Source organism: Leptopilina heterotoma, unplaced genomic scaffold, assembly GCF_015476425.1.
Source record: "Leptopilina heterotoma isolate Lh14 unplaced genomic scaffold, ASM1547642v1 Lhet_281, whole genome shotgun sequence".
NCBI lineage: Eukaryota > Metazoa > Arthropoda > Insecta > Hymenoptera > Figitidae > Leptopilina > Leptopilina heterotoma.
The window spans coordinates 341,065-453,361 of record NW_025110988.1 but is presented as its reverse complement, the minus strand read 5'-3'; the positions used below and the strand labels follow the sequence as shown (position 1 = coordinate 453,361).

The 112,297-nt window shown below is 23.3% G+C and overlaps 8 protein-coding genes and 2 non-coding genes across 12 annotated transcripts; 5 read left to right on the top strand and 5 right to left on the bottom strand.

The window, feature by feature from the left end:
- The first annotated feature begins 1,773 nt into the window (after window positions 1–1,773).
- On the top strand, window positions 1,774–3,338 carry LOC122504157 (larval cuticle protein A2B-like). Its single transcript, XM_043615088.1, has 2 exons — window positions 1,774–1,801; window positions 2,333–3,338. The coding sequence occupies exons 1-2, from the start codon at window positions 1,790–1,792 to the stop codon at window positions 2,810–2,812; spliced, it is 492 nt and encodes a 163-aa protein (XP_043471023.1). The 5' UTR covers window positions 1,774–1,789; the 3' UTR covers window positions 2,813–3,338.
- Window positions 3,339–9,522: 6,184 nt separating this feature from the next.
- Window positions 9,523–10,363, top strand: LOC122504181 (larval cuticle protein A2B-like). Its single transcript, XM_043615118.1, has 2 exons — window positions 9,523–9,534; window positions 9,884–10,363. The coding sequence occupies exons 1-2, from the start codon at window positions 9,523–9,525 to the stop codon at window positions 10,361–10,363; spliced, it is 492 nt and encodes a 163-aa protein (XP_043471053.1).
- Window positions 10,364–12,750: 2,387 nt separating this feature from the next.
- Window positions 12,751–13,590, bottom strand: LOC122504144 (larval cuticle protein A2B-like). Its single transcript, XM_043615074.1, has 2 exons — window positions 13,579–13,590; window positions 12,751–13,270 (listed from the first exon to the last, which is right to left on the bottom strand). Exons 1-2 carry the CDS (start codon window positions 13,588–13,590, stop codon window positions 12,791–12,793), a joined length of 492 nt encoding a protein of 163 aa, XP_043471009.1. The 3' UTR covers window positions 12,751–12,790.
- Window positions 13,591–18,219: 4,629 nt separating this feature from the next.
- Window positions 18,220–39,113, bottom strand: LOC122504145 (mitogen-activated protein kinase kinase kinase 15). Of its 3 annotated transcripts, none has more exons than XM_043615075.1 (24): window positions 39,048–39,113; window positions 38,287–38,445; window positions 36,509–36,729; window positions 36,069–36,263; window positions 32,829–32,998; window positions 32,554–32,722; window positions 31,740–32,039; window positions 30,809–31,062; window positions 30,556–30,715; window positions 28,316–28,669; window positions 27,945–28,206; window positions 27,533–27,670; window positions 26,832–26,998; window positions 26,631–26,726; window positions 25,405–25,544; window positions 24,823–24,978; window positions 23,677–23,787; window positions 22,069–22,181; window positions 21,619–21,788; window positions 20,587–20,851; window positions 19,754–20,081; window positions 19,255–19,411; window positions 19,028–19,104; window positions 18,220–18,775 (listed from the first exon to the last, which is right to left on the bottom strand). In XM_043615075.1, exons 2-24 carry the CDS (start codon window positions 38,321–38,323, stop codon window positions 18,718–18,720), a joined length of 4,098 nt encoding a protein of 1,365 aa, XP_043471010.1. In that variant the 5' UTR covers window positions 38,324–38,445; window positions 39,048–39,113; the 3' UTR covers window positions 18,220–18,717. The 3 variants fall into 3 exon arrangements, with proteins under 3 accessions (XP_043471010.1, XP_043471011.1, XP_043471012.1); XM_043615076.1 differs by having other exon boundaries at window positions 23,677–23,775; XM_043615077.1 differs by lacking the exon at window positions 23,677–23,787.
- Window positions 39,114–43,325: 4,212 nt separating this feature from the next.
- LOC122504148 (muscle-specific protein 20-like) lies at window positions 43,326–107,103 on the bottom strand. Its single transcript, XM_043615078.1, has 5 exons — window positions 106,945–107,103; window positions 88,095–88,176; window positions 58,448–58,577; window positions 45,307–45,427; window positions 43,326–43,749 (listed from the first exon to the last, which is right to left on the bottom strand). Exons 1-5 carry the CDS (start codon window positions 106,966–106,968, stop codon window positions 43,558–43,560), a joined length of 549 nt encoding a protein of 182 aa, XP_043471013.1. The 5' UTR covers window positions 106,969–107,103; the 3' UTR covers window positions 43,326–43,557.
- On the bottom strand, window positions 52,041–53,111 carry LOC122504150 (cysteine-rich venom protein 6-like). Its single transcript, XM_043615080.1, has 3 exons — window positions 52,979–53,111; window positions 52,617–52,732; window positions 52,041–52,178 (listed from the first exon to the last, which is right to left on the bottom strand). The coding sequence occupies exons 1-3, from the start codon at window positions 53,025–53,027 to the stop codon at window positions 52,050–52,052; spliced, it is 294 nt and encodes a 97-aa protein (XP_043471015.1). The 5' UTR covers window positions 53,028–53,111; the 3' UTR covers window positions 52,041–52,049.
- LOC122504151 (cysteine-rich venom protein 6-like) lies at window positions 54,700–55,885 on the top strand. Its single transcript, XM_043615082.1, has 3 exons — window positions 54,700–54,849; window positions 55,095–55,210; window positions 55,650–55,885. Exons 1-3 carry the CDS (start codon window positions 54,801–54,803, stop codon window positions 55,758–55,760), a joined length of 276 nt encoding a protein of 91 aa, XP_043471017.1. The 5' UTR covers window positions 54,700–54,800; the 3' UTR covers window positions 55,761–55,885.
- LOC122504186 lies at window positions 90,372–90,512 on the bottom strand. Its single transcript, XR_006301813.1, has one exon. It is a non-coding gene; the product is annotated as a U4 spliceosomal RNA (small nuclear RNA).
- On the top strand, window positions 96,243–102,768 carry LOC122504149 (muscle-specific protein 20). The gene is made up of 4 exons (XM_043615079.1): window positions 96,243–96,364; window positions 100,893–101,092; window positions 101,358–101,478; window positions 102,334–102,768. The coding sequence occupies exons 1-4, from the start codon at window positions 96,359–96,361 to the stop codon at window positions 102,514–102,516; spliced, it is 510 nt and encodes a 169-aa protein (XP_043471014.1). The 5' UTR covers window positions 96,243–96,358; the 3' UTR covers window positions 102,517–102,768.
- Window positions 107,104–111,574: 4,471 nt separating the features above from the next.
- Trnal-aag lies at window positions 111,575–111,656 on the top strand. The gene has a single exon. It is a non-coding gene; the product is annotated as a tRNA-Leu (tRNA).
- The last annotated feature ends 641 nt before the right edge of the window (window positions 111,657–112,297 follow it).

The following is a 112,297-nucleotide window of genomic DNA, read 5'->3' as shown; positions in this document are numbered from 1 at the left end:
TCTCTGCTATATGTTATGAGATAAAGGGTGAGTGGAAACGACTTGATATCGTCGAAGGGTTCCATGGTTTATGCAGACAGGAAATTAGAAGGAAGGGATGAACCTAAATTAGACAGTTTCCTATCTTGTTACCAAAGCTTTATAACGATCAACATTTTTTTATTTTTCTCATTAGAAATAAATATCATCAATTTTTTTTTTATTAATTCTTGCTCTTCCTTATGACAATTTTGTATTCTCTTTGCATCGTAAAACAGAAAGCAAAATTACATACCACTTTCCAAAATATAAATTACAATAAAAAAACTAGATTTAAATATTGAGGCAACCGAAACAAATCCAATTTTTGATTTTTGAAAATAAATCCCCAAAACTAGATGTTTTCTTAAAAAATAAAAAATACATTTTCGTTTTCAAAAATATACTTATTTGCTTTCTTTAAGGAAAAATATATTTTTCGTTTCTTACGAGCAAAACTATATTTTCGTTTTTCATTAAGGAAGAAATTACTTTCGTTTCTTTATTATACTTTCGTCGAGACCTTTATTTTATTTTTTTGTTTAAAAAAGACAAATTTATACTTTTCTGAAAATTGTCAGCGTTTAATGATTATTTCACTTATTTGACTCGGCATAAAGGAAACCTAATCAAAAGGAAAATCTCTCTTTAGATTTACTGAAAGATTCAGGTAGTTAATTAGAAGCTTAGACTGAAAGAGAAGTTGTTAGGGATCTGATCTCTGATTAGGGAAGACAACCCTTTTTCTCATCTCTAAATGTAAACATAAAGTGACTTCCAATTCTTCGAATCTCCTTATATTCCTCACAGCCCTAAGGAGAGAAAGGAAAATTTAATAATAATTAATTATCCCAAAAAGTTTACGATAAACAAATAGGTTTTTATTTATTCTCTTTTATTTTTCTATTCACGCTTTCCAAAAAGTAATTTTATTAAAAGAAAGTTTTAAGAAAAATTGAACAAGCAGAAGAAAAATAACGTAATCAACTAGATTATCAATAAAATCAAAAATGCTTGAGAATATTAATATTAATTTTAATATTATAAAAAAAGTATTGTAACATACTATAAAATATAAAATAAGATATACTGTAAAATACTATAAAGTATAAAATATACTATAAGTGTAAAATACTACAAAGTATAAAATACTATAAAGTATAAAATACAAAAAATTGTAAAGTACTAGAACGTATAAAATACTATAAAGTATAGAATACTATAAATTATAAAATACTATAAAATATGAAATACTATTAACCAAAGAATACTAAAAATTATAAAATACTATAAAGTATAAAATACTATTAATTATAGAATACTATAAAATACAGAATACTATAAAGAAAAAAGTATTAAAAAATATAAAATACAATAAAATAAATAGTATAAATTAAAGACTGCCATAAACCCATTTGTTAAGTAGCTGTCAAAATATATAATTTTATACAAAAATTTTTGTCCTCTGATGAAATCAATTTAACTAATCGAATTTCTTTATTTTTATGTATAGCAATGTCACGACCTTGTCAAAAAAACACGTGTAATAATTAAATAACATATTGATTACTTGAAATATAGCCTAAGGAAATGATCTAGTTTCTTGCCCACTTTTACCATATTTCACAGGCACGCATTTTTCAAAATAGTAAATACCTTTTTCCCACTCAATTCACACATATACTAAATGACCTCACAATTTTCCTATAAATACCGAATCGAAATCTTGAAACAGCATCAATTGCAACCCGCAACTCCTACAATCGATACCATGGCATTCAAGGTACAAACTGGGAAAACCAAATTTTATCTAAACTAATTTTTTTTTTTATTATATAAATCATATGAAGTTTGGTAAACTATTACTGTTCAGAAATTATTTATATTAATTTATAATCATCTAATTTCTAATCTAATTAACTATTTTATTACTGGTATTTTTTTATTATTTCTATTATTAATTCTACTTCTATTATTTTTTATTTCTATCATTTATCAGAAATGATTTATATTTAATCAATTAAATTGTTGAATATTTACATAATTGATAATAATAACGTACATTATTCACACTTGATAATAATATTCATAAATATTTGAATTATTTGTAAATTTTCAATTATTTGTAATTGTTTGTAACATCTTCAATTATTGATAATATTGATACTTTTACAAATTGTATTTATTTACAATATTTACAGTTTACTAATATTTACTATATTTACAGTTTTATAAGTTAACTTTTTTTAACACAAAGATTAATTGTGCGATTGAAGAATAATCCTGAAGCTAACAATGAAACGTTGAATTGCAGTTCGTAGTACTCTTGGCCTTCCTGGCGAGCGCCAACGCAGGCCTCATTGGCGCGCACTACTCGCCGTTGGCACTTCCGGTTCCGTTGGCGTACGCCAGCGCACCGGCGGCAGTCATCACCAAGACCGTGGACGCCGAGTACGACCCCCACCCTCAGTACAGCTACGCCTACGACGTGCAGGACTCGCTGACCGGCGACTCCAAGTCCCAGCACGAGACTCGCGACGGAGACGTCGTCAAGGGCAGCTACTCTCTCCTGGAGGCCGACGGCACCAGGCGGACCGTCGACTACACCGCCGACGACGTCAACGGATTCAACGCCGTCGTCAGGAAGGAGCCGGTCGTCTACTCGGCCCCAGTGGCTCAAGCCGTCCTCAAGACCGTCCTTCCCGCCGAGACGACCGTCTCCCAGTACTCCACCGGCTTCACGCACCACGCCTACGCTGTCCCCCAAGTCTACGCGAACGTCGCCCAATGGTGAACAATGTCAACTATGTCAACAATGTGATCCACAACTGATCTTTCGCCAATAAATTTATTCAATTCGCAAACTATTTCTTCCCTTTTTCTTTTCATTTAAAAATATTAATTCCTCTACCCTTATAAAATTTGGGACATTATTGCTCTCTATATACTGACTTTTGCACCTCCTTTGCAAAAGGAAAATTGATCCACTGGTTATTCTTGCAAGTTTTTTATCAATTAAAAATTAAAACTAATGGTGAAAATCGTGATATCTCTGTACATAAGTAGTAAAGGTCACTTTCAGTCAGACATGACGATTTTTATCCTTACAATTTCGTCACAAGTAGTCAGACATCGTGCAGTTTTTTATTCAATTAATTAAAAGCTAGTTTAAGGACTAAATCCACCAACCTCAATTAAAAATTAATCTTTGATTAAAGCCAGTTTTAATCGGTATTGGTGAAACTGGCCCTGAGCTCTAATTCTGTCCCAGTAGTAACAATAAATTATAGCCAGACGTTTTTAACACGTGCAAATTGACCTTGAAGCAGTAAAGGAATAATTTAGTCAGACAAATGGTTTTTAATTTATATTATTCTGGTAAAACAGTTGTAAATAATTGTTAAAAATAGTAGTACAAAAAACGTCTAGTCTAATTAAAAATTTATGTAACATTATTTTAAGTAGTAAAAATCAATACTTCTAGATATCTTTACACTATTAGTTGTTGCAAGAGTAGTAATAATAACTTAATGTCAGAGATTATGAATTCTTGCAAATTTAGATTCAAGTAGTAAAAGGATATTTTAGTCAGACAAACATTTTTCTAAACTTTTAAATGATTACTACCTGTATATTAGTAGTAACAGTACATTTTTGTCAGATATTATGGACTAATTGCAAATGGAAAATTAAGAAATAAATTAATTGTACTCTCTTTATCAGTAGTAATAGTAAATTTTAGTCAGACATTACGCAGTAATTCTAATTTAATAACTTAGTCATTAATTTAATTGTTCTATTACCAGTATAGTAATAGTAAGTTAAAGTCAGTCGTGATAAATTTAAAAACCTTAATTTTAGTAAAAGAAGTACTTATTAGATAAGAAAATTATTTTTAATTTCTATTATTGTAGAAAAAATAATAGTAATTCATTATTTTATAGTTTCAAGTAGTAACAAAATATTTCATTTACTCAAAACTTTTGCAAAATTTAAACATTGAAATTTCATTTCTAAGTAGAATACGCGTGTATAAGTCAAACTAGAGATTTAACAATTATTACATAATATCAGAAAAATTAACTACTACTTTTTATAAAGATAATGTTACATAATTTGCTAATAACCCCAATTTTCCTCAGAACAACTTTTTTTTCACTATTTGGAACTCCTTTTATTGCAATAATAAAAATAAGGAACATTTTGTCTGAGTAAATTATTCTCTTACTACTTGAAACTACGTTTTTGAAAGTGTGTAAGGGTCCATACACAAACTACGTAAGGGGTGAGGGGGGCGTCAACTTGAATCCTATGAACAGCAGAAAAAGTGGCTCTAATATATAGAAAATGTTTTACGATGGGGTAAGCGGGGGGGGGGGGGTAGAAATTTCTCAAAATATGCATTACGTCTAATGCATACTTGTACTTCTTTGAATCAAAATTTTCAGATTCATAATGTCTAACATTAACTTACTATTACTAGTGACAAAGTGACTATTATCTAAAATGATGTCTTTTATTTAATTTCATAAAAATTAATGTTTAATGTCTGACCAAAATTTACTGTTACTACTGACTGTTGTAATGAAAATTGAAAAGTTCAAAATACTTTTGTCTGACTTAAATATTCATTTACAACTTGAAGCGAAACTCTACATACTGTTACCACTGATAGTAAATTGTAAAGATATAAATTATCGTGTCTGACTGAAAGTGACCTTCACTACTTATATGCAGAGATTTCACGAATTTCACCAACAGTTTTAATAATTAGTTGATTAAAAAAATTGCAAACATAACCAGTGGATTAATATTTCTTTATCATAAAGAAGGTATAGAACTGAGGATATGTAAGGCAATCGTGTCTCAAACTTTAACAAGGAGGAATTAATATTTTCGAATGAAAAGAAAAAGAGAAGAAATAGTTTAGAAATTGAATAAATTTATTGGCAAAAGGTCAATAAATTGACTTAATTAACTGACTATTTCTACTGACAATAATACAACAATCAAATTAACTTACAAGTTATTAAATTCTATAGTCTGACTTTTACTCGCGTATTTTACTTATAAATATCAAAAAATAAAATAAAGAAAAATTAAATTTATATCATACCAAAAAAACATAATTTCTTTTCCTTTTTTAAGAATAAGTTTACCTGGTTTTTATCGAGACAAGAATTTTCAATCGATAAAAAATTGCGGTGTATGTAACAAAAGATAAATTGTCTTGATAATATTTGCAAGTACAACCTTAACATTGATAATTTTCCTATCCCTGTACAAAAAAGTGCGAAGTAAGAGCTGATTTCAGGTATTAAAATAGAATCAAATATCGATTTAAAACAAAAAATCAATTCTAAATTGCTACTTATCGTCTTACATGTGCCCTAGAAAAACAAAATACTGTAAAGTTGGTACCTATAAATACTTTAATTTTTGAAAAATCGCGTTAAATAGAAAGTTTCTGTTCAACAGACAAGTAGCTTTTTTATAAACAGTGATACAATACATCTCTCGGATTATAATTTTCTTTTAATTTTTGTAATCAAATTAGCCACAATGAAGCTAATTAGTTACGCGACAATTGCCATTATTATTTGGATAGAAATTTTTTTATCATCTTCCACTTGTAATTACTATAGAGGATTGGTGAAGTATCTACGGAAAAAATCAAAACTACATCAGGTAATGTTTATTATCGACGATGAAATTAGCAACACAGAAAAATCGATTAATTCTATCATGAGAGCAGTAAACAGGAAATTTCCATCCTTCAGTATCAGTCTCAATGAAACAAGAAGCAAACTAAATGGAAATTACTTAAAGTCACTTGAACGACCGAAAAAGACAACATTGTTTATTGTAGAAATGAGTAAGGTGAACTCGGAAAAATTTTATCAAATTACTGGTGTAATGTTTTTAATAAAACAGTTATCGAAAAAGTCATCACAGCCAAAAGTTTTATTCGTAATAGATGGTGAGTCCAATTTTGAGAAATATAACCAATTTATGGAATTCTTGTGGAAGAATGATTTTTTGGACATTACGATTTTGATAGGCGATGAACAACAAACTGAGTTATTGGAGAAAAAAAGAGACAAACGACCTAATTTGTATATGATAAATCCTTTTGCAAAGAAAAACTCCGCTAGTCCAGTGTCATCTAAGAGTCTATGGTTTCCTAAAAAACTGCAGAATTTGCATGGATATCCCATAAATATCATAGTAGGTAATGTACATGTAAATTTGAAAGCATTAGAACGATTTGGTAAATGTTTAGAACAAGGAATGAATTTTAAATCTAAATATCTTAAAAATATTGGGAATGTTACATCAACAGAATTACAAATAAAACTTTTAATTAAAAAAGGAGCTGAATTATGGTTAAACCCACTGAAATATATAGGTGAATTAAATCAGCATTTAATGCAATTGAGTCTTTCTACACAAGCTGAATTTAAAGCCATAATTCCAGAAATTGAAAGTTCCTCGAAAATCATTGTTTTTTCGCGAGAGTTTCTGTACATGCTCATTGGAACAATTGGTATAATTTGCCTACTCAAACTCACTGCTATTAAAATGAGATTCAAGGAAAATACATGGCAAACGTTTAACCTATGTCAAATTGTAATGGGAATGTCAATTGTTCAGGAACCAGTAAACATAGCGGAAAGAACAGTGTTTGGATCGCTGATAATTGCTTGCATTGTGTACACAGGATATATATTTTCAGTTATCTTGGATGTCTCGTTACAAATTTCAACATCGAGAATAGAAACACTCGCAGAATTGGCTACGACTTCTTTGACACCAGTATTCACATTTGATGATGCAATTGGCATAATGTCAAGAAGTTCTATTCCTCATATTCGTAAATTTTCACAAAAAGCTATTAAAGGGAAATTAATTAATTGTCTACGACATCTGAATGATTATCAAAATGTAACTTGTATTACTGAAAATGCGCAAAGACATGTCAATTTTTACATAAAATTAAATGGAGAGTTTAAGGGAAGAGTTTTGAAAGAATCTGTGTTAAAATTTAACTACATTTTCCTATCAAGGCCTTACAGTCCGTACACTGATCGATTTCAAGAAACAATCAGAAGAGTCACAGAAGGTGGTATTCTGAAGGGATTAATATTTGAAGAAGAAGAAAAGCATCACATTGTTACACGACCAGAACAAATCGAAAAAGAAAAGCTATTGCTCATCTCGCTTTACATACTTTCTATTGGATTTACTCTTTCTATTCTTGCATTCCTCTTTGAAATTTTAGCAAAAAAATTTTCTCTTAAAATTTCTGCATTCTTAAAAAAGAAATTCAAACCCCATTTTGTCATTTCTCATCCGGTACATTTTTAAATACATAATTCCATATGTTGTGTATTGTGGAAGTGAAACAAGAAATATTCAAATTTATAAATAATGAAGTTGGGATTAAAAAATAGGTTAAATAGGAAAAAATGTAGGAGCAGAATGCACGCATCCATTATGCCGGTATATATTTTCAATACAGAAATAAATAAATCCACAATAAATTTTAAGTGCTTAGAAAATATCATCTAGATAAGTAGGTAAAGATAATAGAATGTCTATAAATTGTAATAAAAATGTATAATTTACAAATGTTTAAAGATATATTTGTAACTTTTTATAAAAATTTATTGTGTTGACAATTTTCGTTACCATAGTGTTAAAAAAATTATTAGATATATTGATTGATTTTTGAACATAAAATAAAAGTAATTTTTCTTCAGGTGATAAAATTAGTTTGATGATCAGAATTTAAGCCAATATTTGGACTATGTAGTGTAAGCTTAAGTTTTTCAGTGAATATTATTTGTGAATAATTGTCAATCACAATATTCAGATTAAACCGAAATCTGATCATAATTTTGGTACCAATTCGTACTTTAAAAAAAGCAGAAATATTTATTTTCACTTTCAATCGATAATTACAAAATAAACAAAAATATTGGTAAATCTGATGTAAACTTTTGAGAGTTTAAAAAATATTAGTCTGATAAGAAATGATAAAAAAATATGTAAATTGTCAAAAAGAGTTAAAATTTTAATTATTAAAAAATAGTGTTGTGTTGTGTTGGCAATGTTTGTTTCCATAGTGATTAAAAAAATCAATAGATTTATTTTTTTTAATTGTGAATATATATTGATTTCCGAAGGCCTCGTACTTTATGTAAAAATAAAAAAAATCAACGAAACCTCAAAATATCTTTATAGATTACTGTTAATTTAAAAGTATCTAATTGCTACAAACTGATATAGAATATTTGAATCAAATCATAATTTGATTCAAATTTTTGTACCATTTTGATACTTTCAAAAAAACATAAATATTTATTTTTACTTTTAATCGATAATTACTGAATAAACAAAAATATTGGTAAATCTGATATAAATTTGCAAGAGTTTCAAAAAAAAAAAATAGTTTGATAAGAAATAATAGGAAATATGTGAATTGTCAAAGAGTTAAAATTATAATTATTTGAAAATGTGTTTTGTGTTGACAATGTTTGTTTCTATAGAGAATAAAAAAAACAATAGATTTACTTTAAATTTTAAATATAGAGTTTGCGAATGGTCTTGTATTTTATGTAAAAATAAAAAAAATTTACGAAACCTCAAAATAATACCTTTTTTACTGTTAATTTGAAAGTATCCAATTGCTACCAACTGACACAGAATATTTGGACTGCACTTTATTTGTATTTAAACAAATAAGTTTAGTATTTCAAGAAAATAGAATTTAATTTATTTAAATATAAATTACTTGATTCAAATAAACATTTATTTTATTATAAACAATAATATTTTACTAAAATTTACTGAAACTTCTAATATAAAGATAGTAATGATTTTAGTTTACGAAAATGTGTGCCTGACTAAAATATTCGTTTACTACTTGAAACTATATTTGCAAGTATTATCACAACTCGACAGATAATAAATAATAACAATTGTTCTTATTTTAAAATTTTTATTTTATTAACGGCGACGAAGAAAAAATTACACCATAAATTTGTTTCACATACAAAAATGTCAGGGACTATAGAGAATAAAATTAAAAATTGATTTGAAATTATATGAACCTTGTTATGTAGATACTGTCAATATTTTGGGTAAATATAATAAAATAATAAACATGGCTTAATTAAAATGAATCAAATTAGTATTAACATGTATTTAGACAGTTTTATTATTTAAGATAATTAATAATTCATAAGGGTTTATGTAATAGGAACTAACGAGGAATTAGGCAGTCCCTATATGAATCAGTATAATGTGAAACTCTCAATAATATTTGAAGGTCTTGCTCCAGTTTCTTACTTAATTTTTCACATTTTTAAATCTTGCTCATTAGGAAAAAATATTTCGTGAAAATTACGTCACCAATCTTCAATGAATTTTCTCTCCTATAAAATGTGAATTTGATTCTCTAAACGACATCAGTAGCAATCAGCAATTGAACGAATCAACATGGCATTCAAGGTATACTCTAGTGATTCAAATATTATAGTTTTTTAATAAAACTATTTTCTTAATTTTTTTTATTTATTTATTTATTTATTTAATAACATAACGGGACATGCTTTGTTCCTTTTTGTATAAATATATTTTTATTTATTTGTATTATATTTATATTTTTTTTTCTGTTTAAACGTTTTTGAAAAAGTAGCTTTTAGTAAAGATGGCTGAACAGTACATTGAATCGGTTTACAGTGTTGAGCTAATGACTAAAAAATATTTAGTGAATAATTAGTCAGCTGTTTTCAGCAAAAAGTTTAATTGTGCGATTGAAGAATAATCCTGAAGCTAACAATGAAACGTTGAATTGCAGTTCGTAGTACTCTTGGCCTTCCTGGCGAGCGCCAACGCAGGCCTCATTGGCGCGCACTACTCGCCGTTGGCACTTCCGGTTCCGTTGGCGTACGCCAGCGCACCGGCGGCAGTCATCACCAAGACCGTGGACGCCGAGTACGACCCCCACCCTCAGTACAGCTACGCCTACGACGTGCAGGACTCGCTGACCGGCGACTCCAAGTCCCAGCACGAGACTCGCGACGGAGACGTCGTCAAGGGCAGCTACTCTCTCCTGGAGGCCGACGGCACCAGGCGGACCGTCGACTACACCGCCGACGACGTCAACGGATTCAACGCCGTCGTCAGGAAGGAGCCGGTCGTCTACTCGGCCCCAGTGGCTCAAGCCGTCCTCAAGACCGTCCTTCCCGCCGAGACGACCGTCTCCCAGTACTCCACCGGCTTCACGCATCACGCCTACGCTGTCCCCCAAGTCTACGCTCACGTCGCCCAATGGTGAACAACGTCAACAATGTGATCCACAACTGATCTTTCGCCAATAAATTTATTCAATTCACAAACTGTTTACATTCTTCTTCTTTTCATTTAAAAATATTAATTACTCCTTGTTAAAGTTTAAAACACGATTGCCTTACATATCCTCAGTTCTATACCTTCTTTATGATAAAGGAAAATTAAACCACTGGTTATTCTTGCAAATTTTTCATCAATTAATTATTAAAACTGGTAGTGAAATTCGTGAAATCTCTGCATATAAGTAGTAAAGGTCACTTTCAGTCAGACACGACAATTTATATCTTTAAAATTTCGTCTCAAGTAGTCAGACATCGTGCAGTTTTAAGGGCTAATTCCACCAACCTCAATTAAAAATTAATCATTGATTAAAGCCAGTTTTAATTGGTATTAGTGAAACTGGCCCTGAGCTCTAATTCTGTCCCAGTAGTAACAATAAATTATAGCCAGACGTTTTTAACACGTGCAAATTGACCTTGAAGCAGTAAAGGAATAATTTAGTAAGACAAATGGTTTTTAATTTATATTATTCTGGTAAAACAGTTGTAAATAATTGTTAAAAATAGTAGTACAAAAAACGTCTAGTCTAATTAAAAATTTATGTAACATTATTTTAAGTAGTAAAAATCAAGACTTCTAGATATCTTTACACTATTAGTTGTTGCAAGAGTAGTAATAATAACTTAATGTCAGAGATTATGAATTCTTGCAAATTTAGATTCAAGTAGTAAAAGGATATTTTAGTCAGACAAACATATTTCTAAACTTTTAAATGTTTACTACCTTTATATTAGTAGTAACAGTACATTTTTGTCAGATATTATGGACTAATTGCAAATGAAAAATTACAAGATAAATTAATTGTACTCTCTTTATCAGTAGTAATAGTAAATTTTAGTCGGACATTACGCACTAATTCTAATTTAATAACTTCGTAATTAATTTAATTGTTGTCCTATTGTTAGTACAGTAATAGTAAGTTAAAGTCAGTCGTGATAAATTTAAAAACCTTAATTTTAGTAAAAGAAGTACTTATTAGATAAGAAAATTATTTTTAATTTCTGTTATTGTAGTAAAAATAATAGTAATTAATTGTTTTATAGTTTCAAGTAGTAACCAAATATTTTATTCACTCAAAAACTTATCCAAACCCAAAACATTGAAATTTCAGTTCTAACTAGAATTCGCTAGTAAAAGTCGAACAAAAGGGTTTAAATTGTAATTAGCATTTCATCAATAATAAAAATGAATTATCAGACTTGCAAATTTTGAAGAAATTTCATTCCAATTTTTATAGAATTATTTTTTAATACTGCTTTTTACTAATATTTACTGATATATTCTTTGCTAATAATTATAGTTATTTTTCTAAATAATATGAATGAGAATTTATAAATAGGAAAATATATAAAAATAAAGATTACAATAATTATCTATTTGCTTTTAACAAATTAATCACGTATGTCTATATAATTTACTATAACTACAATACTACTTACAATGAGAAAAATTGAATAAACTTTAATGAAGTTAATTAAAATTAATGTCTAATGTTTGACTAAAATTTACTATTACTAGATACTGTTACAAATTCAATAAAAATTAAAAAGTTGTCTAAAAAATATTCACTTACTATTTAAAACTAAAATTTGCATGCATTTAAATCGTCTGACGTAATATATTTAATTTATTAATGTCTCTTACCAAATATTTAATTGTCTACTATTCTTGTTGAAATTCACTACCATTTTTACTACTATTCATGTACTTACTCGCTACAATTTATATTACAACAATAAAAGTTACAAACGATTTGTCTGTCTAATACACACTTGCACTACTTTAACTAAAAATATCAGATTCATAATGTCTGAATTTAACTTTTACTGTTAATACAGATGAAGTGACTACCAATTAAAATGACGTCTTTTATTTAATTTCATTAAAATTAATGTTTAATGTCTGACCAAAATTTACTGTTACTACTGACTGTTGTAATAAAAAATTTGAAGTTCGAAACATTTTTGTCTGACTAAAATATTCTTTTACTACTTGAAACGAAAGTTTCATAAATTCATCATATCTGACTCAGCATACACTTACTACTGATGGTAAACTGTAAGGATAAAAATTGTCATGACTGACTGAAAGTGACCTTTACTACTTATATACAGAGAATTCACGAATTTTGCTATCAGTTTTAATTTTTAATTGATAAAATATTGCAAGAATAATCAGAGGTTTAATTTTCCTTTTGTAAAGGAGGTGCAATACTGAGCATTTCCCAAACTTTAAGGTGAAGGAATTAATATTTTTAAATGAAAAGAAAAAGGGAAGAAATAGTTTGCGAATTGAATAAATTTATTGGCGAAAGATCAGTTGTGGATCACATTGTTGACATAGTTGACATTGTTCACCATTGGGCGACGTTCGCGTAGACTTGGGGGACAGCGTAGGCGTGGTGCGTGAAGCCGGTGGAGTACTGGGAGACGGTCGTCTCGGCGGGAAGGACGGTCTTGAGGACGGCTTGAGCCACTGGGGCCGAGTAGACGACCGGCTCCTTCCTGACGACGGCGTTGAATCCGTTGACGTCGTCGGCGGTGTAGTCGACGGTCCGCCTGGTGCCGTCGGCCTCCAGGAGAGAGTAGCTGCCCTTGACGACGTCTCCGTCGCGAGTCTCGTGCTGGGACTTGGAGTCGCCGGTCAGCGAGTCCTGCACGTCGTAGGCGTAGCTGTACTGAGGGTGGGGGTCGTACTCGGCGTCCACGGTCTTGGTGATGACTGCCGCCGGTGCGCTGGCGTACGCCAACGGAACCGGAAGTGCCAACGGCGAGTAGTGCGCGCCAATGAGGCCTGCGTTGGCGCTCGCCAAGAAGGCCAAGAGTACTACGAACTGCAATTCAACGTTTCATTGTTAGCTTCAGGATTATTCTTTTGAATCGCTCAATTAAACTTTGTGTTAAAAATAGCTGACTATTTATTCGCTAAATATATTTTAGTCATTAGCTCAACACTAAACAGATTCAATGTACTGTTCAGCCATCTTTACTAAAAGCTAATTTTTTAAAAACATTTAAACAAAAAATAAAATATAAATATAATACAAATAAATAAAAATATATTTTATACAAAAAGGACCAAAAAAAAATTAAGAAAATAGTTTTATTAAAAAACTATAATATTTGGATCACTAGAGTATACCTTGAATGCCATGTTGATTCGTTCAATTGCTGATTGCTACTGATGTCGTTTAGAGAATCGAATTCACATTTTATAGGAGAGAAAATTCATTGAAGATTAGTGACGCAATTTTCACGAAATATTTTTTCCTAATGAGCAAGATTTAAAAATGTGAAAAATTAAGTAAGAAACTGGAGCAAGACCTTCAAATATTATTGAGAGTTTCACATTACACTGATTCATATAGGGACTGCCCAAGAAGCCTAATTCATCGTTAGTTCCTATTACATAAACCCTTATGAATTATTAATTATCTTAAATAATAAAACTGTCTAAATACATATTAATACTAATTTGATTCATTTTAATCCAGCCTTGTTTGTTATGATTTTATTATTTATTCAAGATAATGGTTGTATCTACATGACAAGATACATAATCTCATATCAATTTTTAATTTTATTCTCTAACATCTAACTTTTTTGTTTGGAATGTGTAACAAATCTGTGTAATTTTTTCTTCGTCGCCTTGTATAAAAAAAATAAATAAAATAAATTATTATTTATTTACAGTTTTTTATTTATTTATTGGTTGGACATGCTGTTATTATTATTATTTAATATTATAATTGTTGCTACTATTATATACTCCATAAATTTGAATTAGTAAAAATGTTTACTAATTTGAATTAGTGACTGTTTGTTATTGACTTAGTAAATTTTATTAATAAATAGTAATTTCTACTTATATATTAGAAAAATTTACTAATTCAAAAGCAAACAGTAAGTCTCTAATTTAAATTAGTAAACATCTTTAGTAATTCAAATTCGGAGATTATTATTATTATTTATTATTTTTTCTTTATTATTTATTATCTACTACTATTATTGTTACTGTTGTTATCATCCATTACTATTATTGTTACTATTATTATTATTTATTTATTTGTAGTCGTTATATTTAATCTTTCAAGGGCCTTCACTACCCAACAAATAAATTTGTAAGTAGCTCAAAATTTAATATTATTTATTAATTATTTATTTAATATTTTTCAATTATTTGTAGTTTATTATTAATTTATAATCGAATTTGTATTCGATTTTGGACATAATATTCCAAATATAAATCGTAAAGATAATATAAGAATTGAAAATATTTTGAGACAGAATAAATTATATCAATGTCAGATTATATGACATGCATGTGAATAATAGTGTCAATAGAATTATATGCGTCTAAAGTGATAGGTGTACACTGAGTTTCATAAGTATTATGTTAATTGAGTTATTTGGTTGTTTCTCAACATTCTTCATATTTCGGCTAATGGAAATGTTTGATTTTCAAATAATTATTTCACTTTTTATTGCATTTTCCTTCTATTGAAAAACTTTCATAAGCAATAATGTCAAATATTTTGCTAATTATAATAATACCATTTTCTAGTTTACATTTGGACCAATCAGCTCGACCATACATTTAGTTCTCTACTTTCCCTGCTTAAAAAATATCGATTTCTTTAATTTTCATCAAGAGGCTTTAAATAACTATCAATGTTAATTAAATTTTATGTTAAAAAAGTTAGTATTGAAAATAAAACTTTAAAAAAGTTTCAATTATTTTTTAACAAAAGTTTTAAATAAAATTTTAATAATTTGCTAATAACATTATTATTAAGAACTTATTTAATAATTACTAATAACTAGAATTAAAATTAACAATACAAATAAAATTAAAAAATTGATTTTCATTTCAAATTCAAAAACTAAAATTTAAGTCTAACTTAAAAAATACCTAGAAAATTTAAAAATACCACTATCGAAGGAAAATAATGGGAATCTTCGTTTTCTCTAAAGAGGAAAAAAAAACATTTTTAATTTCGGGACATATTGGACAGTTTGACAGGGGTCTGCGGAAAAATCAGTGGATGTATATATAGCGGAGGCAATTGGAAGATTTTTTTTTTCTTTTTTTTCTCTTTTCAAACATCACAGAGAGCCATTCAATCGTAAACTGTCTGTTACCGACAGATCTTTCAGCATCCCTCGTTGCATCTTATTCTATCGCGAATTCGTAAAAAGGGGGCGCAATGCCTTTAATGTATGCGAATGGATAACGACGTCGGGTTACCATTTACATTTGCAAAAGAAGCAAGAATCTTAAGTTATACAAATACGACCCAAAGCACCCTGATCCTTGTTTCTGCTCGAATTGCTGATGAGTAGATGGGGGAGGGGACGGAGGGGGCAAAAACTTTTCGTTATATTAAAGTATAAAGATGGAAATTTTAACGAAAAATTCTGACATCATCTTTATTGATTCTTGAAAAAATATTTGCCTCCATTGCGCAATTTTAAAACTGACATGGAAGTAACTTTGTACTCAAAATTTTTTTTCATTATTAATATGAATTTCTTTCTCTTTGATATCAATATCGAGAAGAACAAAGAAAAAAAAAATTTTTTGAAAAGAATTTATGATTAGAAATTCGAAATTATAATATAATTTATTCATTTCTTTACTTATTAATAATTTATTTATTATTATTCAATAAATTAAAATAATGTATTATGTTCAATTTTTTATTATTATTCATGATTAAATTACAAAATTTTTAATTTTCAAATATAAACTTTAATTTTCGAATAAATTCACATTCAAAATTTAAAAAATCCACTTATTAAGTAGATAATTAATTATTATCTCATATTATTTTCAAAAATTCTTTAATTTAATAAAATTCTTCGCAAGAATTCAATTATTTTCATAAATAATAATCTTTTAAAGATTTCAATTATTTTTATAAAAAGTAAAATTTTTTGCAAAAACTCAACTATTTTCAAATAAAATTTAAGGGCATTTGAACCATTATGACGTCACAGTGTGTCCAAAGCATTTGTTCTAAATATGTGACGTCATAATGGTTCAAATTCCCTTAAATAAAATTTCACGAAAAGATTTAATTATTTTTTTAAATTTTGAATTAAATTTTTCGACAAAATTGAATTATTTTCTAAAATTTTTATAAATTTTTCGAAACTATTCAATTATATTTATAAATAATAAAATTTTTCACAAGAATTAAATTATTTTTTGATAAATAATATAAAATTCTTCTAAGGAATTCAATTATTTTCAACACAATTTTAATAAAATTTCACGAAAGGATTGAATTATTTTTTTTTAATTTTTAATAAAAATTTTCAAAACAATTCAATTATTTTCTAAAATTTTAATAAATTCTTCCAAAGAATTTAATTATTTCCAAAAACTCGAATGAAATTGTTTAAAAGAATTTAATTTTCTTTAAATCGTTTTAAAAAAATTTAATAGTAAAATTATTAATTACAATTATTTATTATTAACAAAATCGATTAGGTATATTAAAAAAATTTAAGTAATTTTTTGGAAGAATTTAATTATTGACAAAGCTTTCAAATAGTTTCTATTCTTCAACTGAATTCAAATATTTTTAAGATTTCAATAAAATTCCTTAAATGAATTAAATTATTTATTTAAGAAAATTGTAATAAAATTCTTAGAAGAATTTATTTATTTTCTAAAAATTTTAATAAAATATAATAATTTAATTAATTATTTAATTTTTAATTTCAATTATTAATTTATTAACAAACACGATTATTTTAAATATTTAAATATTTAAAATAAATAAATTATTTACAAAATTTTCAATTAAAATTATTAAAGAAACTCCAATATTGTAAAAAAAATTCAAAGAAATTCTTGAAAAAAATTTAATTAGAATTTTCAACAATTTTAATTAAATTCTTAGCAAAAATTTAATTGTTTTCATAAATAATAAAATTTTTGGAGGAAATTCAATTATTTTCAAATTTTTTGATAAAATTCTTTGCTAGAATTTAATTATTTTCAATACAGTTTTGATAAAATTTCACGAAAGGATTCAATTATCTTTTTAAATTTTTAATAAAATTTTTTCGAAGAATTCAATTATTTTCTAAATTTTTACTATATTCTTCGAAACAATTCAATTATTTTTTATAAATAGTAAAAATCTTCACAAGAATTAAATTATTTTTTATAAAGAGTAAAAATCTTCTCAAGAATTAAATTATTTGTATAAATAACAAAATTCTTCTCATAGGAATTCAATTATTTTCAATACAATTTTAATAAAATTCAACAATAGATTAGAAATTCAAAATTATAATTAAAATTAAGAAATTAGAAATTATAAAAAAATGTATTATAATTAGAAATTCGAATTATAAAATAAATTAATTATAACTAGAAATTCAGAATTAGAAAATAAATTATAATTAGACTGTCAATAAATTCACTCATTAAAAATAAAATTCAAAATTTATTATGCATTTTATATTTAAAAAATAATTTTCAATTTTTCTATTCATTAAATAGAATTAATACAATTAATTTCAAAATTAATAACATGGCATTGTAATATTTCGGTCATTTTTTAACAAGAAAAAAATGTCTCTTTTACAACAATAATAAGAGACAATTTTTTTTTATGTACACTGTATAATTATTATTACTATTACTATTTTAACAGTTGCAAATTCCATTTTCTTAAAATAATCGGAAGTTCAATGATAGTACAAAAATATTTAAGTAAAGATGAAACAGCATTAAACAGACGATTTCTTTTCTTTTCTTTTTTTCTTTACAACTTTCATTATAAGGCACTGGACGAATTGTAAAAATTCGTGTGTGAGATCTCTCAAAAATCGTAACAGCAAAAAAATACAATTTACAATAAATTTGTAAATATTTCAAAGCTGCGTTAGACTAGAATTATTTTTGGAGTACAAAAATAATTATTATTTAAAATAAAAATTTATCTGAGTTGTGCGTTTGTAAAAAAATACTTTCAGTGTTTCTTTTGTATATATAATTGATTGTTGAAACGCCACGAAATTTTTTTTTTTGCATGTTCATATTCATTATTAGAAGAACTGTTATTATTGTTTTTGTTTCTTCAAAAAATTCTAGAATTAATATTTATGTTTGAGTTGGATTAAAAAAAAGCGATCAAAGTAGAAAAAAATTTTCTTCAAAACTTACTGAATTTTTTTTTTTGAGTTGGTGAAATAAATATAATTTTTTTTACAAAATATATGTTAGTAAAATTCGGTCTTGATTGTTAATGTTTATTAGATGTTAGTCTTGTTCACGCAGTTGTAATATTGCTTTCCATATCCTCAGTTCTACGCCTCCTCTGTGAACAGAAAAATAAATCACTTGAAATTAAACAATTCTTGAAAGTTTTTAATTCGGGAAATTATTCTTTATAAACTTTATAAATATTTTATTTATTTTTATCAGTAGTAAAAAATTTTTTTATTCCACCAATTCTTAAAATTATGTTTAACTTTTTCTATAATAATTTTTGTCATTAATAAGAAAATGAAATTAAAAAAAAGTAAAAAATGATAAGTTAAAAAAAATTGTTTTACTAATTAATTTTTACCTCAAGTTCAATTTACGAAGATCATCCCTCTTTATATCTGATTTCACGTTATCGAAAGTGTATTCTTCATATAAAAACTGAAATAAATCGTAAAAATATTATTTTCAGCAATTATTCAATAAAAATAAGTTTAAAAAATAATTAATAAATAAAAAAAATTTATTTTCCTTTAATGTGAATTTTCAACTTTACGTGAATTTTTCGTATGAAAAAAAATTAATTATTACTCTGTCAATCGATAATTCGTCTAAATCAATAGAATGCAACCAATCTACAAGTTTGGTGTCAGTGGTCATTGTAGCATTAATATCCGTAATATTAATTTGAGGTAGTTGTGATGAAACTATAGAAGTTGATTCATTTCCTGCACTTGATGAAAAATATCTGCAAGAAATTTATCTATGTAACGAAAATTTTCGTATTACTAAAAATTTAGTAAATTTTGAATTTATTTAAAATTTTTATTAATTTTAAATAAATTAATTTCTGAAAATTAATAAATCAGAAAGAAATGACTAATTATGAGAATTACTTTATTATTAATAAATTATTATTTATTATTTTATTATTTAAAATCTATTATTTTTTATGAAATTTATTTATTTATATAATTTATTTATTTATAAGTACAAATAAATTTTATGTACAACAATTATTTATTATTATTTAAATTAAATTGAAATTCAAATTTTGCAACAATTTCGTTTTATTTTTTGTCAAACTTACCCTGACTCGTGCCTGCAATTCTTTTTATTAATAGATTCGCAAAGTTGCGTTAAAATACCAATTTGATTTCTCTGCTCCTCCAATGCTTGATGCAATAAATTTTGATAAATTTTTTGACTCTCCATCAATTCTTGCAGGAGTTTCATATTTTCGACTTTTAAATTTCCCATTTCTTCACGATATTCGCGCCAATATTTATTTTCAATTAAATCAACTGTCTTTTGTGATTTTATTGAATTGACTGTCGATATTCCAGAAGTGGAACCCTCCTCAGGACCTTCTCCAGACGCTTGAACTCTCTCCTGACCCATTAAATTAGCACCAAGTTCTGAAATTGAAATTCAAAATTATTTTACATTAATTACTTTTGTTTTTTCTGTTTCAACATTATCTACAAGTTCTAAAGATTCAAATGAACAAAATTCTTTTTTTTTAGAAATATTTTCAAAAATTACAGATTATAATAAAAATTCGGTTCAATATTGGTTTAATTTTGATTTAATTTTGCTTTTCTTTTGGTTTCACTTTGCTTTAATTTTTTCTTGATTTTCAATTTAATTTTTCATTTAATTTCAAAATTTTTAATTTTATTTCTATTTTAATTTTTATTTTAATTTCTAATTTGATTTCCAAATTAATTTTTAATTTTGTTTTTTTATTTTATTTTCATTTTCAATTCAATTTTTAATTTAATTTCTAATTTGATTTCTAATTTAATTTTTAGTTTCTAAAATAATTACACAAAGAGAGGGGAGAAGAATGAATTTATAAAATTAATTTTTCCCTTTTTTCAGAGATTTTTTTTTAAATGGTAAGTATAATAATCAATTTACCAGGTGAGAGAACAGTGATTGCGGCTTGAACGGCATTTCTGACTAGATTATCCAGAGCGAACATCCAATGAGGCTTAATGCTGTGCATTCGAAGGACTTCATTCACTGCAGTTTGAAATAGGTAAATGGCCAGCTGTAAATGATTGATGGCGTTCGAATCAAAATCCAATTCCTCCTTCAAAGTACGGATTGCTGTCGTTATTACGTCCTGATTCTGATCGGAGATGTAATCCTTCAAGCTGCGCATTAGTAACTCCAAATGGCCCTGTAAATTCGAGCAACAATGTAAAATGCAATTTTATTCCATAAAATCAAAATACAACCGAAAATTTATAATTTCTGACTAAATTTAATTAATATTTTAATTATTTTATTAAAGTCATTTAATTTTTCAATTATTTTAGTTTTCAATTATTTCACTGAAATTATTTATTTTTTCAATTATTTCATTGAAATTATTTAAGTCTTCAATTATTTCATTGAAATTATTTAAGTCTGCAATTATTTCATTGAAATTATTTAATTTTTTAATTATTTCAAAAAAATCATTTCATTTTTCAATTATTTCATTGAAATCATTTAATTTTCCAATTATTTCATAAAAATCGTTAAATCTTTGAATTGCGTAATTAAAACTTTATTTTTCGATTATTAAATTGTTCAATGATTATTTAATTTTTGATTATTTTCTCTCTAAGTTTTAATTAGTAAAAAGTCGTTATAGTGAAAATTTTCACTAATTTAAATTAGTAAACCTTTTTTCACTGAATAAAATTTAGAGAGTAATTTTTAATTAATTAAAATTGTTTCATTTTTTATTATTCAATTTTTAATTATTGAATTATTTAATTATTTAATTAAAAAACAATTGTGATAAATCAATATTCAATGCGTTAGATAGAATTTTGTAAATTTAGTTAAAAAAATTACATAGAATGAAGAAAATAATTGAGAAATTGAATTTTGCCTGTCCAGTGACTAATATAAAAAATAAAAAAAAATATTTTCAATAAATTCGTAGTAATTAATTACCATCCGAAGAACAGTTTGGCCAACGTCTTGATGAATACTCTTCATCCAAACTTCACAAATTTTCTTTTCATCTTGACTCAAAACGCGAGTGAGTGTCATTCTTCGTTGACTGTCCTTTTTCAATAAATAAAATCCCTCCTGTTCCTCTCCAGCTTTTTGTGCCAATTGTCCTAAAAATTTGGAAAATAAAATCGTTTTACAAAATAAATAAAATTAAATTAATTAAAATTTTAAAAAATAGATAAATAATAATAATAAAATAATAGATAATAAATAACAAAATAAAATAGAAAAAATAATAAATAAAAAATAAAATAGAAAAAATCATAAATACGAAACAAAAAATAAATAAAAATAAAGTAAAGAATAAATAAGTATAAAATGAAGAAAAAAAATCCAGTTAAATGTAAAATAAATATTGAAGAAGAAATAAAAAAAATTGTTAATTACCATTAATTTCAACTTCTGGCGATAACAATCCTCCCGAGGAACTTCTTCTTGTCATAGAAGCACCTGAAGTATCACTTTCGCTTGTTTCTATGGACGGTGTACTGCCTATATTACTGTGAGAATAACATTTTGAATAAATGTGCTTAGCAAACTAAATATTTTGAAAAAATAATTGTGAAATCTAATCTGCTGTGTCAACGCTGAACAAAAATGCACTCTTTGTAATAAAATTAAAACTCACACGAAAATTATAACTTTATTTTATTATAAAAAAAAATTATTAAATAAATAATTTTCAATTTGTTTTGTTTTAATCGCAAAAAATTAGTTTTAATAAAAAAAATTATTTTTAATGAAGAAAAATTATTTTAAATAGGGAAACATTATTTTTGATACAGAAAAATTACTTTTAATACAGGAAAATTACTTATAACAAAGAAAAATTACGTTTTATAAAGAGAAATTTTGTTTAATAAAAAAAAATTTACTTTCATAAAAAAAATTAATTTTTGGATCAAAAAAATTTCCTTTTCATAAAGAAAAATTATTTTTATATAAAAAATTGCTCACTATATTATAAAAATTGAAGCACAAAAAAAGCCATTAAATTATTATTTTATTATTACAAGCAAAACTTGTGGCAAAATTTTTTCTTTTTTACAAAAATAAGCTAAGCATTTGTAAAAGCAAATAAACTATTAATGATTGGCTTTACAATAAATTATCAAAGAAATTAAACGATGATTCTAAATAAATTATTCTAATCAATAACCAGAATTAAATATTTTCAAATAAAATACTTTTGTTATTTTTGTTGTTAGAAATTTTTAATTAAAAAATAAATAATATTATTATTGTCACCTAAATAATGAAACGAAATGGTAAAATTTAATAATAAAATAATACAACGAACGTATTTGATTAAAATCACTTTGAAAAATAAAAAATTTTGAAGCTTTCAATTTGGAAAACACTATTGAACTTGGAAAATATGTTCACTTAATTGTTAATATATTTAGCCAGATGAGTAATATAAAGAAAAAAATAAGTGATTTTTGTCAAGTAGAATAATTATTGCAATAATAATTCTTTGAATATTATCGAATAATACGACGATTATTATAGTTAATTATTGGATAAAATAATTATTTGAAAATTATTGATTAATAATTGTTTTAAAATTATTGAATAATAATTTTTTAAAACTTATTGAATAAATAATTGTTTCAAAATTATTGAATAATTATTTTTTTGGATATTATTGAATAATAATTGTTTCAAAATAATCATCTACTACTACATCGGATTTAATTTTTACTTTACAAATTTTATTAATACTTTAACATTTAAAATTAATTATTTCATTTGGATAATTCATTGCTTAAATTATCCAAATTGAATGGAAATTAATAAAAAAATTAATATGTTTAATTATTAAAATAATTTTTAAATAAAAGAACAATAAAAATAAATGAAGCACGAAATTTAACAGTACTTTGCTATTTTTGGTAAAATTGCATATTTTTTTTAATTAGAGACATAAATTTGAATTTAAGGGCGACATATACTCTCTTTTTGCACAAATCAACTGGGGAATAAGTACTATACCTGTTAAATGAAAGAGACGTAGTAGTAGGCATGCGGATGGGGGATAGAAGGTGGGCTGGACTTCTCTCTCTCAATGGACTCGACTTTGATATTCCTCCGCTACACATGACACTTTTACCGTTAATAAAATATTTAAAAAAAATTTTTTAAACTATAGCCAATTTAACGTGGAAACCAAATTATTGCTATTAATCATTGAATAAAAATAATATCTTCGATTTGCAAGTCCTTCGATATTTCTCTCGTATTCACATCAGTTATTCGTTAATTGTTAATTAATTATTGTTATTATTATTTATATTAATTCAGTCTAAATTAGACTAAAATAAATTAATTAATTACTTATAAATTAATCAATTACTTAAATTAAATCAATTAATTAAATTAAACTAAAATAAATTAATCAATTCTAAATAATTATCAATTAATATTAGTAATTAGTTTCGATCCAGTGGATTACTTCTACATATTACTTTTTTCAAGATTAAAACAATTTAGTATTCCACCTTACTGAAAATAAAAGCTTGTTCAAAATTTAATAAGTCTACAATACAAGTTTTTAATAAAACACTTTCATTTTTCGTGAGAATTTAAAAAGACAAATTGAAAAAAATTCAATAAACAAATTCAGAAAAAAAATTCAAGGAAAATTAAAAAACAAAAGAAAAAAACAAATAACGAATCGGTGAAAACAATTTGGACATTAGAGTCAAAAGTAGAATCGAATTTCTTAATTTTATTTAAAATTGTAATCTTTTCAATTATTAAAAACGAATAAAACCTGTTTTAATTAAATTCAGTGAAAAAGAAAGTGACAAAAAAATAGAAAAAAAAAATTGTAATAATTAATTCAATTAATAATAATTAAAATGTACTAAAAGGCAAAAATTTGAAAGGGAAATTAATTAATTAAAAAAAAATAAAATAAGCAAATAAATTGATACGTCACTGCTAATTATAATAAAAACAAACGACAAGTACCTAGTGAACCAAATGGAAAGCTTGCGATGAATGCAAAACTGCGATACAGCAAAAATAAAAAAAATTCACACAAATATTGTAGAAATAAAAATAAGAAAAATTTAAATTTTTAAAAATTATCAATGAGTAATGTAACTCATAGTAAATAATTATTTATTTATTTACCTGTCATCCGATTGAGAGGCCTGAATAGGCGCTGCCGGAACAATGTGATTGTTATTAGTCTTATCACATTTACCGAGTCGTTCCAACCTTTCAGCAGGCACGGATATACTTCTACTAAAATCAGGCGGAGCTGCCAAACGGGACGGTTTTTTCTTTCTAAAAGAAGAAGAAAGTCTCTTTAATTTTTCAATTTATTAATTTCAAATTCATTTTTGGTACTTTTCGAATTTATTCTTTTCTATATTTTTCGATTTTATTTTTTTCCATTTTTTTCGAATTCATTCTTTTCTATATTTTTCGAATTTATTATTTTCCATATCTACAGAAATTAATTTTTTACTGTATTTTTCGAATTAACTCTTTTCTAGATTTTTTTATTATAAATTTTTTTTATTATTATAAATAATGTATATAATAATAAATGATATATATAATTGTAAATAATTTCTATTCAATAAAATAAAAAAAAAGAAAAGTGATAAAAATTATTAATGAAAAGTATAAAAAAAAAACATTTGATTGATTATCTAAAGTATAAAAATTGATAAGTAATATTTAAAAGTATTTTATAAAAAATTTTACTCAGTCAAGAATGGATCCTCCAATAATTCAGCTGCATTTGCTCTCACGTCGGGATTTGGCTCGAAGCAACGAAGAATAAAACTTTTTGCTCTCTCCGATAATTCAGACGGTATTTCTGGATGAATTTTATAGTAACCAACCTGAAATGTAAAATTTTAAAATTAAATTAATTAATTAATTAATTAATTTAATTTAAAAAAAAATATAATTTAAACGTAAATTGAAAGTATAAATTAGAAAAATGTTGAAGTGAAAATGAATTCGAGAAATATAGAAAGTAATGAATTCAAAAAATCTAGAAAAGAAACGAATGAATTTGAAAAATATAGGAAAAAAAAATTCGAAAAATACATAAAAGAATAAAAACGAAAATATATAGAAAATAATGAATTCGAAAAATCTAGAGACAAATAAATTCGAAAAGTATAAAAAATAATTTGAAAAAATTTGAAAAGAATAGAAAAAAATTTAGAAAAATATAGAAAAGAATTTGAAAAAGACAGAAAAGAATAAATTCGAAAATTATAAAAACGAATAAAATCAAAAAAATATAGAAAAGAATAAAATCGAAAAATATAGAAAAGGATAAATTCAAAAAATATATAAACAAATTTATTAAAAAAAGCTAGTGACGAATAAATTCGAAAGCTATAAGAAAGAATTTGAAAAATGTAGAAAATAATAAATTCAAAAAATACAGAAACGAAAAATTCGAAAAATCTGGTGACGAATAAATTTGAAAAATATAGAAAAGAATAAATTCAAAAAATATATAAAATAATTTGAAAACTATGAAAAAATAGAAAGACGAATAAATTCGAAGAATATGAAAAAAAATTTGAATAATATAGAGAAAAATTTTTTAAAATATAGAAAATAATAAATTTGAAAAATACAAAAAATAATTTGAAAAACATGAAAAAATAGAAAAACGAATAAATTTGCAAAGTATAAAAAAGAATTTGAATAATATAGAAAAACAATTTTTTCAGTATAGAAAAGAATAAATTTGAAAAATACAAAAAATAATTTGAAGAACATGAAAAAACGAATAAATTCGCAGAGTATAAAAAATAATTTGAATAATATAGAGAAAAATTTTTAAAAATATAGAAAAGAACGAATTCGAAGATTATCTAGAAAAGAATTTAAAGAAAAATACAAAAAATTATTAATTTCGAAAAATACAGAAAATAATGAATTCAAAAATAAAAAATAATAATCACCTTAAAAACAGCAGCCTGAGGAGATCCAAGTTCAATAAAAGGCGGTTTTCCCGTCGCCATTTCCACAATTGTACATCCAAGGGACCAAATATCAGCCTAATACCAAATGAAACAAAAAATATTCAACGCATTAAGTCACATTTCAAAAATGCCAAACACTTAAAATACAGTGTCTCTAAAAGAAAATGAATAAAAAATTACCGGTGCACCGTAACCACGTTGTCCCTTGTCGATGACTTCTGGTGCCATATATTGCAACGTCCCTGTAAACGTTTCGGTACTCGGACAAAGGCCAGCCAAACGTTTCGACATGCCAAAGTCTGATATTTTCACCACTCCACTGTAAGTGTTGACCAACACATTGTCACCTGAATTAAAAATAAAAAATTTTCATTTAATTATAGACAAATTATATATTCTCTTTAAATAGAGGAAATATTTTTAGGTCCAGTGAAAATTCACTCTTCCGAAAATAATTTTTAATTTTATATTTTTAGGTACAGTCAAGATTTACTCTCTTAAAAATATATTTTAATTTATATTTTCAGGTCCCGTAAAAATTTACACTCTTAAAAATATATTTTAATTTATATTTTTAGGTGCCGTAAAAATTTACTGTCCCAAAAATAATTTTTTAATTTAATACTTTTAGGTCCCGTAAAAATTTACACTTTTAAAAATATATTTTAATTTATATTTTTAGGTCCCGTAAAAATTTACACTCTTAAAAATATATTTTAATTTATATTTTTAGGGCCCGTAAAAATTTACTGTCCCAAAAATATTTTTTAATTCAATATTTTTAGGTCCCGTAAAAATTTACTTTCCTAAAAGTACTTTTTGATTTAATATTCTTAGGTAAAGTAAAAATTTACTGTCTTAAAAATATTTTCCATTTTTACCTTTTATATCTCGATGAACAATTTTTTGATCGTGTAAATATTTCAAGCCCTCGAGAATTTGTTTCGTGTAGTAGGAAATTGTTGATTCATTTTCCTTCAAAGGCCCCCATTTTGAGCGAAGCAGTGCCGACAAACTTCCTGAAAATTCAATTTTTCGTTTTACTGTTTATCAATTGTTTTAATTATTTTTCTTTTTTATTTTCTTTTTATTTCTTTTAATTTTTTATTTTCATTATTTGGAAATTTTAAAATGATTAAAATTGATTAAAAGTATTAAAAATGATTGAAAAAGATTAAAAAAGATTAAAAATAGTCAAAAATATTAAAAATGACTAAAAATATTAAAAATAAAAGAAAAAGATTAAAAATAGTAAAAATAAAGTAAAGAAAAATCCTCTTTTGAATTTATTACCGCCGGGCACTTGCTCCATAAATATTTTAAAAAATCCTTCCTCGCTCACTGATCCTAGATACTGAACAATATTTCTGTGCCTCAATTGACTGTGTAATTTAATTTCCTCATGAAGCGGTTGTACGTCTCCTAAATTTCTCTCGCGAATTTCCTTCACGGCAATTCTGACCTGAGTATTTAAATCACGAGCCGCGTAGACAATTCCATAGGTCCCTTTACCCAAAATAATTCGCTTATTTTGCTCGTCGAGTTCATATTCAAACTATGAGGGAAAAAAAAAATTCACAGTTAATATAATAAAATTACGAATAAAATTAATTTTCATTATTGTTTGTCTCTTATAATTTTTCCAACAAAAAAAAAATGCAAACCTTCATTCCTTCGCCTGTCATATAAGCGTCCAAATCTGTCACCATGCCTTCCTGATCTCTCGTCATTTCCAATACAAGATTATAAAACCGTTGTCTGCATTGAATCGACGGAAAATACATTTGGAAGTCATCCGAGTTTTGATGCACATATAAAAACAGACATCTCTCATCTCGCTTGTATAAACTCACGCTGCGAATCATGTTTGCAGTAAAAAGCCAATCGTGAACTTGCTTGCAATTATTCTTCATACTTTCCAAACACAAATTCCAAATTTGTATTGATTTCTCCTCGGCGCCAAGATTTACGTTCACGTAACTTGGCATTAGAATTTTTGTCGGCTCCAAAACCAAAATCTGCGCGAAAAAAATCACAGAATTCAAATTCAGAAAAAATTAAATCAAAACCAGGTCTCTGATCAAAACGAACAAGAAAAAAGAAAAATAGAAATTCAAATTAAAAAATAAATAAATAGAAATTTCCTTTTTTAAAAAAGACATTGAGTGGAAAGGTCGAATGTATCGAAAAGTATCGAAGTAAAGAATGGGCAATGAGAATGTAAAATCTTAATAGAAGGGTGTTTTTAAAATTCTTTGTACATGTGAAGGTGGCGCTGCAGTCGTATGTTATTTAAAAAGAGCGCGAATATATAAATTTTATTTTTGTTAAGAGAAAGTACTCATAATAAATCTTATTTTGCATTGTCAAAAAAACGTCAACATTTCAAATATAAATAAGCAAATTATTAACTGAAAAAATTTGAATATTATTATTAATGAAATAATGGACTTGGACAATGGACATATAAAAACTAGCACCGTAGACGGCCGCTTGCGGCCGTCGGAGGAGCTAGTTAATTTAAAAAAGAAATAAAATAAGAATTTAAATTAAAAAAAATTAATAATAATTCAAATTGAAAAAATATATAGAAAGGAATAAATTCGAAAAATAGAAAAACAAATAATATCAAAAATTATAGAAAGGAATAAACTAAAAAATATAAAAATGAATAAAATCAAAATATAAAGAAACGAATAAATTAGAAAACTATTAAAAAGAATTTGAAAACAAATAGAAAAAATTTTCGAAAAATATAAAAAAGAATTCGAAAAATATAGAAACGAAAAAATTCGAAAAGTATCTATAAAATAGAATTTGAAAAGAATAGAAAATTTTTTTTAAAAATATAGAAAATAATAAATTCGAAAAATATAAAAGCGAATAAAATTGAAAAATATAGAAACGAATAAATTCAAAAAAAATATAGCTGACGAATAAATTCGAAAAGTATAAAAATGAATGTGAAAAATACTGAAAAGAATGAATTCGAAAAATATAGAAACGAAAAAATTCGAAAAGTATCTATAAAATAGAATTTGAAAAGAATAGAAATTTTTTTTTTAAAATATAGAAAAGAATAAATTTAAAAAATATAAAAACGAATAAAAGCAAAAAATATAGAAACGAATAAATTCAAAAAAAAAATATAGCTGACGAATAAATTCGAAAAGTATAAAAATGAATGTGAAAAATACTGAAAAGAATGAATTCGAAAAATATAGAAACGAATGAATTCGAAACATCCGGTGATTAATAAATTCGAAAAGTATAAAAATAAATTTGAAAAATACAGAAAATAATTTGAATAACATAGAGTAGAAATAAATTCGAAAGGAAATAAATAAAAAAACACAGAAAATAATAAATTCGAAAAATATAAAAGCGAATAAAATTGAAAAATATAGAAACGAAAAAAAATTCGAAAATTATAAAAAGGAATTTGAAAAGAATAGAAAAAAATTTTGAGGAATATAGAGAAAAGAATAAATTTGAAAAATATAAAAACGAATAAAATAAAAAAAAATTGAATAATACAGAAAAGAAAGAATTTCGAAAAATACAGAAAGGAATGAAATCGAAAAATACAGAAAATAATAAATTCGAAAAATAGAAAACGAATTAATTTGAAAAATCTAGAGATATACATAATAAATAAATAAAATTTTAAATTAGAAAAATTTAGTAATAATTAAAATTAAAAAATAAATAGAGAAAAATAAAAATTAAAAAATAAATAAATATAAATCTTAATTAAAAACTAAAGAAACAAAATAAAAATTAAAAAAATAATAAATTAAAATTAAAATTAAAAGAAAATAAACAAGAATATCTCAAAAATTTCGTAAAACCAAAAATTAGTTCAAAAATAAAATTCGCCCATAAAAATAATTTTTCAATTTACCGGAAATCTTATACTGTCTCCAACTTCACTTTTAGTCGCTTCGACAAAATAATCCATCCAAAAGCTGAATATTTGTTCTTCGGGTGTTGTTTCGGTTTCCTCATTTTTTTTACGAAATCTGTCAATGAGAGAAATATTTCCTATTGTCGACTTCAGGTACCTTAAAAAAAAATAATAATAATTTGTAATTTTAATATAATTATCACCATTTTTGTGTGTCTTTGCAATAAAAGGCACTCAGAAGATATCTTACCAGTTAGGGGGTTTTAATTTAAACATACACTCTGAAGCTTGAATTGCTTTGGTGTAATCTTCGGCTAAGACGCTTATCTCGAAAAAAGTAGCAACATCCCAATAATCCTTCAAACTCGAGAGGCTGCCTTTTTTACCGATAAGATTATTGAGTACCATTCCTATATGCTGTAACTCTTCACTTTTCGAAAATTCATTCCCAGCTATCACCAACAATGTGGCTAAATTTATTCCCGCATATTCATTCGGCTGGACCTGAAATGAAAAATAAATTTCAATTAAAGCTTTTAAAAATAAAATTAAATGAAAGAAAAATAGAATAAAATTCGAATTTAAATTGAATCGAAAATAAATTTAAAAACTGCGAATGAAATAAAAAGGGAGTTTTTTGTTTTTATTAGTTTATACATTTTAAGTAAAACTAATTTAATATTTAATTTGCTTAATAAAAAGTTTAATTATGTTCCTAATAAAAAATTAGATTTAAAATTAAATTGAAAAAATTTGAAATTTAAAATGGAATAAAATTAGAAACAAAATAAAAATGTTTTTTATTTTCTAAGCCCGTCGATACTAAATAAATTTTAAAATAAAAAATTATAGCTTGAAAAAGAATTTGAAATTAAAAAATTAAACTTAAAAAATAAATTAAAATTTAAAATAAAATAAAATTGTAAATAAAATAAAATTGAAACTAAAATTAAATTTGGAAATAAAATAAAATTGAAAATAAATTAAATATAAATTAAAATTGAAAGTAAAATAAAATTGTTAACAAAATAAAATTTGAAATAAAATTAAATTAGATTTTCTTGTTTCGTAAGACTGTTGATACTAAATTTTACAAATAAAAATTTATCTTAAGAATAATAAATTGAAAACAAATTAAAATTAAAAATAAAATAAACTTGAAATTGATTTATGAAAAATACCTCGAAACCCTTTCGGTACCAGTGAATTGCATTATTTAAACTATCGTGATCAGAGTGGCGACTTTCGACAAATTTATCTTTATATATCCTGCCGCATAAGCAAAGCATGTCTGGAACATGATTTTCTTTTTTCTCCAAAGCCTTCTCAATGACTCTCAATGCTCTTTCTCTGTCGCCTTCCTTATTCCTTCGATTCAAAGCGAAAGCGTACAAATAACGAATAGCAGGAGTGTTTATTGAATTTTTATGATTCGGCACTGTTCTCAAATCGTCGACAAGCTGCACCATTGCATCGTAATCCTAAAAGCAAAAGATTACAAAAAAAATAAAATCAATATACAAAAAAATAAATATATCAAAATAAAATAATTCACTGAGTAATTAATCAAATAATTAACTAAATAATTAATCAAATAATTAACTGAATAATTAATCAAATAATTAACTGAATAATTAATCGAATAAATATTTGAATAATTAGTTTAATAATAATCGAACAATTAATTCAATAATTAATTTAATAATTAATTGAACAATTAATAATTAATAATTCATTCAATTAATAATTGAATAATTAATTTAATAGTTAATTGAACAATTAATTGAATACTTATTCGAATAATTAATTTAATATTTAATTGAACAATTAATTGAATAATTATTTGAATAATTAATTAAATAATTAATTGAATAATTATTTGAATAATTAATTGAATAATTGACTAAATAATTAAATTTAATAATTATTTTTAAAAAATTATCTTAATAATTTATTGAATATAATAATAATAATAATTTTGAAACAAAATATTACCTGAATTTCACGGAAAGAAATTAAAACATTGAGTACAACTTCTCCTGAAAGAACATTGGGATCGTCTAAACGCTTTCGCATATTGTTCAAAGCTTTCGAAAGCTCTTCACCAGTCAGAGTGTCGCGAGCTTTTCGTAAATCTGCCAAGAATTTTTCCTTCATGTGAGCTCTGTAAATAATTTGAAATTAATTAGAATAAAAATTAGAAAAGGCCAGCAGCAATTCTTTTTTTTTTTTCATTTTGAAAACTGAGATTAACTTTTGGGAATATTTACTTGGATTGTATTTCGACATCTTGAAATAATTTTTTCAGCTTTAATGTTAAATGTTGCTTCGGATCAATAACTTCTTCACCGGTAACAATACTCGCCGCTGGACTCGTTGAAACACATGTTCCACATTCCATTACACGATAGGAAACAAATGTATAACTCCCACATGACAACTGTAACAAAAAAAAAAAAATGAACAAATAAATAAATAAATACATAAATATTAAATTTGAAATCCAAAAATTTATCAAAAAATAATTATAAATTATATGAATTAATTAATTTATTTATTCAAAAATTTATTTAATAGAAAAATTAAGTTCAATAAATAAATAAATAATATACAGATAATATTAAATAGATAGAAAAAATAAATAGATTTAAATAAATAAAGAACTAAATAAATGCAATTTTAATAAATTATTATATTTTTATATTTTATAGTTAATAAAAAATTAATAATTAAAAATTATTGACTAAAAAAAATACAATAACTAAATGTTACTGTATTAAAAAATATTGATAATTAATAATTAGCAATTTATAATTTATCATTAACAAAAATAAATAACATTATTTTAATTTTATTTACAAATTATTTAATTTTTTTTGTTTATTATTTATTTAAAAAATTGTTGTTTAATTTAAAGCAAAGAATCGAAAATAAAACTTACAGTTTTCCAAATATTTTTCGTAGAATATTTTCGACAGTAAATTTATTAAAATAACAAATAAAATAAAGTTTACAAAATCTCAATTACGAGTAAATGTCCTCTAACGAGAATGTACAAAGACATTATGAATGTCATCAATAAAATTAATATTGCATCTATTATGAAGTAAACGTGTAAAGTTGAATCGCGATTAATATCTGACGGCATTTTTATTTGATATTTAATGAGAATTGACAATTTTCAATCGAGCTTTGTTGAATGAAATAGAGTAAAACATATAAATTTCAAGTAAAACGAATAATTTCCACACTATTAAAATAATAGAACTGAAATAGCACATCTTTCTTCTTTTATATTGTGAATTAACTGACTGCATGAACAGCAACTACTATGGTATAATGGCTATATTAAGAACATGAACTCATTTATACTTCCTGATATACCCAAGTTTTTATTTTTTTATAAAGATCTTTTATCAATATGTAAAAGGTAAATAACCGCTGCAAGCATTTTTTAAAAATGTATTTCTCTAATTAACTATTTTATATTTTGTATAATTGTGACGCTCCACGAGAAAAGGGACCTTATTTACTCTTGTCATAAGGTCCCTTTTCTCGTGGAGCGTCACAATTAGATATTTTTCGATTTTTGAAATTTTCAGTTTCTTTCGTAAAAAATATTCCCTAATCGATTTTTTTTATTTTATTATTTTAAATCTTTGAAAATTTTAATTTTATCTATAAAATTAATTGGTTTTGTTTTAATTTTACTCCCAACAATTATATTATTTTTTAACAATCATTTTTGCAAATTCGTAATTACTTCACACTCGATTTTTTTTAATCCCTTGCTGGAATTATTTTAGACTTAAATTTATTATTATTAAACTATTATTAAAATTAATTTGTTTTCCTTTAATTCTTATGGCAATTATTTATTAAATGTTCAAATAAATATTTCCTATTCGATTTCTTGGGAATTAAAATTTTTTCAAAATGTTCAATTTTAATTTCTCCAATAAACTTAATTTGTCTTCTTCTAATTTTGGTAATAAAAATTATTTTTGCAATTATTTTTGTAACTTTTTATAAATATTTTCCACTCGATTTTTTGTGAATTTAAATTTTCTTTTAAATTTTAATTTATTCAATAAAATTAATTGCTTTTATTTTACTTTTACTCGAAACAATTATTTTTGCAAACTTTTATAAATATTTCCCCCTCAATTTTTTGTGTGTTTAAATTGTATATAAAAAATTTAAATTTCATTAATAAAATTAATTCACTTTGTTCTAATTTTATTTATAAAAATCATTTTTGCAATTTTTCGTAAATATTTCAAACTAGATTTTTTTTATCCAACGCCGGAATTTTTTTAGACCTAAATTTTTTATTTTTAAATTATTATTAAAATTAATTTGTTTTCTTCTAATTCTTATGATAATTATTTTTTAAATGTTTAAACAAATATTTACTACTTGATTTTTTGGGATTTAAAATTTTTCAAAATTTTTTATTCTTCAAATGAAATTAATTCGTTTTCTTCTAATTTTATTCATAAAAATTATTCTTGCAATTTTTTATAAATATTAACCACACGATTTTTGTGAATTTAAATTCTCTTTAAATTATTATTAAAATTAATTTGTTTTCTTCTAATTCTTATAATAATTATTTTTTAAATGTTTAAACAAATATTTCCTATTTGATTTTCTGGGATTTAAAATTTTTCAAAATTTTTAATCTTCAAATAAAATTAATTTGTTTTCTTCTAATTTAACTCATAAAAATTATTTTTGAATATTTTTAGAAAAATTTTCCACTTGGGTGTTTGGGAAGTGTTTAGTGATGAAAATTTTTAATTCTTGTAATGAAATTAATTTGCTTTTATATTTTAATCAATATTTTTGCAATCTTTTGTAAATATTTTCTTTTTCACTTTTTTGGGGAGGACTTTCGAAATGGAAAATAAAAGGGTCAAATATTTTTTTTTCTTTTAATTTTAATTTAAACGTAGACGTTTTCTATTATCTAAAAAGCAATCTGCGAATAAAATTTTGATGTAAATACGAAGATTCACACGCTACTCGTATAAATTCTTTTTAATTGCAATTTAAAAGAAAAAAATGAAGGACAATATCTTAACAAGGTAAGACTAGGTCATTCGAATTATTCTCAAGTTTATTAATAACACTTTTAATTGAGACCAACACTATATTGTATATAAGCTTTAATAAATCACCAAGGCCGTATGCATATTATTTGTCATCATTTCTCGTCCCTTAATAAGGAATGCATATAAATGTCTCAAGCAGTGATTTACTAAACATTTTTTAGCATTAACTTCAAAAATCAGAGATTAATAAACTTGAGAATAATTTTAATTAATAATTATCACGTTTCTATTATTAATAATTATTAATATTTTTACGATAGAATCAAATAAAATTTTCTCAAAAGTATTTTTTGTCTGAAATTATTTTTCATTTCAAGAATTTTAATTCTATGTTAATTTATTTGTTAAACACATTTTTTATTGTCCAGAAAAAAAAAAATTATTGAAACTTACTTTGAGTCTAATTGTGGCTTCAGCGTCTGTGTCGTTATTTAGAAGAATATTTTCCTTCATGTCAAAACTCTCACGAACTCCCAAGTGATAAAAAAGTGCAGATTGTTGGAGTTGAACGCTCAAATCGACGACTGCAACATCTGCATTATAAAATGTGTCCAATACGTTCGTTTCACCAAAATCCAATTTCTCGAACTGGAAAAAATTTTCAAACTCATTAGGATCATTTTTTTGTTATTTCTTAATACTATAAGTAAATAAATTTATTATTTCATATTATAAATAAATAAATTCATAATTATTATAATAAATTAAAATTTTATTTTTTTCAGGAATTTTTGTTTCATTAGAATCAAAGACTATTTATTTAATTAATTAATATTAATTTTTTGAATTGAAAATTAGTATAATTTTTTAGTTTTAATAAATTTGTTATATACTTGTATATAATGCATTTTTGCATTCACTAAATTGCAAGCGTGTTTAATTTCTTCGAAGGCTTTTTTCCTTTGAGCAAGATGTTCAGGTTGATGTAAATCAAGAACACAAGCAACGTCCATTCTTGGTCTACCAGAAATTGTCGTAAGCACCGAAACATCGCTGTGTGTACCAACACTGTCCGTACTTGAAATTCCGTCCACCACTGTTTGTGGTGTTGTGACTGTAAAAAAAACCAAAAATTTAATAAAAAAAAATAATAAAAATATTTTACAAATAATTTTTTTTTTTCATTTTCTATAATTTATTTAATTTTTGAAAGATTCTTTTGTACGATAAATACAAATTTCTTTTTATAATTACTATTCTTATTATTGTTACTATTTTAATTATTAATTATTTTTGAAAGGCACTTTTGTTAGAATTTTATTAATAATTGCAAAAGGAAAAAATTTTGAAAAAAAGAAGAGTTTTGAGAATTGAAACGACACAAAGCTATTCAGGAAAACATATTATCTTTACTTAGTGAGAGTTTTATTAATACTTTGTTATTTCAGCTGATTTATTTTTTGAGTATGAAAGCACATCAGTGACATTAGAAAAAAAAAACATTATTTGTGTCGAAATTCATTTAAAATTAACTGTAAATAGTAGAATTTGAAAAATTCAATATATAAACAACACAAAATTACCTAGAAAATTTAATAATTTAAATTAATTAAAAATGTGTAAAATATAATAAATTATTTTGTAATTTTTGTTTTTGTTTAATAATAAATTATTATTAGTATTTATCTAACAAAAAATAAATAATATTTAAATAATTAGTAATTAATTTAAACCATTTTCACTTCGACCATTAATTCTGCTCTGATTATTATCATAGCTGCGGGTAAAATGGTTTTTAAAATCTCATTTCAAATAGAAAAAAAAATATTTAGAATTACATTTTAAATAGATTTTAAAATCCATTTTACCCAGTTTCTGACAATAATATTTCTCAATATTTTATGTTCAAAAATACAAAAGTTACCAATAAACTAATTTTAATCTTAGAATATTTTTGAGTAATTTACCATCAACATAATTATTAATAATTTCAATTACATAAAATGATATAAAATTTGATTATTTCCAGTATAAAATTATATAAAATTTAATAAATTATTTAGTATTAAAAAAATATATATATATATATATTTAAATATCTAAAGGATTAAACTAAATAATTCTTAATATTTCGGGTTTAAAAATACAAAAAATTACCAATAAGTTAATTTTACTCACTGAATATTTTAATTTTTATAGTTGAAAATAATTCAAAATATGTAATAGAAATTATAATGCAATAATAATATTAATTAATAATTTAAATTACACAGTTTTACAAATTAATAAATTTAATAAACACTTTAGCATAAACATGAATAAATGAAATTTAATAATTTAAAAATGGTTTAAAATTAAATAAAATTCAATAAATTTCATATTAAACTTAAATTTATAAAATTACGAATTTTTTTATAACAAAAAAAAATACTTAAATATTCAAATATGATTAAATATTTAAAAATAATAAATCTAAATATTTTGTTTTCAAAAATCTAAAAATTGACTGTAAACTAATTTTATTTACAGTATATTTTTATTTATATATTTTTGAGTAATTTAGCATCAATATAAATAAATAAAATTTAATAGAGTTCAAAAATCTAAAAATTACCGAAAGACTAATTTTATTCGGAGAATATTTTTATTTTTACATTTTTGAGTAACTTACCAGTAATTTCGACGACATCGCCACAGGTAGAAGGCATTTTTGTTTCATTAGAATCAGAAAGTAATATTTTAACTCCGTCTCTGTCTCTTTTAATCCAAAATTATTTCAATAAAAATATAAATTTTTCTCGATTTCAGCATGACACTTTATTGTTTCTACCTGAAAATAAATTTCAATTATTCCAATAATAGAATTAAAAATTCTTCTACGTATTTTTTTTTATTTTTAACTTCTATTATTATTTATTTTATTTTTATTATTTATTATTTAACACATTTTTTTAAAACTTTCCTTGCTGAAAAGGATATAGGAAAAGATATTAAAAATAAAAGAACTGACAAAAGTAGTCGATTAAAAAATATGAAACAAGATAATATTAAATATTGCTCCAAAAATTTCTACTCCAAAAAGTAAAAAAAAAAAACTACTCACAATTTACAAGGAAAAAAAGTATTACCTCAACACCTAGGCTTAAAAAATAATTCAGAATGTCAATTCACAGCTAACGTGGCAGAACAAATTAATAATAAATTAATGACAATCGATTATTATTTAAAAAAACATTGTTAACACTTTCTCTCGTATAAACATCGCCCAATACTTCTAAAACGTATCGTTTTTCTTTTCTTTTTGTGAACAATATACGATCTTTGCAAATAAATTTTATTCCCCATTATTAAAATTCGATTGTCAAAAAATAATATAATCAAAAATTTAATTTCAAAGTCCTTTTTCATCAATAAAAATACGAAAAAACATACCTTTTAAAAGGAGACACACTGAAAACTTCGTCCATGTTCTTCTCACTGAAACACAATTTCCACACAAGCAAACTCTGTGGAAATGTCTAACATATCTCACTACAGATGGCACACAAATTTACTCAATCGATAAATTTATAAAAATTTGAAAAAAAAAATTATTTATAAAAAAAAATTTCAAAAAGTTTCAAAAATTAAACTTTGGCAAAAAAAATTAATTGTTGAAAAAAGAAATATTTTTTTCAAAAATTTACTTATGGTATTTTTTTTCTTTTTTTGAAAAAATTATTAGATGTAAAAAAAATATTTTTGAATAAAATTCAAAATTTGAGAATATTTGTCCTTGGGAAAGTTATTAATTATTAGAGGTAATTTTCGTCCGAAACGAAATTTTCAATCAATATCTAAAATCGATAATCTAAATCGATTTTAAATAAAGAGTAATTTTTTCACAAGAGACAAAAAATAATTTTTAAAAAAATTTCTATTTTTATTATTAATCATTAAAATTATTTATTTGAATCAAAGAATTATTAAGCGTTAAAAAAGTTATTTTAACCCATCAACAGAATTGTGATAAACAAAAGTTAATTTTTTAATTTTCAGCTAAAAAAAATCTTTTTTGACTTGAAAAAATTTTTTTCCGATTAGATAGAAAATCGAGGGAATAAAATTGACTGTTAATTTTTTCTTAAAGAGAAATTTTCGGGATTATTTTTAAGGTAAATAAATTTATTTCTTTAGTGTGTGAATAAAACGAGAAGGAGAGAGAGAGAGAGAGAGAGTATAAGTGAATGTATTGTAAACAGTGTTCATGTACATATATGTATTTGTACATAAACGTATTTGTAAATGTTAGTGAGACTCAAGTTAAATACAGAGAAAATTCACCTGTAAAGGTTCCGTGTACGTATATAAAATAGACAACATATTTTTCTCCCATTTCCTTCTTTTTTCAAAGTTTACAATTCATAATGGGAGTTTCTAACCGTTTGTCGCAGAATAGAGACTCCTTACAATCCGGAGATCAGAGCAAGCGAGTTGGTCGACAAGAAATTAAACTGGAAAGACTTGTTTTCTCGCTGGAATAATATTCTTATTGGAATGGGAAACTAGTTTTATCGTAGTTTAACAAAAAATAAAAAAAATAATTTATTTTTGACAATAAAATTCGAGAAAAAAAATTTTAAATAATTCAAATTTTCTTTTCATTTTTTTTAAAATGGAATTTTTTTAAATGGAAATTTATTTTCCACTGGAATTTATTATTCTTAAAGTGAAACTAGTTTTATGGTTGTTAAACAAAAAGAAAACTAATTTATTTTTTTAAATAAAATTTTTAAATTTTAGTTTTTTAAAAAAAAAATTTAATTTTTCCCCCCTTTTTTTAAAATTCGAAATTATTATACAGAAATTATTCTTTCTCACTGAATTTTATTATTGTTAGAGCGAAATTAATTTCTTGTTTAGCAACAACAAATTTTTTTTTAAATCTACAAATTTATTTTTTCTAATTTCAAAAAAATAATCAAATTTTTTCACCATTTTTACTAAATTGGAAATTATTCAAAAAGAAACTTTTTTCTCAGTGGAATTTATTATCAAAATGAAACTAGTTTTATCGCAGTTGAACAACAAAAAATAAGTTATTTTTTCAAATAAAATTTCTAAAAATATTCAAATTTTTTCCCCCTTTTTTTCTAAATCGGAAATTATAATAGAAATTTCTTTCTCACTGAAACTTATATTATTTTTTAAGCAGAATTAGTTTCAACGTCGTTTAGCAACAACAAAAAATATTTATTGTTTTTAAATTCGCGAATTTATTTTTTCCAATAAAATTCCCAAAATATTATAAAACTAATTTTTTTTTGTCTAAATCGAAAATTGTTAAAATAGAATTTTATTTTTTAGTAGAATTTATTATTAAGGCAAAAACAATTTTTACCGTATAGTTTAACAACAACAAAAAATAATTTGTTTTTACCAATAAAATTCGAAAAGAATTTTAAATTATTCAAATTATTCCCCCTTTTTTCTAATTCGAAAATTATTAAAAGAAAGTTATTTCTCAGTCGATTTTATTATTATCAAAGTGAAACTAGTTTTATCGTATAGTTTAACATCAAAAATTTTCTAAATTTAATTTTTTTTTTCTAAATCGGAAATTATTGAAATAGAAATTAGAAATTCTTTGCTTCGATATTAATATTTTATCCAATAATTTTACCTCAATTTGGGATAAAAATCCAAAAAAAAAACTTTTTGAGACCAATTAATTAGAGTTGCAAATAGTTTTTAAAAAAAATCTATAAAGTAAAGAAATGTACCTAATTATGATAATTAAGGAGAGAAATATAAAATAATTGAAAATGTAAAAATAATTGAAAATCGAAAAATTTATATTGAATTGAATAAAATTTGAAAATTTCAGAAGAGGGGGAACATTAAAAATAGTATCTAAATGAATGTGAGTTGTGATTAAAAATGCATGATGAAATGAGGTAAGATTCGAGCGGCACTCCGAAACGCTCCCCTTTTATGAGGATCTTAGGAATTAAAGAAGGAGTCAAGAACCTTCTCTGAATTTCTGAATACCTATTCAAGTCAGAGAACTGGTCTGCCGTCATCCTTTCCACGAGATTACTCAACTACTTACTCTACACGCAACTCTCTCTCTTTCTTATGAATAAACGAAAACTGCTATTCAAATAATACTATCATAGTTGGAATGGAAAAAAAAATTCGATAAAGAAAAGACTAATTTTGAGTCGAAAAAATTTGAACTGTTTTAATAATAAAATTAATTTATAATAATAACAAAAATGATAATATAATAATAATTTCCAATAGCGGGGAATATTTCATTCGCATTTCTGGAATATTCAGTTGGAATATTGGGAATATTTGTACGGAATATTTCATTTAAATTTTAGGAATATTAAAATGTTCGATCTAAGGAATTTTTTTTTATAAAAAAAACATTCCATAAATCGAACATTTTAATATTCCTATATAGGAATAATGCAGGAATATTCCATATTATAAGTGGAATATTTCAATGCAATATTACAAGAATATTGCTAAAAAATATAATTTTCAAAAAAAATGTTACGTCGAAAACTTTTTTATAAAAAAAAACATTTCATAGATCGAACATTTTAATATTCCTATATAGGAATAATGCAGGAATATTCCATATTATAATTGGGATATAGTTGGAATATTTCAATGCAATATTACAAGAATATTGCTAAAAAATACTATTTTCAAAAAAATATTACGTCGAAAACTTTTTTAGTTCAAAATTTTCCATTCGCACACCTGGAATATTCCATTGGAACATTGAGAATATTATAAAGGAATATTTCATCAACATTTTAGGAACTGAAATCTATAATATTTCAAATATTAAATATTAATCAAATATTAAAGAAATTTTCTAAAAGAATACAACTTTTTTTAGCTCAAGATTCTTATTGGAATATTCCAAAAGGAATATCCATCGGCATTTTAGGAACATTTTAATGTAATTGTTAATAAATAAATATATTATATAATGAAATAAAATTACGGTATATATTTGAACACGTAACTTGCATTCATCCAGCAGCGTGAGATACTTGCCTGTGATCCTCGAAGCTTCACGGTGTAGAAACTGGGAAGAAATTGCGTATGTACACGTCACGTACTGATAACACTCTTGTTCACACAACTCGAATATGTATACAGTAATACACATTCTACAGCTACAAACATACAATTCTCAGTCATACCAGGAACCCAGTATCAGACATCTACCCACTCAAACGCCATAGAGCAATAAGTCTAAAAACAAAATAGTATAAATAATTAAAAAACAAAAATTTACAACCGCATACTTAAATTAGAAAAATTTTATCAATCATTTTTCTTAACGACTAAAACTTTATTATATTGTATTTTATTTTTCGATTCAATTTTTCATTATACAAAATTACACATATTTAATTTCGTACTCTGCGGGAAAGTTATTTAAACAATTCATTAATTATTAAAGGTGAAAGAAATTAATTAATTTAATTAATTAATTTAATTAATTAATTAATTGAAAAAAATAAGTAATTACAATAATTAGTTAATCAAATAAATTAACTAATTAAAATTAATTAAATATACAATACTTAGTCAAATAACTAAATAATTATTTTATTAAAAAGAATTGATCAGTTACAATAATCATCCAATTAAATGAATAATTATTTAGTTAAAAAAAGGATTAAATAATTACGACAATTATCCAATCGAATGAATGAAGAACTATATTCAATTAAAATTAATTCATTGCAATACTTAATCAATCAAATAATTAATTAATTATAAAGTAATTAAAGTATTACGATTTTTTTTCTCCTGATTAATTATAATAATACAATAAAGTTAAACAAATAAACTAATAACAAATGAATAACAGTGTAATATGTATAATTTTTAAAAGAATAAAGGAGAAATTATATAACTTTTCGATTTTCTATTTTCCAAGGAGAATTTTTCTCGTAGCACCGAAGCTTTGACCAGACTGATTGGCTCCTTTGTTTGAACCAGCTTGCAAGCCAATAACAGCTTCTCCTGCTCTCAATTGTTCCTCGGTGAAATGTCGTTTGTGTTCTTCTGATGGTTTTGGTCCCAAACTTGGACCACGCCATTCTGGATGTCTGTACGTCTGTAATAATTTATTTAGTTTATTTATATTATTTATTTAATTTTTTTTTATTCTATTTATTTTATTTGCTATTACACTCCAAAAAAAGATACACCTAGAGAAAAATTTTATTTAAACTAAATATATTTTATTTGAGTTAAATAAACGTATATATTTGTCTCAGAACCAACTAAGTTATTTATACTAATAAATAACTTTTTTAATTAAAAATTTTATTTTGAATTAATTTTAATAAAACGTTTTAATTCAAAATTTTATTTAAACAAAATAAAATTTATTTGAAACAAAAATAAAAAGTCTAGTTGCTTCTGAGTCAAATATATCTTTTCTCTTGGTGTATATTTTTTACTCAGAGCCAATTAGACACTTTTTAATTGTTTCAAATAAACTTTATTCGGTTTAAATTTAAATAAAATTTTATTTTATAAAATAAAAAAAAAATAAAAAGTTTGAATAAAAGTTTTATTTTTGTCGTATACAATTATTAAATTAAACAAATTAATATTTGTCTCTGAGACAACGTTTTTATTTAACCAAAATAAATTATATTTGTTTTAAATAAAGTTTTTCTCTCTGTGTACAACATCCAGAAAAAAGTTTTTGTTAAGGGCATTTGAAACTTGATGACGTCACACATGCTTTGCACAAACTGAAACGTCATCAAGGTTCAAATGCCCTTAATTCAAAGAAATCAGTTTCTTAAACTGCAGCCTTTTGTTTCATTAAAAAATTTTTTTTCAAAAAACTTATTTTTAAACAAAAAGAGGATTTTGATCTAAAGAAAACTTCTTTGACTCAAACAACTTTTCTTTGATTCAAACATAAATTTTCATTGAATTAGAAAAATTTGTTCTGTAACTCAAAGAAATTTTATCATTGATATACACCCAGAAAAAAAATATATTTGACTCAGAGCCAACTAGACTTATTATTTGTTACAACAAAATTTAATTTAGTTTAAATAAAATTTTTTTTGATTCAAAAATTAAAGTTTTATTCATGTCGAATAAAATTTTTATTTAAAACAAATAATTAATATACCTGGCTCTGAGACAAATATATTTTTATTTAACACAAATAAATTATATTTATGGTTTAAGTTAAATAAACGTATATTTGTTTCAGAACCAACTAAACTTTTTATTTGTTTTAAATAAAAATTTTATTCGACATAAATAAAAAATATATTTGAGCCAAATAAAATTTTATTTAAACCAAATAAAATTTATTTGAAACAAATAAAAAGTCAAAGAAATAATTCTTTATTTTATAAAGAAAAATTTCTTTGTAATAAATAATATGTTTTTTAATCAAAGAAATTGTTTTTGAACAAAGAATTTTTTTTAAACAACGACTTTTTTTTGAACAATGAATTTTTTTTGAAACAAAGAAATGTTTTTTGAATGAAAGAAAATTTCTTTCAATAAAAGAAAAATTATAATTTTCTATTATAATTTAAATTAAAGTCAAATCATTTCTTTAAACCACAACAAATTTTGGTATAAAATATAAATAAAATAATTGAATTTTATCTTTTAATATTATTTTAACACTTACAGTGCGACCGATAGCAAAGATTGTATTCGTCACTTGGGAGATATTTTTGCGTTCCATTAGATCAACAGCTTGGAATAGATCAACGTCAGGTACTCCATATTTGACACAAGCTTTCTGAAATCTATAAACAAATTTTCCAATTAAAACTCCAAATAAGAATTTCAATTCAAATAAAATAATTACTGTAAAATTAAAAAGAATCCTATACCCAGAGAAGAGATATGACTCAGAACCAACCAGACTTTTTATTTGTTTCAAATAAATTTTATTTGGTTTAAATAAAATTTTATTTGGCTCAAAAATCTGATTTATTTCTGGCGAATAAAATTTTTATTCAAAACAAATAAAAAGTCTAGTTGGGTTCTGAGACAAATATACGTTTATTTAACTCAAATAAAATATATTTGGTTTAAATAAAAATTTTTCTCTGGGTGTACAATCGAGTGCCTGCATAGAGAATTGAAATGTTGTCATATGCGGCTGACGCGCTGCGCATCAGGATTTTATGTGAAAACAAGAGGAAGCAACACATTCCTGAACGAAGAACCACTTTTACAGTTAGATATATATACATTGTATAAATATAAGCAGGACTTCTATTTATATATATATTGGAATATATCCTGGAATCCTGTTCATTGTAGACACGTGATTCTTGACGCTGTATATATACGGTCAAGCTTATCAGCCACCAATTAATAGCCACAACTAATTAACGTCCAGACAAGCGCGTCACTGACTTATAGTAATTGCTAGGCAAACAGCCGCATAAAGGAGGATTCTCTTTTCCTTTTTTTTATCTCCCTCTCTTTTATTTTCTCAAGCTATCTCTTTCTTCACAATCTTTTATTTTAGACTTCTTCTTCTATTTACTATTTCAGGCACTTTTTCTATATATCATTCTTTTGGCGCAGTAATTTTATAACAGTTTCCTCAATGGTAATAAAGACAATTAAAATTATAAAATAATAATAATAACAATTTCAATAAATAATAGTAATAAAAAAATAATAATAATAGAATTTAAAAAATAATAATAATAGAATTTAAAAAATAATAATAACAATTTTAATAAATAATAGTATTAAAAAATAATAATAATAGAATTAAAAAAATAATAATAGTAACAATAATAAAATGGCGATAATGATAATAATACTAATAATAATGAAATGAATTACAACGAAAAGCAAATAATAATCAATTATGCTTTAACAGATATTGTCCACATAATTATAATTAAATTTTAAATTAAATTTAAATAGTAAAAATATTTAATGATGATTTTTTTCTTCTTTTGTTGTTGTATCACTAAGAAAATATTGTACACTGAGAAAAAAATGATTTCGTTTCATAAATTTTTTTTTTGGTTATTTTTCACTGTAAATAAAATTTCAAATTTTATAATTAATGTAGTAGAAATAAATAATTTCATATGAATAATTTTATCAACATTTTTTTGAAAATAATTCAATTCTTTCGACAAATTTTATAAAAATTGTATTGAAAATCATTGAATTGTAGAATTTTGTCCAAACACTGAGAAAAAATTTGTTTTAATTCAAAAATGAGTAGCCAACTAAAAAAATGTGTTAGAATTAAAGATATTTTATAATTTAATTAAAAGTAATTCTTATTGAATGAAACTTATTATTTGAATTAAAATTATTATGTTTAATTCAAAAATAATTTTTGGTTGAACAAAATCAAACAATTTTTGTTTGATTCAAATATATTGTTTTCTCAGTGAAAATTTGAAAATAATAAATATGAAAATTTGAAAATAAATAAATTCTTATGAATATAATTGTATCAACATTTTTAAATATAATTCATTTTTTTCAAGAAATTCTATTATTGTAATGAAAATAACTGAATTCCTGCGAAGAATTTTTTAGAGTTTTCGAAGATATAATTAAATTCTTTTGAAGAATTTTTTTTCAACTTTTTTGACAATAATGTAATTTTTTTAATAATGTTAATTAAAAATTTTGAAAATAATTGAGTTTTATGAAAAATTCCTTTAAAGATTTAAAAATAATCGTGTTTGTTATTAATTGAATTCGAAAATTTGATTATTAAATTTGATTACAAGTTTTTTTTTAAATAATTGAATTCTTTCCAGCATTTCATTAAAATTTTTGAAAATATTTGTATTCTTAGCAAAAAAAATTTAATTCTTTAATTTAAGAAGAAAAACTTGTTTGCAGTGAATAAATTGAAGTCTTGCAAAAAATTTTATTAAATTTTTCATAAATAATTGAACTCTTTCGAAAAACTTTATAAAAATTTTTAAAAATAATTGAATCTTTTCGATAAATTTTATTAAAATTGTATTCAAAATAATTGAATTTTTCCCATCATTTTCTTAAAATTCATATGAAAAATTCTAGGTATCCAATTTTTTAAAAATAATTGAATTCTTATAAAAAATTTTACCAAATAATTGGACTAATAAGAATAATTGAAATCTTTCGAAAAACTTTGTACAAAATTTTTAAAATAATTGAATCTTTCTTATAAATTTGATTAAAATTGTATTCAACATAATTGAATTTTTCCCATCATTTTCTTAAAATTCATATAAAAAATTCTAGGTATTCAATTTTTTAAAAATAATTGAATTCTTATATAAAATTTTACCAAAACTTTTAAATTATAATAATTGAATTCTTTCGACCAATTGTATTGGAAATAACTTAATGGCTGAGAAGAAGTTTATTAAAATTTTTAAAAATAAATAAATAATTAATTAGTTAATAAGTGAATGATTAAAAATTTTGACTCTAAAATTATTCAAAGATTGAACATTGAAATTCATATTTGAAAATAAAAAATTTTCCAATTTGCTTAACAATAATAAATGGAATACCGCTAGTAATTTTTCATAGTAATAATAATAATAATAATAACATTAAATTTTTGTTGACGACAATTTATTAAGCCTATAAATTTTAGTGTTCTTTCATCATTTTACTGATTGTATCGCAAAATTAATTTGCAAATAAAATAACAAAAAATATAAACTAAAATATGAAAAATTTGATAAAAATATAAAAAAAATTCTTATTACTAATTAAACAAGTGTTTTTTTAATGAGCACTCGTATTTTCTAGATTGCTTAATCATTTATTTAGACTAAAAGTAATTTAAAGAAAAATAAATAGAAAAACAAATGAAAAAAAATTTTTTAAATTAAAAAATGAAAACAATAAAAAAAAAAATTAATGAAAAATGAATAAGTAATAAATGAAAAAATATAAATAAAAAATAGATAAATAAAAATAAAAATGAGTTCTTATATCATTGTGAGAATCTTGAAGAAAATTTTTCAAAAGAAAGTTGAAACTGCGTGTTGCGCTTAAGAAATTGAATTTAAAAAAAAAGAAATGAAATTTAATCGTACAGTGAAGAATAAATTTTCCGATAAATTTGGAAAATTGCTTTCACATATATTTGTGTAATTTATAAATTTCTTTGTTACCGATTTATTTGAAACTTCTTCATCATTTATAGTGCTCTTATAAAAAGGGAGAAATGCGGAGTGGCCGCGCTGCGCATCATTCGCCCCTCTACCTTGAAATCAGCGCTCTCTTAACATTTAAAACGCATATACGACAAATATTAAAGAAAAAAAAATCTGTCATGCGCAACAAAAGAATACGTTGCGCGCGATTCTGTTGATCTGATTCTTGAAGTGTTATGTATATTGTATTTATATATAGCTACAATAAAATAACATGCGAAAAAAACGCGAATACTTCCTATAACTCATGCGCGACAATTCTGTTTCTCTATAGAATAAAATTTTTTTTCCAAAGTTTAAACTACGAATACGAAATTTTTCCTTCAAATATTTTCTGCTTCCCTTAGGCAAATAAATTTTACAAAAGAAAAATAAATAAAGTTACACAATTATAATAAGAATGAAAAATAGTACCAAAATTATTTTTTTGAAAAAAAAAGAAAAAACTCCGAAAACAAAAATGAAATATTAAACCATTTGATTAATCAAAAATTATTAATTAAAGTTTAATTTAATTGATACGAAAATTATTGCGCATTAAAAAATTGATGCTCTTCTTACTTTAATTAAATTTAATAACGCTTAAAATAATAATATTGATGAAGCTTCTCGTATGCAAATAAAGTTTACAAGAATAAATAAAATTACACTGTAGAACAAAAACAAAAAAGTTCAAAAATATTTTTTTTTTTTTGGCTAAAAAGAAGAAATGCGTAAACAAAAAAGAGATAAATAAAATAAAAAATAGAATAAAATAAATATAAAATGCGACAGCATTTTATATTTATTTTATTCTATTTTTTATTATATTTATCTTTTTAAAAAACTGTTCAAAGAAAAAGTTATACTCTTTTTTTTTGTTGTCAATCATTAATTAATAAATAGTAAAGATCAATAAAATAATTGATTTTTAAATTTAAAAAAACAGTTGAAATTTTATTTTTTGGTATAAAAAAAAATGAGAAATAAAGTTAACCTTTAAATATATAATAAAGAAGGAATTAATAATGCTCCTCATATGCAAATATCTCATCAGGAATGTAGCAAAGTGCTAGTAAATCTTTTTTTTCTTTTTCTTATGCTCTCCTTTTACTCAACTAAATTTTCTTCAATTCATCGCTCATCAAGGTGACTCAATACTATACATAATTGAATTTCTTCAAATTAATAAAGCAAGCATTCACTTAATTTTCGTCAAATTAGTACATAACTTTTTTTTCTCATTAATGTCCCTTGTGTACTATCATCACACGCATTATATGTACACTATTTAGTGACAATTCTCAATAATTTTTTTTTACATAATTCTCCTGAATGAATAAGTTCTTTCAGACACTTTACTGGTGCTTATTTAACAGGGAAACATATCGAGGAGTATGAAACTACGAGGCTAAAATTATTGTATATATATATATGTGTTTGTATTCTATCGAGAGGGGTGTTGGTATTATATACTGGAAGTTGATATTTACCAGAAGTGATATTATTTTTTTTAGTATAATATATAATAATCGCGTTGTTGCGCTATGCCATCGCAGAATCCTCTCTCGACCCTGCAACGGCAAATCGCTTTTGTCGATATTACGCATTCGAGATACGATTGCGTAAAGTCGAATCTTAAGCAGGAAATCAGAAATATATTGGAGGTAAATTCTTTGTTGGGTACTCATTTAATTTCAATTTTTTCTAATCGTTCGATTCGATTCAATTATTTGTAGCCTACGCGATGTTTATAGAAAATTACGAAACTGTTCAATTCACACGCCGCAAAAATAAAAACGTTAAAATTGTATACTTTTCTGAGAGTTTCAAATGAAATTTAAGCGTTTTTTCAATTTTAAACTCATAAAATTAATTGACAAATTAATATTTTGTTCTAATACTGTACATAAATGTTGCTTAGTATATAATTTAGGAAAATATGATTAAACAATAAGTTTCAATCTAAAATAATACGGACATTTAAGTGTTCGATTCGAGTATCATAAAAGTTAACAGTTTCGTGGATTTGCCCATGTACGAGAATACTTAAAATTGACCGGGTCAAATAATACTTGTAAAATAAAATTTTACAAGTTTAATCCGACGACTTAAAAAATTTATTCAGTTAGTTTTAGTAGTTTACATTCTTTTTATTCATTATATAATTTTTATAATACAGTACAATTTTCAGTTTATTTTAATTTTTAGTCTATTATAATTCTTAGTCGTTTTTAATTTTTAGTCTTTTATAATTTCTAGTTTATTATAGTTCGTAGTGTATTATAATTTTTAGTTCATTATAATTTCCAGTTTATTAAAATTACGTATTTATAGGAATTAAAATTCAATAAAAATATAATTTTTTTAAAATCTACATTGTAGGGGAACATAGTCTAGGTCGGCCACCTTTTTGACTTTTGTTTATAACTTTTTTTTAAAAATGAATTTGGACAATTAAAGTATATGGTTGGAAAGTCCTGTTTAATAGGAACACTTTTTCTGTACAAAGTAAATTGACAGGTTTAAAAATGAAAAAGTTATAAAGATTTAAAAAAAAAAAAATTTGTAGTCCAGGTTGGCCATTACAGTCAAGGTCGGCCATGTTTAAAATTCAAAGGGCATTAATCTTTAAAAAATAAAATAACATGTTTGGAGTTACGGAAAATTGATTCTTTATTGTTTACAGTTTGTAACTTAATGAAATAACAAAATAATAAAAATAAACATGATAAAAAAGTAAATATAAATAAAAAAAAATTTTGCACTAAAATATTAATAAAATTAAATAAAAATATTAATAAGATGATCAATTATATTATGAGTTATACAGAATTGCAGTTTTTGCAAATGAAGTAGCTCGTCCTCATCTTTGCGCATTTTAAACACATAGTGGCCGACCTTGACAGTAAGTAACATTACCGAATTGTTGTAACCATAAAGAAATACGTTTCGGGATTCGATTTTTTACTTTGTTTTCCTTTCAACCATGAGTCCCACAAATTTTCTGCATACTTGCCTTGACGATTCAATTTGTTTTTTATCTTTTATTAATGGTTTTTCACATTATGCACAAAACTTTTTTTGAGCTTTTTTTGTACCGACGCCACAGAAAACACAATTTTCGATCCTCCGAAAATGTAATTGAACAAAAAGTTAGGTTTTACTAAGACAAGCTTCGACAAGCATGCGCGTAGGTGGCGCCAGTGAACTTGTCCAAAAAATCGCGATGGCCTACCTAGACAGTAAACCAACTTTGACTACATTCCCCTATAATTGGTGGACAATCATTTATTCGTACACATCTGTCATCTGATTTAGATAGTTGAATGTAGCCTTCGTTACAAATACAGCCACTTCTGCAGATCTGTTAAAAGATAGAAAAATTTTGATTAGTACAATATTTTATTGTTTTTATTATTTATTTTTAATTATTTTATTTTTTATTACTACAAATAATAATTTTTACATTACCAAAAATTTTGTTTCACTCGAATGGATAAGGAAACAATTATAAAATGTAGTACTAAAAGAGCATTTGTTATAATAATATTATAATACAAACATTTTATTATTATAATAATATTATTAATAATATAAAAATTTTTTTTAATTATATATTTTTCCTAAATTATTATAATTTTAATAATGTACTATATTAAATACTATAATACATTAAATATTATAGGTAATATTAATTTGATTTATAATTTTTGATAATAAATACCTACACAAAAATAAGTAGGTATAACAATAACTAAAAAAAAAAAAAAAAAAATTAAATAAAAATTATTTGTTAACTTACGAAAGGGCAAAACCTTGGCGGTGGTGTATTTCGATCTTCACAAGTTCTTATTTCACAACCAGAACCACAACTAACATAATGTTTATTTTGTCCACAATGTTGAGCATTTATTGCAACTATTTTTGAAACAAAAAAAAAATTGTCAAGATCATTTTTTATAATTGAGTACAAAAGACAAGTAAAAAATTTATTAAAAAAAGTGAACACAAATAGTAAGTAAAATTAATTTCCATTAATTATAATAAAAAAATTTCCAAATGTTCCAAAAGAAAAAAATATTTATTTTCTTAAAAAATTATTTAAAATATTTTACAAAAATTGAATAGAATAATTTTTTATTCAAAGCAAACTATTTAACTTACTTGCAGATGCAACCAATACAACAAATAAAATAACAAATGAATGCGACATTTTATTATTTATTATATTCTTTTTGTTTAAACAAGAAAATTTTGTCCTGATGACTGGAAGTTTCAAACACGACTGAGTATTTTCAATTTTAAATCGATTTTTATATGTGATGCTCGGACCAAGAATGTCCGCTTTTTCATGGAAATGCCCATGTATCATCGTGTTTACATTTTTTCACTGTAAAATAGCTATAACCTTCGCGCTACCGCACGTGTCCAACCAAGGTGGCCAACTATTACATTTTGTTGTATATCTGCTCGAATTTTGTATCAATCGAATCGCCACTTTAACTCACTGAACAAAATTTTAACTACTTTCGAAAAAAACAAAAATAATTTTTTTTTTTACATTTCTTCTTGTTTATTTATAACAATTAAAAAAGTATGTACGAGAATACTGAAAATTGACCGGGTGTTTTTTTTATAATGCAAAAAAATAAAATCATTAAACTTATACAGTCAAATTGTTTTATATCAATAAATAAAGTATATTATAATGTTATAATACATTTTTTATTTGTTTAAAGTTTAAACAAATTATTGTTGTTATTTACCAACTTTGTCCAGAATGCACCTAGAAAGTTGCAGTTTTTCCTAATTTTGCAATTTACTAAATCTTATATGATTACAGATAAAGAATAAAAGTTGAATAAAAATTGAACTATTATTTAAACAATTTTTAAATAAATTATTGTTGTTATTTACCAACTTTTTCCAGAATACACCTAGAAAGTTGCAGTTTTTTCCTTATTTTGTCATTTACTAAATCTTATATGCGACTACAGATAAAGAATAAAAATTTGACTATTATTTAAACAATTTTCAAACTAATTATTGTTGTTATTTACCAACTTTTCCCAGAATGCACCTAGAATGTTGCAGTTTTTTCCTAATTTTGCAATTTACTAAATCTTATATGATATAAGATTTAGTTAATAATTTGACTATTATTTAAACAATTTTTAAACCAATTTAAATAACAACAATAATTTGTTTAAAAATTGTTTAAATAATAGTTATTATAATTAATAATTGTTTTTTAAACAAATTATTGTTGTTATTTATTAACTTTTTCCAGAATGCACCTAGAATGTTGCAGTTTTTCCTAATTTTGCAATTTACTAAATCTTATATGATATAAGATTTAGTTAATTGCAAAATTAGGAAAAAACTGCAACTTTCTAGGTGCATTCTGGGAAAAGTTGCTAAGTAACAACAATAATTTGTTTAAAAATTGTTTAAATAATAGTTCAATTTTTATTCAATTTCTATTCTTTATCTGTAATCATATAAGATTTAGTAAATTGCAAAATTAGGAAAAAACTGCAACTTTCTGGGTGTATTCTGGAAAAAGTTAGTAAATAATAACAATAATTTGTTTAAATAATTTTTTAATAATATAACATAAATGTTTTATGTCATAAATGTCATAAAACATTATAAAAATACAGAATTTGTATTAACACATAATTACATACAAAACGTATGATGAATGTTAATCGTTTTGGGAACATAAATTAGTAAAATAGCGTTTGGCCGTCCGGTAGTCTGCGTATACAAAAATCTTTGGTAGCGCGAAGGTTATAGCTATTTTACAGTGAAAAAATGTAAACACGATGATACATGGGCATTTCCATGAAAAAGCGGACATTCTTGGTCCGAGCGTCGCATATAAAAATCGATTTAAAATTGAAAATACTCAGTCGTGTTTGAAACTTCCAGTCATCAGGACAAAATTTTCTTGTTAAAAAAAAAGAATATAATAAATAATAAAATGTCACATTCATTTGTTATTTTATTTGTTGTATTGGTTGCATCTGCAAGTAAGTTAAATAGTTTGCTTTGAATAAAAAATTATTCTATTCAATTTTTGTAAAATATTTTAAATAATTTTTTAAGAAAATAAATATTTTTTTCTTTTGGAACATTTGGAAATTTTTTTATTATAATTTATGGAAATTAATTTTACTTACTATTTGTGTTCACTTTTTTAAATAAATTTTTTACTTGTCTTTTGTACTTAATTATAAAAAATGATCTTGACAATTTTTTTTTGTTTCAAAAATAGTTACAATAAATGCTCAACATTGTGGACAAAATAAACATTATGTTAGTTGTGGTTCTGGTTGTGAAATAAGAACTTGTGAAGATCTAAATACACCACCGCCAAGGTTTTGCCCTTTCGTAAGTTAACAAATAATTTTTATTTAATTTTTTTTTTTTTTTTTTTTAGTTATTGTTATACCTACTTATTTTTGTATAGGTATTTATTATCAAAAATTATAAATCAAATTAATATTACCTATAATATTTAATGTATTATAGTATTTAATATAGTACATTATTAAAATTATAATAATTTAGGAAAAATATATAATTAAAAAAAATTTTTATATTATTAATAATATTATTATAATAATAAAATGTTTGTATTATAATATTATTATAACAAATGCTCTTTTAGTACTACATTTTATAATTGTTTCCTTATCCATTCGAGTGAAACAAAATTTTTGGTAATGTAAAAATTATTATTTGTAGTAATAAAAAATAAAATAATTAAAAATAAATAATAAAAACAATAAAATATTGTACTAATCAAAATTTTTCTATCTTTTAACAGATCTGCAATAGTGGCTGTATTTGTAACGAAGGCTACATTCAACTATCTAAATCAGATGACAGATGTGTACGAATAAATGATTGTCCACCAATTATACAATGTAGATTATAAAAAAATTATATTTTTATTGAATTTTAATTCCTATAAATACGTAATTTTAATAAACTGGAAATTATAATGAACTAAAAATTATAATACACTACGAACTATAATAAACTAGAAATTATAAAAGACTAAAAATTAAAAACGACTAAGAATTATAATAGACTAAAAATTAAAATAAACTGAAAATTGTACTGTATTATAAAAATTATATAATGAATAAAAAGAATGTAAACTACTAAAACTAACTGAATAAATTTTTTAAGTCGTCGGATTAAACTTGTAAAATTTTATTTTACAAGTATTATTTGACCCGGTCAATTTTAAGTATTCTCGTACATGGGCAAATCCACGAAACTGTTAACTTTTATGATACTCGAATCGAACACTTAAATGTCCGTATTATTTTAGATTGAAACTTATTGTTTAATCATATTTTCCTAAATTATATACTAAGTTATATAGTTATATTATATATTCCAGTTGACGGATTTTAAAATTAAAATATGGGTTTTTTTGTCTTGGATTGTACTACAGTCGAACCTGGATAAGTGGAACCTCAAGGGACCAAAGTTCTTGTTCCACTTATAGAGGTATTCCACTTATCCAGGTCATTTAAGGTCAAATTACTTGTGCAGGGACTGCAAAGAAAGTTCCACTTAAAGAGGATTCCCACTTATCAAGGGACCACTTATCCAGGTTCGACTGTATTTGAATATATTTTTTGTTTTTAAATTTTTTTGTTTTTTATAATTTTTTATATAATTTGTTTATAAAATGTTAATAAACAAATATGTTCTTTACTTCCTAACAGAAAAATTAAAATTTTATTCTATTCCTTAAATGTCTCCGAGTGTAAAACCGTTTCGAAAAAAAATAAGCCTCAATTAGAAAAATGTTATTAATTAAAAACTGCAGCTTTGTAGAGCTTTATATGACGTTAAACTCGCCCCGCGAACATTGGCATTTTTTACAATTTACTGTTTAAAATTGTCTGTAACCTACAAATTTTATCGGATTTTCATGGATTTGGTCTTAAATTGAAGGGAATAAAATTTCTAAGAGTTTCCTCTAAACCAATTTTTGAATTTTAAATTGTTTATATTTTTTTTTGTTATTTAAAGTTAATAATTTACAATATTTTTAGAAAAAATCATGTTAATTTTTCTATTTTTTCGTTGCAGATGATTGGAATCAATTTAAATTAGTCCAGCATGACCACCAGACAAATAATAATGTATAATACAATTAAATTAATTTAAATTGTTGCAAACAATGTTAATTAACAAATAGATATTTTTTTGTAAAAAATTTCTTTTTTTCACACAAATTTATGTTTATTTAAGTAATATATGTCGATTTTGGTAAAAATTATTTGGAATTTAACAATTACCATTGTTATTAACAATTAAATGAACAATAATCTAGTTAGCAATAATCAAGTAGAGCTTTACATGACTTTAAACTCGTTAACATAAGAAAAATAATTGTGTAATTACAAATGTAATTGTTTGTGCTAATAAATTTTTAAAGTTTTTGAAAGAATGTACATATTATATAAACATTTTATGTTTAAAAAATGCATAAAATGTTTACAAATGTCAAAGAAACTTGATTATTGTTCATGTAATTGTTCATAACAATGGTAATTGTTAAATTCAAAATAATTTTTACCAAAATCGACATATATTACTTAAATAAACATAAATTTGTGTGAAAAAAAAAATTTTGTATAAAAAAAATTTCTATTTGTTAATTAGTCTGAATTGGCATCTTTCTGCACCCAACCGACGATATATTGATAAATTTAACTAATTTCAAGAAGAATTTGAACTATTAACATTTTGAAAAAATCTAAGTTTTTTAAAGTTTCTAATTACATTCATTAAAAATTGAAAGTTTATGAAATTTCAAATTAAAGCCTTTTGAAGTTCATCTATTTTTGAAAATTGTGAACTCAATTCTTTTAAATGGCAATTAATATTGAAATATTTAAAAATTATTCAATAAATAATTTATAAATAACAATTGTATGATTGTTTTTTAAGAATGAAGTTATTTAAAAAGAAATATTACTGTCGGAAATAGAAAAATTTGAAAGTTTTGTATTAGAATTCGTGGTGATTTCATAGCAAAAAAGAAACCATTTTCGATTTTTTAGGTCAAAAAATTGAGAGTTTCCGGGCAGCGATTTTTTTGAAATTGTGTAGGAATGTTAGGAGACTCACTAGGAGCCATTACCAAAAATAAAATCCTTGGTCAATTGATAACTCTAATTTTTACATATGTTGTTGTCAAGTTGGTCTAGTTTGCATACATATATTGTTGGTATTTTAAGTTTGTAAAAAAATGTAATTTTTTATGATTTTGAGTTTTGATATTTGCTTTCTGTTGTGTTTGTGACTTTTCTTTTGATATCTGTTATATTAATTAAATCTTCTATTTAAAAAAAAAATTTTTTCGTTGATAAACGTTGTGGACTTCAACGTCGTCAAAAATTCAGAATTTTCTTAGGAATTCATATGTGTGAGTAATTAACGTATTGTTGGAAGGGGTATAAATATTATACCCCTTTCATTATCAATTTTTCAAGCTTGGAAGGGGTTGTAAAAAAAATTTTTAAAAAAAAACTGGAGTATTTAAAATATTTAGAAATTTCAACTTTTTTTCTCTATAAGATATAATTATGTACTTACTGATTGAGATTGTCCATCATCTTGTAATCTCCACCGGAAGTATTAATTTTTGAAATAATTCCAGGTTGAAGTTTGTTCATTAGTCTGCAGAAGATGACACCGTCTCTCAAGGCATCTTCGTATGCAATGCCTGAAATTTAAAATAATTGTAACATTTTTAAATAAACTTGTCAAAATTATATTTATTAAATTCATAAAATTCAGATATTCTTTAAATATACTAAATCAGTGAAAAATGACTGAAAATTGAATTATTTTTGAAAAAGAATCCAACAAACAATCCAACAAGTTTTGAACGTTCAATAATGAGCAATATATATATATATTACTGAGAAGAATTACACCCAGAGAAAAGATAAATTTGACACAGAACCAAATTTATTTATTTCAAATAAATTTTATCATGTTTAAATAAAATTTTATTTGGCTCAAATATATATTTTATTTATGTCGAATAAAATTTTTATTTAAAACAAATAAAAAGTCTAGTTGGTTCTGAGACAAATATACATTTATTTGACTGAAATAAAATATATTTGGTTTGAATATAACATTTTTCTCTGGGTGTACGAAAAATTTGATTATATTTAAGAAATTAATTAATTTATTGAAATTCAATAATAAATATTAATATATTATTAATATTTGACTCTGATTCAAATATTACACTCAGAAAAAAATTTTATTTAAACCAAATATATTTTATTTGAGTTAAATAAATGTATATTTGTCTCAGAACCAACTATATAGACTTTTTATTTCTTTTAAATAAAAATTTTATTCAACATAAATAAAACAAATGTTTGAGAAAAAGAAAATTTTATTTAAACCAAATAAAATTTATTTGAAACATATCTTTTCTCTGGGTGAGCTATAAAAATAAGTGAAATATGTAAAAATCTACAAAATTCCAGAATGAAACCTTATGTCTGACCATTAAATGTTTTTCTACTTCTGCACCCAGAAAAAATATATATATTTGACTCAGAGTCAAGTAGACTTTTTATTTGTGTCAAATGAATTTTAATTCGTTTAAATAAAATTTTATTGTCTTAAATATACGTTTTATTTATATCGAATAAAATTTTTATTTAAAAAAAATAAAGTCTAGTTGATTCTGAGACATTTTTACGTTTATTTAACTCAAATAAGATATATTTGGTTTGAATAAAATTTTTCTCTGGGTGTATTTATTGTGTTGAATGAAATTTTTATTTAAAACAAATAAATAATATTTAGTACACCAAGAGAAATGGTATATTTTGCTCATAACTAACTAGACTTTTTATTTGTTTCAAATAAATTTTATTTGATTTAAATAAAAATTTATTTGGCTTAAACATATGTTTTGTTTATGTCAAATAACATTTTTATGTAATATAAATAAAAAGTCTAGTTGGTTTTGAGACAAACATACGCTTATTTAACTCAAATAAAATATATTTGGTTTAAATAACATTTTTCTCTGAGTGTAGATTCCGATACCAAAAATATTTTTATTTAATTCAATTAAATTATATTTGGTTCAAATAAAATTTTTCTATGGGTGTAATTTCTTTGGAAATTTTACTATTTTAATGGACATAATACATTTCCCTATATAAACTTAATTTATTTTAATTGAATAAAATTATATTTGTCTCAGAGCCAACTAGACTTTTTATTTGTTTCAAATAAATTTTATATTTGGTTTAAATAACATTTTTTTTGTTCAAATAAAAGTTTTATATATGTCGAATAAAATTTTTATTTAAAAAAAAAATAAAAAGTCTAGTTTGTTCTGAGACAAATATACATTTATTTAACTCAAATAAAATATATTTGGTTTGAATAAAATTTTTTTCCTGGATGCCGAATTATTGGTTAAAAATATGATTTGTTTTTTATAGGTTGTTTTAAATAAATATTTCATTTGTGACATATAAAATATTTATTTAAACCAAATAAATAATTTACAAGTTTCTGAGCCGAATATTCATTTATTCCCAGAAAAAAATGTTATATTTAAACCAAATATATTTTATTTGAATTAAATAAACGTATATTTGTCTCAGAACCAACTATAGACTTTTTATTTCTTTTAAATAAAAAGTTTATTCGACAAAAATAAAACATATATTTGAGTCAAATAAAATTTTATTTGAACCAAATAAAATTTTATTTGAACCAAATAAAATTTATTTGAAACAAATGAAAAGTCTAGTTGGTATAGCTTTAAAAATAAGCGACACAAAAATCTACAGAATTCCAGAATGGAACGGTATGTCTGACTATTAAATCTTTGTTCTACTTCTGCACCCGGAAAAAAGATATATTTCACTCATATAGTCGCAACTAGACTTTTTATTTGTTTCATATAAATTTTATTTGATTTAAATAAAATTTTATCTAAATTTATACGTTTATTTAACTCAAATAAAATATGTTTGGTCTAAATAATATTTTTCTCTGTATATGTAATGAAGTAAACTGAAATGCGCGCATAATTATCCGCTCAATTAAGCAATATAAATTTAATGAGTTTTGATATCCACACCCAGAGAAATGGTATATTTGTCTCAGAACCAACTAGACTTTTTATTTGTTTCAAATAAATTTTATTTGTTTCAAATAAATTTTATTTGGTTTAAATAAAATTTTATTTGGCTCTAATATATGTTTTATTTATGTCGAATAAAATTTTTATTTAAAACAAATAAAAAGTCTAGTTGGTTCTGAGACAAATATACGTTTATTTAACTCAAATAAAATATATTTGGTTTAAATAATATTTTTCTCTGGGTGCAAAAATTTCTCAATGCAGCAGATATTCCAGATCGCGATTCCATAATATTTTTCCGCATTGTCTTATAAAAATATGTTTTATCGAAAGAATGCTTCAACCACGCACGCATCAGGACTACAGAAATGGCCTCGAAAAATCACATTTTTGCGCGTTTGCTTCCCGCGAGAATATTTTTCGCGTGGTCGCGCGCATCTCATGGACCCTCGCGGCAATGCTCTGGGATGCTGTGTGTTTGTGAATAATCCATAAAACGTTCATAATGTGTATGCTTGTGCGCATTGGTGTCACATCGAGTTTATATATATATACTCTCGCAACCCAGGATAGTTATACGCCTACGCCATTATTATACCCGTCGCTATGAGGAACGCTTTTATTTTTTTTTCCTTCCACAGTATGATGACTTTTTTCTCTCTCTTTTTTTTATTAAAAAAAAAAAGCTTTTTATATTTTTTTTTTCTTTCTAAACGAACACGCGGAATAATAACCAACAGGTGCACCACCAGCGCTCGTTTATGGCGCCCCATTATGCCAAGAGGCGTGCCAAGGGGGCATTGCATTTTTTACAGGTCAGCAAAAGGACAGAGAAACGTGTCTCGGTCTTCCCTTTCAATATATTGACGACGCTTTCGCGGACTCCTCTTGGTGGTCAGCTGTGTCTTGGCATTCTCCTGAATTTTTTTTTCCCATTCAACGCCATTCGGAAGATAGAGCGCATCTCGAATTGCCAGGAGTGCAGAATGATGGTGGAGTTTAACTTTCTCGTATCGATGCATTCGATGCGCAGCTAATCGAAATATTGGACTATATTTCAGTTGAACCAGGCTTTTATGTGGTGAATATGTGACCAATTGCTTTTGTACGTTTTATTATTTTATTGATGAAAAATGAAGGAAATAAGCTGACGCCACTTTGCGATGGTCATCAGTTGCTAATTGTTATTCTCTCTATACAAATGGGAAAACTTGTTTTTCCTATTTACGTAATTATTAAAAATATTATTTGTTCGTAAGTATATTAATTCATATTTTTGTACTTTTTATTTATATAGATTTATTTTTTTTTTTATTAAATAATGTAAATTACTTAGTGACTTGAATAAAGTAAAAACCGAAAGTTCGTACAAGACCCAAAAGGTGAGCACTAAGAATAAATAAATAATAAATAATAATAAAAATACTGTTAGGTCACTAATACTCTTTCTTAAAAAATTACACCCCAGAGAAACATTTTATTGAAGCAAATATAATTTTTTTTTAATAAATTCATTTATTTCGATAAATAAATATTTATGTCTCAGAAACTATACTAAATTATTTATTTGTTTTAAATAAAAATTTTATTCGACATAAATAAAACATATATTTGAGCAAAATAAAATATTATTTAAACCAAATAAAATTTATTTGAAACAAAGAAAAAGTCTATAGTTGGTTCTGAGACAAAAATATATAATTTCAATTCAATTAAAATAAATTAAGTTTATAGGGAAATAGTAAAATTTCCAAACAAACTCCACTGAAAAATTTTATTTAAACCAAATATATTTTATTTAAGTTTAGTAAATATATAATTATATTTGTCACAGAAACAAATAGACTTTTTATTTCTTTTAAATAAAAATTTTATTTGACATAAATAAAACATATATTTAAGCCAAATTGTCATAAAATTCTTCGCAAAAATTATATTATTTTCAAAACTTTTAATTTTAAAAATTAATTATCTTTATAAATATAACAAAATATTCTTCGTAAGAATTCAATTATTGTACAATTTTGTTAATGTTATATTTCTATTAAGGGCATTTGAACCATGATGACGTCACAGATTTAAAACTAATGCTTTGCACAAACTGTGACGTCATCAAGGTTCAAATCCCCTTAAATATTATTTATTAAAAATTTTTTTTTATTAAAGTATAGTAAATAGTTGGTATTTCTTTATAACTGAAAAAAAACTAAAAATTTAATGTTCGAATATTTTTATTATATACATCTATGACGTCGACAATAGATTCGGTTAAAAACTCTCATCAGCTTTTTCTTAATTGTAAAATTATTTTTGAATTTTTTAAAAATATGGACTAAAAAAAATAGTTAATAAATTTAAAAAAACTTTCTTTTTACAATTTACACATATTTTTGACTTAGAGCCAATTCTAAACAAAATTATTAGCAGGAATTCAATTATTTTCACATTTTTTATAAAATTCATCAAATAAATTTAATTATTTTCAAAACTTTCAAATAAAGTACTTCGAAAGAATTTAGTTACCTTTTCAAAAATAACAAAATTCTTGTCAAGAATTCAATTATTATTCAATATTCAATTATTATTGAAAAATGTATAATACAATTCTTGGAAAGAATTCAATTATCATTATAAATAACAAAATTCTTCGCAGAAATTCAATTATTTTCAAAAATAACAAAATTTTTAGCAGTAATTCAATTATTTTCAAAAATAACAAAAGTTTTAGCAGGAATTCAATTGTTTTTAAAAATAACAAAATTTTTAGCTGGAATTCAATTATTTTCAAAACTTTTAATTTTAAAAATTCAATTATCCTTATAAATAACAAAATTCTTCGTAAAAATTCAATTATTTTCATAAAGAAAAAAATTCTTAGTAAGAATTAAATTATTTAAAAATTTTTCTACATAATTCTTCGAGGAAATTCAATTATCATTATAAATATCAAAATTCTTCGCAGAAATTCAATAATTTTCACAAAAACATCAAAATTTTTAACATGATTCAATTATTTTCAAACACTTTCATAAACTTCTTTGGAAAAATTGAATTATTTTCAAAAATTTTCATAAAATTCTTCGCAGAAATCCAATTATGTTTAAAAATTTACAAAAATTCTCGTCAAAATTTCAATTATCTTTATAAATAATAAAATTTTTCTCCGAAATTCAATTATTTTCAAAACTTTTAATAATAAGATTCTTGGCAGAATTTCAATTATTTTTAATACAATTTTCATCAAATTTCTCGAAAAATGCAATTATTCTTAAAAATTTTATTAAAATTTGTCAAGAGAATTCAATTATTTAAAAATTTGTTGATAAAATTCTTTATGAAAATTCAATTTTAAGAAACATTCAATTGTTTAATAAATAAATATTAATTTAATTTTTTAATAAATAAATCTTTAAAAATTTGAACTTTTCATACTTTTAATTAAGAATTCTATAGTAGAATTAATTTTTCTCAAATATAAGTTTAATGAAATTTTTTTGAATTATTTGAAGTTTTTAATTTCTAATATATTTAATTTAATATATAATGTCAGAATAATCGAAATTTCGTAAAATTAAATTTTAAACAAAAGAATTTGAAAATTCATAAAGAACTTTTTTAAAAATTATTTTTAAAAAATTGAAGAATTTTAGTTGAGAATTCTAGAAATGAATAATTGTAATGATAAAAATAATTTTTGAAGAGGTTACAGTAACAAAGAAGCAATAAGTTTTAATAAAAACATGAAAAAACTTATTATAAAACATGAAGAAAAGCGATCACTCCGAGTCTTCGACTCGGAGTGATCGATATCTTCATATTTTATAATAAAATATTCTTATATGTTATTGAATTTCAAGAATTTTCGTTTTAAAAATCTAGAAAAATTCTGTTTTTTAACCTGGGAAAAGTCAGGGAATTTTTCTGGAGTATTGGAAAATGTAAGTAAATGGGAATTTTAATTCTCTTTTAATTTTTAATTCACGCGAAAGAAAATGGAATAAGTAACGTAATTTATAAATATAATTACTCACGTTTTTTTTTTGTTTATGAAAAATGTAATTAATGGAGTCAATTTTCTTTTTAATTTTTAATTCACATGAAAAAATTTTTAAAAATAAATTAATTTATAATAATTATTTCGACAAATTTTTCTTGCTCGTGGAAATTGTATTAAAAATGTAATGTAATATAATGGAAATGAAAAAAATTAATAAACAAAAGTAGAAGGAATTTTTTTTCGGCAATGTGAGTACGAGTGCCAGTTGTTCAAATAACTGCCAACCTGATCCTGCAAGGACGTCGCGTCACGTGGTTCTAGTTAGCGTTGAATACTCGCACATCAAAAGACTAACAGTTAAATATGTTCCCCTGATAAAAACCTGGTCGTTCGCCTGGATTCTCGATTTTTGACGAGCTATCGACAGTCAATTCTATTTACTTCTCTGTTAACACTCTCCTATCGAACAATTCCTCTCCTATCTAAAATTTAAAAATTTTTTCCCCTAAACAATTTTCTTGTCCACAAAGCAAAAAAATGTTAATTTCAAGAAATTTTTCAAATCTTTAATCAGACGTACCAATATACAATTACTCTATTCTACTAACCCTATTGTTCAATTCAATTTGCAATTAAAACCCTATCTTGCAATTAAATACAAGTAACAAATATATTCAAAAATTCTCTAAATAAAAATTGTTTCACAAATTTCACCAAAAATAGAACAAAATTCACATGTTCTTCTTTTTTTTTAAACAAAAAACCTTTAGTGTTACGGAATATTCTCTAAAATACCAACTATCAAATATGTTTCCCCGATAAAAAACTGGTCGGACGCCTGGATTCTCGATTGACGAACCTTCGACAATCGATTTGACTTCAATTCAATAACAATTTCCAATCTCAAGTATTTCTCAATTATATAAACAAATCTAGAAAAATAATAAAATGCGACAAAAAATATAGAAAAAAATGTCAAATATTTTTTTTACAACTATTTCCCACCCCAATTTGAATTGGTTAAATTTTGCATAAGTGGAAAAATTGAAAAGATTTATCAATTATATTACATTAGAACAGGTAGATTTTAGTGAATTTGAGAATAGCTGATTATGCAAAGACCAATTGTGTGAGTCGGAAAGATTTTCTCTCTAATTCAAGGTACTTCGGATGCATCAGGAAATCATGCTGCCACTGGTGGTGTATAGGCGGCAGAGTTTCCCTCAATATATTCCTGAATGCGTGCGCGTTGATCCACAATGAACCAAACCTTATCCCTAGGGACTCCCCCAGTCTCCTCAAATACCAGGAGGTCATACAAACCCCGTAAGCTTTTATATTATGGAGATCAAAAGTTTAGCCTAAAAAAAATAATCTAATTGTTTCCTGGAATCTTTCCTAATTTTGGTATGTTCCATAAATATGGAGCGGGAAATTGAATATATACTATATTCAGTAAACTGAAAGTGCGGATATATACTTGCTTTAGAAGGAAAATATTTTAAGGTATGTGATATATATAAATCTTTTTTGAAAGTTATCAATCTTTCGCAGTGCTTACACCCAGGAAAAAAAATGTATTTGACTCAGAGAGTACTAAACTTTTTATTACAAATAAAGAGAAAAAAAATTTTGCATATTTATCTGCAACTTAAAGTCATAAGATTAAGACTAAGAGTTGAATTTAAGACTTTAATATTAAAATGACACCCAGAAAAAATTGTACACCCAGGGAAAAATTTTATTTAAGGCAAAAATAATTTTTTTCGAAAAAGTTCTTTGACAATTTTCAAATACATTTGTTTGCAATATTAAATTTTACGAAAGTTCAATTATTCGTAAATTCTTCAATCAAATATATATATATATATATATATATATATATATATATATATATATTAGAAAATGAAAACTTCAAATAATATAAAAAAAATTCAATTAAACTTTTTTAAAAAAATTAATTTCAAAATTCAATTATTACCAAAAATTGACGCTATAATATTGCTTTTAATATTCAATTATTATCTAAAATTTTAACTGAAATTCATTTTGAAATCAAGTTTTATTAGAATTCAATTCAATAATTTAATTCTACTAGACTTCAATTTTATTTAAATACAAAAATAAATAATTTATTGAATAATTGAATATGTTTCTTAACATTCAATTTCAAATTTTAACTGAAATTCATTTGGAAATTAAGTTTTATTAGAATTCAATTCAATAATTTAATTCCAATAGAATTCAATTATTTAAATGCAAAAATAAATAATTTATTGAATAATTAAATGTTTATTAACATTCAATTTCAAATTTCATCTGAAATTCATTTTGAAATCAAGTTTTATTAAATTTCAATTCAATAATTCAATTATTAAAATACAAAAATAAATAATTTATTGAATAATTAAATGTATTTCTTAAAATTCAATTCCCATTAAAAATGTTATCAATAAATTTTTAAATAATTGAATTCTTTTGGCGAATTTTAATAAAATTTTTAAGAAATAAGTGTTTTATTTTTTATGAAAATAATTGAATCCCTGTAAAAATTCTATTATTTATGAAAATAGTTGAATGATTGCGAAGAAATTTATAAAAACAATTTGTAGGAAATAATTGAAATTTTATTTATTTTATTTTTATTATTGTGAAATTTTTATCATTTTATGAAAATAATTATAGGTTTTCTAAAGAATTTTATTCCATTTTTTTTAAATAATTGAATTCTTTTGGAAAATATTATTAAAAATAGTAGATATTAAAAATCATTAAATTGAGAAAAATTTTTAATAATATAATTGAAATTTTGCTAAGAATTTTATTAAAATTTTTGAAAATTCAACAAGAATTCAATTATTTAAATGCAAAAATAAATAATTTATTGAATAATTAAATGTATTTCTTAAAATTCAATTCCTATTAAAAATGTTATCAATAAATTTTTAAATAATTGAATTCTTTTGGCGAATTTTAATAAAACTTTAAGAATAATAATTACATTTTTTTAAAGGAATTCGATGAAAATTTTGTATTAAAAATAATTAAAATTCTGCAAGAAAATTTCTTAAAAAGATAATTGAATTCCTAGGAAGTGTTTTATTTTTTATGAATATAATTGAATCCCTGTAAAAAATTTTATTATTTATGAAAATAGTTGAATGATTGCGAAGAACTTTATAAAAACAATTTGTAAATAAATAAAATTTTATTTATTTTATTTTTATTATTGTGAAATTTTTATTATTTTATGAAAATAATTATATAGGTTTTCTAAAGAATTTTATTCCATTTTTTTTAAATAATTGAATTCTTTTGGAAAATATTATTAAAAATAGTAGATATTAAAAATCATTTAATTGAGAAAAATTTTTAATAATATAATTAAAATTTTGCTAAGAATTTTATTAAAATTTTTGAAAATTCAACAAGAATTCAATTATTTAAATGCAAAAATAAATAATTTATTGAATAATAATTGAATATTTCTCAAAATTTAATTCTCATACAGAATTTTCTTAACAAATTTAAAAAAAAATTAAATTCTTTCGACAAATTTTAATAACATTTTCAAGAATAATTACATTTTTCGAGGAATTCGATTAAAATTGTATTAAAAATAATTAAAATTCTGCGATGATATTTATGAAAATAATTGAATCCTTGTAAAAAAAAATTCATTATTTATGAAAATAATTGAATTATTGCAAAGAAATTTATAAAAAAAAATTACAAATAATTGAATTCCTGTAGAATTTTTATTATTTTATGAAAATAATTGAATGATTGCGAAGAAATTTATAAAAACAATTTGTAAATAATTGAATTCCTGTGAAATTTTTATTATTTTATGAAAACAATTGAATGGTTTGCTAAAGAATTTTAATACATTTTTCAAAAATAATTAAAAATTCTTTTGGAAAATTTTATTAAAAACAGTAAATATTAAAAATCATTGAATTGGGGAAAATTTTTGAAAATAATTGAAATTCTGCCAAGAATTTTATTAAAATTTTCGAAAAAAAATTGAATTTCAGAGAATTTAATTATTTCTAAAGATAATTGAAATTTTGACAAGAATTTTTGAAAAATTTTTGAATATAAATTGAATTTCTGCGAAGAATTTTAATACTTTTGAAAATAATTAAATTTCTGCTTTTGTATAATTTCTCATCTTAAATTTTCCAAATTATATCGTACAATTTACGAACTTTTCGTCCTTTTTCAATCAAATTACAGACTTTGCGGACATTTTTAAAAAAAAAACTTACTTTTACGGACATGAAGCACCTAAAAATGAAGTAACTGAAACGAAGTTTTTTTTCACGTAACCCTTTTCAGTTGCCAAGTTCAATTATTTTTTTTTATCAAATAAATTTTATTTGCTTCACATTAAAATTTTCCTTGCACCAAATAAAATTTCTATCTAAAACAAATAAATAAGTAGATTCATACACTGTTATTTTTGACTCATAAAATATTTCTCTCTGAGTGTAAGCTCACAGATTTTTATTTTAGAGCAGGAAACGTATATTTTTAAATTCTTCCGTTCGTGTGCCTTGTCACATGAAATCCTGATAGTGCCAAAATGCTGTGAGGAGTCGTAAACATGAGAAAGTGACAGATAATCGATATGTCCACATGATTTCTGGACCAGAGCTTTCTCAGTTTCCCATCTCCTCTATATACTAGCCTGATATTTTTAAGCAATATGAAGGAAATAAAATTGACCAAATTACCCAGGGGAACGAGTTTTATTATTTGAATGAGAAAAATAAACACATTCTGATAATATAATGAACAAATGAACAAAGTAAAATAAATAAATTTTGAAAAAGCTAAACATTTATGATTCGATTTCTACCCCTCGAAAGTATAATGCAAAGATGAAGATTGCGATTACTACCAATATAAATACTGAATATTATCGAAAACAATAAATCGAAATCAATAAATTTACACGAGCTTGAAAATAATAAACAAATATTACCAACATGACCAAACAGAGAAATAATCGATTTTTATTCAAATCCCTTGAAAGGATTTATTTCACTATTCTCTATTTATGAGAAATCAAGTCCCCGACTATATATCTTCTTTTCTCTCGGGGGTAACACTAATCAATATTTACGAAATCGGAAATAAATTAGATCCCTCTCTTATAATGAAAGTAAACGGAGATGAAATTTCGTTCGCATCTCGTTGTGTCAACTCATGTTCGTGAGAGAATTCTGAAGTTGATAAATTGGCTTCACGTACCGGAGAGGTGCCACGCTTGCGTGACAAGAGTATTGATTAAATGTCAACCTCACGTCATAAAGACGTCAAAGGCAAGGTTTGAACCAGGGCAACATCCTGCATCCGAATTTACGACCTTTCCTAGAAGCAACAAGTACCAAGACTATTACGCAGACTCCTTTCTTCAATCCGGATACCTGTGTACCACTGACCACCAATTCAATATGGAAATTTCATCTTATTCATAACTGAGAAAAAAAAATTTAATCTTCATCCTAATTTTAATTTCTGAATTATTGAAATTTTCACTTGTGAGAGTAAAACTTGAGGTAATTAACTTCTACGGCTATATTTCAATTAGTTGAATTCCACTGATGATTCACAGTCCATTTCACTGGGGGAATCGCGAAAATTTCAATGATTTATGTAGCCAGGAGTTAATTGCTATAACTCCACCCGAAGAGAAATGATATATTTGTCTCATAAGCTAATAAAAATTTATTTGCTTCGAATAGAAATTTTATTTCTCTTAAAAAAAAATTATTTATTTGGGCCAACAAATTTTTCATTTTAGAGAAAAAATATTAATATTTTAATTTAAAACAAATAAATAGTTTAGTAGACTTTGTGCGTACTTTTATTTGACTTAATTTACTTGGTTTAAATAAAACGTTTCTTTGGATGCACAACAAGAGAAAATATCAATTTTACTCAGAACCATCAACGAGACGTTTTATTTGGTTCACATAAATTTTATCTGGATTAAATAAAATTTTCTTTGGTTCAAATAAAAGTTTTATTTATACCGAATAACATTTTTATTTAAAACAAATAAATAACGTAGTTGGCTCTGAGACAAATATATATATACGTTTAATTAAGTCAAATAAAATATATTTGATTTAAATAAAATTTATCTCTAGGTGTGCACCCAGAGAAAAATGTTATTTAAACCAAATATATTTTATTTGAGTTAATAATCAACGTATACACTGTAAAAAAAGGGAGTTAAATTTTAACTCCCCAGGGGATTCTATAAAAGTCGCACCCATTGGAGAGTTAATGCCAGGGGAGTTAAATAAAGAGAGTTAAAATTTAACACCCAAATGCTAACTTCCCATGGAAAAAATAACTCGCGCGGGTGTTGAATGAAGGGAGTTAGAAATTAACTCTCTTTTGGAGTTGATTTTTAACTCGAAAAATTTAACTCCTAACTCCTGAGTCCGTTAACTCCCTAAATTTTTTACAGTGTAGTTGTCTCAAAACCAACTAGACTTTTTATTTCTTTTAAATAAAAAATTTTTTCGACATAAATAAAACATATATTTGGTTTAAATAAAATTTTATTTAAACCAAATAAAATTTATTTAAAACAAATAAAAAGTCTAGTTGGTTCTGAGACAAATATACCATTTCTCTGGGTGTGGGTACTAGAAAAAATTTATTTGATTCTAGTAATGATGACTTAACTATTATCAAATAAATATTTACTTGAATCAAATAATTTTTATTTATATGAAATAAAATATATTTGCACCCAGAAAAAAGGTAAATTTCACTTACACCCAGAGAAAAATATTATTTAAACCAAATATATTTTAGTTGAGTTAAATAAACGTATATTTGTCTCAGAACCAACTAGACTTTTTATTTCTTTTAAATAAAAATTTTATTCGACATAAATAAAACTTATATTTGAGTCAAATAAAATTTTATTTAAACCAAATGAAATTTATTTCAAACAAATTAAAAGTCTAGTTGGTTCTGAGACAAATATACTATTTCTCTGAGTGTACACCCAAAATAAAATTTTATTTAAATCAAATAATTTATATTTGCACTCAGAAAAATAGGAATATTTTTGACTTACACCCAAAGAAAAATTTCATTTAGACCCAATATGATTTATTTGAGTTAAATAAAAGTATATTTGTCTCAGAGCCAACTAGGTTATTTATTTGTTTTAAATAAAATTTTTATTCGAAATTTATTTGATTGAAATAACAGATTAATTGACTACACCCAAAGAAAAATAATATTTAAACCAAATATATTTAATTGGAGTTAAATAAACGTATATTTTGTCTCAGAACCAACAACACTTTTTATTTCTTTTAAATAAAAATTTTATTCGACATAAATAAAACATATTTGAGACAAATAAAATTTTATTTAAACCAAATAACATTTATTAAAAGTCTAGTTGGTTCTGAGATAAATATACCATTTCTCTGGGTGTATTATCAATTAAATGGTATTTGCTTTAAATACTAAAATTATTGGTTCAAATGCCATTAAACTGACTCCAATAAATATTATTTGATTCAATTAAATATTTAATTAATAACATAATAGTCAATGAATCGGTTATTTGAATCAAATAAATTTTTTTTTCAGCGTACACTTTTAATTTGTTTAAATTAAAAATTTTATTCGAGCTTAATAAAGCATATATTTGAGCCAAATAAAATTTTTTTCAAACTAAATAAAATTGCTTTAAAACAAATAAAAAGTCTAGTTGGTTCTGAACTAAATACACTTTTTCTCTGAGTGCAAAAGATATATTTGTAGCCAACTAGACTTTTTATTTGTTTCAAATCAATTTTAGTTGGTCCAAATAAAATTTTTATTTAGGTCGAATTAAATTTTTATGTAAAATAAATAAATAACATGGCTGGCTCTGAGACAAATGTTTGTTTATTTAACTTTAATAAAATATATTTGATTTAAATAAAAATTTTTCTCTGTGTGTAGATGATTTTTTTAATCAAATAAATTGTTTTACACCCAGAGAAAAATTTTATTTTATTCAAATATATTTTACTTGAGTTAAATAAACGTATAATATACGTTTATTTAACTCAAGTAAATACAAATATTATTTGTATCAGAATCATCTACACCCAGAGAATTGCGGTATATTTGTTTCAGAAATAACTAGACTTTTTATTTGTTTCAAATAAATTTTATTTGGTTTAAATAAAATTTTATTTGGCTCAAATAAATTTTATTTGGTTTAAATAAAATTTTATTTGTCTCAAATAAATTTTATTTGATTTAATTAAAATTCTATTTGGCTCAAATATATGTTTTGTTTATGTCGAATAAAATTTTTATTTAAAAGAAATTAGAAATAAAAAGTCTAGTTGGTTTTGAGACAAATATACGTTTATTTAACTCAAATAAAATATATTTGATCCGAATAAAATTTTATTTAAACCGAATAAAATTTTATTTGAAAAAATAAAATTTATTTAAAACAAATAAAAAGTCTGGTTGATTCTGATCCAAATATACCTTTTCTCTGGGTGTATTAATTTTTAATAAAAAATTAGTCATTTTTCACTAAAAAATTATAGTTATACCTATACGTTTGTTGGATGTTACACTGAAAAAACATTCATTTTTTATTCAAATTCTGAAATTATAGTGTTTCAATTACACCCAGAGAAAAATTTATTTAAAGCAAATATATTTTGAGTTAAATAAACGTATTTTTGCATTTCTCTGCATAAGGAACGAAAAATTTTGTTATAACAACAAAGGATGTTGTTAGATCAATAACAGTATAGTTATGTTCTATATTTTAACAATTCTTCTTTTTTTCTCTTTTTAAAATGCAAAAGAAGTTTGTGAATATTCGCAAAATTTTTTACAATGCATTCTGCTGATTCCGACAGCGCTTATATATTATAATAGCTGACAGTTAGCTCGCACGCTTCGCTGATTCAAATTTAGAGAGCATGAATATTACGTGCTGTGTCGGTTTATACACACATTTATATATAATTCAAAGCGAATACAACTCGACAAACAAAAAACATGTTGTCATATATTTTCTGCAATTTGTACCAAAATAAAACTAATTTCTGGTCCACAAAGGCACATTTTCTATCCTTTTTTTTCATTTTATCAGTTAACGTCACTTCCATATAATTTTAAGCCGCAATTTTTAAAATGTATACGAAAGAATACAATCGCAATTTTTTAATTCGTCACCCAGAAATCTTTTTTCTGTGTGCGCATAAAAAAAACTACATCACAATTTTTTAATTCGTTTGTAGCCCAAATATAATCCGTCAAGTTTAGAAACTTTTTTTTACTTAAAAACAAATTGTTTCCAATATAATAAATTATCATTTTCCCTCAAAAATAATTCTACAATAAATTTCCCTATATAATACCTCCAAATGAATACAATTTCAAAGGCAAAATACTCGCGCCCATAAATAACAGCATCTACAGGGAGAGCATTTTTTCCTGATAACACAGGACTAGTACATAAAATGTGCACGTGGGCATATTTCACCTGTTGCTTCTGCTCGTAAATCTGCCCGGGGCTGTAATCCTGATATGCTTGTCTCAAAGTGACGTCATTGACGAACATTTGACGTGCGGTTGACACCTGAAGGTTTGTCTTTCAATCGTTCATTTCATCATTGACATAAAAGTATAGGCATTCATTTCTTCTTTCAATTTCTTAACAGAAAATTTTAAGAATGATTCGAAGAATTCAGAAGGAAGAGTAACAGGAAGTTCTCTCTACGTTGAAGTATTATGTATGTGCCCATAAATCTATCTACTACGAGTCGTTGTTATCCTAATACGAACGAGTTTTCGTGACATCGCGTGACGAGCTGTCGTCCAGAATGAGTGACGTTTCACAATGTCGATGAAAATTATTTCGTAAATGTTACAACCTTAAACATCTTCCTCAAAATTAATCAAAATTTCATCCATAATAATCCCTTTATTTTCAGAGACAAATTCCCTCATATACTTTATTCATACACTGGAGTTGACTTTTAATTTATTACAATAGTCGAAAGGGTGACAGCGAAATATATATTCCCCCTCGGTATACTCGGGGTGTCGAATTATAATACGAAGAGAATTATTGCTTCGAATTACAGACTATATTTTTGATCCGAAAATTAATCGTTAACTAAAGTAAAGAAAAATCCAAATGTTTAAAAATTACCTTAAGTATGCTTAGTGCTTTTTTATTAGATGAATAACATTCATTAAAAAAAAATCAATTGATACTTTATTTTTTCTGAAATATTAGTTTAGCCACTTGATATTGTATCAGAAGGAAGAAACTTTATATTTGAATTAAATAAAATCAATGTATTCTTTTTGTTCTTAGGGAAGAATGAATAGGAAAAGAGTTGGGAGATTTCGGACACAATTGCGTTGCTGAAAGAGGCGCGAACTATTCATTGATCCAACGAGAATCTACGTCATGTTAGAACACCCTATAAATCCCTCAAACGTCTGCTGATGCCCTGGTGCTTCGGGGCGCCTTGCGCCGTCGTGACGGACAGATGTCAGACAAGGAATAAATGCCACTCATGGCTCACGACTAATTTTCTGAATATAATTGCTGTCTGATATTATTGCGTTAAATACGCATATGGAAGAAAATATTAGGGTTCTTACTCTGCGGCCCTGATCCTCTCTAGTCTTTACGACGTACAATGATGAACGAGTGACGGAAAATCGATATTCACTTCACTTGACACATTGCACGCAGCAGCAGTAACTTTCAACTCTGACCATGAAATGGTAAATGTTCTACAATTGATTTATTTCTGCAGAAATGTTGTTAAAAATGTTTTCTTCTTTCTGTTGATTTCAATCGAATTTTTATATTTCGATACAGTTGCAAAATTTGGAAAATTTTTTTGAAAAAAGTTATAAGTAAATATTCATAATTGTAAATTAGTAATAAACAATTGTTTAAATTGTTTAAATTTTCCACGAAGGATAAAGTAGAATTCTGTGCTACTTGAGGTTTTTAATTTGAACTGGAAAAAATACGAATAATCTCAAACAAGAAATGGGATATTTGCGCAATCACAGTAAATCGTGAGGTATTAAAAAGTGTTGCATATTAAATTAACACCAAAAAAGATTTATATAATCAATTTTGGTGTTATTTTTTACAATGAATGAAATTTTAGTTCATTAAATTTTTTATAACTATTTATAACTATAAAACATGAAGATATCGATAACTCCGAGTCTTCGACTCGGAGTGATCGATTTCTTCATATTTTATAACAATTAAAGATGACCAAGTAATAAAATCATTATTTTATATTATAAGAATATTATACTTCTTCAAAATTATTTTCATTATTTCAATTCAATTATTATTTTCAAAAATTTTTAACTACAATTTTACTTTAAATCTATTATTTTTAATAATTTTCGAAAAAGTTCTTTGGCAATTTTCAAATCCATTTGTTTACAATATTCAATTTCACGAAATTTTAATTATTCCTAAATTCTTTAATTAAATGCACATTAGAAAATAAAACCTTCAAATAATATAAAAGAAAATTCAATTAAACTTTTTCAAAAAAATTAATTTCATAAAATTCAATTATTTCTAAAAATTCACGCTATATTGCTTTTAATATTCATAATTATAATCTAAAATTTTAACTGAAATTCATTTTTATGAAATAAAAATCAATTTTTATTAGAAAATTCTACAAGAATTTAATTGTTTAAATGCAAAAGTAAATAATTTATTAAATAATTGAATGTTTCTCAAAATTCAATTCAATTAAAGAATTTTATTAACAAATTTTTAAATAATTGAACTCTTAGAATTTTTTTAAAACTTATTGCATTGAACATAATTACTTTTTTCAAGGAATTCAATTATAATTATTGTATGCAAAATAATTAAAACACTGCGATGAGTTATTTATTATTATTAAAAATAATTGAATCCTTAAGAAGAATTTTATTACTCTTGAAAATAATTGAATTTCTGCAATAATTTGTAACTTCTCTAAAATTATATTTTTTTTCCAGTGTTTTTAACTATAAAATTCTTCAATAAATCTATTATTTTTAATAATTTAAAAAAAAAGTTCTTTGAGAATTTTCAAATTCATTCGTTTACAATTCAATTTTACAAAATTTCAATTATTCGGAAATTCTGCAATTAAATATATATTGAAAAATAAAAACTTGAAATAATTTCAATAAAAATCCTATTAAACTTTTAAAAAAGAATTGATTCTACAGAATTGTTTGTCAAAAATATGAAAAATTAAGAATTCCAATTAAATTAATTTGAAACTTTTACAAAATTTAATAATTTCTAAAAATCCACGTTATAATGCTTGTAATATTTAATTATAATCTAAAATTTTAACTGAAATTCATTTTTATGAAATAAAAATCAATTTTTATTAGAAAATTCGACAAGAATTTAATTGTTTAAATACAAAAATAAATAATTTATTAATTTCATGTTTCTTGAAATTAAAAATTCTCATAAAAAATGTTATCAACAAATTTTTTAAATCATTAAATTCTTTGGACGAATTTTAATAAAATTTTTAAGAATAATTACATTTTTCGAGGAATTTGATTCAAATTGCATTAAAAATAATTGAAATTATGCAATAAGTTTTATTATTTATGAAAATAATTGAATTCCTAAAAGAATTTTATTATTTATAAAAATACTTGAATCCCTGTAAAAAAGTTATCATTTAAATAATTGAATTCCTGTAGAAAATTTTATTATTTATGAAAATAATTCAATGTTTCCGTAGAATTTTATTCAATTTTTTTTTTTTAATAATGGAATTCTTTTGGAAAATTTTATTGAAATAGTAGATATTGAAAATCATTAAGTTTTAGAAAACATTTGAAAATAATTGAAATTTTGACAAGAATTTAATTAAAGTTTTGTAAAATAATTGAATTTCGGTGAAAAATTTTATTATTTATAAAGATAATTGAAATTTTGACGAGAATTTTTATAAATTTTTAAACATAGGTAATTGGATTTTTGCGAAGAATTTTATGAAATTATTGAAAATAATCCAATTTTTCCGAAGAAGTTTATGAAGTGTTTGAAAATAATTGAATCATGTTAAAAATTTTGATACTTTTGAAAATTATTGAATTTCTGCGAAGAATTTTAATATTTTTGAAAATAACTGAATTCCTGCTAAGAATTTTGTTATTTTTGAAAATAATTGAATTCCTACTAAGAATTTTGTCATTTTTGAAAATAATTGAATTTCTGCGAAGAATTTTGTTATTTATAATGATAATTGAATTCTTGCTAAGAATTGTATTAAATTACTTCCTCATAGAGGAAGTATTGTAATACCGAAATTTTTCGAGTTAGATTTTTTGACATATCTTTATGTTATTTAACCTCAGGAGTTCAAAAATGACATTTTTAAAAAATGTCATTCCGTATGTGTGTGTGTGTGTGTGTGTGTGTGTGTGTGTGTGTGTAAACATCACATTTTCATAAATATCTCGAAATCATGAAGAGCTTTTGGGTTGAATTTTTTTTTAAATTGTAGATCTCACCTGCGGACATAAAATGAGAGTACTTTGAGATAGATTAATAAAGTTTAACTAAATTTTTTTTGGATTTTTAATTTTGCAAAAAAACGTTTCTTGCCCATAACTTTAAAAAAATGTTAGGACACCTATAAATGTTTTTCCATAATTTTGTAGAGTTTTTTTAGACGCATCTTTTGAGCCCTAATTGAACATTTTTCGTCCATATTAACCGGAGATATTAAACTTTTAAAAATTCAAAATTTTGGAAAATAAGACATTTGGAAAATTTTGTTGAAAAATGTAGAAGTAATCTTAAAATTATCGTTACCGACTTGTAGAGCTTCAAAAAACGCTTCGATTGACCTATTTTTGAACCTAATTCGATAATAAATTTCGAAATTATTGGTATTTTAAAAACCAAAAATTGTGGAAAATGACATTTTCTCAACTTTTTTGTTTAAAAATTTTTGTTTAACTATTAAATTATTGTAATTATCTTGTAGGGTATTTAAAAATAAATTGATTGACCCAAAATTCAATCACTTTTACCATATTTATAAAAAGTTATTCATATATTACTTCCTCATAGAGGAAGTATTGTAATACCGAAATTTTTCGAGTTCGATTTTTTGACATATCTTTATGTTATTTGACCTCAGGAGTTCAAAAATGACATTTTTAAAAAATGTCATTCCGTATGTGTGTGTGTGTGTGTGTGTGTAAACATCACATTTTCATAAATATCTCGAAATCATGAAGAGCTTTTGGGTTGGATTTTTTTTTAAATTGTAGATCTCACCTGCGGACATAAAATGAGAGTACTTTGAGATAGATTAATAAAGTTTAACTAAATTTTTTTTGGATTTTTAATTTTGCAAAAAAACGTTTTTTGCCCATAACTTTAAAAAAATGTTAGGACACCTATAAATGTTTTTCCATAATTTTGTAGAGTTTTTTTAGACGCATCTTTTGAGCCCTAATTGAACATTTTTCGTCCATATTAACCGGAGATATTAAAAATTTAAAAATTCAAAATTTTGGAAAATAAGACTTTTTTGAAAATTTTGTTGAAAAATGTAGAAGTAATCTTAAAATTATCGTTACCGACTTGTAGAGCCTCAAAAAACGCTTCGATTGACCTATTTTTGAACCTAATTCGATAATAAATTTCGAAATTATTGGTATTTTAAAAACCAAAAATTGTGGAAAATGACATTTTCTCAACTTTTTTGTTTGAAAATTTTTGTTTAACTATTAAACTATTATAACTATAGTGTAGAGTATTTAAAAATACATTGATTGACCCAAGATTCAATCACTTTTACCATATTTATAAAAAGTTATTCATATATTTTCCTATTATTATTATTATCTCTATGTGGAAGTAAAGTGTTCATGAAATGAGCACCAAAATTATAAAAAAAATATACAACTTGGCAGCGGTTTTTCTATTATTTTTATCTCTATGAGGAAGTAAAGTGTTCATGAAATGAGCACCAAAATTATAAAAAAAAATTATACAACTTGGCAGCGGTTTTTTTCAATAATAATTGAATATTGAATAATAATTGAATTCTTACCAAGAATTTTGATATTTTTGAAAAGATAATAGAATTCTTTCAAAGTACTTTATTTGAATGTTTTGAAAATAATTAAATTTCTGTGAAGAATTTTATAAAAAAATTTGAAAATAATTGAATTCCTGCTAATAATTTTGTTTAGAATTGGCTCTAAGTCAAAAATATGTGTAAATTGTAGAAAAAAAACTTTTTTTTAATTTATTAACTATTTTGTTTAGTCCATATTTTAAAAAAAATCAAAAATAATTTTACAATTAAGAAAAAGCTGATGAGAGTTATTAACCGAATCGATTGTCGACGTCATAGATGTATATAATAAAAGTATTCGAACATTAAATTTTCAGTTTTTCTTTCAATTATAAAAAAATACCAACTATTTACAATATTTTAATAACAAATTTTTTTATTAAATAATATTTAATAAAAATATAACATTAACAAAAATATATAAAAAAAAATTGCAATTTGAATGATATAAAAAAAGTCCTGTTTAAAAATACCATTTGCAATTCTCTTTTTATAGCAGAATGCAGTTACGTCACGTCACTGAAAATTCACAAAGATTAAACAACATCAAAGGAGGCACTTAAACCGGGCAGAAACATCAAAAAGCTACAACTATACGGATAGCATACTAGAAAGGAGATGTCTATTCAGCTTTTGGTAGGGGTGGAAGCTTAATTTATTTTATTCCCACCAGAATATATATATATTTATATATTATTTCACTGGAGAAAAAAATTAATTGTTTCAAGTAAACGATTAGTTGTCTATTATTAAAAAAAATATTTATTTCCATCAAATTATTTTTTCTTAACTTAATTAAATGGTATTTATTTTAAATATGTTAAAGTTATTGATTCAATCAAGTCGTCTGTTATATATTTGAATCAACTATTTCTTTACTGTATAAATTCGTGAAATTAATATTCGACTATTTTAATCAAAATTTCAAAGATAAATCAAATATGCCAAATTTGACTTAGTTAAAGACAAATTTTGAGTCAAATATAAAAGTTAATTTTTTACAGAACCTACACCTAGAGAAAAAATTTATTTAAACCAAATATATTTTATTTGAGTTAAATAAACGTATATTTTTCTCAAAACCAATTAGACTTTTTATTTGTTTTAAATAAAAATTCTATTCGACTTAAATAAAACATATATTTAAGCCAAATAAAATTTTATTTAAACTAAGTAAAATTATTTAAATCAAATAAAATTTATTTGATACAAATAAAAAGTCTATATAGTTGGTTCGAAGTCAAAAATATCTTTTCTCTGGTTGTACAATAATTTAATTCACTTAAATAAAAATTATTAGTTTTAAGTAAATATTTGATTCAAATAACCATAATTACTTGTCTATTATCAAGTAAATATTTACTTGAATCAAATAATTTTTATTTAAATAAACCAGCTGGAATTTGCTTCAAAAATCTTGAAATTATTGATTCAAATACAATTTACTTGACTTTAATTAAAATTATTTGATTCAAGTAAATATTTATTTGATAATAAACAAGTATACACCCAGAGAAAAAATATATTTGACTCAGAACCCCAACAAAATTTTTTATTTGTTTCAAATAAATTTTATTTGAACCAAATAAAAAGTCTAGTTGGCTCTTATAGTCAATTATATATCTTTTTTCTGGGCGTATTTCTATCAGAGCCTACAAAATTATTTATTTATTTTAAATAAAAAATTTTTTCCTGATAAGTAATATTTTTATTTGAACCATAAATAAAATTTATTTATGCGAAATATAAAGTGTAACAGGATCTGAGTCAAATAAATATGTTTCTTCTGAGTGTATAGAATCAGATATAGAGTTATAATAATTAAAAAAATATATCTTTTTCTAGGCAAAGAAAAAGGTATAAAAAACATTTGTTTTAAAAAATTTAATTAAAAATTTAATAAAGAATAAAATAAAGAACTTTTTATTTGTTTAAAATAAATTTTATTTATTTTAAATAAAATTTTCTTTGTTTCAAATAAATTTTATTTGGTTTAAATAAAATTTTATTTGTTTGAAATAAATTTTATTTGGTTTAAATAAAATTTTATTTAGCTCAAATATATGTTTTATTTATGTCGAATAAAAATTTGATTTAAAGCAAATAAAAAGTCTAGTTGATTCTCAGACAAATATACGTTTATTTAAGTAAAATAAAATATATTTGGTTTAAATAATATTTTTCTCTGGGTGCATGTCAGGTGCGACTGCTGATGCGTGATCGATCAAGGGAAACCAGGAGGTCACTCCATCGTGGGAGCTTTCCGTTTTCGAAGGAATCCCCACCCCCTCTGAGGTCAGAGGTGAGGATGAACTTTCTAGAGGGGATTCGCGAACTTAATGAGTGGGGGTGGCTTAGTCGTTTGGCCACCTCCATTCTATCTTCGTTACCACCAGGATGACAGTTTAAAGGTAGAGCCTCATTAGTTCATAACACAAAATTCCGAAACCATAATTTTTTTATATCATATATCAAGAAAAGCACATTAAAATTCTTCTTCTTCTTTTTCTCCTAGAATTTATCGAAAATAAATAAATAATTAAACCACAAAATTTCTTTTTCTCACAGGAATATGAATATTGATATTAGAACTATATTAATAACATATACTTTTTAACTAACATTTACCTGACAATAACAACAATTTCATAATATTCAATACTAGTTGTACTATAGCCCTATTATAATTTTTAAAGTAGTTTAAAATTTCAACAAACATGATGTTAATATTTCTCATACCAATCAGGAGTAATTTTTATCAAATTCTTTTTATCAACTTTTATTCTTGTTATCAATTTCTCACATTAGTTTTTACAAGACATTATTATTTAAAAAAAAAAAAAAAAGAGTGAGAATAATAATAATGCTCCTATATCTGAATGTGCGCGGCGGCATTGAGATATGAGAAAATTGACTGGCTTTCATTTTGTGATAACATTTCGATTACGACAACGTCGATTGCGTCGACGCTCGGCATGTTTAGAACATCAGGATTCTATGTTAACAGTAGGGGTTGAATGTGTCCTAAAAATTTCACGTGCGATTTTACGAGGGTGACGTAACGAAGCGCGCGTTCTGATAGGGAAGCATAACATAAAGGAGGGAAATCATCCCCTCTAGATAGAGCGCATTCAGGGGTGGAACGTTCATTCATCCCTCTTCTCTACACGTACCATTTATAATATATCCTTTCACCGCGTGTATTCTATTATATTTTCCTGCACTCAACGTTTATGTATACACCCAGAGAAATGGTATATTTGTCTCAGAACCAACTAGACTTTTTATTTGTTTGAAATAAATTTTATTTGGTTTAAATAAAATTTTATTTATCTCAAATATATGTTTTATTTGTGTCGAATAAAATTTTTATTTAAAAGAAATAAAAAGTCTAGTTGGTTCTGAGACAAATATACGTTTATTTAACTCAAATAAAATATATTTGGTTTAAATAATATTTTTCTCTGGGTGTATACTTTACACCCGCAATTCAAATTTAATTTAAATTCAAATTAATTCAATTAAAAATTCAAATCTTTCGACATTTGACTTTTTAAAATAATAACAATAAAAGTAATTAAAAAATAAAGATAATTGTCCTACACCCAGAGAAATGGTATATTTGTCTCAGAACCAACTAGACTTTTTATTTGTTTCAAATAAATTTTATTTAGTTTAAATAAAAATTTATTTGGCTCAAATATATGTTTTATTTATGTCGAATAAAATTTTTAATTAAAACAAATAAAAAGTCTAGTTGCGGTTCTGAGACAAAAATACGTTTATTTAACTCAAATAAAATATATTTGGTTTAAATAATATTTTTCTCTGGGTGTACGGACTGATAAGAAAATTAATTGATTCAAGTATTCGATTATACTTATCTATTATAAAAAAAAATGTATTTATACGGTTCCTAGGGCAAATGAGCCCTCCAAGGAATATTTCCTTCAATCAAATAATTTTTATTTAAATCAAATCAATTTTATTTAAACTATTAATTTCAGTATTTCAAACAAATACCATTTAATTATCACACATAAAAAGAAATTACTAGTCTGCACCTAGAGAAATGGTATATTTGTCTCAGAACCAACTAGACTTTTTATTTGATTCAAATAAATTTTATTTGATTTAAATAAAATTTTATTTGACTCAAATATATGTTTTATTTATGTCGAACAAAATTTTTGATTTAAAAGAAATAAAAAATCTACACCCAGAGAAAAATATTATTTAAACCAAATATATTTTATTTGAGTTAAATAAACGTATATTTGTCTCAGAACCAACTAGACTTTTTATTTCTTTTAAATAAAAATTTTATTCGACACAAATAAAACATATATTTGAGATAAATAAAATTTTATTTAAACCTAAGAAAATTTAATTGAAACAAATAAAAAATCTAGTTGGTTCTGAGACAAATATACCATTTCTCTGGGTGTAGTTGGTTCTGAGACAAATATACATTTATTTAACTGAAATAAAATATATTAGGTTTAAATAATATTTTCCTCTGGGTGTAATCGTCAAATAAATATTTACTTCAATCAAACAATATTTTTTAAACCAAATAATTGAATTTAAATAAAAATTTCACTATATTTAAAGCAAATACCATTTACACCCACACCCGCAGAGAAAAATATTGTTTAAACCAAATATATTTTATTTGAGTTAAATAAACGTGTATTTGTCTCAGAACTAACTAGGTTATTTTTTTCTTTTAAATAAAAATTTTATTCGACATAAATAAAATTTTTATGAGAATGAAGTAAAATTTTATTTAAAACAAATAAAATTTATTTAAACCAAATAAAATTTATTTGAAACAAATAAAAAGTCTAGTTGGTTCTGAGACAAATATACCATTTTTTTTAGTGCAGAGAAAATATATTTTTGACTTAGAGACAACTAGACTTTTTATGTTTTTATTTGACTCAAATAAATTTCATTTGCTTTAAATGAAAAAATTTATCTGATTCAAATAAAAGTATTATTTATGTCTAAAAAAATTTTAATTTAAAACAAATAAATAAGCTAGTTTGCTCTGAGACAAATATACTTTTATTTAAATAAAAGAAAATATATTTGGTTTAAATAAAATTTTTCTCTAGGTGTAATTGACTTGAAAATTATTTGCCTATATATTACACCCAGAAAAAAAAGATATTTGACTTTGAACGAACTAGACTTTATATGTTAAAATTAACTTTATATTTTTTTTTTATTTAAATGAATTTTATTTAATTCAAAAAGGATTTTACTTTACTCAAATGAAAATCTTATTTGTGTCGAATTAAATTTTTATTTAAAAGAAATAATTTATTAGGCTTTGTGCACCTAGAGAAAAATATTATTTGAACCCAATATATTTTATTTGACTTAAATAAACGTATATTATTTGTCTCAGAACCAACTAGACTTTTTATTTGTTTTAGATAATATTTTTATTCGACATAAATAAAACATATATTTAAATCAAATAAAATTTATTCCAAACAAATAAAAAGTCTAGTTGGTTTTGAGCTAAATATACCATTTTTCTGGGTGTAAGGAATATATCGTTATATTTAACTGAAATAAATTATATTTGATTCAAATAGAAGTTTTATTACTTGAAATAAATAATTTTTATATAAATCAAATAAATTTTATTTGAACGAATAATTTCACTATTTTATGCAAATATAATTTAATTTTAATTTACTTGAATAAAAATTATATTTGAAAGAAATAAATTATCTCTTATCAATAAATATTTACTTGAATCAAATAATACCTATAGTTATTTAAATCAAATAACTTTTATTTCAACTGTATTTCAATCAAATACCATTTAAGTATAACATATATAAAAAAAATTATTTGATATAAATACATCCAATGAAAAATTTTATTTAAACCAAATATATTTTATTTGAGTTAAATAAATGTATATTTGTCTCAGAGCCAACTTGGTTAATTATTTGTTTTAAATAAATATTTTTATCGACATAAATAAACTTTTTATTAGCTTTAAATAAATTTTATTTCGTTCAAATAAAATTTTATTTACTTCATTCACATAAAAATTTTATTTGTGTCAATTAAAATTTTTATTTTAAACAAATAAAAAGTCTAATTGGTTCTGATTGTGAGACAAATATATACGTTTATTTAACTCAAATAAAATATATTTGTTTTAAATAATATTTTTCTCTGGGTGTAATAAACATTTTTTTTAGATGCATTGAAAATTGCATTTAAACCAAATATAATTTATCTGATTCAAATAAAAGTTGATACTTGTCTCAAAGCCAAGTAGAATATTTATTTATTTAAGAAAAAAATTATCCGACACAAATATAATTTTTATTTGAACCAAATAAAATTTGTCAAAAATACATTTTTGGAAAAAAAACATTTTAAATATGAACCATATATAAAATTTATTTGAATTAAATAAAATTTATTTCTAACAAATAAATTTATTTCTGTCTGTGAAATATTCGATATAGAAAAGAATCAAAAAATAAAAATAAATTTTAAAAATAAAAAATTGAAACATGCCCTAAAGACATTTAACCTTTCCGACGTCACACTTCTTGACGTCTTTATCGGGATTTTATGCCACTGAAGAGTAAATATCTCATCGTCTCTTGAAAATTCTTGGGGGATGATAATAACCCAATATATTTTTCACATGTTTACGATCAGGAATTTATAAACCTCCCTCAATTCTGACACGTCAATATATTTTAAATATATTAAACAAAATCCATTTCTCCCAGTGAGAAAAAAAAAGAAACCTTTTTATCCGGATAACAGAAAATCTTAATTACCAGTAACATTAAAGAAAAGATTTGTCAATATATAAATTATTTTACGATATAAAAATCATTATATATTTATTCAAATAAATATATTTAAATAAATATTTTGTAAATTAATTATTTACCATTGACAAATAAATATTAACAATAAAAATTTACTATTTTTTTTTAAATCAGACATTTTTTTTGTCTCGCTCTATAAAATTTGGAAAAAAAAATAAAATTTATCAACACTTGTACATACGTATGGGCTTTAAGATCAATGGCTTGAATGCTTGAATTTTAATTGGCTAATTGAAGGACGGACTACAACTTGTAATAATCAAAGGGCTTGCAGTACTATTCTGCCTCCGACGAACAGGATTCCATACGATAGCGAAGTTATCTACCAGCGGGGGTGTAATATCAATATAACTATAGGGGTGCTTTCAGAGGGTGCGAAAATCAATATGTTACACTTCGTCCAATCGCGTTCAAGAAAGCCTTATCAGTTTGAGAGCGATAATACTCTTTCCGATTTCGATTTTTCGCCCATTCACTTTCGTAAAAATTGGTAAAAATTCAAGTCCTTCTGTATTTTTGTAAAATATTCAAAGCCTTTTTTCAAAATATTAAAAAGAAGCTATAAAAATTATAATAATTTTAAATTTTTATGTAGCGAATCGATAAATATTTTTCGGTTCCCTCTCCAAATTTAAATCAGTTCAAATTTTAACATTTTAATCAATAACAACTGATTTGGAAGCAATAAAATGTTTTTGCTTGCAAAAATTTTTATTTGCTTTCAAATCAGTTAAAATTTTGTTTACTAATATGACTTCCTTTTTGCTTTTAAATTTGCTAAAAATTAATAAAATTAATGATTTTTTTTTTGTTATGATGGTCTTTTTTCAAATTAATTAAAATTTATATTTATTAATTTATTCATCAGTAAAAAAATTTGTTTACTGATAAATCAGTAAATTTTAACTGATTTGAAATTAAAAAAAAAAACAGTCACCGATTCAAATCGATTAAAATTTTATACAATTGATTCAGATTTAGAGAGATCATTTTATAAACTTTAGTATCGATTTGAAAAAAATAAAAATGTAATAAACAAGAAAAAACTCACCAGGAGGAAATCTCTCTCCAATAACTCTTTCGATCCATTGTTGAGCTTCTGCTTCTTGTTCAGGTTCACGCTTTCCTGCAACCTAAAAATATTTTCCAAATATTAAATATAAACTAAAAATAAATATTTAATAAATTATCAGTAATAATTTACAAATTATAAATACAATGAAAAAAAATTATTTTATTCAATTAACCGATTGCTTGTCTACTATCAAATAAATATTTACTTTAATCAAAGAATTTTTATATTTAAGTCAATTAAATTGTATTTTAACCAATTTTTCAGTATTTGAACCAAATCAAATAAAAAATACTTCCTCTATGAGGAAGTAATTTATTGATTTAAATAAAAATTATTTGATTTAAGTAAATATTTATTTGACAATTATTGTCAAATACATATTTACTTGAATCAAATAATTGTTATTTAAATTGTCTATTAATTATATAGACAAATAATTGATTATTTTAATCAAATAAATTTTTTTTCAGTGTATTTTGTTTCTTTTTAATTTAATGTTCTAAAGATTATTTAAATTACTTAAGTTAATAACAAAAATTAATCAAACAAAATTGTTTTCAAATAAAATTAATAATTATTCAGTGCAAATGCGTCTTTAAAAATAATTTAACTCATAATTCACTAGAATTCAATTTGATTACCAATAACTGTTAATTTTTTAATAATAAATTTAAAGGATTTATTTGTAATAATGTGTATAAGAAGATAACAGGACAAAAAATCCAATCCAAAAAATCTAAGAAATAAAATGCAAAATAAAAATGTCCAAAGTTAAAAAATCCAAAATAAATAAAAACGTCCAAAACAAATAGTGAAAGTGAAAAAGACACTTTTTTACTTTTTACACTATATAAAATCGAAATTTAAAATGATAAAATTGCAGGATTTTAATTATTTACATAAATAATAAAATTCTGCACAAAAATTCAATTATTTCCATAAATAGAAAATTTCTTCACCAAAAATTCAATTATTTTCATAAATAAAATAATTTCTAGTAAAATTTCAATCGTTCTTTAAAATTTTTAAAACAATTATTCCAAGAAATACAATTATTTTCAACAAATTTGATAAAATTCCCTATACAAAAATTCAATTATTTTCAAAATCTTAATTTTTTTCATTGGATTTTTAATTTCTTTGGACTTTTTGATCAGGACAAAAAATCCAAAAAAATAAGACCAAAGTGAAACTATTTTTTTTTTTTACTTTTTTGGATTTCATTTACTTTGGATTTTTAATTAGATTTTTAAATTAACAAAAATTGAAATAATAAAATTTAATAAAATTGTCAAATAACTTCGAAACGTTTCAATTTATTATTTTGAGAAATTTGAAAAATGCCCTATATACTTTATCAATATGACTATTGCGTTATCATGAGAACGTTGAATGTATTACGTGCGGATAAAAAATACTTTTTACTAAAATAACCTAAAAGCGTCACTGAAATTAATTTTATTTTGACGTTTGTCCAACAAATAAGTTAATTAAAAATCGTCAACCTTCAGAACCAGAAATTACGAAACAAAAATTAATATTCCTGTTATATGTGTTTTTATTACACCCAGAGAAAAGATATATTTGACTCAGAACCAACTAGACTTTTTATTTATTTTCATACAAATTCTATTTGGATTAAATAAAATTTCATTTGTTTCAAATAAAAGTTTAATTATTATTATGAATATTGTTAGTTATTTTTTAATTCGAAAATTCACGGTATACAGTTTGTAATGTTACACCCAGAGAATAATGTTTTATTTTAACCAAATATAATTTAAGTCAAATAAAAGTATATTTGTCACAGAGCTCATTAAATTATTTATTTTAAATAAAAATTTTACTTAGTACGAATATAATTTTTTATTTGAACCAAATAAAATTTATTTCAAACAAATAAATAATTTAATAAGCTCTGAGTCAATTATATCTTTCTTCCGGGTGTACATAATAATTTTTATTGACTTTCGTAATAAAATAATTTTTTTAAAAAGTAAATTAAATCAAATTAACGAATAATTTAAATAACAGCAACAAAAATTTACTTTTGTAAAAAAAACAGAATTACAGAATAAATAAATAGAAGAAAATGATAAAAATAAAAGAAGATAGTGAAATAAAAAAAATTGAAAAGAATAGAAAAAACAGAAAAGAATGAAAAAATAAAAAGAATATAGGAAAAAATAGAAGAAAATAAAAAAATTCAAAAGCTGCAAGAAAGAAAATTTTATTTTTCGAATGAATTATCAGTTTCCGTAGAAACTTTCAAAAATTGCCGTAGCCGATGATATTTCACATCGTCTTGGCGGGGTATTGGTAAAAGTTTTCAACTAGCAATAATCGCACCTCGGTAGAACCTCATTGGTTACGATATCGCCACTGCGCAAAGCTGATGAGACTGTCGTTCAGTCTTCTACTTATACTCTGCCCAAGCGGAGTCGTGTGCGAGAAAAATAAACGAGAAGGACCTCTGGCGGGGAACTTGGAAACTTTCCCCCTCTCTCAATGAACATCTGCCACGCATTTTAAACAGAGAACTTCATTCGAATACAACTAATTCAGTGCAATATTGCTAAACACGTATTCTTTTGCACGATAAAGCTTTCCTTACGGTCATATTCGATAAATGAAGTATTAGGAAATCATGAACGTCAAGTTACAACACGTCCCGTAATCTACTTTATTAATAAAAAAAAATATATTTCCACTTTATCATTTCATTTCTGATAATTATTTGTGAATATAGACGAAGTAAATAAAAAGAAATATTTTTAACATTCTTTTGCAATTGTTATTGAAATTTTGTTATCACGTTAATTAAATTAATTAAATCGCATTAAACTTAACGAATTTAAAAAAATAATTAAAAATAATTAAAATAATTTTTAAATATTTACTTGAATCAAATAAATTTTATTCAAGGCAAATAAATTGTATATTTGGCACAATTTCAGTATTTGTAACAAATAACATTTAATTACTTCAATAAAAATTGTTTGATTCAAGTAAATATTTGATAATAAACAAATAATCGATTATTTGAATCAAATAAATTTTCTTCCAGTTTACTATAATATTTAATATTAAATATTACAATAAATATGTAATAATAAATATTCAGTAAATAATTTGTATTAAATATAACTACTAAATTCGATATATAAATATTCAAAATGATTATAAAATACAATTTAAAAGTAGATAATTTTAATTTTTGTCAATTAAAAATTGCATTATATTTTTATATTTTTGCACAATATAAACTAACATTTTTTTTTACATCATTTGCAAGTGAAAAAAAATACTGAAAGTTTTTTTCTGCATACTAAAAGTTTACTGTTTGTACGATTAAGCTGGAAATAGTATATCAGGAAAGAAGAAGGAATCTAAACTCAGCGATGTTCTCACAAATATAAAATGGCCTGAATCCAGGAATTACGACGCGTTCGCTTATCGACCTATTCATTTGGCATTTATCCATCAAATTTACAAATTTTCTTAACTCTTTATTTCTTGCAAAACACACCAACTTGTTTGTTCTTGAATTTCTCCAGGGTTATGACAATTTTACAAAACTATTCATTCAAAAATGAATCCTTGAGAAAAAAAAATAATATTTCGACATTTTTGACCTCAGAGTAAAATAAAAATTACAAAAAAAAAAATAATAATTTTTTACTTATCAAATTTTTTTAATTTGCAATAAATAAAAATATTTATGTAATATTTATTTATACGAATTTTACGAAATATTTTATGAATTTTTTTATATGAGAATAATAAGTAGGTATTATTGAATTATTAATTATTATTATAAATATAATTAAAATTCTATTTATTAATGCTAATAATATATTACAAATTAACTATACTCGAGAAATAAAATTAATTTGATTCAAATAAACGAATACATACTTATCTGTTATATAAATATTTATTTGTATTAAATAATTTTTATTTAAGTCAATTAAATGGTATTTGCTCCAAAAACTGAAATTAGTGGTTCAAATAGAATGTTTTTGGTTTAAATAAAAATTATTTGATTCAAGTACACCCAGAGAAAAATATTATTTAAACCAAATATATTTTATTTGAGTTAAATAAACGTATATTTGTCTCAGAACCAACTAGACTTTTTATTACTTTTAAATAAAAATTTTATTCGACACAAATAAAACATATATTTGAGATAAATAAAATTTTATTTAAACCAAATAAAATTTATTTCAAACAAATAAAAAGTCTAGTTGGTTCTGAGACAAATATACCATTTCTCTGGGTGTAAATGTTTATTTGATAACAAACAAGCAATTTATTTATATCAAATAATTTTCATGTCAATTAAATGGTATTTGCTTCAAATACTGAAAATATTGGTTCAAACACCCAGAGAAAAATTTTATTTAAACCAAATATATTTTATTTAAGTTAAATAAACGTATATTTGTCTCAGAACCAATTAGATTTTTTATTGGTTTTAAATAAAAAATTTTATTCGACATAAATAAAACATATTTGAGACAAATAAAATTTTATTTAAACCAAATAAAATTTATTTGCAACAAATAAAAAGTCTAGTCGCAGTTCTGAATCAAATATATCATATTTTTGGGGGAGAATACAATGTATTTGATTTAAATAAAAATTATTCGATTCAAGTAAATATTTATTTGATAAAAGACAAATATTCGGTTATTTAAATCCAAAAAAAATTTTTTCGGTGTTAATTAATAGGTTTTATGTATAATAAATTGCAACTCTAATCTACATCATATATAGGAATCGGATATTATGACCTATTTTGCAATCTAATTATGAACTAAAAGCAAACGAGCTTTCCAACTAAATTAATTTTATACTCCATGTTTTCACTTCCTCGAATTTAAACCAAAAAGATTTAATGAGACAATATAAACTATTATTATTACCAGAATTAATGATAATAATTTTGTTGCTCATTGCCTTAAAATAACCATCACTTTTTTTTTATTGTATACATTGGTATAAATTTTCAATGGTTTGAATTAAAATAAAAACAAAAAAATTAATAGAAACATTTTTTTACCACTATATATGAAATGATATTAAATAAAAAATAAAGATTCAATTTTTACGCGATGAAGCTCAAAATATAATTTCTTTAAATACTTATATACAAAAATATAGTTGAACTGGTGGCAAAAGATATAAATCTCGCGGTTTATTGATAGAAAACATCGAATGCTTTTAGCGTAATATGATAATGTCACTCTAATATGGATTATCCATTTTATAAGCCTTTCAAATTTTTATGAATATTTCTCTCCACTTTTTCCTTCTCTCCAAATCTAAATCTTTATCTACTCTTTTTTTTACTAAAATGTTAGAAAAAAATTTCAGCAGAAAAAAATTACTGAATTTTTCAGAATTTTATATAAACTTTTTCGAAACTTCAACTTTAACAAAAATTTCAATTAAAATCTTTTTCAAATTAACTAATTAATGAAAATTTTAATTATAACTCTTTCGAAATTAAATCATTCTGAGATGAGTGTAGCTCAAACCTTTTAAACCAGTGAAAAATAATTTATTTGATTCAAATAATCTTGTCTATTATAATAGACAAGATTATTTGAATCAAATAAATATTTACTTGAATCAAATAATTTTCATTTAAGAAAATTAAATTATATTTGAACCACTAATTTCAGTATTTGAAGCACACCCGGAGAAATTATATATTTCACTCAGAACCAACTAAACTTTTTATTTGTTTCAAATAAATTTTATTTCGTTTAAATGAAATTTTATTTGACTCAAATATATGTTTCATTTATGTCGAATAAAATTGTTATTTAAAACAAATAAAAATTCTAATTGGTTCTGAGACAAATATACGTTTATTTAACTGAAATAAAATATATTTGGTTTAAATAACATTTTTCTCTGGGTGTAAACAAATGTTTGGTAAACTGTACACCCAGAGAAAATTTATATTTGAATTAAATAGGTACAATTTATTTGAGTTAAAGAAATGTAAATTTGTATCAGAGCCTATCAAATTATTTATTTCTTTGAAATAAACAATCATTCTATTTGACAAAAATAAAATTTTTATTTGAATTAAGTAAATTTTATTTGAACCAAGTAAAATTTATTTGAAACACATAAATTAAATAAAATTAATAAATAACCAAGTTGACTCTGAGACAAATATACTTTTATTTAACTCAAATAAATTATATTTGGTTTCAATAAAATTTTTCTCTGGGTGCATATAAGCAAGTAAAATTTTATTTGAACCAAACAAAATTTATTTGAGTCAAATAAAATTATATTTGTCACAGAATCAACTATGTTATTTATTTCTTTTAAATAAAAAATTTATTTGACATAAATAAAACGTATATTTGAGACAAATAAAATTTTATTTAATCCAAATAAAATTTATTTGAAACAAGTAAAAAGTCAAGTTGGTTCTGATGAGTTAATTATATCTTTTCTCTGGGTGTACTAAACTGTTCATTTGTTTTAAATAACACTTTTCATTTGAATCAAATAAAATTTCTTTGAATGAATAATTTAAAATTTGAAAAAAATATATTTTATTCAAATAACCATAATTAGTTGTCTATTAGCAAATAAAAATTTATTTGAATCAGATAATTTACATTTCAGTCAATTACATAGTATTTGATTCAAATACTGGAAAAATTTATTTAAATACACGCAGAGAAATTGTATATTTTTCTCAGAACCAACTAGACTTTTTATTTGTTTCAAATAAATTTTATTTGGTTTAAATAAAATTTTATTTGCCTCAAATATATGTTTTATTTAAGTCGAATAAAATTTTTATTTAAAACAAATAAAAAGTCTAGTTGGTTCTGAGATAAATATGCACACAGAGAAAAATATTATTTAAACCAAATATATTTTATTTGAGTTAAATAAACGTATATTTGTCTCAGAACCAACTAGACTTTTTATTTCTTTTAAATAAAAATTTTATTCGACACAAATAAAACATATATTTGAAATAAATAAAATTTTATTTAAATCAAATAAAATTTATTTGAAACAAATAAAAAGTCTAGTTGGTTCTGAGACAAATATACCATTTCTCTGGGTGTAGGTACGTTTATTTTACTCAAATAAAATATATTTGGTTTAAATATAATAGTTTAAATAAAATTATTCTCTGGGTGTACAATTTAATTGACTTAAATAAAAATTATTTGTTTCAAGTAAATATTTGATTCAAATTACTTGTCTATTATCAAGTAAATATTTACTTGAATCAAATAATTTTTATTTAAATAAACTAACTATGAACTTTGCTTCAAATACTGAAATTATTGATTCAAATACAATTTACTTGTCTTTAATTAAAATTATTTGATTCAAATAAAAATTTATTTGATAAAACACAAGTACACACCCAGAAAAAAAATATATTTGACTCAGAACCGCAACAAAATTTTTTATTTGTTTCAAATAAATTTTTTTTGAACCAAATAAAAAGTCTAGTTGGTTTTGAGTCAAATATCTTTTCTCTGGGTGCAATAACTAAACTTTCAGTACCAGTTGGAGAAGAAAATGCAAAAATTCCGATTTTATAGCATAAACAGTAAAAAAGTGTCTTTCTCAACCCACTCTAAACTAAATAAGATTTGTATCTCACCCGCTCGTTTGTTAAATTATTTTTCTCACAGTTTTTTTTTGTCTCAATTTGATATCCTCAAAAGAATTGTCTAGCTAACAATCGTTTTTCAATTTTTGCAATTCTTTTAAACATAAAAAGGCCCAAAGACATTAGACGAGATGATGTATAGTCACTGTCAAGCAACATGTATGAATGTCAATCTCATATATGAAAATAGGTTTACACGTGCGACCAAGAGTTTCTCATCAAACAACTCGTAACATTGGCCTCATGCATCTTCCCCTTGAAAAACTTTAACTAACACGAAAATTCTCGCGTTGTGTCAAGTACTTTGTAATAATTATAGAGAGTGTCGTTGATGTCGGTGTCTGGAATGGTGCGGGGGTGTGGGAATACCCAATGGGCAGAGTGCCAAAAATTTTAGCTCGCTGATGATGATCGCATTTGAATTTGGAGGGGATGCCACCATATAGTAACGCAACGCTCACCGTCTGACTTTAGTCTTCACATTCTCTATTCGACAAGATTGTTGGAAAAAGTTTTTGCCTTTTTTTTCAATTTTCTACCCAACAAAACCCGCAACACAACAAAAATGCCGGTACGTTTTGAAATTTACAATTTCATTTTCGCGCGCGAATTTTTGAAGAAAAAGAAAGAGAAAATTATTTAGTGAAAATAATCGAAATTTTTTTTTTTTGAAATTGTATACCTCGCACGTGATATTTGTGAATGAATGTGCAATGTTTGTTTACAGCTATGGAATACTTTGTTGTTGTTCGTAAAAAATCTTATTTTTTGCATCTTTTTTAAATAATCTAATTTCAAATTATTTTTCCTTTGTTTACTTTTACAATTTTTTGTATTCTTGTTTTCTTTTACTGTCTTAATCAGAAATAGTATTTGTTTACTAATTACCAATTAGTAAAAAATAGTAAAAATTTTACTAATTCTTATTAGAAAAATTAATTGCTAAGTAAATTAATTAGCAAATTTATTTACTAATTTCTAATTAGTAATAATTAGTAATTTATTTACTTAATTAATTAATTAGCAAATTTATTTACAAATTTCTAATTAGTAATAATTAGTAATTTATTTAATTTAGTTTATTATTTATTTTTTTAGTAATTTTTATAAAAAATTGTACTAATTCTTATTAGTCAAATTCATACAATAAGTAAGTTTTTAAACAAATTTCTAATTAGTAATTAGTAAAAAATTTTGTCATTTAAAATTTACTAAAATTAGTAACTTTCCACTAAAAGTTTAGTGAGAATTAGTCATTTTTACTAATTGGAGTTAGTAGACGACTTTTTACAGATTCATATTTATTAATACAAAATGAATTTCTTTATTCCTTAGCATATGAATTATTTATTCATTAATATTTTATTTGTTTATATTTCATTTTTTATTACGAAATGGTTGTAACCTTTGTTTATTGTTATCGGCGAGTTATTAATAAACACTATACGGAAAACAAATAATTTATTTTTACGCTCTAGTCAATATCAACATAAATAACTATTTTTAAAACTGTTCTGAAAATTTGTTATTCACAAATTTTGTCAGAAATATTGTGAAATATTAAAAGAAGTTGGAAACAATTTTTTTAAAGTAATGACAGAATACTAAATTGTCAATAAATAATTTCCCGCAAAAGAAAAATACAAAAGAAAAACTATTTTAGGGGAATGACTATATTTTTTGTTGGCTTTTAAAATTTTCCCAAGGACCGGAAATTACTGTAACTTTTTTAGCTTCATTTCCGTTTCAGCAAGTAATGATCAATATAATAATGTTCGAGATGAAAAAAGCAAAAAAATTTGTATTGTATTCAGCATTACGAAAGTATTTTTAATTTTATTATTATTAAAATTTTAGTATTATAACTATTTTTATTATTATTGTTATTATAATCATTATTATTCTTCTTTAAATATTATTATTATAATTATTATTAATTATTATAATAATAATTATTATTATTACTATTATTATTACCATTAAAAATGTAATAATAATACTCTCAAGTAGAAAAATATTTGTTGTGTATAAAAGCTTCAAAAAATATCAAAAAATAAATTAGTTGATTGCATAAGAAGGTAGAAAGACTTTTACGTATATTTGTATTTTGAAAATAAAATCTGACGTGTGTGGTCTATTTTTGAAATGTGAAACAGAATTTCCTAAATTCTAAATTTCCTAAAGTGCAATGACTCGTAAGCTAAAAACAATATTCATCAAGCTATTAAAATTTTGACATCAAATATATAAATTGTTGAGCATAAGAGAAAATTTTGTAATCATTATAAAATATTTACCGTACATAAAAATTTACTGCCAATAATAATAAATAAAATTTAGTGTATACAATTTATAAAATAATAAAAGAAAAAATTACTTTTTTGCATATGTCAGTCTGTTTTTCTTTTATAGTCAATTTTCTCTCTTAAAACCGAAATAATAATTAAAATTATAATAATAATTAAAATTATAACAATTAAAACGATAAATGAAATTATGATAATAATTGGAATTATTATCAATTCTAATAATTATTTTTAATATAATTATCATTATATTAAAATGATTAAATATTAAAATTAGTTTACATACAAAATTGTATTAAATTAAAAGATTTGTTTTAAATAAATAGTAATATTCAAATATCAAATGCCAAATTCTGTAAAGAATTGAACATATTGAAATAATATATTTATTAAATTGAAATCTAACAATAATTAAAAGTCAATTCTAATAATCTTAAAATTTTAATAATTACCATCATTATAATAATTAAAATTATAGTAATTGAAATTGAAACAGAATTATTGAAACAAAAATTCTAAAAAATTGAAACAGAAAAAAAATTTATTTGATTCAAATAAAGGATTACTTGTCTATTATAAAATAAATGTTTCTTTGTATCAAATAATTTTCAAGTCAATTAAATGCTATTTGCTTCAAGTACTGAAATTATTTATTCAAATAAAAATCATTTGTTTCAAATAAATATTTATTTGATAATAAACAAGTAATTCGTTATTTGAACCAAATAAATTTTTTCTCCGTTTTTTTTTCTAAGAATTAAAATTATACAATTAATAAATTATATAATTTAAAAGTACAGTAATTACAATTTTTATAATAATTTTAATTTTAAAAAATAAAAAATTTTCATATTCTTCAACAATTTACAAAGATGACGAGGAATCAACAAAAGTTTCAAAAGCAGAGCAAATATTTTCGAATGAACCAGATTTGAATGATATATTTATTGTGAGGCTTATTTTACTGAACAGTTGGATTAGTAAGGATGTATGATCATATTCTGAAAATCATATTGACTTAATGGGGTGGGAGGAGGGAGGAAGGGTGAAAGACGTCAACATAAATTGCGCAAGGATCACCCGTTGATTATTGGCAGCTGTATACGAAGGAAAACTTCATTTCTCAAAATATCGCAGGCGGGACTAAATAAATTTTTGTTTGTATGCGTGTGAATATATTTCATGAAGCGTGTAATGTTCGGAAACACATCTATACATTTACAAAATATAGCAACATATGAATATTCGTAATCCTTTCATGCAAATCTTAGTTCATACTTCAGCTATAAATACTAATTTATCGTTAACAAGGATCATACGCCAGATCCTATTATACTTATGGCACTTTAATTCTATTGCATCAAAGAGATAATGTAAATTTAACACACTGAACGTTAACCCCATTTTTACTATATTAATAGTAATTGTAAAATTCATTACATAATATTTATTTAACAAATAAATAATAATGAATTTACTGTATTTTTGTAGAAAACTATTAATTAATTAGTAGAATACTATTCATTTGATTGTACAGAATTTTACTAATTTAGAATATACTACTGATTTGATAGTAGAATACTACTAATTTAATAGTAAAATATTTACTAATTTAATAGTAAAATAGCTACTAATTTAATAGTAAAATAGCTACTAATTTAAAATAGTGAAACTTTACTATTTCAATTAATTTTTCACTAAAAAAAGTTTATTTGATTAAAAATAACAAATTATTTGTCTATTATCAATTAAATATTTACTCGAATCAAATAATTTTTATTCATTTTAAATAAATTGTATTTGAACCAATAATTTTAGCATTTGAAACAAATACTGAATAGGAAGAATATATTTAATTGATTTAAATAAAAATTATTTGGCGCAAAAAATATGTATTTGATAATAGACTCGTAATCGTTTATTTCAATCAAATATACATTTTTTAAGTGTACTATCAATTATTTTTACTATCAAATATACTACATAGTTTCCTAATAAAAATTAGTTTAATCTTTACTATTTAATTGATAAACGAATTCACACTCTTTTAATTAGTACTCTCTGAATTTTAATTAGTTAAATTCATAAATTTATTCATTGTCCGAATGTTTTCGTTTAATTTGCCTTAATTTAGTTAAAAAGAACTAATTGATGATAATAACTAATTTTTAACTAAATTTACTTTTAGGTTTAGTCAAAATAACTAAATTTTTTTGTAACTATTTCAGTTAATCAAATTTAATTCTTTTTAGTTATTTAATTACAAAGAATTGATAATTAGTTATTTTTCCACTAATTAAAACTTAGAGAGAACTATATATTTAATTTTATAAATATTTTCACTTCGAAATTTAAGAACAAAAAATCTGTTATCCGGAAAAATTAAGAATTAAATCACAAAATGAGAATGAAACACAAAGAACTAATAGTCAAAAAAGATATTTAAAAACCAATAATCTTATAAAGACAAAATCAAATTCATTTTTTATTTGAATATTACGAAAATGTATCTCGTTAATTTTTACGAGTTCGCATCGGAAATTGAATACCTCTAAACTATTTTTAAACTGGACATTTTTAAAACGAACTGCGAGAATAACTATTCAGATAAAAAACATAGACACAGAGTCTCGCGTTGTATGTAGAAAATTTTGTACCTTATAATAGAATTTTTTTTTAAAGACTATACAGCTAATTTTGTAGCATTAATAATTGAGAGGTGAAATTTCAATAGATAAAAATATTGAAATTACAATAATCACAGAAAGAATAATTATAATATTTAATTTTCAGGCCCGCAATAAGGAACAAGAAGCTGAGATTCTAAACTGGATTGAACAAGTTATTGGGGAAAAATTGCCAGCTGGAAATTATGATGACGTCCTAAAGGATGGAGTTGTTCTCTGCCAACTTGTCAATAAACTTGCTCCGAATTCGGTGAAAAAAATTCAAACCAAAGGAACAAACTTTCAACTTATGGAAAACGTTCAAAGGTATTGTTGAATATACAATAATTTTTTTATTTCTCAAAACTAATAAAAAGGTATTTTAATTAGAAAATATTTTCTACAAATATTAATATTAGTATTTATTTTCTATTTTTGTAAGCCTTTTTTTCTTTTACAAGTCCGTATTATTAATATTAATAATATAAAATATTTTTTTTATAATAATTAATATAGTTTTTTTTTTAAACTGAATTTACTTTTTTGAATTTTAAAGGAAAAATATAAATTAAATTATTTATCTGTAAAACAGATTTCAAGCGGCAATCAAAAACTACGGAGTACCACAGGAGGAAATCTTTCAGACAGCCGATCTCTTCGAAAAGCGAAATATCCCTCAAGTTACTCTCTGCCTTTTTGCTTTGGCAAGAATTGTAAGTATCTATTATTACTATTCTTTATTTAATCCCTTAATTTTTCAAATATTTTAATAAATTTTTAACTGAACATTAAAAATTATAAATAATAACAAAGATTAAAATATAAAAGTTTCCTTACACTGAGAAAACTTTACTTAATCAAAAAATAAATAGTCAAAAAAATATGTTCGAATTAAATTACATGTAATTTAAATTGTTTTTAAATGTATTTTATTTATTTATTCAATTTATAATTGAAGCAAATGAAAAGTTTTATGTTTAATTAAAATATAATTTTTTGCTTAACTATGTACACTGAAAAAATTTATTTGATTCAAATAACAGATTACTCATCTATTATCAAATGAATATTTACTTGAATCAAATAATTTTTAATTGAATCAATTAAATGGTATTTGCTTCAAGTACTCAAATAATTGATTCAAATAAAATTTATTTGATTCAAGTAAATAATTATTTATTTGATATAATATACCAAAGATATTTGTGTTTGATTTAAATATTTTGTTCTCTCAGTGTAAAAAAATCAAAGTAAAAAATACAATATTTCAAATTAATTCGAAAAAAGTCAATTATGTTATACTTATTTCCAGAATTTTCTGCATAATAAATAAATATTTATTTTTTACTTTTTAAATTGAAAGTTTAAATTTTTAAATTTTAAACTTTTCTAATTTTAAATCCACGGAAATAATGCAAATACAAAAAAATACAGTGGTAGAATTTATTGTGCTCTTTTCTTTATATCGTAAAATCAAAAAAAGGTGAAAAATTTCCTATTCAATAATACAATAATAAATTGAATTGAAATTAATAATTAACAAAAAAAAAAACATTTTTCTAATCTAGACACAGAAACATCCCGAATATAATGGACCAACTCTCGGACCAAAAATGTCCGACGAGAACAAAAGGACATTCACTGAAGATCAACTTCGTGCCAGCGAAGGTCAAGTGAATTTACAAATGGGTTTCAACAAAGGTGCCAGTCAATCTGGACACGGTGGATTTGGAAATACTCGACACATGTAAATTGTATAAATTTTCTCGCATCTATTGTCTTAAAGAATTAAAAGAAGAAATCTGTCTAAACTATTATGTAAACATCACTATACTATTCAACAGAGATTTCGATATATTTTCGAAAAATAACTAAAAATGGTAAATATATTTTATAAGAATTTATATAATATATTATATGAAAAACTTGAATTTTGATTAATTCCAAGGGAATTGCAATCAAAATGAAGTTATAATGTGCAATAAAAATTATAGTCAATTTTATATGTAGAAATTTAATCAACGAGATAAAATTTTTTGATTTATATGTAAAATAATTTGTAAACATAAACAATTTACAAACAAAAACAATTTACGAACATAAATAATTTACAAACATAAACAATTTACAAGCATAAACAATTTGTAGACAAAAAACAATTTGTAAAAAAATAGTTTATAAAAAAGTTTGCAAACGAAAAACAATTCGAAAAAATAGATTTTAAAAAAACAGTTTGTAAACGAAAAACAATTCGTTAAAAACAGTTTTTAAATAACAGTCTTTAAAAACCGGTTTATAAAAAAACAATTTGTGAGCGAAAAACAAATTATAAGAAAGAGTTTTTAAAAAACAGTTCATGAAAAAAACAATTTGAAAACGAAAATCAAATTGTAAACAAAAAACTAATTTTTATGTATTAGCATAAAAAAACGAGTTTTTCTATTTACAATGTTAATGTTTATTAAAGGTTTCTTAAAATCAGATTAATAATACATAATATTTCATATACACATAAGTTATAAAAATTTTAGACCTAAGTTTAAAACTTTATAAACTTTGAAGCACAACTTTGTTATTTAGTTTAAATATATACAATATTTACATACTTTCGTAAAATATTTATGCACCCACTTTTTTAATGCACAATTATGTGTTTAAATATTATGAATAAAATAATTTTCTCAAAATCTGCAAAGAGAATTGTATTTTTATTTCCCACTGCCAACACAATTTTTTTCTAGTTTTTATTATTTTTTTCTTGAAAACAAAATTTTTCAAACAGAAAACAAAAACAAACGAAAAGAATATATATATATATATAAAAAAAGAAGAGACAAACTTTTAAAGAAAAGTAAATTTTTTATTCTTTTTTTATTTTTAAACTTTTAAAACTTTCTAAAAAATTGTGCTTATTAATTATTAATAATTCACTATAAATATGAATAATAGAATTTATTTTCTTATAATTTTACATAATTATTAAGGAATTAATTATTAATTACATAAATATTAAGTATAAATTACTAATATTTTAGTTCAATTAACTCTATTTGACCCCTGACTTTAAACCTACATTTGAAATGAATTTTAACTTGCGGCTCGCATAAAACAATTCAATGCAACATTTGCAAAATTTAGGTAAACAATCAAACAGGATTAACTGCATCTAAATAGAAAATGACTAAAAACATGACGGATTTGAATGCTCATAAAATTTTCTTAGGAAACTGAATGAATTCTGAATCACATTATAAACGTTTCAGTTGAGAGCTCATCCAGAATTAGAAAAGTGTGAGCGAAAAATCTGTGAAAATATCAAGGAGCCGAAATGACTCATATCTGAAAATAACTCAATTTTAAAACTTGCATCAAAAACTCTTGATTTAGATCACAAAAATAATTTTCAATTCATTATTTCTAATTATATTGAGTTATTGTTTTTATTATTCATATTATAATTACAATCATATAATAATAATAATAATGGTATTAAATTATAATTAAATGCTAATAAAAAAATAAAATAATTATTAAATTACAATCTAATTATTAAATAATAAATAAAAATAATAGATGAAGTAAACTTTCTTTTCAGCCGCAAGTATTTTAGAGATAAGATATGGAAAATAATAAATATCATAAGAAAAAAGAAAAACTTTAGAAAAATAATTTTTCTTAATTATGCATTTATTTTATTTTAATTAATTCCGAAACAAAGTTATAATTACATTCAGAAAAAGAATGAATTTAAAACTGAAAATAAAAGGGGAGAAAAATTTAGAAACAGAAAAAATGAGTTCAAAGTCAGAGATTAAAAATAGATTTAACCCACATTTGTCAAAAGTGGGTGCAGTGAAAAAAATTATAGAATTCTTCACCTAAATAATTCGTTCCTTAATCCTTTCATTATCTAATTAGGTTTAATTATCAAAATTAATTCGAGTATTCATGCTTCAAAAAAAGAATTAATAAATAAATAAATTATTCTATCCTGCAAGGGTTTTATTATTTTATTCTAATTTAATTATATTTTAACGCAACTAAATCTGAATTATCAAAAATTGAAACACTAATTAAATTAACTCTTAGTAATAACATTAGTAGGATCATTCACAAATTTTTAGTAATTTTTTAGTAATATTTACTATTTTTTTAGTAAAGTTCATTGAATTACTGAAGCTCACTGAATTACTAAAGTTTAATAAATTTAATTAAATTTTAATGAACAGTGACTACAAATTAGAAAAAAAATTACTATTTTGTTTAGTAAAGTTTACTGAATTATTGAAGTTTATTAAATTTACTTAAGTTTTACTGAACGATGACTAACAATTAGTGAAATATCACTATTTCTTTTAATAAAGTTTAGTGCTTTAGTAAAGTTTATTGAATTACTAAAGTTTAATTAAGTTTCAATTACTAAAAATTAGTAATATATTACTTTTGCTTAGTAAAGTTTACCGAATTACTAAAGTTTACTGAATATTTAGCAAAAAATTACTAAAAAATTGAATAGTCTTACTATAGTAAATTTATGATTCAATTTTTACTAAAATGTTTAATTTCAGAGAAAATTTTTATTGTTTAATAATTAAATATTATAATTTTCCATCACAAATTTAATTTTAAAGAGAATGAAATCTTTCCTATCAATATATTTGCTATCTAATTGATAACAGAAGTAACTAATAACAATTTAATAATTAATAAAATATTAGTTAAATAGAAAAAAAATTAAATTACCGAATCAAAATTAAATCTATCATCGGTTTTGCTTTCTTCCCAGACTAATTGTTCTGTTTTTCTCTTTTTATATTTTTTCCTTAAATTATTTTAAAAATTATTCTTTATTTTCGTTCCTATACTTAAAGTGACTTCAAAAAATAATTTTTTAATATAAAATCACAACAAATTAGAAAAAGACTAAAACAAGATTTCCTAACCAGAAAATTGATTGAAATCAAAATTATGTCCACTGAAAAAAATTTATTTTGTTTAAATAAACTTTTACTTGTCTATTATCAAATAAATATTTATTTGAGTCAATTAAATTGTAAATGGAATTTGCTTCGAATTCTCTCAAAATTTGAAGCAGTAAAAATTTTAGCTTATTTGTAACTGATTCTTTGCTTTCAAATCAGTTGAAATTTGCCAGATTTATCAGAAAAAAAATTATTTTACTAACGAATCGGTAAATTTTTATTTATTTAAAAGCAAGAAGTCAATCAATGATTTAAATTAAGTAAAAAATTCAACTTAAACACTTGAGAGTATTTTAACCAAAAATTATAATTGCTCTATAAATATAAAGTCTCTAATTCAAATTAGTAAACATTTTTACTAATTCAAATTAGAGACTGACTTTTTGCTTTTGAATTATTCGTAAACTTTGCTAATAAATAATTATTTTTACTAATTTATTCATTAATAAAATTTACAAAATTCAAAAACAAAAAATCAGTCACTAATTCAAATTAATAAACATTTTTTCTAATTCAAATTTAGAGAGTGATTCATATACAGAAAGAACTGAAATTCTTAATTCAAATAAAATGAATATAAATAAAAATTATTTGAATTAAATAAATATTTATTTGATAACAGATGCAACAGGTTTGGTCAAATAATTTTTTTCCAGTTCGATAAAATATTACGTATTAAAAATTTGAAAAATTCACTTATTTATTTTTTATTTATTAAATTTTGAAACATGAAAATTGTATTGTCTCATTATAATAATATCACAGTTCGCTGAACTGAAAAAGTCATAAATTATTATTATCATCATCATCATCATTTCGGAAAATGACACAACGTGGCGGGAAATCAATGTCATTATTTGCACCCGAACTCATTTTCCGTAACACGGTATAACGTAATAACAAAAACTTTGCACACGATCCTATTAAAAGGAGTAACGTATTTATGCGTTAAACTCACTCACGGCAATAGTGAGACCGTCACTAACTGTCAAATCATCTATACTTGCCAAACTAAATTGCCTCCTAAACAACAAACATTGTCAAAGAGAATATGCAATAAAAACGATCATAATTTCTAATAAAAAAAAGAGAAAATAATATTTTGAGAAACTTCGAAAATTCGAATATTTGAGAAATATAATTCTCGAGGGAAACTGCGCCAAAGAGAAACTCATACGAAATAAAATAATGCCTTACCTGCCAAAGAGGACGTCCAGGCATGATGAATTATTTTTTTTTCTAATTGGACTTGGCACAATGGAAGAAAATTGACTCTTCAAAATCAGTTTATCCACGAAAGTCACTAAAAAAAGTGTGCAGCTCAGCGTCTGGTGCTGCGTATATATTCGTGACAGGTTTGAAAGCGTATTGGTGAACGTGGGGGGTGTTTCTATAAGTGGCACACATATACAAAGAAGAAACAAAATTCTTTAGTAACTTCTGGATAGATATGCGTTTCTTAAAACACTCTTGGGATTTCGCAAAAGTCTCATATAGTGAAGACGCGCCGCTTCTTTACGCGGTTGCGTTATATATTTTGGATGAGAAAAAATCATTTCAATAGCAACATCATAATTCCGCGCCATTTCAAATTCATTTGAACGGAAAGCATCGACAGAGACCGAAGACGACCGAATTATCAGCGGCTAATTATTAAATACTCTCTAAACCAGAATTATAGTAGAAATTTACTAAATAACATAGTAAAACAATGACCCTATTTCAATTAGTAATTAGTAAAAAATAACTAATTATTCTTAAAAAAAAGCAACTCATTTAACAGTAAAATTCGACTAATTATTTGTAAAAGAATTACTAAAATATTTTATAGACATAAATTTATACTACTCTCTAAATATGAACTAGATAGTAAAAATGTTTATATTAGTTTCTGACTTTTTGCTTTTGAATTAGTAAATTTTACTAATAAAATTAGTAGAAATTAATATTTATTAGTAAAATTTGCTAATTCATAAGCATAAGCAGGGTTGCCACATGGTGTAAATGTTTTCTAAACTCATGCGTCAATTTTGTACTAAGATTACACTGCAAAATTGCATAAAGTGTAAATAGGTAAAAAATAATTAAGAGAATAAAAATAAAATAGAAACAGAAATGCTTATAATTAACTGCCTTTAACCCTTATTGTGATTAATGTTAATTATTGAAATTTATTAATTACACATCTAATAAATTCTGTAAATGTAGGTCAATTTTAATAAAAGGACTGTTCCCAACGTTAACATTACCGAAAGAGGAAAGAAAATTTTCTAACACCAAAAGGAAAATAAATTGATAAAAAACTTTAAATATAACTCCTAATAATTCTTAAAAATAAGCTTTTCAATTTAATCAATAAGGGGAAGACAGTAGTTACATATAAATTTTATTTATTTTACTTTTAGTAAAGTAAATAACAGCAATGTAAATTAATATTATTAAATTAAATGTACACATAACCCTATACAATTGTTATATATACTTTTCAATTTAAATAAAATTTCCAAACAGGTATTTCTGCTAAATATTAGACTTAGTCGTTATAGCAATAATTTGATCAACAAAGAATGGAAATTACTTAGCTGTTAAATAAATTAACTTAAATCACCAGCACTTAAAGTTTATTTCACGTCCTTACGAAAATAAAAAACGTTTCTTTAAATGATGAATCAATAAATAATCAACTAAAAAGAATATTTTCCATTTTCGTTAAATACTCGGCAGTCGGGTAAATGATAAAATGATAAAAATAATTTTGAAGAAGTTATCAAAATTATTTTTATCATTTTAATTCATTCATTATTTTCTGGAATATTTAACCAAGATTGTTCTTCAAATAAAATATTTAATTTTTAATAATTTTTGAAAATGTTCTTTGAGAATTTTCAAATCCACTTGTTTACAATAATTCGATTTTTCGAAATAATTTCAAAAAAAAAAAAATTCAATTAAACTTTTTCAAAAAAATTAATTCTACAGAATTTTTAGTTAACAATATGAAAAATTCAAATTTTCAAAGATTTTTTTCTATTATTTAAATACAAAAATCAATAATTTATTGAATAATTGAATATCTCTTAAAATTAAAATCTCATAACGAATTTTATCAACAATTACATTTAATCACGAATTTCTTTAATTGTAAAATTATTCGAAAACAACAATAACTTCTTTTTTAAATAAATATTTAATCTTTATTACTTTTCCATGAGAATTAAGATTTTCAAAAATTTCAAATTTAAACCTTTTAAAATTTAATAACTTTTAAGAATATTATTATAAAAAAATGAAGAAATCGATCACTCCAAGTCAAGACTCGAAGTGATCGATATCTTCATTTTTTATAAATAATTTAACATGACCGAGTGATAAAATTATTATTTTATATTATAAAATAATATTGATACCGTAACTTCTTCAAAATTATTTTTATCAATAATTCAATTCAATTATTATTTTTTACAATTTTTCAATTCGAAATTCCGTTTATTCGGAAATTTTTCAATTAATGATATATAAAATAAAAGCATGAAATAATTTTAAAAAAAAACTCCAGTGAAACTTTTTCAAAAAAAGTAATTCTGCAGAATTGTTAGTTAAAAGTATGAAAAATTCAGATTTTTAAAGATTTTAATTTAAAACCTTTTCAAAATTAAATTATTTCTAAAAATTTACGCTCTATATAATTATGCTTTTAATATTGAATTATAATCTAAAATTTTAACTGAAATCCATTTTTCAATCAATGTTTATGAAAAAATTCTACTAGAATTCAATTATTTTTTAAAATAAAAAAAAAATCCGTGTAAAAATTTTAATATTCAATTATAATTTAAAATTTTAACTGCAATTCATTTTTAATCAATATTTATTAGAAAATTCTACGAAAATTCAATTATTTATTTATTTCTTTATTTTACAATCAATTAAATACAAAAATAAATAATTTATTGAATAATTGAATGTTTCACAAAATTGAATTCTCATAAAGAATTTTAGTAATAAATTTTCAAATAATTAAATAATTAAATTTTCTTATGAAAATAATTGAATTTCTAAAAAGAATTTTATTATTTACGAAAATAATTTAATCTTTTTAAAAAATTGTATAGTTTATGAAAATAATTGAATTCCTGTGATATTTTTAATATTTATGAAAATAATTAAATGTTTTCGTAGAGATCTATCAAAATTTGTTTTAAATAATTGAATTTTATTAAATTAATTATTATTAAATTAAATTTTATTTTTGAAGATAATTGAATTTTGGAGAAGAATTTTATTATTTATAAAGATAATTGAAATTGTGACGAGAATTTTTTTAAACTTTCAAACATAATTGAATTTTTGCAATCATTTGTAATTTCTCAAAAATAAAAAATTTTTTTAGTGTTTTTAATTGAAATTCTTTTATAAATCCATTATTTTTAACAATTAATTAGATACATAAATTAAAAAGTTTAACTAATTTCAGAAGAATTTGAAATATTACAATTTTTCAAAAATCTAAGTTCTGTAAAATTTCTAATTAAATTCATTCAAAATTGAAATTTTATAAAATTTAAAAATAATACCTTTTGAAGTTCATCTATTTATGAATGAAATTATTTAATTAGAAATTATTGTCAGAAATAGAAAATATTGAAGGTTTTTTGGCAATTTTATAGTTTATGAGGCAAACAAAAAAAATACAAAAATTCAGAATTTTCTTATGAATTCTAAAAATTTAATTATTTCCAGTACTTTTAATAAAAATTCCTTACTTTTCCCTGAATTCCCTGACCTGTGGCAACCCTGTTTTGACAAATTTTAATCAAATTTGTAAGAATAATATTACTTTTCTCGAGGAGTTCGATTAAAATTGTATTAAAAATAATTAAAATTCTGCAATGAAGTTTTATTATTTTTGAAAATGTTTGCGTAGAATTTTATTAAAATTTGTTTAAATAATTGAATTTTTTAGGAAAATTTTATTAAAATCGTAGTTATTGAAAATCATTGAATTTTTATATTTGAAATGTTGTCAAGAATTTTATTAAATTTTTTTTAAACAATTGAATTGAATTTTTAAACAAAATTGAATTTCTGCGAAGGATTTTTTTTACTTTAAAAATTTTTAATTTTATTTAAAACAGTAATAAACTCCATGTATAATAATGTTTAATCTACATCCAGAGAAAAATTTTATTTAAACCAAATATATTTTATTTCAGTTATTTAAACATATATTTGTCTTAGAGTCAAGTAGGTTATTTATTTGTTTTATAAATAAAAATTTTATTCCACATAAATAAAACATATTTTTTGGACAAATAAAATTTTTTTTATAAACGAAATAAAATTTATTTGAAACAAAATAAAAAAGTCTAGTTGGTTCTGAGTTCAATATATCTTTTTACTGGGTGTAATATCCAATATTCCACTAATAAAATAATAACTAATATTAAAATAATGAAGTAAACAAGTATAATAGATTATTTAAATCAAATAAATTTTTTCCAGACTGGTGTCTTAATTAACTAATTTATAAATTCAAAAAAGGCTTAAAATTTAAAACAGATAAATTTTGAACTGATTCAAATTTATACGGCTAGTTGATAAAATAGATTTCTAAGAACAGAACCTCGGATAATAATTTTCAACGAACCGACAAAACAGTTTAGCAGAAAAAATCCAAAAAAAACCTCGGTACTTTAATCAAATAATCAAACGTTAAATACTGTCAATAAATTAATTGAAACTGTTAATAATTTCTCCAAATTGTTAAATTTAGACAGAATAGATTTCGGATAAATTCAAGTAGCAGAATTTCGAATTTTGCCTTCGAGGTAGCGTGGCCGAGCGGTCTAAGGCGCTGGTTTAAGGCACCAGTCTCTTCGGAGGCGTGGGTTCGAATCCCACCGCTGCCATTTCTTTTTTTATTTTTTTTCTCATTTAGGACAAAATTTGGTCAAATTAATTTTTTACCCGCAACAGGTATTACCTGGCGAATTTACCACACGCAGATGATAGAACTTCGTAGACTGCGTCGGCACGCGGCGCCGTGGTTAAGTGGTATCAGAAACACATGATTCTACAAGAGTTTAACATTTTATATACATTATACTTATGTATAAGTATATATTATTTTTCCTAAAGTTAATATTCCACTCCATGAATATTACACTCATTGTAAATTGTAGTTTTGTAAAATATTCATTTAATATGATCTTGTCTATTAATTTAGTTTGTATATTGGCAAATAGTGAACCTAGTGAAGGTTCTTGAATTTCTTTTTTCTTTGAGCATTCGGAGTTTGAAATTTAATTACTTTTATTCCCACAAATGACAAAATGAATATTTTACACAAGAAATAAAATTTCATTAAAGAAAATGAATTTAGAAAAAATAAATGACGATTTGGAAAGTGGAGTTACTTTGCGCAATTCGGAAATGAAATCAATCATTGAAACTTTGTAGAAACATATGCTCCTGATTCCTAATAATTATTGATATATTGTAACAAACTTCTCTTATTGTTCGAAAATTCGGTTTAATAACAAATTTGAAT

Excerpts from the sequence above, each read along its gene's own strand:
- LOC122504145 (XM_043615075.1), bottom strand. The coding sequence starts at position 38,323 with ATGCCTTCTACCTGTGGCGATGTCGTCGAAATTACTG. Across the intron at positions 27,671-27,944 it reads TATGGAGCAAGTGCCCGGCG|GAAGTTTGTCGGCACTGCTT; the intron begins GTAATAAATTCA and ends TTGAATTTTCAG. Across the intron at positions 26,999-27,532 it reads TGTTCATCGAGATATAAAAG|GTGACAATGTGTTGGTCAAC; the intron begins GTAAAAATGGAA and ends TTTTTAATTCAG.
- LOC122504150 (XM_043615080.1), bottom strand. The coding sequence starts at position 53,027 with ATGTCGCATTCATTTGTTATTTTATTTGTTGTATTGGTTGCATCTGCA. Across the intron at positions 52,733-52,978 it reads TGTATTGGTTGCATCTGCAA|TTGCAATAAATGCTCAACAT; the intron begins GTAAGTTAAATA and ends TTTCAAAAATAG. Across the intron at positions 52,179-52,616 it reads CGCCAAGGTTTTGCCCTTTC|ATCTGCAGAAGTGGCTGTAT; the intron begins GTAAGTTAACAA and ends ATCTTTTAACAG.
- LOC122504151 (XM_043615082.1), top strand. The coding sequence starts at position 54,801 with ATGTCACATTCATTTGTTATTTTATTTGTTGTATTGGTTGCATCTGCA. Across the intron at positions 54,850-55,094 it reads TGTATTGGTTGCATCTGCAA|TTACAATAAATGCTCAACAT; the intron begins GTAAGTTAAATA and ends TTTCAAAAATAG. Across the intron at positions 55,211-55,649 it reads CGCCAAGGTTTTGCCCTTTC|ATCTGCAATAGTGGCTGTAT; the intron begins GTAAGTTAACAA and ends ATCTTTTAACAG.
- LOC122504149 (XM_043615079.1), top strand. Across the intron at positions 101,093-101,357 it reads CTTATGGAAAACGTTCAAAG|ATTTCAAGCGGCAATCAAAA; the intron begins GTATTGTTGAAT and ends TCTGTAAAACAG. Across the intron at positions 101,479-102,333 it reads TTTTTGCTTTGGCAAGAATT|ACACAGAAACATCCCGAATA; the intron begins GTAAGTATCTAT and ends TTTCTAATCTAG.
- LOC122504148 (XM_043615078.1), bottom strand. The coding sequence starts at position 106,968 with ATGCCTGGACGTCCTCTTTGGCAG. Across the intron at positions 88,177-106,944 it reads CTGGACGTCCTCTTTGGCAG|GTTGCAGGAAAGCGTGAACC; the intron begins GTAAGGCATTAT and ends AAATATTTTTAG. Across the intron at positions 45,428-58,447 it reads ATGATGGACAATCTCAATCA|ATTTCAGAAAGCTTGTGTCA; the intron begins GTAAGTACATAA and ends ATTTGTTTATAG.